The sequence below is a fragment of the Ylistrum balloti genome, unplaced genomic scaffold (assembly GCF_031769215.1).
Source record: "Ylistrum balloti isolate Yb309-2 unplaced genomic scaffold, AGI_CSIRO_Ybal_v1 Utg370964, whole genome shotgun sequence".
In the NCBI taxonomy this organism is placed as follows: domain Eukaryota; kingdom Metazoa; phylum Mollusca; class Bivalvia; order Pectinida; family Pectinidae; genus Ylistrum; species Ylistrum balloti.
The window spans coordinates 1,008,363-1,152,541 of NW_026782542.1; the positions used below are offsets into that span (position 1 = coordinate 1,008,363).

The 144,179-nt window shown below is 35.6% G+C and overlaps 1 protein-coding gene across 1 annotated transcript; it reads left to right on the top strand.

Annotated features, from left to right (window-relative positions):
* The first annotated feature begins 16,853 nt into the window (after positions 1 to 16,853).
* LOC132559769 (neuroligin-4, X-linked-like) lies at positions 16,854 to 117,072 on the top strand. The gene is made up of 6 exons (XM_060224396.1): positions 16,854 to 17,301; positions 86,666 to 86,815; positions 92,670 to 92,858; positions 104,161 to 104,959; positions 114,083 to 114,174; positions 116,054 to 117,072. The coding sequence occupies exons 1-6, from the start codon at positions 16,854 to 16,856 to the stop codon at positions 117,043 to 117,045; spliced, it is 2,670 nt and encodes an 889-aa protein (XP_060080379.1). The 3' UTR covers positions 117,046 to 117,072.
* Positions 117,073 to 144,179: the final 27,107 nt, after the last annotated feature.

A 144,179-nucleotide genomic window follows, 5' to 3' on the forward strand; every position in this document is an offset into this window, starting at 1 on the left:
GTAATCTACGTACATTGTGACATTTCGAAACAGATTCGACATTTTATTACTTACATATTTCCAGAACATTTTTTATTTTTTTACTAAATTTCTATAATCACCAATAAGAAATGAATATAAAATTTCCCCGTATCTACTCCTCGTACTAAAGATATGTACATGTACATTAAATTCGTCCTCAAGTGATATTTAAACATTATACAGTAAAGCAAATTACTCGAGTAAGAGTATTAAACGATTTTCCGATTTACTTTCCGAAGAAACAAATTGCCTTTGTGTATTTCACTCTCTGGTTTTTTTCTTTGAAGACATTTGGTCGTTTCTTACCTAGCATTCTTTTACGAGGAAGACAACTGTCTTGCCCTGATAACGGTACTGGTATAAAATCCGTTAACTCTCTGTGATTTAGAAATTCACATCTTCAAATTAATTCAACCCATGGGACAGAACAACCTACTCTACAATGAGAAATTCGCTGATATTTTTGTTTTGTTATTTACTAACAGGAAAGCCGATGATAAGGCAGACTTTGAACGTTAAACTCTACCGTGCGGTGTAGGACATTGCAGTGGCTTTAAGCATCAACAAGGTCAGAGTACAAAGCTCGCGTCTTATCTCTACATAGGGACACGATTTAAATTTCACCGGAATTGAAAACACTTACAACATTGCATGAGATTTCATCGCGTTCACATGTCGCCGTGTAAAAATTTTCGGTTATATAGGCAGTGGTTTAGAATGATTTCCAATGATATGGATCTGTGTGGAATTGTAATATCACCGAATCCTTTATGTAAGTATATAACATCGTGAGTTAGGGCCGGTACTAAAACGCTTAACACATATGTTAGTCGTGTATGCAAAGTGATAAACTTGTTCCAGCGCTCGCTCTTTGTACAAGTCATAGCACCATTAACTTAGCCTCCGACGATATATTTTTCCACAGATGAAAAAGTTCTGAAAAAAACGTAACATTGTTAGGTAAGAACCCTTCTGTTGTGAAATCGTTCGAAAGATAAGTACCAAATTAAGATCAAAGGTGATTGGAACTTGAATATGGTGATTTTTAAACAGAGTTATATAATAGACCTGCGTTACACTGTATAATAGTAGTGTAAATTTTAGGGAAATGACTTGTTATTGGCCAAAGATATTTAGGAATGAATTGTTTTTTTATTTTGAACTTATAGAACTTTCCTTTATCTTCTCTTTTCCTGTTGGTTCATGCTTTAACAGACATCCTCAAGTGACTAATACGCATGCAGAGTTTTAACAAATGCGAGGTGATTCTAGCTCGCCACCTTATCTTATGGTTTCAACTAAACAAAGCTATTAAAATAACTGGCGATTCCGAAAAATGGTCAATTTTTCCTTCTTAGATTACTCTCCAAGTGGACGCCACGCAAATTTTGCGAATAACAATCTTGATTAAAATGTGGAGTCTAACTATTCTCTATCGAATACACCATGAAACCATATATCTGAATTTAATATACAAGATAAGCAAAGTCACTTCAAATTCCATCATTACGGTAGTTGTGTATGGAAGGCAGACGTTTTATGGTGTAATTGTCTCACGGTGATGCTTCAAGTTTTCGGGAATTATGTATATCATAGCGATAACTATGTAAATTTCTACAGACCGAATATTGCTCTCCTTTAAATAAAGAGTACAAATGACCTAAGGACAATTATCCATTGTCTGCTGAAATGATGGACGAAGTTAAAACAATTCGCGTCTATACTTACAAATAACTATGGAATTACAAATTCTAAAAATAAACAGGATTTTAGTCAACGACCAACTGACATGGAAAGTACAATTGCTTTGGACCAATCAACGTTTACCTCAAGTAGGTAATTATTTCGAATATGCATATATATCCTGTGGTAATATATTGCAGACTTTAAACACTTAAGATAGTTTGAGTTACTTCCAAGACAAGTTAGGATAATAGACTTTTAAATCTCATGAACAGGCAACGTCAAAGAACGGTTTTTAGGCTGACATATAGGGGTTTTTTTTTTTTGTTTAAAATAAATTGCTTATTTTAAAAAATCTATTATTTCGTAATTTTGCAATTTTGCATGTCAGAAAATGATTATAGCTTGATAAAAAGAATTGATGTCGTGGTAAAGTTCCTCTCTAGAACTGTGTCTCCATCCAGACAGTTTGTCCCAAAATCAGCTAATATCACCTCATAAGAAAAGACGCGTTTTTAAATTGTTCGCCAGTCCAGAAGTCTATCAGCCTTCGGTAGTAAACAATGAGGTATGTAACGGTTCAATATATGTCTAGCTTAGTTTTGTCTGTCATGGTAAAAAGACTTGTCAAACAAAGTAACAACAAAAGCGTTTAGTTTTCCTGTTGAGCTAATAAATTGTACATTACTCATATTTCACATTCCTTGAACCTAATATTTTTCAGACATTTATTAAGTCTTTGATATACGGCGGTGTATATGAATATTTCATATCCCTCCCGCTACCCAAGTTGTTTTAAACAAGACAAGCGATCCATTCCACAAAGCATACATTTTTCTAGGAAATCGATTTGTTTAGGAACCACCTGTCGGTTTCAATTAAGTCATCTGCTGATTGGTTGGCTTATTTATAGCTTCTTGTCACATGATTTTAAATTGCGATCCAAGTCGTTGCTAAGTTTGCAAGATTGAAGGCGTGTGTGCTGGAGAGCCTGTCATACTAAGCGTGTCTGTGACGCTGATAAATATGTAGCCAGCTGAATTCCCAGGCGTACAAGCCCGATTGAGAGAAATTTTTGTTTTTGTTATTTAGTATTTAATAATGCGACCAATTATTCCAGCATTATTACATTTCGGTGCCAGTTATTTTGTCTTATTGTTTGGTTGTATAGCATTCTTATTAAACCGATCACGCATGCTGATACTGAATGTGGAATTCCATCGTATCATTGAAGTCAAGGGCATTTGTGCAGTATGCAACACAAGATGGAATTTGCAAACGCAATAACGTATCAAATAATGCGAGCGATGTGTTGGCAATTATAGTAATGAAAGTCCTTACAGTTTGCTTGGGAGAGTCAGGGAATGCCTTCCCGGAATCACAGTCATTTGTCACATTACCAAATAATCTTGTATTATTTGAACTGCCGCGGTTTGATGGTACCCAATCTCGATTTGTCATCAAGTTTAATCCTTCCTGCCGATTTTTAAGTTGATAAAACATCTTGATCTGATTGTCAGCCGACAAAACCAGTCGGAAGATTTGTGACTTCAATTAAATCCGCTTGTGCATTTGACCATGAGCATGCTATATTGGCAGTACAGGTGTGCTTAGAACCTCACGTCTATAATTGCTGTTTGAAATTTGGCACCATTACATTACATTCTTATAGAAAAAAATTGTTACACCGACTACAGCACTGACTGAAATCCCTTAAGGGGTTGTCACATGAAATGTAGTATATGACATCTTTTATACATATACACGTGTTACCTGTTTGTCCCCAAGACACCATAGGTAGAAGTTATCTAATAGAATCATACGCAGCTATCATCTTGCTGTACACGGGAGAGTTACGATGACAGAGAGTTACGATGACAGAGAGATTTACGATGGCAGAGAATTACGATGACATAGAGATATACGATGACAGAGAGTTACGATGACAGAGAGTTACGATGACAGAGATAGTTACGATGACATAGAGATAAACGATGACATAGAGATATACGATGACAGAGAGGTACGATGACAAAGAGGTACGATGACATAGATTTACGATGACATAGAGATAAACGATGACATAGAGATATACGATGACAGAGAGGTACGATGACAAAGAGGTACGATGACATAGAGTTACGATGACAGAGAGTTACAATGACATAGAGTTACAATGACAGAGAGTTACAATGACATAGATAGTTACGATGACAGAGAGTTACGATGACAGAGAGTTACGATGACAGAGAGGTACGATGACAAAGAGGTACGATGACATAGAGTTACGATGACAGAGAGTTACAATGACATAGAAGAGGAGTATTTTAAGGTATTTACTATACTGTAAAAGATTTATTAAACAGCTAAGATCCTGACTGTAGAAACGGCTCTAATGACAGGAAACATGCGACCCCGAACCACGTTTTCATTAGGTCGGTCAGCGTCTTCGACACTTTGACATGTGTAAACTTCACGGGGAAGGATGACGAGGGCAATTTACGGTACTTTCATTAAAGATTTAAATATTGAAGTGAAAGGCATCCGGTAATTAATAACTCGAGACCGTCTCTCGCTGCACGCCAACAACAGCATAATGTGGTGAAATGGTTTCTGTTTCAAGGTTGAGTGTTTTCATCAGGGGCTAGACTTTTTAATCAAATGAAGGCTTTGTTACACAGAGTAGTTTTTACGACAATTTTCCACGGGATATTTATCATCTAGATTGAATACTTTGCTTGACGTTTGGCTGACACCAGACGTTAATAACCTTGCTATTTGTTATTTAAGAACACACGCATATATTGTTTTTATTAAACTTAAATAATTGCATGTAACTTTTCTAACATTAAGTATAAGATCTCTTGTGATGTTGGTAAAATCAAAATCCCTCAGACTTTTGAACTAAACTGATATCATTCACTGCAATTTTGAACAGCCATTTGCTTTGTATATCATCATATCAAAGACACCAAAGAGTCCTTGACACTGTGATTAACAGAAGAAGTTAAAGGATATTTCATTTATTTTGAAAATCGCAATCTAACTGGTTGATTAATTTTGATTCCCATCTGAATAACTATCATTAATTGAAAGCCAGATACTCTCAGAACTGACTAATGTTGTCGAACGTCTCAGTGCTGCATGTCTTTTTCATCATTTAATGAGAATTTTGCCGAGAGATTAACTGCTAAGATTGAAACCAGTGCAATAAAAGAGTTCATCAGGATTAAAATAGACACGAATCTGGAAATTATACAAATTGAAACGCCAACGAAAGATTAGTGTGAACATTTTTGTAAGTCAGTACTTTTCACTCTTATTTCTTGTTTTCCGAGCATTGATTCGCTATTATTTCATTTGTTTCTGTTCCCTTCCTAAAAGTTGGGTTTTGACTTCAAAAACACAATTATCAACTTAATAAATTTAGTCGAAGGCTTTGATCAGCATTGTCGTACAAACTGAATTCAAATTTCTAAAAAAGACAGAGTAACCATATTGACCGTTATCAGTGCGGCAAACTTGTTTGATAGAAATAGACATCAAATTAATATGGTGATACGCCTACGGACTCTGAACGGATACAGCCGATTGATGAATCCAAAATAGCCTTAAATTACTCTTCGAGTTGGCACAACAGTGGCCAGAATCGGAAGAAGCCCCTTCGATTTTAATGGCGATCGTGCAAGGTAATGTGTAATGACGTCTCCCTGCACAATATTATAACGAGGAAAACATATTGGAAGAAACCAACACATCGAAAGTGACGTTTGATTTTTTCAATTGGGGTTCCTATTCGTACAAGGAACCATTGACAAGCAGGCGATAACTCAATGGTCAGCGGAAGTTACGGCTTCCGAAGGATTATAACCCGTGAAGAATGGAAATGTATCACGTGATACATGTTAAATAAAATAATTCTAGGCAACTCTTCTTCCGGTATATTTAATATTCGTCATTGTTATCATGATACCCTCCAGGAACTGGACGTTCTTTTATCGTGGTATATAAATAAATATAACGCATAAATGCAATTTGCTCACGGAAACATTTGAACATGTCTATACGCCATTAGGACAAGTCACGTGACCTCCAGAGATCCTATGTTTAAAGACAAAAGTCCCTATGGTGCTTACCATTCATAGTGCTTTCAAGAAAAAAATATTAAATACTTCCAAGGCAGTGTTTTGTGCTATCTACAAAACCTATGTAGCGTGATATTGGGTTTTAGATTCGTCAGCATAACCCCTCTTTCACTCTTTTCTGTCTATCTTTGTGTATCTCTACATAAACAAACCTGCAAAAAAAGAGCACCTCGGAACATTCATGTTCCATAATATGTATTTCATGGATCAATTTGGAATTTCTTGGAATATAAATATCTAGATTAGAGGTCTGGAGCCTATCACAGGCGACCTACTCTGGTGAATGGTGTTCGATATGATTTTGAAAATACCATACACGCGCGATTTTGTCTTATTTAAACATATGTACATCCCGTGGGAAATATGTTACATTACATACATGCAAACACATGCACGTGAAAAAGAGCAGACTGTGAAATAATTCATACCCAATCTGACCCAGGGGACAAGGTTGGTTGCCGGTTATCACGTTATCCGTGTAAATGTGCACAAACTCTCCATCAACAGCTAACCCTCTGATTTCTTAGTCAGGTGGAGGACACGACCAGAGTTCCCCAACTTTGTCAAGGATGATAACAAAATATTACATAATGCAAGATGTCATAGAGACGCAAGCAGGCTTAGAGTAGGGAATCAGATTCTTAGGTGAAGTTTCCCCTCTGTTGTTGGGTTCGACGATGGCACGATTTTGGATTTTGTAATGTGATGGGTTTTAATTCTCTAAAAACGTTCTATCAACAGCTATGATCATTTCAGGACGAATATTACGTACTGAATATCTATATCTAGGATCTGGTTAAGTCGTATCCCAACTGACACTTAAGATGTCGAAACTCATATCAACGAGAGAAGCAGTCTGAAACAGAACTATCATTCTGAATAAAATCGACGAAAGATATTTTTAAACACTTCGAGCTTTTGAGAACCATAAGGGGATTAAACATGATATATTTACTCCACCATGTACAATTTACCATAATAAATTTTCAAAAACAATAATATTGGTACCAAAACGAAACGATTCCTCAGCTTCATCAACAACGTTCCTGATGATTGAACGTGCAAATGTCGACACAACAGTGTAAAAAGTGCACAAGAGTTAACGTGCGTCACACCGGGAAACGGCTTAGAGATATGGATCGGAGGGAGCTTTATTATCGCGGCAGCCATTAGCCTGTGGTAGCTGTTGGTTCTGTGTAAGTCAAGCTGGTACAGGTACAGCACATGGTCTGCTTTAGTCTGCTGACATGTGAACATCCTACTTCAGACATCTTTAATTTACCAGTTCGTTCAATGATATGAATCCTAGCATCGACAATATTGACAATATCTAGGTTTAAATAGTTAAGGTACTCTGTGGAATGAGAGAATGAAATAACTCAAAAGATTTTTTATTAATGTCATGACACAAAATAACGAATTATCAAGAAACAAAATTAATCTGGATTTACTAAATTTGGCTCTTAAGTCACGAAAGTGGATTAAGAATTGTTCATATTTTAATATATGGCTACTTTTTAATGATTTCAAAAGTTGTCGAGATAGTTTGACAATAAGACAATCGCTTTGGTCTATACAACATTTAGCATCTTTTAAGTCAGTGAGAGGGTGTCTCGGTCCGCACTGTTGAACATATATTCACTCTAAGAACAGTTTTCAATTGCCTTACCCGGGCATCTCTCTGTGTTTCTCACTATTGTCTTCCAGCAGAATTGCGTTCAACAAACTCGTTTGTAACAAATTCTATTGGATTTAAAATTCTAAATCAGTCTCTCCATGAACAAAATAAACATGCATTTCTATAAACGGATTACAGATACTCGAGAAGTGTAAACCTTACCAATAACAGATAATTAGTATATACATCCCTTATATGGACTTATTACGCAATTACCCGTACTATCTCGTTCCGTGAAGCTTAAGGTGTGGAAAAACAAAGCTAAACCCCCCTATTATCGGCAACTGTTTCATCGTGGTTTCGTGACCAACTCCGTAATGAGAGGGAAACGACAATATTTGTTTGATTTGTCGACACCATACAATATCCAAATTAACTGTACTAAATAAATTACAGGGTCAGTGAGAGTCTTTTCAATGTTTCCAGCATCTTCGTTGCCATAGAATTTGCCTTCTGGTTCTCTTGTTATCATAGACGCACTCTAGAAGAACGAAACAGACCTTGGTTACAGTTCCAATTTTGATACTGCACTCTAGTGGACTATGCTGTATCATCTATCACATACGTGTATTTAAAACCTGTTTTAATCATTATGATCTAAAATGTTCATGAAAAAATAAAAATGAAAATTACTTTCTGGTTTTATTTATCAAACCTCTAAGGAGAACATCGATCTGATAGCCCGCCATGTTTACCTGTAGAGCCAAGTCAGCCTCTCACGAACATCTTATAATGGTTGGTCTCACTTCACTTAATACGTAATTTCTTTAATGTCTATGAAGGAGATCGCGTCTGAGATGTTCTTAAGAATTTCGTTTCAAAAAGTGTTAGGATCAAGTAGATTATGCTTAGTTATTCGAGAGGCGGTACCTATATTACAGACAGTTACCCGCGTGGCGGACAGGTGCGCGTGCCTGACCAGTGCCTATCATATTACAAAGAGAGGCTCGCTCGAGCCTAACCAGTAGCTACACAGGGATCAGCGTAAGCAGCCAGTGACAAGTTGAACTGACAGATAATGTATAAGTACCTGTCAAATGTGACGAGATCAATTTCTGTTTTCTTATTCGTTCCCAGGCTGGCTATTGATTGTATCGTTGTGTTGCCTAGCAACTAATTCCTTTTAACTAAATTATATAGTGTGCTTAACATGGGAGTTCCCATTTTGCTATACTTTCTTTTGATTCTTGATTGGGAGGACATCAGTCGACAAGACTCGCGCAGGTGCCACCGACTACATCTAAATGTATTGTTTCTTTCCGTTGTGAGTGGCTGGGGGATATTTTGCAATTAATTCGTTTTTGTGTAAGCTTAGTTTCGAATCTTTTGCTCGTTTCTACAACTATCTTAAGGTTAGAAGTAAGCCTGTGTAGTTTCGTATTCTTCCATCCATTAATTTTCACGCTTAGCTTAGTCCTGTAATTGATCCTCAGCCGTGGCAAATTGTCTACTTAAATAGTTAACATTTTTTTTTCTGTATTGATTCGCATATTTTTGTCACTTCTTTCACGCGCTTTCGTTTCGTATTTATTTTTCTCCTTTACGCTAACGACCTACTCAGTGCGCTAGACGCATTCATTTGGACAAGGATAATGGCCATTTATAAACGTGTTTTACAACATCGCCGTGTCCTATGCATACAAATGTGTTTTCTGAGTCCCAGTGTCTTGTTGTTTAACGTAAAATCCAAAAACAAGAGCGAAGAAGGAAAGTTTTGCATTCAAATATGTTTGTATAATTTTATTAAGATATTTGAATAGTTGTTGTGTTTCATGGAGCGTTTCTGAATGAGTTAAGTGAATGTCTGTGTAAAACATATCAATATGAAAAACCCCACATGACGAAGAAAACAACCATAAAATACCAGCATGCCAACGAAATCATAATCCAAGCTAAAATTAAATAAAACAAGGCAAAATACTATCAAAATAAAGATTTGCGCGGATACTCTTGGAAAAGTACATCGAGAACAAGATCAGGCATTCTGGAAGAATGAGTGTCTTCCGCTTAGTCGACTATACCAGCCATCCGCCATGTAAACCTTGGTTAATCCAAGTAGGTGATGTCACAAATGAGAACAAGGTTTACAACAACGGATTCAACAAGCAAAATAACGAGCATCATAAACGTCGAGCTTCATAAAACACAAAGAAATATTTCTCAACGAGATTACTATGACGAACGTACAACTGCACCATAATTTTCATTCTGAATATTTTGAAATCCTGTTTTACGAGTTTGACCGTCAACTGACGATTTCCGCACAAAAATCGTGATAATGGGTATCTTTGTCACTTCATGACGTGACTCATAGGAAAGTCTTATTTAAGCTGAATGATAAACAAGGTAGACATTGGTATGAATCAATAAACTGATTGATTTCATGAGTAAGGTTTATCCAAGAAATCAACAGCACGCGAAAATTCTCATTTCTCTAAAGCCACGAAATTTGTACCCGACGAAATTATATGAATTCTAAAATATGTGGTTTCAATGACGTCGTTTTCAAAGGAACAAGTTGGTTTGTACTTTCGGATCTGCAACTTCACGCCAACTAAATCGCTCTAGGATTTGTAAACATTGGTGCAAACCCTTTCTGATCAATAGGGGATACACTATATCTAGAATCTCGGTACATGTGACTTTACAAATAAACATGTATCTAAACGCAAGGGGGATAACTGGCGACTGTTATTAGACGTGTTTGTGACGCTGAGCTTTTGACTAGAGGTTGGCGGCACTAGCAGATCGCGATACACGCCTTGACCGTTAGCCGGCTGATCCCGGTCGATACACCCATTACTCCTCTCACTGTGTTAAGTGCATGCAGTAAGACGCTCATTTCCAAGAAACTGCGTTCATCACATTGTCGACCCATTACCTGTCAATGAGACTGAGACTTACGGTTCGTTAGCGCGGGAAACAATCTGACATTGGGTGAGGCTTGGAGCAGACGACTATCAACTCGAGTTACAAAGAACCTGTTAGCTCCGTCGAATCGCTCAATAAACTGAAAAAGTGGTTTTTAGGATGAGCTGAGGTGTGCTCTCATTACCACTTACTGCATGATCCCGAAAAACAGTAAAGTACAGGGCAGTGAAAACACCTGTTCGTTCTTTTGGATTTGTCGCCAAATATAAGCTGTTAGTTGTGGAAAAACTGCGCGAATGTCTAAAGAAAACAATCTCTCTTATGTAGAAGTCTTGAAACATATGAATTGGTAATTCTTTTCTGTCTGTGTTTTTTTTTAGTTTACTGCAGAAAGGCAATAAGCCATATGTATATATCGGGCGCAAGGTGGCGCTGTCATCACCTTTTTGGGGGAAGCAATTCTTTCCGTACGAGTGTACTGTTAACTTAGTTTTTTTTTCAAAACAGACAAGAACTTTCCTCCGGCTGTAATTATTAATATACGAATAACATCAATTCTGCACACTATAAAAGTTACATAACATCCTACATTTGAATGTCATCATTCTTCCTCTAAGACTTGTGTTAGATTTCCTTTCCTTCTCAAAGCATAAATAAAATGTCGATGTTGTTTCACCACCAAGTCACATCTTCTAACGAAATGGCTGTATTTTTTCACTCCTGTACCTTTCAGTAATGGTTCTTTTGTCGTTCATCCCGTAAATCATCATGATTCTTACATAAAATTAGTACTTTAATGCACCGAATCATTGCGAGGAAGGCTCTTTATTTCAGAATCATAAGACCTTGTCGTTTAAGGTAATTCGTCTTCACATGGAGAAAAATGAGGTTTTACAATGAGAGTCTTAAAACTGTTTGAAACATTAAATTCTTGAATTTAACAGATGCTCGTAAACTGAAATAACCAAACGGGTTTATTATTGCTCGCCAATTCGTGATGTTTTCTGTTCCTGGCGCCATCGATCTGAGACTTTACTTAGCAATACAAACTTCACAAAGACTTAAAAGGCAAGCAGAGGCGCTTTAAATAACATTCGTTATACTGATAACAAATCTGTTTAATATCCGTAAATACAACTAGAATACACAGAGCTTACACAATGAGAGGTTGTTGTATATGTTTCTTCTTTTACTCGTGTTAGCTATTTCTCAAAAATAATAAATAAATAAATAAATAAATAAAAAGCAAACACAGCTAATAAGACAGCAGTTGGTGCGTATTGATATGGCCTTTAGTTAAATAACGCTAAATAATATACAAAACTGACCATTCGGAAACACATGCAAGTATTGCAGCCCATAACAAATTATGACTAAAAATAAAATGTTTTTATGTACAAAAAGAAAAACAAAAATGTTGCAAAAAAAGGGGACATAAATCCAAGCAAAAATCAAACTGTTTTCAAAATAATTATGGACTATCTATTGTGCGTAGTAATTTCCGTGAGGGTGTAAAACAAACTTACAGTCCATGTTTATCCGGCCATCAATCGTAACATGATAACTTGTTATACCACACGAGGTAAATGTATATTGGAATGATTAAGTGATGTCTTTCGGAGTTGAATAACATCCATGTATTTTGGTAGAATGATGTTGACCCTTTAATCCGAATGACATTACCGTACGCTGAGATTCTAGCTCAAATGTTTTGTGGAATATTGCGAATTTCGAAACCAATATCCAGAAGATTTGACATACACAACAAAATCGGTCATTGTTATTCCATAAACATTACCATAGGCATATTAATCCGTCCTGTTTTACTGTGAACATTGCGATAGCCAAGAAATACAGGACAATTTCAAAATACTCTGAAGAGCATGATTTAGTTTCGTTATTCCGGAAAAACAAACATATACGTATTAACGTTAATCTGAACACAAACAATTACAAAATTTAACCGGAATAGGGCATAGCTATAGAAACATGTTCGTTACGCTTATCTAGAAAACGCACGTGCAATGGAACACTGGCGTCCATATGTGACGCAGAATCAATGAGATCCTGATTTCGTCACGAATTACTGTCCAAAGCTATCACGCTGATATGAGTCAGAAATCCGAGCAGAAGTTTATTTAGATTATTAAAGTTGTGGTTTCTAGATTTGTTTATCTTTATGACAAAAGAGCCCTTTGATATACATAAAAATAGAGTATTCATTGTCTTTTCAATTCATTTCAAAAAATAACATACGGATCGTTATTATATAATAGGACGGACGATAGCACATGCTTTCTATGTACTACACGTCTGTTCAGATTGTCCTGGTTACCGCACGGTACCGTGCAGATACGAAACTTCCAAGACTGGGATAGGATTTCAATGTATCAATGCTTGTTCATATGAACTCGATTTAAAAAAACACATGTGCACATCAAATAAAATGGCATCAATGGAGCCATAACATTGCTTTTTGCGTGACTTTCTCGTATGCATTGTTAGGGACAGACTGCGATACAAGCAGTGGTTTCTGTTGATTGGCTTCGAATGTCTGGGACATGCTGTGAATTGAACCCTGGCGTGATACATATAAACGTTACATATATACTTTGGCTTTCATGGTGTACATATGAATTTGTCTTTTATCTGTTATGAATATTAAAACTTCATCATATTAAGTACACGCACAGCGACATGTCTGGTACAGATGCAAAGAACATCGACATACAAAGGATTGTTAAAGTACAGAATTCTGACTGCTGGAACTGTAACCTGTACCAATTTTACTTCCGGCAAGCCAAGTATCGAATTTCAAAAGCCAATGATTTCCGACCTTAACTGACATATTCATTACTTTGCACGCTACTAAAGACACATAAATCCTCTTTTTATGTTCGTAGAAATTCTTATTAACAGACCTTAAACGAAGGCCGATAACTTTATGAATATTCGATATTCCTTGGGCACGACCTTCTGAGAAAGAAACAAATGGGCTGTCAGGCCTTGAGTTCATGAACAGCTCATACATTCAGTAAAGAAAGGGGTCTTTTTATATGTGGAAATATAGACTAAGATCTTAGGTTTTCTTTAGTAGTGTCCATACATACTTAGACTCAAAAATAATCGGTTCAAATATTATCATTTCCGCGTACAACTCCTAAACAACGACTTCTCACGCGAGACAGAGATATATATTTTTGGTATGTTTGTATCCTGAAGTAAAAGACGTTTATTTTTTATGGATTTTATATCAACAAGTCCGAATTGAATTACAATGTGAATAATTGTTTTAAAATATCATTTCAAAATAGGGGCCATTATGTACTTTGGTAATGCAGTTAAGCGCCGCCAAAACGGTCAGGCTTTGCATGATATGAATCCAATTTTTCTATTTCAGATAATCAAGATTCTCCAAAATAGATTTTACGCGAAAGAAAGAAAATGTAACATTTTTAATCTGAAATGTTTACAATTTAAACCAGCAATTTACTGAAAGGTTCGATCAAAACGATAAAAGCAATATCAACAGCATATATCATCGCGCAAAAAGGAATATGGTTGTATGACATATCACGGGAAATGGCGACGGTATCGATGATAATAATACAATGATTATAGTGATACACGTTTGTCTACAAACCGTATTCCGGCAAACAAAGATAACCAGTTTCAACCTGGTGACAAAACACGATAAAGTATGTAAATATCTACATTCTCAGTATGCTGTAGAGCTAAATGATTGCGCTAATGGGACGACGAATTCACGATACAGCACGAACACATATATCAACAAATGACGTCATACTGACGTTTGACTCACAGAATCTGTTAGTTTAAGCTGTAACGTAATAAACTTGAATTATTGCGGAGTTAAAATTGTCGGTTATTTTGCTTTCATCATATTTTCGCGAATATTTCAACGCATGCGAGCGTAATATCGTGAGGATATTTTGACATTATTTTTTTTTTCTACATTAAAAAAGAACAAAACTGAAATATACATCACCAGAAAAATATGTGACCAGTTAAAAGTTAAAAAAAACATCAGAAATTAAAAGGATTCTATTTCCTTTAATTATTGTGAGAAATATTTATATCAAGAAACAGTGTGTGTGGTATTTTTCCAGTTGAAAAGTGACAGTTAAAAGCAGCCGTGTCTCTGTAAATTTGGTGTCTGCGTATGACATGGTTGCCTCCCTTTAAAGATACGGTTCCAGACGACAAGTACAATATGTATGTATGTCCGTTATATTGATGTATTACAATAGTAATAAACGATAGTTTTGTGCGGAATTACAGGATTCAGCGGAGGAATCTTCATAAATCGATAGTTCCATAATCAAACATGACAATGCAAAGACCGTGGTGGTCTGGGAAAACCCTCGAGAGTCTACTACATATACACACCCATCACACCGCTACCATTCTTGTCATCTAGTCCCTCCCCTTCTAAAATCATACTCATCTCAGCCTCGCCTCTCAACCGATTCCTTACTAACCTCTTGAAAGTGACGCCGGCATTACAAACGGATATTCGTTGATGTATGACCCAATGCTGAACGAAAATACTTTCCCGATGCGGTTGTAAAAATGAAGCTAATTATTGGAAAACATTGATTAATCAAATTGCATTATACAGCAGATACACTCTGCCGAGTATCCTTAGCTCCAATCAGATCACCCATCATGGTATTCAAATCGTGTATATGGGATTTTCAAATCATACATCACATTGAGGCTGTTATCAACAAGTTTTGCCGCGCTTAAATCAGTTTATTTTTTTTGCGGAAAATCATTTCTGAAAATGTCTTAAGAGGAAATCGGCTCAATGTTTACCATGTCTTTGAAATTCGTGCCGACTTAAAATCGATTTGTACAAATAACTAGACACTCTAGGCATCGTTCAAGACTGTCATTGCTAATCATACTGAACTTGCATCATCTGTAGCTAGCTACGGCCCACTGCTTACAGATACATATATTTACTCCTTATCATTTAGCATCAATCCCGCATAAAATAAATACAGATCAGTCCCGCAGAAAACAAATATGGATGTTTACAAATAATTTATATCCTTGCCTCCACATTGAAATGTCATTAATTTCTGTACTATTTCTACAAATGAGCTTATCTCTGTATCAGAGCGTGCGGTTTTTGTTATTCCCGTGAGCGTGCGGTTTTTGTTATTCCCGTGGATACATGCTAATTCATATAAATTCCTACAATAACAGACACTGATACATCTGTGGTGTTTACACGTGCATGGCGTAGGCCACGCTCGACCACGTGCACAGCGGGTTCGCGTGTGTTGGTGTGACTGTTACTCTCTGAGATATAGATCCGAAGTGTGCGTGCGAAGAGTTTGAAATTCTGTACGTCTGTAGGATTTTATATATATGTATATATATATATCTAAATGGCTCGTGTCTAAACAACACCAGGTCCATTTGTAGTGTTTAAAGGAAACATGTCGTGTTTCAGTGTTTTTTTCGCCAGTTTACACTGTATCTTGCAGTTTATAGCAGATATGCTGGGGAGGTCCTTGCAGACATCACATACAATCTGACACAGCTTGTCGCGCGATGCCTTTACTGTCGACAATTAGAATGATAGTGTATTGTTTGTAAGGTATTGATCCGTATAATCTAGAGAGACATGCGAGGAGAAAGGTCAAGTCCATTCGTACAACCTCGGACTTCTTGTCACTGACAACATTTACATAAACCATGGCTGTTTTCTCCTTTTCATATTTAAGCTATTATGCATTACAGGAGAAAAAATCTCCCTGAAGACAGGGTTTATGAAGCTCAACATATGCCGAGTGTATATATGGCGCTTTGCACATAAAGAGATTTTTGTATACATTCACGTGACCAGTGTACGTAAAATATTCATACCCGATATGATTGTCTATATCAGACTGTGCCATGTATTGATTTAGTCATCAGCCTTTCTTTCTGTCAATTCATATATTTTACTTTTACTAAGTTACCATACTAAACCCTTATACTTAGGGCGCATGCGCAAACTCGTTTATTCCGCGCCTTGCGGAGAATTAAACGAGAGTTAGGTTTGACACTGTTTTGCTGTAATGGGTTGCTGTATGAAATTAGACACTAAGATACGTCATAGTTTTGAATTATGCCGACTATACGATGGTCACGCTTACTATGAATCAAGAATGAACTTCTATGCATTTCACACGAGCCATAGATTGGAGACCGTACCTAACTCTGTAACAGTCAGTATTGATAGATCGCGAGCTCCACACACGCCGCTATGGAGCTGCCGACCGATCTTTGACAACTCGGCTATGTGCTGCTACACAGTTAAACCGTATTGAAGTTTCTGAAACAATGCTAGGTCGCTATGAAAGGGGACCTTTTCCTTTTCCCTGGTTCGTCTTGAATCGTCTCGTTTCTGTTGAATTTGGAAGTTTACTACACCAGACATGGGAATTCGTGTGATATTGTACTATTTACTCTTCTGCTCCATTCAAAGGATTTATCCGCACGTGATTATAAAGCAAAGAGGACAGAGTACTATACCGACCAGGTATGGGCACGTTAGAGGGGTTCTGGTAGAGCTACCTGTCAAGCCTCCGGGCGCGAGCTTAAAAAATGTCGAGGCATATCTAGGCTTGCAGTTTGGTTTTCTAAGGTCTGATATTTTGCGTTTTATGGCCCCTAAGGGTCCAGTGGATACATGGAGAAATGTGAGATACGCAGACAATTACTCGGAACCTTGTCCCCAAAAAAAGTTTAATCGGAAGGAGCTAAGGAAGTTTTTACCAAATGGCACTATTGAGCATATACATCGTGTGTCACAATTTATAAATACTACGACAGAGGAATGTTTACACCTCAATATCTATGTACCGACGAAAGACAAGTCTCAAAGTAAGTATTACTGATGTTTTTTAAAATCAAAATCACTCGTAACATATACTAGATACACAGTGATTCGCTGACCTGTCATCAGTAAGGCGACGTCAAGATACTATATGTTATTCATTTTTCAAAAACAACAACAAACATCCGTGCTATGTCTATTTGAAAACTGACGCGATTTTTAAAAAGGCTTAAACAATATTATTATAGACTTAGATATATATTCCTGCATTGTATGCTAATTTTTCTACAAAATGAATATTTCATAGCGTTGGAAATAACAGATGTGCAGGTTGTTTATTGCAATTTCTGTAATTAGTCAATAGGATTGGCATTACTTTACGTGTGATTAGTACAATTCACCTGAAATGGGATTCTAATTAATCCAATATAGAACCAGCGTGACGCTTATTTATTACACAAAAATCAATACATTTCGCGAAGGTTTACTCCATAAAACTGATTCCAGGTGCGATGGTGTTGTCATAGTGCATGAAGTCGTGTTGAAAAGTGGTTAAATATCTATATAAACCATCTGTTCATATCACAGATATTTAAATCGGAACCCGAGATATATACAGCTGATGTTATTTCTCACATAAACCACGTAACAGCGTTTTATAGCTCATATTCTGTAATGAATTCTTAATAGAATGGAATATTTACGCGCAAACATAATGATTCTGTGTGGTACTGAATATCTAATATCGGGTAAAAAATTATACTGAATATAATAAATTCCAAAATATGTTTTAAAACAGATATTTACTATATCAGGTAAGCGTGATCTGGCTGGAAAAGTGTTTAAATCATAACCAGTATTCCGATTTGTCTACTGAACATTCTGTAGTGTTCCGCGTCGCTGCAAACAGAACTCATTTTGAAACAAAGTGAGATTATTCCTGAAAGGTTGGAGCAAAGATTGGACCTAAAACTGTGGTTTTACTAGAATTGACTGTGTTCCATGCCAGATTCTGTAGGGTTGTCTTTGTAGTTCTCCTCAGCTCTCACACATATTGGGCTTCTGTGTTATCTTCCACGATGCTCACTAATAACAGGCTTGAACATATTCTCCTTCTACAATTTCTCAACACTAGCGGCGAACGGGAACTGCATATCGCCCTTAATCGACTCCTACTATCCCGTGGGTTTCTATAACAGGCTGAAAGACAGCTATTTACATGCTAGGATATGTAGCATTCTTTAGACCTGGTTACATCAATATCGTCTAAGAATTAAGAATTTTAGAAACATGAAATTAGATTAGTTCACAAATTTTAGCTGAAATGTATTCCCAGCAGGACTCCATAACAGATAACATGAAATACAAGGTCGGGGTATTATCACATGTTTATTTCTCCAGAGACCAGATTCAAAATGTCCAATAATGGAGGATTTCAAATCAAGCATGGCTGACGACTCGTACTGACATTGAGAAACTTGACTATCGTTTATTTGTTTACGTCACTTTCAGACATTTCATCATAATTAATCTGCGATCGCAAAGAATATCTTCAAATTTGTTACACTTAATCTGAAATTTTTGACGCGAATAACTTATATAATTTCTATGAAGTCTTCTGAAGTGAATTTTACCTCACTGAATGCATATTGCGACAGAGTAGTAGGCAGTTCGTATGACGTCATATAAGCAAAGACGTCATTTGAAATGTGACAGAGCAAAATAGTCTGCTATTTCTGAAAAGCGTCGGTATCAGTAGGGACTGTTCCCGATAGCATTTCGGTCTCTGTGAAAGCATTCAGTTTTGATTCTAATCTTTTCAAGAAAATATTTTTAAGTATATATTTAATAAAAGCATTGCGTACTTTAACAGCGCTTTGAAATGCTGTCATTTAAACGATCTCCTCGCATTATTGAAATACTTCATAAAATAAAGACAGATATATTGTAGATAAGAAAACACGCTCCGCTATTTGTTCTGATTTGCCAAACCAACAATAAATTTAAAGTTGTATTGGACAAAACACTAAGTAAAATTTATGCGAATGAATTGTGAGTAGAAATTCAAATTGCTCAATTATCAAACGTTTATTTGATTAGTTTAGTCCCGGATATAAAGGAAAGGCATGACTTATTTTTGTGGAACCAATAAATATTCACAAATGTGCGGTTGTTTCTTACTAATGGTATTGTAATTATTGCGCTGATCACTGCGATCATGTGCCGACAACACCAGGACGCTATCGATCTGCCGTGATTTCTCCACATCTCGCTGTCGTCGTTTAACTCGAAGGATAATTGGTTAATCCTTACCATTATTTGCCGTTAAAGAATACAGGAAATTCCAATAATGACGTTCGTTTGTAAAGTATAGTTATTACAAGGTAGAAGTTTGCATATAACTAGGCAGTGTTATAAGTACTCCATCGGTCGCCTTCTCGCTGAAATCGTTTTTTGTTTTGGTTACATTCTAACGGGTAAAAATAATTCTGTACGCAAGAAATATCTTTGTTTCTCATATATTTGTCTCAATTATCGATTTTTTTTTTATTTGATATACAGCGTATGTGATTATTAGAGCAGACTCGCTAAGATTACAAACTCGTTTCAATAAACTGCATATCAAATAGAAAATCTTCTAAAATTCTATGAATACAAACAAATCATTTGAGTTTAAATGTTAGAATGAGATATAAGGGATATTCCGTAATTTCTAAGCTTGTCGGTGTCAGTGTAATTTTGTGTCTACAGTATTGTTATGTTAACGATATTCAATGTATATGTTAATGTTTTCCCTTATATATACAATAAATAATGTATCGTTTGACACAGAGACATACACATATGCTAAGAGAACAATAGGTATATCATGCAAACAGATCGTAATCTACATATGCATATGTCCTTCAACGTAATATGCATGTTTTACGTTGTCACCAGTAAAACCATTTAGACTGGCAGATGGCATTACTGTAAATACGATCTATAACTGTGGAATCTTACATTCCCATCTACCATAAATCTTAGTCTCTGTTTTCATTTTCACGCACTTGTGTATCTGTATTAAGGTACAAAAACGTTTTTCATATTTTCGTGTCACTTATATAATGGCGTAAATACTCTTTTGTTTGCATTACCTATTTCATGCATGAAGCAATAAAGACACAGTGTTTATTCAGGAGATAAAAACCTTTCGTGTCTCATTTCCATTAGTTAATAGGATAAGCAATGGTCAAATCTATAACAGTCATCGACCCGGAAACTGGCACGTGAGGATTAGATCTTATCTTGACCGTCAATAATTTGTTTATAAATGCAAGTATCTGACCACTATACCTATTACTGCAGACAAAATCATATTGTCAGCATAATGCACTACCGGCTAAACAACAACTCGCTACTCTGTCTGTCTGTCTGTCCGTCCGGCTGTCTCTATGTCTGTCTGTCTATGTCTGTTTTTCTTTCTCTCTCTCTCTCTCTGCCTCCCTCTCTGTCTTTCTTCTCTCTCTGTCTCTGTCTCTCTCTGTCTGACTCTCTCTCAATCTCTCGCTCACAAACCCCTCCCCCCACCCCCCCACCCCCCACCCCCCCCCTCTCTCTCTCTCTCTCTCTCTCTCTCTCTCTCTCTCTCTCTCTCTCTCTCTCTCTCTCTCTCTCTCTCTCTCTCTCTCTACAAATTCGTGAGGTACATAATGGAATAAAACACGAAATGAGGCCAAATGAACTGTCTTATACGAGTGAAATTTCCAAAAACATGATTTACAGGTTTCCTTGATATCAAACACACTTTGCCACACAAGCCGAAATGACATTTGACCTTGGGAATATGTGCTTTTGCACAGTCATTACTTCTTTTGAGCGAATCATGTTTAAACTACGTCCCACATATCACATTTTTCTCTTGATGTTATTTTGTAAGAATGCATTTGTTGATAATAAATAACACCGAGGCAGAGGTTAATAGCTATTAACACTATTTCTACTCCTGCGTTTACATTTTCTGTCTCACCTGTTCTAGAACATTAACACCCAAACTCGAGAAGTAATGACTCGGCATTCGTCATTCGGAATGCATCGTGTACAGCCATCGCTATGTCTGTACTCGGATTTTTTTCATTGTGTGTAATCCTCATTATGACTCAGTTACAATCTTCTTTCAAAATGTAGACATAATCAAAGAGAAATTAGAAAAAGAAATGTTAATTTATGTGATTCAAACGTGAAAGTACGAGATTTAAAATGACAACGTATGATTACATTCCTGTAGAACGTTTTGAGAGAGTTGGTCAGGAAAGCGTATATCAAATCCCTAACAACATTCCAACAGGTGGATCATCTCTGATAGAAGCTCACATATCTGTAGTTCTGGAGAAACAGAACCCTCATTGTTCTATAATGTCGGTCGTTGTTTCAGGAGAGTTTTATCATATGAAAACTCATTCATTTGATAGAAAATATCTTTATAGCGTTTTGACATTAATCTGATCTTCTTCAATATGTATATTTTCTACTCGCTTGGTAAACGGAATCATGTGTGCTTTAAATGGAAGAAATGAACAAAATGGTGTAGAGCTATCACTTTTCAGTCGTGGGATTAAACATGCACATGAACAGGTCTTTGTGTATTCAACCAAACATAACTATCCAAGCATGAAGATTTTTGATGATCAAATTATTATCAAAATGCCTATGAAAATGGGACTAAAGAGCAGACACTAAATTTCTATCTTACATAGTTGTTTTGTCCCCAAAATCACCCTGATAGCGGAGTTAGAATTTCTACGTTAGCAGAGATTTCTGCATGTGCGTGATAATGGCAAGAAAGGGAAACATCATATATCTATAAAGACACACACAGACACATGTTAATAACGCACCAAATATTGAAAATCAAATAACACAATGTACTTGATACATAAAATTGCATCATACCGTTTCTTCGTTCTTTTAAAACTCTTTGGTGCAGAAAAAAATGTAGTCTGGAAGAAAAGATATGAATGTTTTGATCGACACAAAACACCGTCAAATAAGAATACTATTTCTTTCCCAGTGTTTTTTAATCAGTTTTCCAATCAAAATCAGGTTTAACGTAATACTGGTCAGCTTGCTTAGTTGTTCATTAAGTGCTTTAATGGCAGTTTTCGTGTTTTCCAATCACAAAACCTAGACCAGTCATGTTTTAGAACCTCCGGTATAGAATTTGTTATGAATTTCTATCCGAGTTGTTTGTCGGCTTATTATGCTAGCCTAGACGTCTAGGGCATCAAAGGTTCCGGTCACTGCTATCACTCGTCCGGCAACCTTCTTTCTCATTAACAAAATTATTGGCGCTACCATCCACCGAACAAATTTGTCATTTCGAATCTTTAAGCTTTTCCGCATTTTACACGGAATTTCGTAATGGCGTTTTACACTGGTAAATTGAATCTGTAGGACTTGGCCTGTATTTGCTTATTGTATCAGCGTTGCCGTCTATTACTGGTTATGTCATAGATCTATTTTCAAAACAAGGACGACAGGTGTATAATAAAAAAAAGATATTGACCACTTATATATTACTAAGTATAAGACACAGCAGGAAACTGGTGTAAACCCAAATGATTGTATGAATGTATGGTTCTTGGTGTAACTCTTAGGTCACTGCATGCTCGTTCAACACCCCGTAAACAAACGAACAATACGACCGTTCTTGTAAGATAAAATCGCAAGGCCATTCAAAGCCTATATGCAATACTGAAACGGAATCTTCATTTACAAAATCGACAGAACGAAGGAAAACTGTGAAAAATCTCAGGATTTACACTGTAAGTATGACTTACTTGTAAATTGTTGTATTATCTTTAGTAAGTGAAGACGACAATATCGTTGTTTTAATTTCTGTGGTCAGTTTGTTTATACAAGTGAGATAGTATACGCTTCTCTGCTGGATATAACACTGTGCTTGTTTATAAAGTTATTTCGTTGGCTAAAGCGCTGCCTTTTATCATCCAGCACATTATTGCCAATTATATGGTTTACTGCTCTTGTCCAGCAAATCGCCCTCGGAAATACAACATATTGCCACTTTCGGTGACTAACATCATTTGATAAAGTTATTTGACGATCTTTGTGATATGATTTTACTGGTCAATAATCAATTGCTTTGTAAATTTGACATATCTATTCACTGTCATATACATACCAATAAAAAAACAAAATTGATTTTTCTGGGATGTTAGAATCTTTGTTCGAAGCTAGTGCTTCGGGGATATTTTTTTATTTGTTGGATTCTCGTGTGTGAGTGATTCATTGCCATACTGGGGATACAAGCCCATCGGATATATTTGATGTTATGCTGTACCAGCGGCCTTCAAAATATGTACCATCAACTTTATGGTCGTCAGGCTCAATTCATTCCGATGTTCAAACAGAAGCGCAGATTGTTGTACTTTTTTGACTGGCAACTGTATGATACAAAAAAATGTTTGTCTGGTTAGGTGTTTTTTGCATCACACATAAGAAAGCAAATAAGAACAAACAGAAAAAAAGACAAAAGATCAATTTCCTAACAAAGCATAATAAATCCGTTTGAATAACGTATTAACGTTAGTAACTTACATCATGGATGTCGTAGACGAGGCAGAAACAGCTTAGTCTTCTAAATCCCCGATCGTTTTAACAGCCTCTTTGTAAACAATAAACTTTGATTTTGTTACAAAAGAGGTCTGATTTGAAATACCGACCCCATCTCTCTCTCTCTCTCTCTCTCTCTCTCTCTCTCTCTCTCTCTCTCTCTCTCTCTCTCTCTCTCTCTCTCTCTCTCTCTCTCTCTCTCTCTCTCTCTCTCTCTCTCTCTCTCTCTCTCTCTCTCTCTCTCTCTCTCTCTCTCTCTCTCTCTCTCTCTCTCTCAGAGATAATCACCTTGGATAACCTCCAATAGTTTCGATGAAACATATTGTCTACTCTAAATCAGATTTAAATTGTATCAATTCACATAACAAATATATCAGGAATTGAAGAGGATATTGGATTTTAAGGTGGCATTTCAGACAATGTACAGCCCTAAACAAATGCGATTCTATAATTCAATTTATTTACCAGGCTCAACTGAAGATCCTTCGGTCAACCCCAAGACGTTTTTTCATCTTGCGTTATTACATGAATTGTCGCATTGCATTCTGGGCTATTGCGTCACAAATTGCGCCTATCCTAACTTATTTCACTAAACACACATTTGGGAGCGTTAAAATTCAAAGATGTTTGCTGGTGTAAGTCTAGTAACGAGGGGTATTGCTTCTATTTGTTTAAACACGGGACTCCTGGGACAGGAGCCCGATGGAAATGCTGTTTAGAGGACGTTTATATCCCTGGTTATCGCGGTGACCTGTATAGATTTGCATCCAAAGTCTGCCTGAGTAAAATTTACCGTCCACAGGACATGTTTGTTCGATTTTTTACTTTGTTTAATAAATGGAGTTTCTTTTTCCGATACTTTTTTCACGTTAACGATTCTTGGCTAACTTCTCTGTTTTTATCTCCGACAATTCCGTCGCCGCCGCTATACACACATCGAATGAAGAATGATCAATTTTCTTGAGTCGGGACCAAATTCGAGTTCGTGCAACAAATAATTTCAATGGTGTACGTCTCATAGACAATCTGTCACGTCCAAAGCTACATGGAACACACCAGGAGACTATGGTCCGGTAACATGGGCATGTGTATTCATACAAATCAGAAACTGAGTTCACATGAGAGAAATTAAATAGCGCCTTGAGGGGGTCAGCCAATCTTCCTACACTACCACAAAGGATGTGATGTGACGCTATTTGAATTTAGGACTAAGTAGACGCGCACCATCATTCATATTTGGGATTTTATTGCTAATATAAAATTTGCTACGTGTACAAAAATTGACCACAGACTGAAGTCAGAGCGCCTATGGCTAGCCAAAAATTATGGGGTTTCTCTCGGATCTAAATGGAAAACTAGCAGATTCTTTTATGATCATTTCTCAAAATGCTCCATCATTTTTGTTCAGATGGACCGCTGTTACTTTGCTATCAGAAAGCGATTTATCAATTTAGCTGACAAGGTAGACAATCGGGTCAGCTGTCGAGTAAGTGTCTATGCTATCTTGCATGATATTACTCGTCACACGCAGCCCCAGTCTATACCAAGTTTGTACGCAATCTATATCATTCATTTGAAAAAAAAAATCTGTTTATGGAAAACGAGATACCTATTCTAGGATCTGGTAGACGACTTTAACAGTTAATTTGTAGATGAAACAACTTCATATCAAGTGTAATCTCGAGTGTAAAATTTGTTGGAGGCTTTAGTGGCTCTTTTGAACGCTTCAATCCAATGGTATCTTCAATATTGCTTTCAAGTTTCAGGAGACATGTTTTTGTTTCTTCTTGGTTTGCAGTTTCTTTTAGAATCACTCTTATTTTCTTTTTCAAAACATCTATAACTATAATAGTTTGGTTTGTTGAGTTTCTTCTGTTTTCTCTGGGTATTTGTCGTTTCCAATACAACCAAGGTCACTTTGAAATGGCTTGGCCTTGTACTAACCTGCGGCTACCTTGATGAACAACATTCGGGATACCGGTAAAATGCCATCCAGATTAATTAGGAAGCAAAGTCTAGCCAAAGGACACTACCGGGACAGCCCAGACCAGTCCGTTTCTCACACAAACTGCCACGGAGAAGCAGTTTCCAACTATGCATCTTTGATCGAACTTACCAATCGCAAAGATATATAACAAGAGAGGTTTTCTTTGCCGTGTTATTTTTTGTTTGCTTTTGTTTTTATTATGAGTAATAACGATAAACTTAATTCTTATGGTAAACAAAGTCAAGATGTAGGCTTACAGTTACAATCGCATGACACAACAATTACATTTTGTCGTTTCTGTATCAAATTTTAAGCACAGTAACAGTGTAGACAGATTTATTGAGTTCCTGTGAACTTTTATAGACTCTGTCGATTTTGATCAGTATATAAACTGATAACAAACTGTGACTGGTCGGATTTTATTGGTGTTCAATAACTCTTGATTCCCAAGAGTTTGTTTTTAAGTGTTATAATTTCGTATTGCTGACGTGTTTAAATCATATTATTTTGTCAACATTTGGCATGCCTCCCTCGAGAAAAACCTTTTGACCTTAGACTCTTAACTTGGAACTGCACAGACATGTGATTGTAATATCATTTAAAAAAAAACATAATTCAAGCTGATTTATAGCGAATTGAACCTTAAACTTATCTTCCAGTGAAAATTTGAGATTTTCTAAAAAACGCTAAATTCTACAATAAATAAATAAGTTAAAATAACAATTAAAAACCTATCGATAACATATGAAAACAAATCTTTGGGTGACCGAAATCGAGGCTTGGCGTTTGCAAATCAGACATATTTGGAATACGCTCTTCTATTGGAAACAATGTAAGTAAATATGACATCAAATTGTCAGAAAACACAATTACATTTTCATCGGGATAAAATACACCATAAACTGCTGTAACTTAATGCTTCACCAAATAGTCATGTTAACACACTAGTCTAGCTACAATAACGTGGGAGATCGGGACTATGAAACTGTCTCCGAAAACGAGCAATCATATTCGCTTCAACGCCCGTCTTACGGACGAGTAAGCTCCATCATTACCGATTGCAGACCAATCTTGTCCAGTACTATTTTGAATATCGTTATTTTTCTATCTAACAAATTGGCTTTACAATCTCCTTTTCATTGTCAAAATTGAATTTGTAGGTAATATATTGACGTAATCCAATGAAATATGCGGGAGAGAGACGATTACGATGTTTCGTTGATCTTTCCTTAACACTTGCTGCCTAAAATGTGTCAGTAACACCATTAAATTGAAACAAGAACTTTGCTATTTATTTCTTAATGGGTTTTTCACGTCGATTTTGTCATGTTTTCCTACTTTGGACAGAAACACTTAATGTCTTTTCTAACGGAATAATAAACAGTAAATGATGATTTATTGATTATTGTCAACGTTTCTTTTTGAAAACTAACAGACAGACATAAATTCATTTCTTTATCTACTCGTATTGATGAAAATAGCGTGAGTGACAAGCATGCAGAACCACAAGAAGAATTAGCAGCAGATAGATATCATTTTAAAACTTGTTTCCAGAGGAAAATGAGAAATGATCTTCTTGATAAGAAACGCAAGTACATACATATAAAGCCATTCGCTAATACTGGGAGTGGCTTTTTAGATGTAAAAGGAGGAGAGAAATGGCCCTAATATATTTTTCGATAGTCATGTTTTGTATGGTAAAAAAAAAAGACAAAGGCGCGCTTTTGATGTTTTTAGAAAAAATGAAAAGCAAAATCGAATGGGGAAAGTTGTTACAGGGAAGATCTTTGTGATATGAATAGTATATTCCCTCGCACTTGTGTTTTTGTCGTCGGCATCCTTATTTAGGATACTAACGGTGAGTCACATTGTCTGGTATTTTTTTGTTGAGTCCGTGACAATGTTTGTCAGTGTATAACACGAACTGTTCTTTGGGGAAATCAACACATTACTTCTTCGTTATCATAGACACGATGACTACAAGTTTCATCGCCTTCAATCAAGTCTATGTAAGAAACTGTACAACCTCTTACAATATCCAATGCAAAATACAAGTTTGTAGGAAAGCAATCAGATTAATCAACTAATATCCACGAACAATTTTGTGTATCATCAATTAAAACTTTCATTAAAGTTTATAGATTGGATTGACTTTTCTGTCTGTTAATTCTCATCTTATTCTTTCATCTTTATCTTATTTAATGCAAGCAAATTTAAAATGTTATATGCTCCCCATTTACCACTTTGAATCCGTACACTTTACCTATTGCTACTGGTTCAAAGCAAACAGAAATAAATTATTTTATTATTAATATTAATCCTACAAACCCTCAATTTTGATTTTCCTCTTCGTCTGTGAATAATTCGTTGCATCATGCGTCGATCTAACGGTACAATTTGCGCTGGGGGAACGTTCAGATACAAAGTAGGAGTCGAAGAATCATGAGTTTATTTGCATTCTAACCAGGTATTGATCTGAAATATGCCAATCTATATACAAGCTATTTTCTGTTTCTAAATCCCCTAGATGAGGATAAAGATGCAATACTACTGATAAATATCCATTCTGATGTCAAATTGTCCCGCATCTGACTGTCATTATCTTCTAGCTTCACAGATAATGTTCGCGTTTAAAAGAGGCACCTGATTAAACATTCCTGTTATTAAAAGAGATCGACTTGTCACTTCAATATGTCAAACCACTAAAGCTTTTCATTCATCTGACGTATCAATTCGCTTTAATTAAACGCAGCTATTAAATGGTAGCTAAAATGTGTTAATATTGATGTTTTATAAATGAAACGATCGATTCTGACAAAAAAATACATCGCACGATTGCTACATGTATGAGAGTGTGTCTCAATTGAAAAAAAAGTTATTTCCGTGTTTTATTAAATTGCTCAGTTGCCCTGCTATCTAACACCATATCACCCACTAATTATCTAGTACATTCGCACTTCATGCTCAACTAGCACAAGTATCTCTATAAAAAAAAACAACCTAAAAACGTTTCACGAAGAAACACTGCATATTGCATTCTCTTTTATATAGCAACAACATCTTTCATAAAAGACTATTACTTGTAGCAACACTCATACCTCGACTTGTATAAGATTCCACGTTCTAAGTCGGTTTGTATTCCTAAGTGTAACAACACTCATACCTCGACTTGTATAAGATTCCACGTTCCAAGTCGGTTTGTATTTCTAAAGAATCTGTTAAACAGACCGGTCAGTGTTGTTGTAGCTGTATTCCTTGGTAAGATTCTTTATTGCTGTAGATGGTATGCAGCGATGTGCGTTATGTTGTTCAACCTGACTATTCATTGGGCAACAAATACAGGGAGTATATGTTTATCAAAGTTCTCTTATATATAAATGTTAAATCAAAGTTGTTCTCCAGATTAAACAGGTTAACATCAGTTTGAAACGCAAACTATGAACAACAGAGCATTTTTAAGGAAAATTTCTCAGATGCAAAATTCAACCAAGGTTTTAATATAAACAATATCGGTGATTAAGTCCACCCATATTGTTAGTTTTGACGTGTTTCCAAAATCTGTTGAAGGGAACCAATCGATGATCATCACATTCATGGTTTTACAATCATGATCCTTTCCTTTTTTCTAATATAAATGTAGTTGTACAGATTTTTCACAAATATTTCATTCTCTGGGAAAAAAGAACGACTAAAAACTGCACGTGTATCATAACAACATCAAGCTTGATGTACAGCTTATAATCAATCAAACGGTAAAATAAACGAGGAATTCGGCCCGTAACAGTTGTGAGTATTAGCAGAGTAATGTTCCCCACATGGAGAACAGAATTTGGGATCTAGAGCCGCGGAAAGACGTTGTTTGTGAAACAGCCATCAAAGTGGTTAGTTCTCAGCAGCAAATAGCTCTGCACACACTCTATACTCTTGGAAGTGAGTAGGGACAATTATTGTCCAATAAAACCTAACACAAACCCCACGGTTAGCACTTCTTAATCACTGGACTTTTAATGACAATAAGCTCTTTCTAGTCACCTCTAGTGCATTCTTTATCTGCCTAGGTTTCGTTCCATCATGTTTGGCATTGGTTATTAGAAAAAATAGTATTTTAAGAGAAAATAACAATAAAAAATAATAGTAAATCTGTGAGATATGTTTCTATTTTGTTCATGTCATTTCTAGTTGAGGTCTAAAATATTTTGTATGAACGTTTGTTGTCTGCTGTCCCGGAGCTCTAACACTGCTATAAAATGGTTGTTAAACCGACACGATATCTCGTTAAACAACTTTATTTTCACACTAAAAGCCATACAATAGTATTTAGTCTGTCAGTTCAGACAGTGTCTAGTTCTATATAACTATTTTAGCCTCGTGTTTATCTTAATTAGAAACAGATATTTACATCTGATATCTTACAAACACAATCTGAGGTGTCGACCTTGATTTTCCATTGGCAATTAAAAATCTAACTAAGTTAAGATGAGAATATTACATATGTATCAAATTTTCTTCGAATAAAGTAGTACATTAAAAATATTTAAGATGAAAAGGATATCTGTGTTGTAACAGCAGAGTATCAAATAGTCACTTATATTCATTTTATTTGTCGACAGCAAACACATAACGGTTATAATGATTTGTACAAACTTTTATCAGCGAGTGTCGTCCTCCACTTTAAGTTGTGTCTGTGGAGTGTTCTTTTACGATAGGATAAAATATAGCTACAGAAAATAGAGGGCGAGATAGCTCAGTCAGGTAGAGTGTTTGCCTGCGCAGACTCCGGTGCAGCTCTGCGATATGTTTGTTCAACACTCCCTACTACTACCGGATTGTGTCTAAAAATCTGATAAACGAACCGGTCTGTGCTGTCGCGGTGTTCAAGGGCAACACACTTAATCCTTATTGCTTTTCATTGCCTTCAATGGGTCTCCTGTATGTTGTTCAATAAGGTAGCCGCCTCAAAGAACGACAAGGAGTCCCGCTTCAAAATGACACAGACTGTTAAGAAAGCATCTGATGTCCCGGCGGAAACATTTCATTCCTATCCTGTTCAATACGATGCATGTTTTTGTCTGTAGGCGCTGGATGGCCTTGAATGTAGTCTACGACAAATACTCCTGGGAAATATAATATTTTTACCACTTGATTATTTTCATGTTACCTTTTCCTCAATATTTAATCCCGTATTCTAGCTGCATTAAACGACACTTCTAATTTCTAGTTACATGTTCCACACTCTACGACGTGTGAATTGATATCTGGCTAACATCTACAAGTTTTAACGTCTACAGATACTTCAGTGTAAAGTCTTTAGAAATGGTAGTTAAGCATATATTTAATTGATTGATTGATTGATTGATTGATTGATTGATTGATTGATTGATCACCAACTTGTTAGTCACTCACTCAGTTACCATTGTAATGAAATGTACATATACATTAATATAATTAATTTTGATTGAGACTAATCATTGGAAACAACTCGCGTTAATTGATAAAAGGGTGTTATATATACATAATTGCGCTCATGATGGAATAAATGCAATGAAACTGCACGTTTTTATGGCAACGCGCATCTGACATAGCGGCTTTTGAACGTACCTCATTGAAGAATATATCGCTTGCAGTTATATGCTCAAGAATATGTTGTTAATAATGATAATTTTCTTTATTGCTTCAGTTTGTTTTCCTTCACAACTAAGTTTGAATTAATCGTTAAAGTCAAGAAAATAAATCTTTAAGATAAACTATACGTGAACATGTTACCATATAAATGAGTAAAGTCCTTATGAATATTCATGACTTAAAGAGTTGATCGACTTTAAAGACGGACCTGGGGATAACTAAAGCTGTTAGCTGACTACAATTTGATCCATACATCTTGAGCAGTAATTACCTCAGAACAGAATTTAACTTTCAGCAATTATTCTTGGCAGTTGCCTGTGAATAAAGAGTATTTGACAACAGCTCATTCTCATGCAAAGATGAAAAAAAACATTCTCAATACCATATTGAAAGAATCTCTACTTGACTACCAAATTCAATGTTTCCACAGGAACAATAGTAGCATTACTTTTTTATCTATTGTAAAAAAACATTGATTTGAACAGTTTGAGGACTGAAGTAGACGAAGTGTTTTTTATGTGATAACTATAATGTTTCCCGATACTTTTGTTGAGTAATATCAGCTCCCGATACCTTTGCTGAGTAATATCAGTGATGAGTGATCCATCTTTGATACCGCGAAATACTGTTAATGTACATGTTTCAATGTGGATGAACGAATCTATCATTGCGGTTATTTGTGAGAGAGTGATTAAACGATAACATTTGATTACGCCAACTGAAGTAGTGATATGCTACGGAGAAATATTCACAACTTCGGGAAATATTCTCAACTTTCAATTTGGTTTCCCATTTTCGCGCAATGAAATCTGCTATATAAACTATTAGGAAACAGTCACAATTTCCACGATTGTCTCCTCTTAATTATCTGCACAACAAAGTCTCCTTGTTTATTAAGATTGGATATTTAAAATACCAACAGGGAGTTTTACCTCCATTCCGATAAAATTAACCTTTCTCCGAAAGCATGAAACGTAGACTTATTTTTCTATCAAACAATAACGAGGCTGTTCCATGAGACTTTCCAATATGGAGTTGTTGTACATGCGCAATGACTCTGAGAGTATAGAAAGGGAGGTCGTCCTTCAGTGGAGAGTTCTCTTTTAGAATAGGACATATATTAGAGGTTTGTTGGAGATTCTTTTAACGTTTTTAAACTCACGGCGTAAATGTCGGTTAAAGACATTTTATGTTACAATATCGAATAAGATATAAGAAGTTTAAAAGCTTTTGAACGTCAGTCAAACTAAAAAAACCACTTTACTTTCAGGCTGTATAAAGCAACTAAATAGAATATTGATAAAAAGGTGCATTTTCAACAAGAGATCAACGAAACTGCTTTGTATTTTTATTATCATTTTTTCAAGGCAGGATTTTATTGTTCAAATAGCAACTTAATGGACCCGTATACTATGGGTAACAGCCATGAATAGTGTTCTATGGGAGTTTTGCATTAAATGCAAATAGGCCGGAATGACACTCGCTTCAGAATAATTTTCTCTAGTAATTTGATCTAAATTTCTATTAGAAGAAAATCACAGCTTCGACATTGATGTCAATACATAGTAACATTGAAACACTTGCTTTTGTTCTCAAATTTTGATTTTTTAGATCTTCATCTGATTTCGTTGTCTATATAGTACATATGAATCACTGTATTCTGTTGGAATAGACGATCTTGTTGTTCTTCTCAGTAAAATAAGAGATCTCTTTTCCTAATCTGGTTTACCGGACCAAACCTTCACGGCATGTCTATTGTTGGTTTCCAGACAACACTCAGAAATGGTCTGCGAGCCGTGAGCTTTTAGCACCGTCCGTCCTGTATCGTACACATATAGTTCTATAGTCCACTTCAGACTTTCATCAAGAAATAAGTATGTTCAAACATTGCCGCTATAATGGGCCAGTGGCAATTTTGCTCACAAATGTTGTTTATTTCGGCGAATATTCAATGCGTCTGCTTTGTCCTTCAGAGATAATGTTGGCTGCATATCTATACTATTCAAAATGGGTAACGTCCCGACGGCGTTGACCTAAGATTTGATAGAAATTCATTCATTATGTAGACATATATACTATGTTAGATATCGATATACGACTATTACAGAACAAGTCTGAGCTTTTTCGGTAACCATCCAATGATGTTAACGCATAAATAAAACGGGGGAAAAAACGCAATATGCTTCCTGATTCGAAATAAAGAAGGATAACTCATATCTGTCTGTTTAGTGGTGGATAGGGTGCTTTTAGTGGGAGGCTTCAGACAAATTCTTCATGAATAATATCACAGAAGCGCTCCTTAATCTCATCCAACTTGGTCTTGCTTAACACGAAGATTAAACCTGGGGGCCAGTGCACGTGCGCACTCTGGCACATGTTTTGTGTGGATACCTTCAATGTTTAAGTCCTAGGGGTGATCTCAAGTCTAGACAGAAAGCATTCACCACGTATATACAGTCCATCAAGAGGCACAGTTACTTAATACACAAAATAACGTAAGTTCTGTGCTTCTACATTTCGATTTCTATCCGCTGCCAAATCACCCGAGGCAATCTTAATGATCTTGGAAATGTGTTCTGGCTTTTTTTCATGTCTCTATGACTGTAAGGCTTTATCTTGAAACATTTTAGTGTTTTACTAACAATGTTTTAACTTAAGTTTTAAATAACCTAAATGGTTTTTCGATGAATTTATTTGCAGTTGATTTTTACGATAACAGAACAACTTAAAAATTAATGTTTAACCGTTTAATATTTCTTCTTATCTTGAATATTGATAAAGAAGAGCATTATGTATACTTGCATCCAAACAAAATAAGCATTGATATTTTGATAGATAGGTAGTTTTGACCTCGTTAAATTGTTTTCAATGGCATAATTCATTCATAAATTCATATTTGCCATCACAAAAAGGAGGTCTTGAATATGTGTTACTGCTGAGAGAAGTTAGTTGTCATTTGTATGTGTAACCTTATGACTATTGACAATGGATCATTTACTAACCAAGTGTCTAGACGCGAAATGAGCATTTTCATTATGATATATATATGTTTAAGTAATACACGGTTTGTATGTCCTTGACCAATTTAGATCAGTCATCAAACACTAAATAACACCGTCCGTCCGACTATTCATTAAGCGACTTGACCTTACTAATGATTCAAAATACAATATTGCATGAACAACACTAATGATTTCTGTCGCAAGAAAAGATTGTAAGGCTGAACGGAAATTTCATTAATCGGAAGTTCAGACATTGTCGATTATTATCACTTCCGGTAACATATGACCGGATGTCATTTAAAATAATCTCAAAGACAACAGCAAGGTCATGAGCAATTACCGGGTTTGAGGTGAAGGTCACGACAGACTCATTTTTCAATAAAGATGGTAGACAAGGCCATTAATCACTATAGAATAAAACTGTCCAAAACAGTTGTTTTAATGTATGTATTTAAGCTTTCCACGTGGCTTTGAAGTCAGGATATCACAGACTTTGATTAGACGTACTTGAATACAAAGGCCAACTATTGGGTTGCAAATGGGATCTTAAAAGGCCAACCGCAAATAGATGTCCCAAGCATGTAATGTCAAGAGGTTATGTTTTTTTTCTTAAACGATACGTTAAGAACGGTATACTGTTTACCCTAACGATACCACGTAGGCACCCATGAATTAAGTTTGTTAGGTTCGCGTATATCATAGATTTACCAATTACAAGAATTTATACAGTTCAGTATTTCAATTTGGCTTTCAACAATTATTTCTTTTTGTTGAAAAAACACCTCTTCATCCCATGCCAAGATGTCGCGTGCACTAATGACGTCATTCTTTATTACGTCGCTGTTAGAGTTTTAAACTAATTTCTTAAGTTAAAGAATCTATTAAATAAACGAGACAGAGTGCGTTGTACTGATGACGATTCCATTTCTTGTTGTTGTCATTATGAAATACTACAGCGTGAGAAACAAACACATTTGATCAAAATCAATAGTTTGCTATTTTTGTACTACCTATTTTGTCTTGGACGCATGACGTGAAATAATTCAAAATGATTTTAACAATATACACAGAAAGTAAGGTGCAGAACGATTTGTTCAGTATACACCTTGATGAAAACAAAATAACTAAGATTGAGCCAACTAATACTGCTTGAGACATGATAGAGCTTACAATGATTGAGACACAAATGCAACTATGATTCATAAGTCACTATGCTTGAGTCGCTTATGTATGAGCTAGCTTAGCTAAGATTGAGTTAACTATGACTGTGCTATTGTAAATAGCTTTGGCTGAGTTGACTCCTGAATAACCCATGTTTACATGAAAGTACGACATAATGCCCTTGATTGCATAGGAAATACCAGGAGACGTCTGAGTCGATTATAATTCGAATTTATCTGGCTGTGTACATGCTGTTTTCACACATTCTACCGTGTTTGTGATCGTTACCATTAAGACTCAGACACTCTGATTAGTCCACATGGACCTGGGATTTATTTCTGTTAACCATGGCCGTCATCAGTCACCAGCTATCATAGAGTAGACAACAACAAACAACTTCGAGGTGTCTGTCATGTTTACGTTAAACCCACATCGCCCCTAAAGTCAAGGAAATGAGACAAAATGTCCAGGTGTAAAAAAAACAAGTGGATTTTTTTTTCCTTTTTTTTTTTTTTAGTTATTATTTTTTTTATTTATTTATTTTTGTTTTCTTTTCTTGTTTACTGTTTTTTTTTTTTTTTTTCTATTTTTTGTTTTTTTTGCGTGCAGAAAATTGACTTTTGACTTTCATGAAGGATTAAAGTTACCAAATCGTTTACACTGACCGGAACAAGACAAAAGTGTACAATTAGAACTACAGAGCCCGGGTAAGCCCAGTGGAGAAACAGACCAATTCTTTTCTTTCACGTTCCGTACTGCCAGCAATGCTATTATATACCATAAACCTTCTTTGGGGAACATCTACAGACCGTAATGACTTCTTAATGGACCTTTCCTATCTAGGTCCGAAGTATGTTTAAAACGCTTCGAACGTGTCAATCACGTGACAGGACGACGCGATTTAACGAGAGCGTGGCATTCAGTTAAATGGGAACGAGGGAATGATAATGGGTTTTGATTGGCTGAAAATATTTTCAATTTTCCAGTCGAATTATCTTTTCTGGCTGGTTGATCCATCAAATGTGACGGGACCAAGGCTACTTCAGTATGTCCTATGATATACAACAAAACAGTCGCTCAATCTATTCTGTTTACCCTGTAAGGATTTCGAAGTAAGTACCGACCGATGACGACTAATCACATTGTGTATTTAAGCTTGCAATCAACACGAGGAACCTCCTTAATCACCTAATCCTCGTGTATAAATCACTGATGATAAGGCTGAACTAAGTCCGGACAATCAGTGGCCAAGCTATTCCTAGACGATTTTCCAAAAAAGGGGGATTTTTTTTTTTGCAGATCCGTGTAATTCCTGTTGTAAATCAGCCATTTGTGACGTGCTCCACTTAATACACTGTTGGGATGTCTATACACTGTTACAAGTTTTTCCTGTCACTATATCAAAAAAACTATATGTTCTATTGATGACATCGCTGCTGTACAAACATAAAATTGCCATTTGGTTATTATCAGCTTATGAACTGCCAAAAATGTTGAACTAGTTATGTCGACAGATAAAAGTTGCCGGTCTTTAAAATTAAATGAATGTAGAAAACAGTTTATATGTTACTGGTCTTAGATGGCAATCTGTGCATTTTATGGCAACTGAATGCAGACAAATTCAATAAGACGGTGCAAAATATGATGCGCGTCATAAAATTCGCCCTTGTCCCGTTGGCATTCATAGTGTAATGAATGTCACGTTTAAGCATTTCAGTGATTACTTGAGAATACTCAGTCGCTATAGCTACACCTTAATTCGTGCATGTTAACTTTTCGACTGGTGTAAATGAAATATTGAAACAGATATAACCTTTTGTTGTTTTCATTATAAACTATTTTTTCAAAAATCGATTGTTGGTGATAACAAAAAAGTGAACAAAGTGCATTATCGGGGTGACGCATCGTTTAGGATTGAATGAGTTAATTTCAGAGAAAAATACTCTTAAATCCCTGTCGATTCGGAATATCAATTTGTATCAAGTCTTTGATGTATGTAATGATTTATATTTTTTAAAAAATCTACGTACACAACGGGCGTGTCCGATATCAGACAGCATAACAGATAAACTTAGTATCATCCACCAGCTAAATTTGTCGATATACCATACAACAAAATCTTTGATAACAAGTAAATATAATTCAACGTCAAAGCTTCTTGCTTGTAACACATCACTCTGCAGTTTATTTAGTGTGAAATCCTATTTTAAAATATATATTTACATATATTCTAAAACCATGACTCTCGTACAAGTGAATTGTTTGTTTACTTTTGTGAAAAAAAAGTTATCTAAGATTATAATCGAGGCACATTTAGTTGATATTGGTGGAAATGTTCATGGATCAATTTAAAGTTTATCCAGTCCCTTTAGGTAATCAGGAGTGTACTGTCTTGATAATTGTAGACACCGCAGTTCCGGAATGATTCCGATAAAAGGACACCATGCCGGTAGCCTCTACCAGCTAATGGCAATCTGTCGGAAACGGCTTCAACGCTCAGATATTTTTTTGTGTTTAGTTAAGAAGATTTCATTAAAAGGACGGGTCCTTACCTGGGAACGGAAGTCGGCGTAGCTTGTGATTTCGACAAGTCGTCGGGTAAAAACAGCTGGCAAGTTTCCATGTTAAAACAATGACAGAACCCCTAGTAATGGTTTTGACATGCCAGGCTGTGGGTTCGCCATTTTTTAGCTGCAAACTCGTTTGATATTTCATGTTGCGAGTGGAACCTGAGGACTTAATCATTTTCACTGTCTGGATATTTCCCTATATTTATATATTCACAATGTGGCACTGCTATAACATTTGTCTATGATTGTCTCAGGTCTTTGTTTTATGGTACACATGGCGACCCCTGTAAGCACGCGTTTTACATTTACAAGAAGGCTATTTTCGGAACCGAATCTAAAACCTACGTCATAATGTACTTGGTGCAAGAGCGCAACCCTGTTACAAAGAAAAGTTGGGATTGCGTTATCTTATATTACGCGAGTGAAAGGTTATCAAATACTGCCAAAGGCCAAACGAACAATAAACCCTCTTACATAATTCACACGGTGAAAGATAAATGCACTATGATGCAACTGTGGTCAATTTTATATAGGCTCCACGCAAAACAAAATGCTCTCACGAATTACCATGGATTTGCCGCGGCTTTATCAATGTATTAGTCACTCATTTAATATATAAGTTGTATACAAGTAATTTGTTATGACATATATGTGAAATCGATTATAATTGTAAATGTACACATGATTTGATGATACTTGTAAATGTACACAGAAGTCGATGATACATGTTATTGTACACAGAAAATGATGATACATGTTAATGTACACAGAAATTTATGACACAAGTAAAGGAAAACATACAATTAAAAAACGTGAATTTAGGATTAGCTTTAGTTTGGCGATTTTATAAAAAAAATACATGTCGTCTGTACTACACTCTCGTGGATAAAAATGACCAAGAACAGCAAAAATTATAAGAATTCTATTATTACCGAAATTCACTGAAATTCATTTTATTGATCTGATGGGTTTTTGGAGAACCAAAAGAACAAACGAAAATACAATGTCCACCAAAACCTATTATTTTACAGTACACAACAAATGATGACATAGGAGGGTAGTACACAACTTTTGATTACGTAAGTAAAATGTACACAGAAATCGGTAACCCTTATGAACGTTGTATACAAATACGAATAATGACTAAGAGAACTGTTTGAGTATTTGCATCCTCCTAGACCTTATCTAATGCCATGTACTTAAATATATCTCAGTAGCGTATTGCACTACCATGAATTGTATCCGACTCCCATTTACTGTGAGTATGACAGTATGAAACTGTGCAGTTCACCTTCATACAATGTAGATATACTATGTCAGTTGCTGGTAGACAGCAGGGCAATCCCTCCAAAGTGTTAACATTATTGTATTTGATAGTATCCGGAATCCCTACATTCCGGCGCCGGTGATTACATTATACCGCCCTCATGAATGCCACTAGTAAGACCATTTCGTCTAATTATCCAACAACATGTCGCTGCGTTTACACAGAGAGACACGCGTCCAAGCAAAGTGGCAACTGCATCATAGGTTCACCAATCTATGGATGAGTTATACTTAAACTTACACAAAGGACATGGGACAGAATGTGTTTTTCCTCTTGTATAGGTGTGGGCATTTCACTTCTACAGTACAGAACAACGTTTGAAGACCGGATGTCTTCATTTTTAATGTGCTACAAATTTACTCGGGAAGTATAGGGCGAAATTGCCCTCCTTCTTCCACAAGCAATGTTTAAACCTAACCACCATTTTAGTTATTTAGTTGCATTTTCAGCTTATGCTGCTGACTGGAATGAAATTTAAACGTAATATCAAAAAAAAATCCACCTAATACCTCTACTCACGGGAATCATAAACTTTAAATTCCACTTCGAGCATTCATGGCATGTTCAAGACGACTATAGAGACCCGTGAAGGCCTGAATACTACAGGAGGAAACATATATATTCAAAAACCATTAACACCTTTGAACGGAACAGAAACACTTACACACACCGCCACACACACACACATACGCACTTTATGTTCTTCCCTAAACATTTTTAGTTGAAACGTTGATTTCTTCGGTAAGGCTGTTTCCGTTTCACTTTCCCCAAGGAGTTGTAACTCCAAACACTCGTCAAATGACACGCAATGGCGGCGGAGAATTGTCGACGCCTGCAGGTCAAATCCACTCCGATCGTAGCATCATTACTGAGATATATGTTGCCGTTCTTGTAGATGGCCTAAGTGTAAGTTGCAACGATTTCTGCTCAGGGGTCTTGTATATGTAAGCAAAAACTGCAGCCGGTTCCTATTTTTTCATTCTTTTATTTTAATGAATTTATCAGCTGAATTTTTACACAAGATTAACTTCAATTGCTTTGAAACAAAAACCATCCTCGAGACGAAAATTATAATGCTCAATTTTATTAACAAGCTTGATATTCTATAAATAGATACCAGCCTATAAATAGACAGACATTTCCATTTTTTTATGGTATATTTTAGTAGCTATTCCTGGAAGACAAACTGCTCGACACAGAGAACCACAATTTGCGTCAATTTCATTAACAAACAACATGTAATTAAGGAGCACTTTCCCTCGATGCCTTATTTCATTTGAAGCAAATATATAAAAAAAAGCCTACTCCTTTCCAGGCAGATCCAGTAGAACTCTTTGATAAGCATTATCTTATACTTTAAAATCCTTTATCCCTTGGTGGTTACACCAATCGATGAGTTGATCTCTTGATAATTTTACCTAATTTGGCTTCCAGAACAGCTACATACTGTATTTTTGAAGATCTTCCAAATATCCACGATTATATTTTGTTCTCCAAAGATTTTTTACTCTCAAGACATGGTAATGAATGTGAAGTGAACAGAAAGACGATTTAGTTTCTATGCAATACAACGAGTAGAGGAATCAAGGCAATAACAATTGCTAGTCTTTACAATGATCCGGGCAACGGTAGTATACCTTTAACGACAATTGCACGGTTTGCGGCAGTTAATTTATCTACTAGATGCAAATGCACTTTTCAGAGAGAAGTTCTTTTGTTGGAAAGTTTAATCAGAGTCAAAAGAAGTCCAATTGAAATGGGATTTCAATCTATTCTTTTGATGAAGCCTTTTTGACAAATAATTGCGCCAAGATCTTTGCACTTTATGTCAAGTTAAATCTATGGTTTTAAAGAAATCGAAGTAAAAACTGTAGGTTGCTTCGTTTTCTTACATCCTACTTCATTCTGGCTACTTACAAGCCATATATTTTCCCGGATTTTCTTCCTGGATAAGAATTTATATAGTTCTGCTCATGAAGGTTCCTGGGTATTCATGCTTACACTGATACATATGTACTTTTTACAAAGTAAATGCAATCTCATTTCAGAGATGAAACAGGCGTACCGGCTCACATTCTTGATTAAACTTATTCGCGTTTTAGTTAAAAGCCAGATCTGACTCACAAACTGTGAGTATAGGTATCTAGATTAGACATGGTTACAGAAAAGAAACGAAAGTATGAATTTCTGCTTACGAAAAATTATCTTTGATATGGCCAAATAATTTCTACGTGCATGTTGTTATAAAGAAATTTAGAAAAGTTGGGAAATGTTTCCCATCCATACCTCTGTTTTATCTCAATACGTTACCATACTGCATTTTGATTAAAAGATGAACCATTGGGATTTCTCACGAAAGAGTTTTATAAATATAAAATGAGATTTGATTAATAATGATTCTGCCGCTTCTCTTTGTAAGATGTATTGGCCAACAATGACAGGAATCAATAGGAACGTTACACATGTCAAAATTGCCATTTTTTCTGAAAGATTAATTTTGATTATTTATTGAGTCACTGAAAAATAATTATATCAAAAAATGTACTCTTAATACATTGAGATGATGAAAAAAACTTCCTTGTGATTAAATCACAGACTGCAATATTTTCGGCCTTTATTATCTCTTTTGTTAAATTCTTACACGCTATAATCGGCCAATCAATTGTGACGTTACATAATCGGCCAATCAATTGTGACGTTACAAAATCGGCCAATCAATTGTGACGTTACAAAATAACGGGTTATTATTATGATTTAAGGGGATAACATAAAAATGTAATAATGAAAATATCTTTTGTCATAAAAGGATATGTTACAGATATCTTTCAACAAATCATGAATGAGTAATTCGATGCATATCGCTAAAACAGTTGACAATCAAATCCAAACACTAAATAACGATGGAAGTGAACTGAACTGAAATGAAACTAGATATTGTGATGATGTTTCCAACGATGGTTCGATTTTTTTCGGTCCTTGGATCGTTTTATCTGTCGTAGACGTGATAAACTGCTGTGTAGAGGCTGTATCAAATGATTGTGTCTAATGACTGGACTGGACGTGCACGCTATATCCTTTTTTTTATGAATATAGGTAAACTAACTTGGTAGACAATCACCCCCGACTTCACCAGGTATACATCACAGTTTTATTACAAGCTAAAGTCCCGTCGTCTGACGTAAATATCATTGCTTTTATAAATATAGTGTCAAACACTCTGGCCGTGTGGCGTCGGGAATGCATCTTTTTTACGTTAATTTGTACAAATTGATTCCCCCAGAGTTCCTTAATTTGACGTGGCCATATGTTATGGTAGCTACACACGAGGGCTCGTACAATATTGAGCAGACGACCAATGTGAGAATGATCGGTTGATGACTTAATGGGCAGTGAAAGTCTATCGTTTCTATATACACTTCTGTTTTGTTCTGTTATGTTATTTACATGTCTGTAGTGTCTCACAGGGTCAAATAATAAACATTTCCTCGTTAACTATGATAAGATGGGGACGTGTCATTATCATTTACTGTCGCAATCAATTGGTGCAGTGCCATGACAACGGTTTCTTTCTTGCTGGAATTTATAGAATGTTATGCTGTAAACAGTTCGTGGAATGATGGTTGTACAATGCACATCTGATCGAAGTATTAGATATTCGATTTCTTGGTTACCATTATATACATATATTAAGTCAAAATTAAGAACAGACCATGATAATAAAACTTCTGTACAAAAGTTTTCTGACAAAACCATGCTGGAACTTGATAGATACACGTAAAAATACGAAACAATGTAATAAATTTTAATCGTTGTGTTGTAAAAATGTATATCTACCTAAAAATATCTTATGTTGCTACGATTATATCTCAAATATATGTAATAGTATTTTGGTGATATGTTTTAAAAATCCGTTCCGGCTGTCACACAGTTATCTAGCATGAATTTCTGTGACTGACTGATATCGCCTGGTGGTTTAGAAACAGACAACTGTGGAGCGATGTGAGTCACGCCATCTGGAGATTTACCCAACGTCACTAGCTTGAAAGGAAGACTGCCAAAAGGACAATAGAACTCAACTGGAAAGATTTGATTTTTTGATTTGTGGAAATATACCGATGTCTCCATTTACACTGTACATGTATTTAAATCTTACCTCACGGTCTGGCTCAACAAACTGGTCACCATAACGCAACCTAATGGATGCCACCATATTAAATTTTCCGGGTTCGCCCAAGATGTTTTGCTGTACTTTTTGACAAATTATTTCGTAATTGTATTTGACCTGAAAGTCATACATCGCTGTTTCTCTATTAAAGAAAGAAATCACATTGAATGAAGACCCAAACCAATTACATCCCGACTTCTCCGCTAGAGAGCACGAACATCACCATTGTAAGACTTCATCTTCAATAAAATGAAACCGTGTTACATGATTCTATGCCAAATGGGATTTTGTTGACATGCTAAGGGAAGTGATAAAATGAAAAATATTTATTTGGATGAATGCAGCAAACTTGGTTCTCCTCCATGTACTAATGGTTTTAATAACAAGGAAAAACCCGAAATATCAACGGGTTCTTTATTCTAACTTAAATTAAACCTAGAATCGTCTGAAAAGTAAAAAAAAAAAATGACTGAAAAGACCAGGTGTTCCTCAAGACCAAGTGTCTTCTGCTTCATCAACGGCGCCCAACATGTAAATATGTATGTAATGCAATGACCAGGCAAAATAATAAGCATCAAACACGTCCGTCCGATTTTATATCGCACAAGGATCTTCTTGTATTTCCTTACGTAATCTGCAATATTTGATTTGCCCTTTTCATCGTCGTATCTTAAGTAAATTTGTTCGTCTACAATTTCTAAAAACAATATAAGCATTAGGAGGATGACTTTTAACCTTCCTATTTGTACATATATGCATAATGACATTCACTTTTCAAGACCATATGTACTTTAGATACAACATGTTGTAACCAAAAGAATCAATATTACAAGAAATGTCTAACATCAGATGGAGTAACCTCTTTCTTAATATTTATACTGGAAAGCTACAACTAACATGATGGATTTCCGTGATGCTAGTGACCTCCAGGAAGTCTCAGACATCTAAGGATCGCTTGCAAGGGTCATAAGTTTGCATTTATCATATTGATTTTTCCGATAACATACAATACCATATTAGGCATGGTGCAAATCATGCTAAAATATGAATACAAATGATAGCATGACAGTTTTTATACATGAACCAGACCATAATCGTGCCATTTTCCATTTCCTCATGCAAAAGAAATTTGGAAAATAAAGTCAGCAATCCAATATGATCTCCAATACAGTATACAGCTTTAAAAATACAAACTTCCACATACTGTATCATCTGAGTGGCTCCACGCGTGGATATGGAAGTCATTACATGGATGTATTGGATAATATTTAAAATATCTGTAAAAAGTCGTCTCCGATTTATCGGATATCCCGTAAAAACACTCACAATGAGCGCTGTTCTTGTACTTAGAAGTTTTCTATATTAATGGGATGCGGGAAACACTTTGAAAGATCACACTAAGCTGTGTATCAATCCGTTTGATATTGGTTCTGTCTGTACGTACTACGGGACAAATGCTTACACACGTTTCTGTAATTGTCAGGTTTTATTGTTAGATCAAAGAAGTGTCTGGAGTAATTACGTCAGTGTGATTTCCGACACCGTCAATTATTTTCACATTCCGTGCAAGTTTTCCAAATTATAATGCTAAAATGGGTGTGTGAAAGGGAGGCGAGAATAAATACACAGAAATGTGAGATCAGATATATCTTAATAGACTTCAACAAGCACATGTAGCAAAAGAGGTGATCCCACAAACAGGTGCAAGGCACACAGACACGAGTTAGCCTCCAGTACGTGTAGAGATTGCCGGTATGACCCGTACGTGTCGCAACTGTACCGTACAAAGGAATTCAAAGTTAATAGGCTCGTAAGTTAGATACCATGGTTAAGTAAAGAAAGCTGAAATTCCTATGGGAACGCGACGATATCATATTGCTTCATTGTCTTACACCACCTACAAAACTCAGAAATTACAAGGAGAACAACATTGCGTTTCCCGTATCATACTTAGATTTATCGTTTTCATCTACTGGAAGAACTTGCGTTAATCTTTGGAAAGCGCCCAGGTTTCTTGCTACAGAACAGTACAGCATTTCTTTCGGTGGCAGTGCTGATGTTAAAAAGTAAAGCCGATTTGGTTAGAGAGAATATGGCGTTTATGAGTACAGTCTAAATCTGGCCACTGCGGATATTGGAAATACGTCAGCCAAATCGTATTCTCCGGAGCAGATTATATTGCTTTGTTCTTGGAAGGGACTAGATTCCTGAAGACGACTGGTTTGGCAATCGTTATTGTAACAATGTAATCTTATAACGATGCCAGGTCAAAGTACTGACATCATGTACCGTATCTATTAAATGTATTAATGGGGCTGATACATGAGAAAACCGTGACTCTTTAAGTCACAGATCTAAATTTACCCAACCATCATTTCCATAGCGAGCTGAATCTGATAGTCATGGGGATAAATATTTCTATTTCTAGTTACTTTTTAATATCTTTCCTGTCTGTCTATAAGCAGGATGCCATATACGATTAAAGGTGATTGATTTCTGTTTTGTAAAGTGATATGGATTACTCTTGTAAAACTTTTGTCTTTTGTCGAAATCATTACTCGCTAATCCATCAATTCAAACCTTGATGTACTTTAAATCAACAGCTAACCGAAGTCACATGTTGCTACATTTTCATCTGCGTCAAGCTTTGTCATTTTGAAGGTGGTGGGACCATTGGAAAACTCTTTGGGTTTTCCTAGAATTCGATTTAAGTAAAATAGAGTGTTTGGTGTTTCGAAAGTTTAGCCGAGAACGACAAAATACTTCGAATAAAACGGGGTCTTTGAGTTATGCGAGTTCGAGAGTACACGGGTCGACTGTAGGTTGAAAAGATAATGGCACAATTATTATCAGTTTGTCAATGGAATCTCTAATTTTCAATTAAGCTGATTTTGAATTAATTAAAAGACAAGTCGATGTGGCGAGCGTATATGTGACCAAAAGAAACATTTAGTCCATTGAAAAGTACAAAGAGAATTAGAGTAAGTGTTCGCGGGTAGCACTTCTGTTATATCGAAAACATCCGCCATCGTAAGGAAAGGTTAGTTCTATGTCCTCAGATGCTAAAAAGATGAACATCAATTGGATTACTCATGCGCAAGTAACACGTCTATCTTCATGCAGTATCAGCTATCCCAGAATTCTGAATTTAGCTTTTAATAGCAAATTTCTTCTTCGTGATAACGGCTAACAAATGAAAATAACAATCTAAATAAAATTCTATACATTAGCATTAAATTTGCTGACTAAACTATCGATTGTGATATCATGTCGTGTCATGTTTATAGCTTTTTCATCTTAGCCTCTAAAATAGGCAAACTGCATATTACCGTGATGTCTATTTCCTCAAGTGTGTTGCAACATTTGCCATGCATTCTAACAGATGAAATGGTCAATTAATGTGACGTTGTCAGATCGGAACAGCCGGTATATTTTACAACGCAGACCAATTCATTACTCATGTTTATAATCCACATGTACCAGACTGATCATTATTATGATTGTAGAGTGGCATACGAAAACAGTCACAATGAAGTTTCCAACATAGTGGGCTTCATCAGATAAACTGATCGCATTTCATGTTTGACTTGTCTGCTTGTAATTGCGAATTCCCTTGAAAGTACGATGCCATTTAAAAAAACATGAAAACATATCGTGAAGAACTCTTATTATTTTATGATATTCATGGTTCTAAACAGTAACTAAGAAACGTGTTTCTCGTGTTTAGTATTAATCTTTATGAGACCATTTCCTGGTTTTGAAAAGCTATACATGAAATTTATCTTGAGAGTATTTGTTTCTTTATGTAACAAAACTGATTTCATCGGTTACATGGGGTTTCTTTTGATTATGATGAGAGTAAGTACTGCGTTATGAAATAAAATGTTATCTTATCGGTTACATTGGACTTCATCAGAGTGTGATGAGAGTAGATACTGCGTTATGAAATATAATTTTATTTTATCGGTTACATTGGACTTCTTCAGAGTGTGAGTACTGCGTTATGAAATAGAAATAAAATGCTTTTTCATCCATCACATAGGATTCATCAGAGAATGATGAGAGTAAGCACTGCATTATGAAATATAATGTTTTTTTTATCGGTTGCATTGAATTTCTTCAGAGTGTCATAAGATTAAGCATTGTATTTTGAAATATAATGTTATTTTATCGCTAACAAATGAAAAGCACAATTTGATAAATTTTGGAAAATATGGTAGACCAAAACAATTAAATAAACTGCATCATTCCGCTGTTCCGTCCTGCTATAACTCGACAGTGATGTTAAGAGACTAAATGTTTAACCTAAAGGGCGACTGGGGAAATTCCAAAATGATCAAAACAAACATCAAAATTCAGATGGGACGATCTCGTAGCCCCATAATTCATCAAATGTCATAATTCCCATATACCTGATGCGGAGATTCTCAACTTTGGTATGCTTGGTTATTGTTGAATTGTGCCATGATTTAAGTAATGTTATAAATATGTTTCGTTAACGACCATCAGCTAAGAAGGCATATTTGTATATTAGCATTAACACTTTGGTATGATTGATATGTTAGTCTTGGTATGAATACAATCTCATCGACTAATTCTTTGTGATTGCCGATGAGTTCCTAAAGCAGGCCTGATACAACGACCTTGAGACATTCCTGTCAGAAGCAGGTTTCGTGTTACTCTGCGTTAAATCCCATGAAAACATGCAAAATTCCAACAACTGTTTCCAAACCCTTTAATGTGAGTTTGATAGCGTACCATAAAATGTATCGGCCTGGTGTTCATGGAAGCCCACTGATCACAGTCGGCTGTATGACAGCATCAAAGGGGATTTGGTTTGAAGGCAATGTGCGAATCTTTGAGTTTAATGGAAGTTTAGTATGAGTAAAAAGTGCATGTTGCTATTTAGTAGTAAATGTTGTTTAAATGATACGACATCAAGGCAAAAACTTATTTGTTCACGTTAATTTCAGGGATTCTTTCTGTATAACCTATCGGACGTTGATAGAGACAAAAGTAATATTTACTTCTGTTTAGACCGATATTAATAGGTTTTTGTTGAAGCAGGAAGCGCTGGTACTCCAGACTTGTGCTTGTCTTTTATGCCTGCGAGTCATGTTGCTTCGACTTCAGGTCTGGAAATGTATATATTCAAACTGCACTTTGAATGGTGTCTATTTTTACAGAGTTGAGCCTTTAATTTGTTATAGCAGTGTTTTGCTACAGACCGTATGCCAATATTTATGTATATTGGCTACTATTGAACTGTCAGAGAAAATGAAGGCTGGCGTCGCATGGTTATTGTGAATTTTAACTCGATATCAGTAAAGCAAACGCTCGTCCAGACAGACGCATGACTTCCACAGGCTTTTAACAACAAGAAAGAATGGCCGATACATATCGTATTCATTGAAATAAACGATGGAATGACGAGGTAATCCCCACTCGACTGACAACGTTAGTTGTGAGGGACGAGTTAGTTTATTATATTTAGAAAACGGACAGACGATATCCCAATTCATAGAGAATTACTCAATGTTTCCGATCACTTTCCTTGTATACATAATTCGAATATACAACATCAACATATATGATTTGTAAACAATTGTCAGTTTAGCTTACTATCGTCTTAAAGAAGCGCCCTTTCTTAATCACGAATTTTCATGCATTATTTATCTTGTTTTAGTCGGTTTCGTGGGTACTCTTAATCAGTGAATATACATCTCCTTCCATTGATTAAGAATTTCAAATCAAATGATGTTTTGCACTGTTTGACTTCAGAATTACTTATCAACCATGCATTTAGTGCCAAAAGAATGATGACATTTTGAAAATTACCAAATTCGCAAAACTCTTCATCGCTATATTATCTAGAGTATGCCCATATTCAGCTGGAATGGTAAAACGAAAAGTTGAAATAGCATGGTAGCATTCATTCTTAAATTGAAAAACAAAGAATTTGTTAAATTTGAGAACAAGCCCCAGAAAGCAAATATTTTGAAGCAATCATCACAACACCATTTTGCGATACCATCGGTATCATTTCTTGTTCATTAGTTTTAAATACAACATCTCGTACTATCATTTGACAAGCAACTGAACATTATGAACCTATCCTACTTACTAAACGCATGTCCTGGATAGTTTATAACGGTATATAGTTGTTCATTTAAAAAACGAGTCCTTCAGAACATCCGGAATACGTGTCGTTCGCTAACCGTAAATACATCCTGCATTCACATAAACAGCATCTAAATTAGCCCTGTAAGTCTCATTCCATACTGACAAATCTATAAATAGACCATGGTGTGTTTCCTTGGGGATGTCGAGGTTTTTATATCTTCTACACACATTTTTCCCTAACCCTCCGGGACCAATTTTAAAAAGGATACATGTCATAAATTAACCGGGCATTCCTTTTTCCGGGAAATCCCAAAGCAGCGTCATTTCAGCTGTTAAAACCGTTTGAGTAGATATTACTGGAAAATGACACACATAAATTGTAGCATTAATAAGATGTATGTGTTTACAAAGTGACACAAAAAAAACTTGTATGGTGATCAGCGATGTTTTGGTAACAGATAGGAACACATTGGATTCAGTTACAATATATCATCCCATGTAATTTCATTTGTGCCTCCATAACTCCATGTATTGTCGAGATTTTGTTTTCAAATTTAAAGCCAAGTCCAAACAGAGTTAATGAATTAATGTAGCACACTGTGTGAAAGTTTAGTATGTACATGCATTATCGAATTCACGATTTATCGTATAAATTTCCTGGTAATGTTTTAATTGTAGTGTTTCTTTCTGCCACATTTGAGCCTCAATTTCCATCTGTCGCCGTTCTGATGACGTACAGCACATTTATCCGTTACGAAGCACGCAGTCAGAGCTGTTTGATGACAATATCCAAATTGATCACATCATATAAAAAAATAACTGCCTAACGTTTTATCATTGTGTTGTATTCTTTTAAATCATATTCTAAATGTTAAAGTTCAGTTCTTTGTTGGCGCATAATATCGCATGTTGAGTGTACACTTTAAGAGGACATGTCAGGACGCAGGTTAATGTTGCTACCTAAAACCCAATCCTGTTTTCACCACAACTGTGAGTTGAGTGTACTTCTAGACCTCTGTGTGTGCGTGATTGAAACAACCGGCATATTTTTTCTCGCAAACATGTATACTTTTGCGTAATCGATAACGACAATAAAACGATATCACGTGTATTGTTGAGAACAAATTAATACACGCACGCCTTGGACGCTATTTCAATGATATCAAAACCTATGATTAGTTTATAAAAATGAAATCGTCATTTATTTACTTTGAAATAATGCAATCTAATTGCGTTTTGATATTTCGAAATAAGATTATTCGATAATGTAATAACATCTTGTATTATTTACAAAAGTACTTTTCGTGATTTGTGCTGAACCTCTCTTCGCCATGACCTTTAGTGTATTACTATTTTGGTGCCTACATGTTGTTGGTAGCAGGTTTCCTGTACTTATCACGTATGAAATGAAACCAAAATTCATAACATAGTTCATGCGCACTTTGTCAGTGGCTATTTTTGTTGTATAAGTGAAATCAATAGCATCATGAATTTATAAGTAAAGAAAATTCGCGAACAAAGACAAAAACGTTCGCATGAATTGGTAATTTTAGCAAGTAAATTTAAAAAGTGAAAAAAGTAAATTTGAAAATATGATGAAAGAGTAAATATATGTTTATATAAACTGCAAAATGTAACGTTTTTATTTTGCTTTAAATCGATATTTTATTTATTTTTCTGTGACTTCGTTAACGGTCTGTGGTTTCTTTGTCTTTTTCTTCTTCTGTGTTCAAGCATCTCTGATAGGTTACTCCCTGCTGGAATAATCAGATACACACTGCGTCATTGACTTGTACAGCATTCGTGTTTATTACATTGGTATCACGTCTAGAGAGTATTATTGATAGTGATAATCAGCTTTCTTTTATTTGTTTGACAAACTCAGAAATTCACAATGGTTGGTTCATCCGAAATGAGTTTAAGCCAATCACAAAATGGTTAACAATCCGATATATAGTAATATCCAACTAAAAAAATGGTATTACTACGCGATTAGCTCTTGCCTGATCAAATTGTCTATGGTCACGCTGGTATTATCAACAAAAGCGATGGAGTTTGGGAGATTTATTTAGATCATAAAATGAGTTATAAGTGATATGCACCAGGGAAATTTTAATGTCTGTAAGAAGTGCACATTACGCTCCATAAAACGGTTTGTAAAACTGACGGATATTTGCGTGCAGCTGACGTGAAGAGGTTTAGAAACAGATGTTTTCTGTAAAGAACAGGTTCAAATATTCTTATGTCTAAAAACTACATGTATGCTGTGTTTATTTGACTTCAAGTGCTTTTAACACGGCATTGTGCTGTATCAAATTTTACAGTTATATCATTATCTCGTCTATTTCAAATCTGTTCTCAAATATAAAGATCGCGGATACAACTTAAACTGAGTCCTACACACTTGCAGAGATACATCGTCTCTATGTATAGGAACACAGAAATGTCCGATATCATTGTCTTGGACACTGTAAGATATGCTTACTTCAATTAGCTGTCATATATTAAAATTTCATTATTTACACGTATGATAGGAAAGTGTCCAATTATATTGTAGAAATTACCATCAACATTACTGGTAAGCATAAAGTCTCTGTTTGAAGGCGTCCTACACTGTGGTGACGGTAGTTAATAATCCACACATGAACTGTACTTAGGCTAATATCTATTTAAAAGTTAGATTTAACATTTGAAATTAAAAAAGAAAACCTTGTTGTACTTCTCGGGAAAAGTCTTATAAACCTTTTTAATGGTTTCCATCCAATATAGGGCATCCTTGCGGGCCATCCTAAGCTTTTGAACTGTTGCAATTAACTTGTATCATCCCAGTGTAAAAGTCTGATATCAGAATAACAGGTACACGGGAAAGTCACGCATACACAAGGAACATATCAAGTACACTGTACACAAAGAACACGTTACGTACACGGGAAACGCTTAAAACGTTACCAGTAATATCGAGGAACGCGTCGCACCGGTAACGTTATCGAGGAACGCATCTCTCACACTGCAGACACCTCTAATATCATCTCGGGATATATCTCACAAACTGATTACCCTTTAAAAACATAATCGAGGAACATGTCTCTGACACTGGGAACACTTCAAATTATCGATAAACAGCTCTCTTACACTGAAATAACTCCAAATGTTATCGGGGCGCTGGGACTCTTCAGATGGTATCGATACAGTATTGCTTCACAGATTTAATAAATCTGCGTTTATTTTAACGAGCAGAACAAATAAAACCTGTGTCAGTTCATATATATCATATAACGTGCTGGGATAGACTACCGCTTTGATGAATTCCTCACTTGGCTGGTGTGCAGCCCAATGTTGATGGCAATTGTAGCATGTTAAGGATAGTAAACTGTCAAGACCATCAAAGAAAAACCCGGGGCAAAATTTCGTTATTGCAATCGACCAGTTTTTAGCGTGATGGTCTGTTGTATAGACCAACAACGAATAACAACGTCAATGCAATCTGAAAAATTTTCCATTTTTTCAACCCTGTGAACATTACTAGCCTTTTTTACTAGAACGAAATCGTCTTTTTAAATCAACTTTTTTCTGTCTTACTTGTAAAATCGAATTCAAAGACGTGAGAACGACAAGTAAATATTCCTGTTTTTATCGTTATATTGACTATACCATAACTATGTTGGAACCCTATGGAAATTGGAAGATACGGGATCATGATCTGTTCCACGTGAAGCGAAACATCAGTATGTACAAAGGAAACACTAGAATCTCCTTTTTCACAACGGCTATTAAAAGTTTCCATAACAGTTGACATTTAACTGCGATAAATTCTGGTCGACATAGAAATTAAATCCAAGGTCGAACTAACTTAAATAATATCTTTTTAATTGAGTTACTAGAGAATACAGAGAATATGTTCATGCCTTGACGTTTCGCGGTGTACATAGTCGTTCACAGGATATCTCCTGAAACATCGGTCGGACAGTCTACGTTCGAAGTCATTAGCGTATCTAGGATCAACCTTTCATATTGGTCTTGCAAGCAGTCACAGTACATGTTGTACGCCCGTGTTTTGTTCTGCTGTTATAGATCTTACTACCTGGTCGCTATCTTGAATACCATCAGCTACGTCCCTCTTTTCGGACTGCGCGGCGTCGGCAAGATCAACGAACGCTATTTTGTTGTTTCTATGTAAATCCGTTTTATCAACAAAGAAACAGTTATCTTTGGCAGTTGTAATATACCGAGGCCAAACCATTTTTCATATCTTTTGTATATCATTGTGGTGGCTGACGTCCTTCCTATAAAATGATTCCTTTAATTTAAACATATTTTATTGCCAAAAAAAGGCAAATAGGTTGGGCACAAGTTACATGAATATTATCAACGCCCTTTCCCATTAATATATATACACTCATATATAAAGCATAAGATGGCCTAACTGAATTTAAATTAAATTTTGGAGAGAGAGAGAGAGAGAGAGAGAGAGAGAGAGAGAGAGAGAGAGAGAGAGAGAGAGAGAGAGAGAGAGAGAGAGAGAGAGAGAGAGAGAGAGTGACAGAGACAGAGAGAGACAGAGATACAGAGAGAAAGAGAGAGACAGAGAGAGACAGAGAGAGAGGGAGAGACAGACAGACAGAGAGAGAGACAGACAGACAGAGAGTGACAGAGACAGAGAGACAGAGAGAAAGACAGAGACAGAGAGAGACAGAGAGAAAGAGACAGAGAAAAAGAGAGAGACAGAGAGCTCCATATTCATGTCTATAATTACAGTTCACATTAAGACATCAAAATAAAGATGCGTATTTCTTTTTCAGCTGTGTTTCAAAGTTGATATCGCAGATAAATTCCACGAGGCCATCAAAAATAGTTCAAATACACTTTCCATTAAGTGTCAAGTGTGACAGAGAGAATAAAAGATGAACGATGAATTATCCCGAGGGAATATGATTGTATGTCTATTCAATTTTGATGATTGCAAAATCTTATCAAAATGGTTGACAGTTCGCCATCTCATCAAAGAACGGGGAAGGGGAGCAGGTGATTCTTCTGATATATCTACAAGTTTGGAAAACAATAATTGATTGAAGTGCTAGCAACAGAATGAGACATAAAATCAATCAAAGTGCGATCTTAGGGACGGTTGAATTCACTTCAATTGTCGATCCAGCAATCTATCGCTGTGCTGATGCTCATGTATTCGTGACAGAAGTTTTTTTTTTTTTTTTTTAGGGGGGCGTATGTAAATATCTGTATCATATTGAGCTCCTTTAAATGACAGATGTGCTCATTGCACAGACATCAGCATTTGAAGCTGTTCAGATTTGCAATGTTTACGTACAATGGAAGGTTTCTGTACCGTTGACAGTTGATTTATATAAGCTATAGACAATGGTCAAACATTGTAGTGCAACAGTTCATGGTGTTTGAACAGTTTTTATTTGTTTAGATATGGACATGAAGGATTTAATGGTCTACAGTAAATTGTCCAAAACATGTTTTGTCTTTATTTCAATAAAAGAATTCACACTTATGAGCTGAGTGTAAATTTCGAGGTCGTATGATTCATTATACCATTACGTAATGACCACCATGACTGACTTTTCCTGGTTTGAAGTACCACATAGAGCGAGATGTGATAGTCTATATCCGAGTGTACAGTCGTTACTAATGTATGAGACCTGAATGACCATCCATTGAAGAAATGTTATGAGTAGTATCTGCAATCAGCCCTAACAATTAGGTCATTCAAGGGAATATTACAAAAAATTTTCACAATAATTTATTTTTTTAACATTATTCTTTTAGAATAGAATAAAGAAATTATTTCATATGCAGTCAACCAGAAAAGAATATCCTTGGTATGTATATAGTTAACGGTTGTACAAAACAACAAGGCAAATACCAACATGTCAACATAATCATAATTCAAAATATGTAAGATACATTCACAGCACTGCACTGACAGCTTGGTGATGCTTTTAAAACATTACTTCATAACCTCTGAGGTTTTTGATAATAATTTTGATAAGTGTATCTATGTTGCTGTTTTGTAGCTAAATTTAACTAAAGTATTACAACTTCAACCTGGTGGTGTTATGATGGTAAAGGAGATTGATGTTCTAGGACTACATATCTTTACAACGTGATATATCCAGAGATTTTATACTAAGCATCATTTAAATATTCCGGTAACTGAAAGATTACATTTGGTGTTCGAAATGATCAGAAAATCTGCCTGATTGCAAAACTCCTGAAACCCTAGTAAAGTATGACTCTGCGGTAGACTTCCGTTCTGATAGATACGAAACTAACACTGCATAACATCACGCAGAGAACGACGCAATGAAAACAACCAAACAGATATTACAGCATCCTCTCTGGAAGGAGAGTTGCATTTTGCAAGAACAAACATCATTTCCCAAAACTTTATTTTTATTTTCTTATCAAGTACTTGTAGATATGTGCATTCCTGATGGTAGATTGTGAATCATTTGCCTTATTTATTTATTTATTTATTTATTCATCTGTTTTTGTTATTTTATCTTGTAAAATGTCAGTAATACACAGATACAGTATGGAATTAATCCATCTTCGATATAAAAGATGTCGCGTCAAGGCTCTGGCAATATATGACACAATCTCACGAAGAGATATCCCTGTAACATCATTTTAACAGTGACACAATCTTTCAAACTAGATACCGTCTGTGTAGGGTAATATAAACACTATATGTTTCTTGTTCTATTGAAGATAATATATCTTTGTCTGTGTATGAAAAGATATCTATCACTTGATTGTTGTTACAAAAATCTGTGGTGACGTCGGAAAAGGATGAAATGTCGCCATACTTTTGAATTGTGATGTCATAATTCTGACCAAAAATGTACCGCAAAGATTACTTCACAAATACATGACGGAGATGTAACATATAAAAAGACACGCCTTCTGGAATAGTATCAGACATAACACAAATTAACTTCATATTTCTGCGGTCGTCATACTTTCTTTTCTTAATTGTTCGATTTGTTTCAACAAACTGATATAAAATGAAACTAGTTCATTATATTATTCGATATGAATGTTTCACCGAATTTGATTTTTATCTTTAAAAGGGCTAGTACGGATCTCCTCATTAATCAAGACATTAATATGAACCTGCATATCAATATTTTATCAACATATTTTCCGCCTGTTGACATGATTTGTAATTAATTCAACATCCAGCCGCTCAATCTAAAATAAGAAACGAGAAGCCCTGTGAAGAGATACGAGAGAATGATACGAGCTTTCTGTTACTGCTATGTACTAATCCGCCGGTAGTTAAACTGCCGTTATTCCACTCAATTCGATGCAACAAAACATATGTACACAGATAACAACAGCGATGTGAGATTCCTTTAAAATTAGAAAATCTTATGCTGCTTTCAATGTTTTTCGCATTTGTAAATGTTCTCAGGATCAGATTTAAAGTAAACAGAATCCACATACACTGAGTGTGGTTTTAAAATGTCGACGGCATTAGGAACGAGGCACAGTCATCGAGATATCTGAAAGCCTCTACGCGTAAATATACGCTTCGATATTACTGGGTGTGCATTTCTTATAACCGATATTGTGACACAATGAAGTAAAAAGCCAGTGATTTCGTTTTAAAGCTGTGGGGGAATCAACTTGCGTATCACTATGTCTTGATGAGCTTAAGCTCGTTCCTAGTCCGTTAGTCTGCATCTCTGCAAAGCTTGACAGATCAATTCTAACGTTCCTCACTCGTATAGCGCGGCAATCATTCTGGTGATGGAGATCTTTATTAATTCGAGTTGACAGGGAGGCAGATAGAGAAAAGTACATTCTGGTTTTGTTTCTCAGAACGCCCAGAGATGTGTTTGTACAGATCGACCCTTCTCCTCGTCCAACTTCTCCCAAACAGATGCATTTTACCAGTTCTGTGTAAGGAGATAAGGGTTTATACTCCATTCTGTAATGCTGGCATAGATATCACTCATTTGTATCCATATCTCTAGACCTAAAGATTTACTCTGGAACTGCTGCTTTCCGGAACCTTTTTATGAGAACAATAAAAACATGTCCAAATATCTACCATTACTTAAGAACGGGGTCATTGGTGAATATTCAATACAGGACAGTAAGATCGCACGTGTAACCGGGGAGACATGATGGTGGTGCATGAGCTGCGTAAGAAATGAAAACAAGTATTGAAACACTCTGTTCTTTATAATTGCTTATTATTACCATTGATTCACTACTATTGTTTTTAGCCGATAATAGTCTTATTGGTCATATCTTTTTCCATTTTATCCGATTTTGATAAAAACATGGCAACGTTCATCTCTATCTAAGAGTTTCTGATAGGCCTAAATCTGATGAATGAACTAGTTAATGAACAATAATTAAGATAGACTAATATTTTCATTAACAACCTCTAAATATCAAAAGCATCAAAATCTATAATTGTTAATGAATACAGAATATAAACACGTGTTCCCATTATAAAAGGTGATTTTAAACTTTCGCTATATTTTTTACTGAAATTGAGAGGACACCTTATATTTATGCTCAAAGTCTGAAAAAAACCCATTAATTCTGTCATATGGATACGTTGTTCTAGTTATGGGTTGTTTAGCACGTCGAAGTGAGAGACTAATAAACATGCGCTTTATGAGTACAATAGTTGGGAGACGATATTTGGCAAAAAGTCTAATGTTATAATTTTGCTGTTAATGTATCGGGAACCTTCACAGAGGATATCTCGTTTGCGCAAACAGTTATCGCCGTACTTTTATTAAGGCTACTTAACATCTTTTATAACTAAGCTTTTAAAATTTCCATAAATCACCATTGTATTCCTCTGATAAGGAGACAGAGCACAAAGTTCGACTGTACTATTATAATGGATATCGATGACACAAATTATTACCAATTCATATCTTGTTACAAATCAGCAAACATATTTCTGGGAGAGGTAATATAATTGTGCAAATGTTACTGGCATGTTGGAAAACAATACAGGATTTGGCGCTGATGACCTCGGCTGGTTTGCGTGATTACATCGGGAACCGTCTGTACTTTCCGGAGTTTACGGAAAGTGCCGATTGTTCCCGATCGGATATTTACTGGTGGAAATAGGTATATTTCGAACTGTTTTAATCACCTGTATTTAAGAGTTGTCTATATAATAAATATTGCCGATATTTCCAATTCTCTACACGGCTTCAAACATTTCTGAGTGGTCGTATCATTTGTGTTCCCTATATAAAATTTCACAGTTGAGTTTAAACAAGTGATCTGAATCTCCATGGAATGAAAATTTTCAGGTTTATTCCAAATTATATCATTTCAAATTATACGTATTCCGTGAACGCTGTGTTCTGAAAGATAATTGAAATCTATGAAACCAAATCTATCAAAATGTGGACAAATCAAAACAGTAAAGAAATTAATAAAACCAATCTAGACTAAACATATGAATAATTGGGAAAAAAACGAACAAGTAAGTAATGAAACGCAAATAGCAGTTGTGATAAACAAGGTGATTATGTGCATTCATAAGGCAATATCTAGGGTTACAGACAGGGTAATAAATGATTTTTATCTAACGTCAATCGACGGAGGACATTAAGTTTTATGTTTAAGTCAATAATATTGCGTTAAGTGACGGTATATCAGGTAAGCTTTATTGTTAAACTTTTTTTTAATTTTTTTGAATTTCCTTGTTTTATGGGTATAATTGTATACTATACAACATATGATTGAAAATGTCAATCAACGTACGAGTCCACTATCCTCTCCGGTTGATTGTCGGAATTCCACATTTTAGGTCTATAAGCCTCAAATCACGACGGATTACCGGGAATGACTATATCGTTTACTCGTTAAGACGGACGTGGCATCCGCCGCACCGACATTTTACAAATACCATAAACCAATCACCATAGAGTACAGGCGGTTATCATGGAAACGCTTCAATCTGTATATTCATTTTCACAGATTCCATCTTTGCGTTATATTCAATTTCTCTATAACCTTTCGGAAGAAGAGGTTTTCAATTTTTCCTAATCATCCGATAAGTTGGGTCGTTATTTATATTTGGTTTTGCCCGCATGATAACCTCTAAGAGTTACAAGATTACCAGTGAAATTGCCTCAATCAACACATAACGATCACAACGAAATCCCTGTAATATCATCGCTTCATCTGATGCTAGACATCTCCTATCTACTGTGGAATTAGACTTATGTAAATCTACCGCGGGATTTGTTTTTCTAATCGCAGATTTCCGGAATTTTCATGTCAGATGTTAAGCACTACTTTGATTCAGGAACTATTTGTTTAATTAGAGATATTTCCGCAAATAATTGCAAAATACCTTAAACATTTTTTTTTAATTTGGAAAATGGTATTTTTGCTATTATGCGACAAAGCATAGCCATTATATAAGATATTTCCTTTATCGTTTTGAGTATACATATTGATAAACTCTTTTTGTTGTGTGTTTTTTTTCATTTATATTGTGGTTCCGTTAAATGTTTTGCTACTTTGCCTTCGTGATAACAATGGCGATAGGCATGCGTTACTAAGATACTGTGGTAGACTGGCGTCTAGAAATCGACAGATTAAAATCTCTTTAATAAAAGCAGTCCTACACTGGAACGAGTCTATTCAGTACGTACTTGATCTACATATTATATATTGTCTGTGTACTTATACATTTGTTTGATATCACCACGCAACATATTAATGGTATGCCTGTTTATGAGCATAGTGAATTAAAATCAAAGGTTTGGATAACACGCCCAGCCCACCTGGGTTCCTTTTTTAATTTGACTGATAGATATAATTCAGCGTCTCTCTCCGACGGCTCTGTTCTGTAGTTTGTAACAAAGATTGTTTAATTTTCATACATTGCTGTTAGGAAGGTTTGTGAATTTGATGATAAGGATATTGCATTCAAACTGTATAATTGGCAGTGAAAAGCCTTCCGGATTACGTACAAGTGTCTGAAAAGATAGGACTCGGGATATTACGACTTCAAACTAACGTGTTTCGGCTAACGGCGATAGTTTCAGATATCATCAATTCTCGGTATTGATTCTAAAAGAATTATGAACAGATAAATGGTTCCAACATTTCTGCTGTACTAGTTGGGTATCCATCTGTAACAACAAGAAAGGAAACGTCGACAAAATCACAAATCCGATAAAAACAGGACAAATTATAAAAAGTACAATGAAAATAAAAGTTTTCCAGACTTGTAATCTCCTTTTCTTCATCCGCTAATGAATTCTTGATCAATCCATGTTGGTGATTTCACGTTCCTAAATAAGAACAAGGTTAACAGCGACGAAACCACTGAGGTCCACTAATTAGCATCAAACATGCTATATTCTACGGTTAAAGAGTGATTCATTTGAAGAAGGAATATGGCGATACACAGATATATGACAGTATGTTGAACATTCTGTTAAAAGAATTATTAAATTTTCAGTTAAGATTTTCAGTAACATTCTCTGAACATTGCGTAATTTATGGAGTATACCATGCATTGTCGAATCCAGCAGTACTTGTTGATCATATTAAACACCACCAGAAAACCCTTATACTCCGCTGAATACATCATAAAAAATCTCTCACACGCAGTGAGTATTGATGTAGTGCTCGCCAGGAGTTACATAGGGAGGCATTCCTGTACTTTGTTGGACTTGATATAGGTCTTCCAGCAGGCTTCAGTATCTTAAGACCGAATTAAGTGACATCTCGTGTATCTCCCTGGGTGGATATCAATTCATCGCCGAGTTAGTGGGCCGAGGTGACAGGTAGAATCGCAATTATCTTAAACTAAAGCTGGCACGCTCGAAACGTTACACAGGAACAGATGTGTCGTTTTCTAACTGAAAGAACATGTCGTTTCGGTCTTGTGTAACTTCGAATACGGCTTTTCTACCTTGTTACGAGATCAGAAATGCGCTTTCATGGGGACAATTATTTTCGGCAAGCCTCCACAAATCTACGCTGATTCTGAAACAAAAATGACGAAAAGAAGGCCTCAGTGATGGGGGATTAGGTTTTTGCAACAAAGGCGAGAAAAAAATTCAATTTTTGATATGATTAAACTAATTCATCAAGCAACAATACATGCAATACGTAATTGGCAGTTGTCAGATACCAACACTTTCGCCGGACAGCTTCGGCTGTCAACTGATAACTATAATATTTTGCATTGGATATAAAGATGCACCGCGTCTGTCTTGTGATTGTTTTCCGCAAATATGACATTTCAGTTGGCCTGCCATTAATAACGTTGTGTTCCTGCAACGACAAACGCACTAATTTTATTTGTACCTGCTGTTTTGTTGGGATTACGTGGAAATACTTGTTACGTTAAAAGCTATAATTACATCAACCCTCAGAGTGCCACACAGGACGCCATTTTTTTATTGATGCGTCTGCTGGTCTTCTGGTCAATGTCTGACCAGTTTCCCTTATATACTCTCTGATACATACGATTCTTCACTCTGAACGCGTTGTATATCTGGTCACCACAAAATTTAACTGCTCAATTATCACTCATAATGAATGATGAGTATGTCTTTAATCAAATACAAGCTGCGTTTTGTCAATTGCGTTGGATTTCATGGTGACGTTGCACTCTCCGTCCGTCATCAGCACGTGAATGTTCTCTCCTTTAACAATTTCAAGTCACGAAGGAAACAGTGTACCTCAGGGCGCTTCCTGGTGTTATAAGACAAATGGTATCTTCTGTAATGAAAGTCCTCGTGGTCCTATTGTCTACCTCCTATGTTAAATGACACCCGTGTATGTACCTTTAGCAATCATTCTTGTGTAACTTAATTTAACACGTACCTGACGACAATTAGATCAGTAACCATTTGATTCATTTAGCTTCTAAGGTCAACGTGCCCGACATGAATGACAACTTTGCCCAACCATTTTAACGCTACTACAAAAAATAGGATAAATGCTCTGCGGTCTCTTCCTATTAAGGACTATGTGCGAAGCAATGTCAATTTCACACAGCATTGTACAGGCAACCGCCAACCTACCAAAATAACCATTCAGTTTACGTAATATGTATCCTATCTGTCAAATCGTCGGAATTTCTCTGAAATATCGGTTCACTAACAATTCGTTTTCATACACAAAGCACGAAGTCGTGTTTTAATGTCTTCATGAGGCAACACTGCTGAGTTTTATACATTTTGTGTATTTTTATATCATATTCCTTCTGATATAATAGATTTGTTTCAAAGGGCGTCATGCTAGATTTCGCCAAGCCTGTTTTCTCGCAATGCTCTGGCACCTCTACAGTGAAGTCATACGAGAGCAGCATTCCAATTGTTTAGTATGATTTATCGTCAGGCTTTCCCTTTGTGTTTCAGGTCATGTTTTACATGTTTTGCTCTAAGAAAGGAAAAGTAGATTTGGTATATGACAGTTTTGATTTGACGTACCTGATTGGAGAAGAATACAAATTATCTTCTTGTAATGTATTTCTGTCGTGGAAGCTTGTTCATGGCATTTCATCGATCGATTCTTGAACAAAACTCACAATACACACATAAACTTGCCTGATTAAGTGGCACGAAGTAGATTAACTAGCATTCCTTATCACCAAGTAGAAAAGATTACAAAACAACCCGAACCTATGCTGATTCATCTAATGAGCAGCATTGACTATCAATGCAGCTACTTTCTGTAAATTCTTGAATAACACTAAATAGGATCCGTTGCATAACGCCGTTACAGAAATGTTTCCTTAATAGGAATAGAAAAGCATTTCTTCATTCTCAGATAATCTTGTATTACAGATTGAGTATAATGCCGTTTCGAGATCAATTCTCGTGCAATATTAGGCGTTCGTTCCACAACTCAGTACGTTTCCAATATACAGCCTTAGCCCATTTGTATCAAAATCTATTCTCTCTTTTTTCTGGAAATGGATTGGTATGAATAAAGTGAACGTGATGGTAATACATCCCATATGGATATGCCAGACGGTTTTTTGGGAAGTGGAGACGAGAAATGCAAATTCAAATATCAATACGCTACCAAGGTTACATATATGGGACGTATATGGCTGAAAGTTAATCTCGAAGACAACAAGTCATCTTCTATGTACCGGGTCGAGTATCTTAATCTTCCGCAAACATCATCTCCTTTCCCCAAAGACTTGATGTATCGGGCCGCAGTGACCGCACTACAACTCGCCTTTCTTTCTCCTAAGAGAGGGAAAAAATCTATACATTATTGTCAATTTATGTATTCACTCTGGTGAAACCGTACACACTGTATTGAAAAACGATTTCATCCTTAACTTTTCCTGTAGATCGACATGATGACGTGACGGTTATCATCATCGAGTTAGATATAAAGATAAATACATTCTCCCGAACTCATATTAATGTTTTGATCATTTTTCAGTTGTTTCCACCAGAAAGAAAGATTACATTTGCATTATTATTGCTACATTTGTAGAATCGCCCTTGACAAAGACATACAATATTCAACTCTGTCATCCGGCAATGGGTCTTTCATACTTCTCTTACATCCGAATTCATCTTATAAGTTTACACTAATAGTAAAATGTCAAGCATTTAATGAGTATCTATATTCACCACTGATATATATTGTAAACTGATATCTTACTGAGACTATAAACACGAGCTTGTTCTCTTTTAGAATGATGTGTAACCCACATGAAATGCTATTAAATGGCCAAGTTTCAATATTACTCGACGGGATAGCTATTATTTCAATTTGTAGTCAGAACCTACAACAGCAAACCATCAATATTTGGTGTAAATGCCATATACAGACCATTTATATATTTGAAATGAAAGACGTATTGATAGAACACGTGTCTTTGTCTATTTTGTCGTAATGGTATACAACATGGAAACGATAAAATGTCAAGAGTTGAAAATAGATTACAAAATGAACAATCACTCTTGTGTTTAACGTGATACCTTCAGCATGTTTCGTTCTAAACATGCCTTAATGCATTAAGCAAAGCAACCTATAGTTTGTATATGTATATGTATGGTTCGGTATGCATCCATTGGAAATAGGAGATATATTCAAGATCACGAAGTTTGCCCAGACAAATTTCTCATGTAAATAAACGTATTGTTTGAAATCTCGCCAAGTCTATATACAGCGGGGACGGCAATCATATGGAATCATCTTTGTCTTTGCTTATACTATACATAGATAAATAGCTTTTGGATTCCATGATTTTGGGTTAAGTCACGGAATCCATGTTGGTGATATATTCCTAAACATGGATGAGGCTATCAGGGGACACAAAGTTTGGTCTGAACACACAATTTTCAAGACCAGAAACTTCTGTGCCGACACGGGGAACTATTTTCTTCAGGAAAAAGAGGCTTCCCTTTTAAGCATAATTGGAATTTTCACTTCCTGTGTGTTTAATTGCAATTAATGATATCATTGATGCATGCATATCGAGATATGTTTGAGAAAAATGTGTCTTATTATCACAATCATGCAGAGTATAAAACAAACAGGGAAACTTAGTTAAATGACAGGGGTTGAAATCAACACCTTTAAGTGCATTTCACGTGCAAATGCACGGACGAAAAGTAATTCCACATAATTACAGAGGAGACTAACAGCTGCTGGAGCTCAGGAAAGAACTGCGCGTGATCATGTACCGAAACTAAGAACCTTACTACACGTACCGAAACAAATCTTAATTAAACTTGTAGACGCTCAAAGATGCTTAGGCAACATATGTTTAAGTTTTACGTAATCAATAGCATTAACAACAAACTATGATGGGCCATCCTACATGATTCCAATACCTTGGCCCGTGTACTGGGTAAGGGAAACAGCGCGTGATATCAGATAGCTCAGACAAGCAACGGATGCCAAACATCAGGACAACTATTTTTAAATCGATGTGTACGCTCGTGAACTTGATAATTTATATCATAAAATATGTAACTATGCCGTCAGTGCCAAAATTTTTATTGATGATAATAAGGTACAAATACATGCGAAATTAATAATTGTGATTGTATCAAAAGTCCTTACCCTTAGCTAAGGATATTACAAAATTTTGCATAAAGTCTTTTTTTTATCTATTTATTCATTGCCGATGTGAAACTGAATTTTCTCGCAAGTGGAATTCCTACCATTGACCGATCTCTGATCAGTAGACTTTGTTGTATTGTATCAAGATAAATACTGTTCAGATAAAAAAAAACTCTATTGGTAATATATAACAGTTGACATGAACAAACATTGATTGGATAATTTCAAATGGTTTAAATTGTTTGTAGTGCTACTGGATTTGTAAACAGTAAGAAACTGTACGACAGAAGAATTTTCACATTAGGTCTTTTTCACAGCTATAGAAAGAACACACATTCCCTAAAGTGTTGGAAGTTCAAAAGCTTAACCTAACGAGACTGATGCCTTAACAAATAGCAATGAACTTTTAGAAAATCATGGCTGTGTTTATAAGAGTGTCAAACCGTTGGCAGTTATGGCGTCCATAATCGTATAAATGCCAGAGTTCTTATCGATTATACATTAGAAATCTTAATGACACGTAGTAACATCTCGTAATTGTTTTATGTCAGAAATGTCCTTGCTACCGAAACAGAAATAAACAACAACCATATCGCTGTAGCCTTGACTTTTCCTTTTTTTAAAAACCGCATCAATATTTCTTTCTTTTCTAGTAATTAAGGCTCGACCTAAATATAACAAACACTCTCAGTTTTAATGCACTCGTGTGCATTTAACAATTACCGATTACTAACGAAATTTCGCATCATTGAAATGTCTTTGCCTTACTTTTTTACAAACTGCCCTTGCTTTTAAGACGTTTCAGTTTACAATTATCTTTATTTTAATACATTTATTTCCATGGGGTCATATTATTTATTATTAACTTATCCATGGATTATTTCATCAACAGATTTTTAGATGAATCTGCCAATTTCAAAATAAGCTAATTGACAAATCAGGGCAAACAATATCACATCTTTAAATTGCATTAAGAAAGAATTGTGTGGTCTTCCGGCGAAGTTCATTTCCTATCTATTTTTACATTCAGATAAGATGTACAAAAGAAGAGAAAACTTGTCTAACCCAATAAAAAAGATACATTTTGTAAAGGATATCCATGAAACAGTACTAAACCGAAGGAGGGAGTATCTTTCTATACGGCTGTAAAGAACCTAACAAAATAGAGAATGAAGTGAGAACTCTTAGAAACCACCATTTGGTTAGAATATGCTGCGTATCCGCCTGTCTTGGGCGTCAGTATAAGCGGACGAGAAATTAGTTTTCCGCGATTTTATAAGCTTTTTAAGCCGCGGTATCATCTTTGATAAAATCTCGGCTTTTCTTCACAGCTGTTTTTATGCCGGTCACAGCAGTCGAGTCCAACAACACACAGTCTGTATGACTGTTTAATTTTATTATGATAAACCTACCAGGTTTCATCAAAGCGTGTATTCATTGGATATCAAGCACGCAACACATGTGTTATTTGAGAGGTATTTAAAACAAGCCCAGACCTGTTTCTTGTGATTGACATCCACATATCATAACAGCCAATACAATTGCTTGTCCCAGATGTTTGTTCTGAAGACGAAAACACTGCAGAGTAGCTGTAGGCTTTGTAGAGTGTAATGGAATATTAATGACAGTGTTCAATTACTCACCGTCATTATATACCTATAGGCAACGCGTATGTTTTTGAACAATTATGAATCAATTCAGTCATTCAGTTTTATAAGGTTAAATGTATTTTTCTTTTCTTTTTTTCTGCCAAGAGAAGCTTGTCGTTCACATCTTTGTATAAATCTCAAAATAAAAAATATACTTCCTATTTTTTTCATTTATATGTTTATTTAATAACCATTTTCTCATAGCTGGCCTAAATTTTATTATATAACTTATTTCTTGTGAACATGAAATCAGGTATGTGAAGAAGAGATTGGATTCTACATATCCCTGATACAATAGTTTTAAGGATAGTGAAGGCATTCTGTTGTTATTAATTTAACAAATTATGCGGAGAAAGCCTGGAAGTTTAGAATCCAAACTACAAAAAGTGTATAACCTGACAGACTTTTCAAGTAACGAGAAAAAGATAACAATTCTGATAGTCTAAGTGAGTATGTACATAACTGGGAGGGAATGTTACATCATGGAGTGGGTGAATAATTAAATAAACATTTATATGCTTTAAAGAACTTGAAATATAGATGATGTCATTTATGTCATTATCAGTTTATTTCATAACGCAATGCGATCCATCAAAACAAGATTAAAAGAAGTATATTAGATTAAACAGTTCGTTAACTGCTGTATCCTGTGTTTGCAAGCATACTTGTTGTTGGAGCTCGAGCTAGTAGGCTGGCAAATCAGTATAAGTTGCTTGAATTAGGTATGTATTCATGTGATTTTCGTGTGAAATAAAACATAATGCACGGCCTTTTTCAATGCATCAGTATTCTGTAGCGTCATATGGACATCCAATTTTTATCTTTCCGTGTAAACAATATCTCTTTAAAATTAAAACACAGAACTCCGTCTTCATACCGAGTATATTCTATATTCATATGTATCTATATATATATATATATATATTATATTTAGTAATCTTTATATATATAAGATTAATTAATATATGCACCTCCCCGTCTAGATTTTGACTTTTCTTTCGATCACTTTGGATTTTCCTCAGTCGCCTCCTGGGCTTCAAAATTAGACTCTTAGCATCACTGATGAGTCCTAGAAGGACGAAACAGCTGAATGGTGTTATTCACATGTGAGTCTTTTGTGCTATGTTTAATGTTTATAAAGCAATCCATTGCTGTGACGTTTGACTGTTATTCTGGTACCCCATTACCATTTCGAACTGTGTGTTTCAGACTGTTTACTGACCAGCTCATATTTTATAGTGAATAGGTTTACATCCTGGTCCTTTATAACCAAAAATGACGCAAGTTAAGTGCTTCATGCTCTTCTGGGGGATGTCTGTTATTGTGCGTCTAGTGTTATTTCCTCGTCCATGAAAATTATGTAACAATTGTATATTTAATACATCATATTTTGATGTAGTGCCTATATATTCCCTGGTGTTACAATGGTACCAAATATATACCGACAACGAAATAGCGTTTACTTATTGATAATGTTTTGGCTCGGAATATTAAGCACAGTTCCGGAAAATAGACGTTTTAGAACTTTTGCGAGATCCCGTTTGGAACAGACGCAACAATGCGTCTCTCTACCACGATAAGATCAATGCTATTTCATCGCATACTACAAATATACCCCTTCCCGCAAAAGAAAAATGTAGGTATAAGTTGTTGGCACACAATTGTTCTAAATTCAACAAAATATCTCAGTACTTGACTAGACAAAGATGTATACAGGAAATAGTCTATCCGAAATGCTTAACATGATTAATGAACCGAAAAAGATCTTACAGATATAACACTTCTTCCCGAGGAAAGTAAATACACTGCTTCCGTGATTATCTTACTACACTACATAACAGACTGTACTTAATTGTACTTCTTAAGTAGGTATTTAACTACTACGATGGTCACCAGTTACACTTCTAAGGACACTTACTAAATGACACAACTGTAACGGCTAATTACTTGACATACTTTAGTAACTAACTACACTGCTTATCATAGTAATTAATTACACAACTTACATTTACAAAAGTAACTAGAGGAAATGATTACACGACTTACAAGAGGAACCAATTACACTATATATGTGTATTTACACCAAGAAATAATTACAACACTTACAAGATAAGCAAACTTCCAAGAGAAACCAATTACACTATATTTGTGTATTTACACCAAGAAATAATTACAACACTTACAAGATAAGCAAACTTCCAAGAGAAACCAATTACACTATATTTGTGTACTTACACCAAGAATTAATTACACTACTTACAGAGTGAACTAATAACAATACTTACAGAACGAAGTAATTACACTATATTTTGTACGTACAAGAAGGTCTAATTACACCACTAACTTAAGATTAATAATCACACTTCTAACCATAGTAACTAATTGCATTGCGTACTAGAGGAACTGATTAGGTCTACTTAAGGAACATTAGGGAAACTAATAAAATTGCTAACTACATGAATGCATATTTTGGTTCATTCATTAAATTAGAATTTTTGGCACGTTGCCATTAAAACACTTTTATAGTGCCGTAAAACACCTAATATCATTGAGTCAATGGTCTAGTCCCAGGCCACTGATCTGCAATAACTAGGTTATTTCTCATCACTGAAATCAACATTTACGTATTCTGTGTCCCCGAGGTAACATTACCTTACTGTCATACGTTCTAGCGTGCACCTTGCGCGTGCAAGTAAATCATTCTACTGTTACGTAATTACACTACACAGACTCTGATTTAATTCCACGATCGGTTGACGAAGTATATCTTTCCCTTGTTCCACGTAAACCATTTTCTACATTACAAATCAACATTCTGTATGACCTTAATAAATACAACCACAATAAACTGACTGGATTTGTGTCCTCCTGCATTACATCTGATGAAAATAATTCTATTTTGTCGGTCAATCACCACACTGGGGTCATATGTAACTATTATCGCAATGAACAACAAATATAAAGACGGTTTGCTTCCATTGTCTCTATCGTTGTTTATTTTATTTGTTTATTTATTTATCTATCTATTTATTTATTTATTTTGTTACTATTTATTTATGGCGGGAGCTTAGTTGTTCCACCTTCTTTATCTTTCAACTATTTAGCTTGGAAACAAAATTATAAAAGTGTTAACTAACAGTACTTAGATGATTGGTAGTGCAAAATATTTTATGGGCGGACTTATAAAGTAATTTCGTGAAAGCATAGAGTTTTATTGATGGCCGGCCCCAAATAATTATGTTTATATTGCAATGACCTTCTCAAGAAGAACACACCCCAAAACATATATTGATTAGATTGTTTAATGACATGGAGTAAAAATTTTAATTAGATATTTGATCAAATAAAACGTGAAAATTGGAGACATTACTAAAGACAATTAATCCATTGATTACGAATTTTGGTTGATGACATCAATTGATATCGCCCGTTGAATTCATAAAATATTGGTCATATGACCGCCCCTCTACAAATTGAGTCTTTTGCTTGTTTTGTGTCACAGACATGTATCCGAGTGAAGTGAAAACACTTTTATTTTGATCAGTCCTGGGGTTAATAATTTGTTGGGGTCTTGTTTTGTATGGTTTTCATTCGACCACGGCTAACGGTTTTGCAAATTGCCGTATTGAAATAAACCAAATCTTTTCGCGGTTGGGGGTACTAGCCATTTGACAATAGGAGCGCTCCCAAGCCTGTAGTGAGATTGATCATAGCTCTTGTCTAAGAGAAGCCCTTTCACAGCCACACATTAGTATCCATATCCTTGCAACGAAACAGTTACGTTGCGCTCGCTTGGACTCTTCGTCTTGAAAGCTCGCTAGATGTCGCGAGGCCATCTGTCATTACCGACAGTGTACATACAGCGACGTCTTCACCTAACGAGGAACAGGACCAGCAGACTGTAAGTAATGTCGACCTTGAATGGAAATTGAATTACTGCTAGGGTTTCCTCCCCTTCAATCACGTAGAGAAATTGACAAAACACCATATTAACCAACCTCCTTGGGCATTCAACAAACAAAGAGCTGACATAACCTTTTTTGATGGGGTTAAGCGGAATTCGGATGTCACATACAAAAGGAGCTGAGGTAACATTATATTTATGTTTAGAATGAGACAGAGGGTATTGTAGTGAAATATAAAGGTGAATAAAACAGTTTCACATTTGTATTTGGACGAATAAACTAAAATACCCTATTAACTCGACATCACCTCAATCTCAATAAGCCTCTCCTGAAAAAAGCCTATCCTGAAAATAAGAATATCATGAAATTAAGCCTTTCCTGAAAAAAGAATATCATGAAAATAAGCCTATCATGAAAAAAATAAAACTTTTGTGTACTAATTAAGGAAATAAACCGCATTTTTCTTCGATCTTTCAGATATAGAATTACTGAGATGAATCGAAGAGTATTCTTGAGACATGAGATAGCCAGATGTCTTCTTATGTTACTCGGTACTTGATTTACTGCTCATTGTCTCCTTGTAACAAGACCATCGGTGTATTTTTTGTCACTAAACAAGGTACCCTGTGGTCACATCCATCAGTTTACCCGTTGGTCTTTGACATAAGCCATGCTTTAGGGAACACTTGGTGATTTTGCAGGCGCTACTTTAAAAAAAAATCAAAACAGCAGCTGATGGATTCTTGTTTCAGCGAGATCAATAGGAATGTTTTTTCGAAAGCATTTTGAAAAAAAAAATATTTTACTCTTTAATCAAACTTTTCCCATCATTCATACTCTTCACCAGTCCAGCATGACGTAGCTTTTGAGGCCTTTTTTCCAGGAAGATCAGGTTAGTTGTAGGTTTCTCGCTTGCATAACACGTAACAAAACTGTCATGTGTATTTAAGAGAAGAACGCCTTCCTTCTGGCTGTCTTGGCACTTAACCTTACACATTACGGCTTTCATTGCATTACGTTGTAAAACTGCCATTCGACATTTTAACTCGATCGTCCCTCTTACGGTAAATTTTATTATATCCCCCTCTTAAACGCCATCGTCCTTGTGGAATAATTTTAGTCCAGACAAATTTGATTTACAATGTGAATTATATTCTGTTTTGACTTAACAAGAAAAAACCGTGACTTGACCATGTATGTATCAACAAAAAGCGTTATAGTGCAAAAGTGTTCCGATATTCACGCGCAAGGACACGTCCTTTAGTGAGTTTTATTTTACAGTGTTTTTTCAGAATCTGAATTATGAAATGTTGATATGCATATTTGGTTTTTCTTCTGTTTAACAAAATTATTCGTCATCATGTCAACAAGAACCAAGTGTTGCCTAGAACATTGCAAATGTATGTTTGAGCCACAATCTCGGTGTATGATTTATCCGACCACAGGGAGGAAAATCAGTCAATTGTTCATCCCCAAATCGAGCAATAGCAAGAAATGCCACGGATCTTGAAAGAAATTATAAAACTTTGCTATTCTGACAATGCAAAAGGAATTCTGCCATCCAAAACAGTAATAACTGATGAGAGACGGCATGTCAAATTTACACAGTCATTCAAATGCAAATTTATGTCAGGAAATGCCAACCTTAATCTGATATCTTTCTAACTTATTGAGAAATTCCGCGATCTAAACTCGTTCCGAAGAGGTTTTACCCTATTCCCAGAAATGAAAAACTCAGGTCACCTTCAATTTCTCCGTTAACATGCTATAAATCTTCTTTGTTAAAAAATAACAGCAGTAAGTCGGATGGAAGTGCAATGTTCTTAAAATCTACCTCCATTGCGAGCCACGAGTCGTTAAGGTGGCAACACAAGATATTGAGCGGAAATCAGAGAAACAGTAAAACAGAAGAAGTGCACATTACCGTGTCTGCCTAATCAGACTTCGGAATACATTGAACTTTTTTTTACATCTTTCTGCAACCATCCTAAACACATTGTGCAGGCGGTACAAATCCATTTATCATTGATAATTGTACATCTTTAAAGCGTGTCATACACCCACAAAAGTGAATGGTTTAATTAGATATAGACATAGCATGCGCACTTCCTGCAAAAACCATTACCTTTCATATCGATCAGTTATGATATATGTCTTTCATTGCTGACAGGAGTTCCACATTATTTGAAGAAAAGAAAAGTTATTTCCGTTGTGATTAAGCTGGGATTATGAACACTCAAGCAAGGTTTTTAACAATAACGCGATCGGATGTGTTAGACTTTCTTGAGATTTCCTGAGCACGAACATTGTTTCCTTAATGCCTTTGTACGAAATTATGTGATGTCGAATGTGAACCGTGACTTCAGGATACTATTGGGATGCTGTTGCTGGGAATGACACGCTCCCTGGTCTCCGGAACGGCGCCTTGGTTGTTGACGGACAAGGTTAATCATATAATACCGAACTGTCAGAGATGTAGAAATGTCTGGGGGTGACATTTCAATTCAAACCGACCTGGCAAGAATCACGGTATTGGTGTTTTAATGTATATGGGATAATACTTCTATTCCCAAATGCCAATCTCCGATTGGAGACGTCTAAACGAATTGGTTGCTCTCCAGAAATGGTCCGATCGGACATTGCGTCCACCAACAAACGTAATCTAAAGGAAATGGGGGTCAGATGTGTTGTGGTCAGTTGATGGACTTGATCAACATATCACCAATAACACAAAAAGAAATAAACTTCCTGGCTTTCTTCTCACAAGAACGGTTTTGTTGATAAAGTTAACCGATTGTTTTAGACCAAACGTCAAAAAATTTTATCTATCAATTACATGAAGCTTGTATGAGAGTATGAACAGTGTATCCCTGACTATTCTCATTCACTGATTTTGTAGTTTTTTATTTCTCTGCCAATGTGCATATATTTTAAAGTGGTTAAGCAATTATATGTGCATCACTCTGTGAGAGCACGTTCTGTCATGGAGTTAGATGTTTGTAATTTCAAACTGATGGCTGCCACTTAACAGCTTCAAGTTTGTTAAATCTCAAGTGTCAAACTTGAAAAGTGAGCAGAGTGATAACACAAAATCAGTTTGACTCTCAGACGTACATCTTCGGAACACTCTACAATCGCCTCCTTCGTGAAAAACAAAATAAATTAACTGTAATTGTTCATACCAGTGTTTACTTAAACGCCCTGATTATCTTATAATGCATTGACATCAGGTTTGTTTTGACATTTGACGAAGGAGCGCCCTCTGGATTGAGATATCGCCGTGTGTGGGAAGTATGAATGTTTGGACGTTTTCTTCAAGTCGGTGCTTATTAGTAATGGGCTCTGGGGACAAGGACTGATTTCAACTATCTGCGTGTTTGACTTGTGGTTAGTTGTGGTGAAAAGCTTATCTGCGCTGTTCATCACACCAGGAATTCGCTGCCATGGTTGGGCGGGAAACCATCTTTCTATATGTATTTTGCAGTTTCTCACTTTCAACGCATGTATCGCCAACAGACATGCTTGAGTGATTATGAAACGTTACCATGGACACCAGTATAGGTTAGTGTAGATTAAGTATATAGAGCTACAGATGACGCGTGACTCGGAGAGAAGGCGCGTTCGAATGATCTTGCTGTTTGTTCTTGTGTTGTATGTGGAATGCTTTACCCACCTGTTGAACATGCAAACTTCGACACGGACAAAGTGGCTATTTCTGATAGAATTTGATAGTTACAAAAATAAACGAAAGTAGATAAGCTCGCGCTATTGGCAGCAACACGTTTTCATACGCAGTACACATACATCAGAAGGACCGTTCCGTTGGTAAGGTCTTATACAAGACAAATCCGCTCCAGTCTTCAAAAAGTAACAACCATTTTTTTATGCTCAAACTCATATTTCGGTAAAAAAAAAACATATTTTGGTTACCTTTTTAGGATTGGGAATATAACATGTAGAAATGCGTGACTTGAACCATCTATAAACAGAACATAACACTCTGTTTTGCCCAACATGGGAGTTCACATTTCGTCTTTCCTAGTCCTATTTCAATATTTCATTAATTCATATGTCGCATATTGTCATGTTATTTACTATTGATGATGACTTCGAGTAAAATATGTCTTCGATTTTGAGTAAAAAAATATTCAGTAAGCATTTGATAGACTTGATATGACATTGGTATGTATTAATCAATGGCTTATGAATGAAAGTATACACAATCTATCTCATATTCTACAAAGAAGATGAAAAGCAATTCGTTTTAAACATCAGAACCGCTCATAAACCTGATTCAAATTTGACCATAGTGAGTAATAATGATATCAGGAATGTATTCCACACACGTATAAGTAAGTAGGAAAGGAGTACACTAGAAAAATAAAACAAAATCTCGCGAGACAGATGGACGAGACAAATTGACGTGATTTAGACAGATCATTTGTGTGTCGGGAAGGATGTTTATTGCGCCCTGTAGGGGGACGGACATTGTATTAGCTGAGTACATGACATGGGTCCTTTGAGGCTAGTATAGAGGGTCAAGTCTGATAGACCTGTAGCGTGACGCTTGACAGTAAAACATGTAGAGCTATTTTCTATTTCACTCTGGCGGCAGTGTATGTTAAACATACTACGTATCTTCATGTTTGAAAATGGAGATGAGTTAAAAGTACACTGTTCAAGCACTATAAATAATTTGAAATAGGTTAGTTGGATAATACATTTTTCACATTGAGTTAACATTTCCGAATGAAAAAAAAATATAAATCAATATTGTGATAATCATTGATACGAACATTGTACAGAAGATACACATGTCAACAACGCCTTTTTAAATGTAGAATTTTGTACTATAGAGTCAAATAATGAATTAAATTGCATCATACGGCTGTTTAATCCTTTTACACTTGCTAGTTAACACTAATTTTAAGATTTTGGAGGCAGGAGAAAAACCCAGCGTGATCGCAAGAAATGTCACACAAACATTTTGAGATTGAAAAGTGCACTAGCCCTTTAATTCACTAATTTTGTTAAATTTCATGTATCTGGTAATTGCTGCAGAACGTTACAAATAAGTACAAAATGTGAAAAAGAAAATGTGTGTAAATCCTTGAGGACTAACATTATTTCAAAATAATAGATAAGAGAAAATAATAAGAAAACGCTACTTAACCTATCGACCGACCTTTCAGATGCAAGCACAACGTCTGACGACGCTCGATAGCGTAGGTACACCTTGTCCGTATGCTACGTTTCAGTTTTTATCTGGTGTTCTTAAAACCATCCATATTTAATTATCTAATCTGCCTATGTACGGGAATTGTAGGAGTTGATGCCGAAAATCTAACAAAAACCAGCTGCAATCGCTAATATTTTGCAAAATGAAATTGATTAGTGTCGACTTGCTAAACACAACCCTCAAATATTTTACAAATAGCTAAATACGCCTTTCAATGAATTCTCTCAATTTGTTACTTAAATTTCCAATCAGTTTCACAAATCCCAAGTGATTTTTGTCAGCGTATCCTAGATAACTCTCGGAGGATTACGACATCTCGAAGAGATTTATTTACAGGGCGTGATAACATTATCCCCGGGTTAGCCGGCGACATCAGCTTGTGTAAACACCAGTAAATATTACCAGAGGCGATGAAGACAACTCGTGGCTTCAAGAGTTTTAATTGGGGAAGCAATTTCAAAGAATTCTCCACAGTAATTATTCTTAACACATTATATCAGGTTTCTGCGCTTCCAAGATAGAATAAATCCCTCTTTTCTTAATTTGAATTTCACACTTTAAATCAGGAAGCCTGTTTCGTGTTGATACAAGGCTACGCGCAGGAAGCGACTGGAACCATCTTGAAGAAGTTGCTGAGTATTCAAACACGAGGCAACAAGTGGAATCGCTTCGCTGTTTTATGATTATCATTATTATTAACATTTCATTTCTAAGGATCATGAGATGAAACGCTATCGGATGTACGACATCAATACAGAAACAATTACCAGTTATTATCTTTCTACAAAATGCCCGATATCTAATTACAATGAAGTCACCATTACTATGAATCTTATGTTTTTCTTTCAAGACACTTCTAAATATTTCATTACAATATCTATATTCGTGTCCATTCCTTTTCATTTTTCTTAATTACAGTTTTTTCTTGTGTGTATTTTTCTTCTAATTAAGCCTATTGATTTAACTATTCATACTTTTAATCTACTTGACAATTCTTTTTTTTTTTTTTTTTTGCTGAAACAATTAGTAAACAACGTATTGAGAATGTCACCTTTCTCTCACCTTGTGTATTTGTCAATTTCTCTGACGCATTGTTCTTATGAATATAAGTCGCGTCAACTATTGCGTGCAATGTTTTAAAAACCGGGTCCTTATCTAGCAGTGTTTTATTAACGTTTAAAGCAACATATTAAATAACTGCTCTTGTTTTCTATAGATATGCATTCTGCTGACAGCGTCTGGAAATAAACACTGGTTTCAATTGCAGAATTTATTATCAAAACTGGAATGAAGAAATGGCAAATGCCCAATAGGGGTTACAACCCACTTCTCCTTACACGTTCATCGGACAAATGATGTCTGCAACCCTACAAATGTTTCATTTGTCAGTCCCGACATGTTTCATGTCGGCATACGATAGGTCACCAAAGGGAGCACACGTCTCTTTAACTTTCGACTGAAGTCAAAACCCACATGATTGAGGGAGATGGGTACTGCCGAACAAGCGGTACATTTGCGTTTGTCTAATATTTATGGAAAGTGTGTTTGACGTTTGTATGCAATACATCTGTCGACACGAATAGAATAGCTTTCTGCATGAAAGAAAATATGGCTTTATGATTCTTAGATTGGACAAAGTATATTTGACATTTTTACAAGATCTCTTGCCTGGTACATACAACATTCTAAAGTATTGACTACCTGACTGACTATACAAAATTATCTTATCTAAACCCACCACTAATAATATAGTATTCTCTTATCTCTACCACCAACTGGTAAATGCAATGTTCTCCTGCCTTATCCGCCTAGGAGGTAAATATAGCTTTCTCTTAAATATTTGCAAAACAAACATTTTTTATTATACTATGTGCGTTGTTATAAATAACTGACATGAAAAATATATTCCACAAAACAAGCACACTAACCAGCTCTCTCACTCAGGAAACGCAAGGTCAACAATCTGAGATATCCCGAGGGCGTTCGTCACAACCTTCCAATGCATTAGCCTAGGTATCGCAGCGAGTTTTCTTGCTCTCTGTTCAACTGTTCAACAACACTACTGCTTAAGTCGTTAGCAGACACAGGGGCTTGTCATACTGGGTTTAAGGTCGCAAACCTTGTTTTGTTATGCTATCTAATGCATTTTACAAATGACAGGTAAACAACAACATATTTGATAGATAAAGTTCTCACTTAAATGTTACAATGATCTTAACAAAATTGAATGGTATTTTTGGGGGTGGGGGTGGGGGGAGTGGGGGGAGGGGGTGAAAAACTCATCATTTGTAGTGTTACTATTTATAGCTGATTTTAAAAGATAAAACAAACGTACTTATTAATACCACAATCTATACGTGTCAAAACTCGCCACTTAGTTAAAAACTCGATGTTTGATACACGGGGAATATACAAAACAGAAACCAATTTATTTATGGAACCTGTGAGTTCGTCATGCCGAATGTGACTTCTTCAGGATCACTGGGCCAATTAATCGAATGGACCCATTTGTCCAGGGACAATTCCTGTCGGAAATGTATGTCTTTACAAGCGTGCAAGCGACCCAGTCTCCCATTGAAACATATTGCTGCCTCGTAGACATTTCAACACATTGTGAACAGCACCATATTGTTATTTTTCCGGTAGTTCACTTGAAATATGATCAGAGATGTTGTAATCTTATTAGGAAAATGGCTCTGACTTAGAGAGGGCGCACACTTTGTCCACTTAGTGTCTGGTGGTAGAAGTCTGAGAGCGATGGTTTATGCGAAACCGTAAGAGCTGTCAATGTTTGTGTATGTTATGTATTGCAAGAAACCATTCACTTGTAAAGGCATGGTATTTCTTCATCATAATACGCAAGGGAAATGTTCTAATTAAAATAGATATACATCTATATATCAATTGTGTGAGCTAGCAGCTGTAAAACCATTTCAATATTCGTGTAAACGTGTCTGTAAATAAATTCCAAGCTTTTAAAATGAAAACGTATTTTTTTCTCGATGAAATGCATAAAGGAACTGATGTTTTTTTATCAGTTTATGTAAATATTGATATCCTCAACGCTCTATTGATATAAGCTGAACTATCTAACCCATACCTGTTCTGAAACCATACTGAAATAAATAATCATGGCTGGAAGGTTTATTAACAACGCACTGTTCTGTCTAACGAGCGTGACAAAAGCTCGTGGAAGTAGACTGTAGATAAAATGGATTATCAAATGAAAACATGGAAAGTTCATTAGTTTCTCAGCCAATTGTTGTAAAATGACCAGTTTGGAATAAGAATGAAGTCAGTGGCAGTGAGACAATGCAGACGTGTTTTGCAGACGCGAGTCGCTCCTAGTGATCAATTCCAATGTAACAGCAAATAAAACACATGTATTTATAGCATAAAATACTCAGGTAAACGATAGAAATCAATGCACTAAACAATGATAATAGACGAGACATTACGAATGCAGACAACACAACATGTAAGCGTCCGATATTACCCGAAGGTCCAGTAATATTATATTTAATCTACATCATCCGGAAAAAGCTATTCACAAACCACTAATATAGGAGTCAGTTTATCGTACCTGATAATACATAGTAATTCACCCGAGACATAGCATTTTGTAGAACATTTATAGATACTACCATATAGTCAGAAGCACATGCGTCAGTATTGAAGAAATATGATTGTAAACCTGTGTTGATTGCAGTGTTGTTATCAAAGTGAGTTTGCTCCCTTTATTAAGAACTCTCTTTATGTTGGATGCGTGTTGTTTTTGCATTTTTTTTTATAAAATTTTAGATAATTGAAAATTCTATGAAGACTATATATTAAATGATATCAATAAAGGTTGGTTTAATAGTTTACGTAACTTGTCTATCACTCTGTTTTAATTGATAATCGACAAGCAAATATAGAGTTTGGTTAAATCGGCGTCACTTAATCACGTGACGAGACAGAGAAGTAAGAAAGCTAGACCCATACCTTATATGATCATGAAAATATCGATTACAAGAGAACACATATACTATCTATCACCTATAAAACACAATGCGCATGTCTGTAAGGACGCCATTTCGTCTCATTCCTCGTCTGTAACTGACAGTTTGGTAAACGACTACGAGACAAGACTTCTATTCTCTAAACTACAATCGGATATGAAAATTGTCCAATTATATTGTTTCATTTTTACTATAGATATTCTGTGTAAATGTATGATATATTGCCACATGCCAATCACGGGAAAATTCCCAAAATGTTTGGAATAACAGCAAGAGAGTCAGCTATAACACTCTCTGTGTAATCCAACCGTTCCCTACAGCAAATTGTTGTTAGTGTTATAGACATCAAATGCATGACTAAGTCTATCATTGATCGGAAATCATCAATGATATTACCTAATTAATGTATTTAATTACTGTTGTATACTTTCATCTATACTTTATGGTAGGTTTATAGTTTCTCTTCCTCAAATAACTTATTTGTAACGTTCATCACCAGATTTATATCCCGACCAAATTTCTACAGCTCACCAACACTTAAATGATTTGCCGAACTCATTTCTACTGCTCACCGACACGTAAACAATCTGCCGAACTTATCTCTACCGCTTACATCCATATATAGATGTACCACTCCTTGTATCGTGATTAATATGTTGAACACAATAACGCTGCTCACTATAACTTTATCAATTTGCCGAACAAATTCATTCGCTCACCTTCCCGTCATTAATTTCCGAAGACATTCTATCGCTCACCACCACGTCGTTAATTTGCCGAACTCATTTCTAACGTTCATTGTCATGTAATTGATCTGTTGAACATGTCTTCTATTCGTTCAATATATCAAACCGATTTGAGGAATATGGTGGCAAAACTGTTTTCTCAAATTAGCGCCATATGGATATTTCAAATCAGATTTGTAATGCTCACAGTGAAACCATTGTAACTTGGCGTGATTTGAAATTATGTTGCAAATTATATTGGTCAGTCTGATAGACTCATTCTATATGGTTAAAGAATAAAACCTTTCCGACACTAAAAAATGTTTTTTTTCAGAAAAACACTGTTTGTTCGCCGGGTTCAAACCATCATCTCGACCAAATGTGTGTGTTTTTTTTTCTTTTCGTTTTTATGTAGTCTGAAGCAGACTAAATAAAACCGATCGGGGTTTTCTTTGTGATGATCTCGACAGAAAAGTGTCGTTAAAGTATACATAATATACAAATTGGACTGATCTTTGAGACATGTTTACCTTGAATTTACGATTGGCCCTGACGCCAATGACTGCCCCCGCACTCTCTTCTTCGTCGTCCAAATAACCACCAGACAGACTCTAGAATCTTGGAAATCCTCGCATCCTTCTGTCTGGTTGTAGTCGTCCTCATATCCTTCTGTCTGGTTGTAGTCGTCCTCATATCCTTCTGTCTGGTTGTAGTCGTCCTCATATCCTTCTGTCTGGCAGTGGCCGTCCTCATATCCTTCTGTCTGGTAGTGGCCGTCCTCATATACTTCTGTCTGGTAGTAGCCGTCCTCATGTCCTTCTGTCTGGTAGAAGCCGTCCTCATATCCTTCTGTCTGGTAGTAGTCGTCCTCATATCCTTCTGTCTGGTAGTAGTCGTCCTCATATCCTTCTGTCTGGTAGTAGTCGTCCTCATATCCTTCTGTCTGGCAGTGGCCGTCCTCATATCCTTCTGTCTGGTAGTAGTCGTCCTCATATCCTTCTGTCTGGTAGTAGCCGTCCTCATATCCTTCTGTCTGGTAGAAGCCGTCCTCATTATCGTCCTCATATCCTTCTCTCTGGTAGTAGTCGTCCTCATATCCTTCTGTCTGGTAGTAGCCGTCCTCATATCCTTCTGTCTGGTAGTAGTCGTCCTCATATCCTTCTCTCTGGTAGAAGTCGTCCTCATATCCTTCTGTCTGGTAGTAGTCGTCCTCATATCCTTCTGTCTGGTAGAAGCCATCCTCATATCCGTCCTCATATCCTTCTCTCTGGTAGTAGTCGTCCTCGAATCCTTCTGTCTGGCAGAAGTCGTCCTCATATCCTTCTGTCTGGTAGTAGTCGTCCTCATATCCTTCTCTCTGGTAGAAGTCGTCCTCATATCCTTCTGTCTGGTAGTAGTCGTCCTCATATCCTTCTCTCTGGCAGTAGTCGTCCTCATATCCTTCTGTCTGGTAGTTGCCGTCCTAATATCCTTCTGTCTAGCAGAAGTCGTCCTCGTATCTGTCTAGTTGTAACCTCGTCTCCATTTTGTCGGTCCAACTCAAGTGCTCTGCACTTTTATTTTAGAATGCTTTGGAGATAAAAACCACTGAAATATCTTTAGATTTTCTATCGTTATCGGGAATGGATTGTGTTGTGTTAGCCATTTTACAAACTGATTTATTTGCTCGTTTTGCAATTTTGTCAGCAAAATCAGCATTAATTTGCTAAAAGGGTGGAAAATTGTTCCAAACTGTTTTCAATAATGTAATTTTACAATTTGCTGAGATTTTATTTACGATATTTCTTGGACGAAATTACGGAATAGAATCATATAACTAAGAACATGTCTGCTCCGTTGTTTATTGAAAACAGGAGGTGTTGGTGATTACGTGGTGTTATTTAGATCTTGTGTCGGGAGGGAAAGGAAATAGATTCGTCCGTATGTTCTTGATATTATATATGTACTTTGAAATAGATCATAGAATTATTTTCAGGGGAAGGGTAGCTGTTATCCTACAATCTTATCAATTGAATAAATCGACTCGCACTATATAGCCATCGTGATATTTTCTAAAATAATTGATCTCTCATAGTTCAAGAAAGATTTATCATAAAACTTTCATCATTTATCTGAATATCTCGACCTTTAAAAGGTCATCGGCTGAATCAACAGCTTTTAACTAAGATTGTGACGTGGACTTCAAACGTCCATAATTCATACGAAATAGCAAAGCGATATTAAGTATCTCCAACATCTCTTCCCTTAATTGAATGTTGGAACTGTCTTTTCATCCAGTTTCATTTTCAGAAGTAGGTTTAAAAGTAATTGATTGATTTTAATCGTTCCCGTTGTTGAGAAACTGTGTAAATATACAGATATTTATAACTTATTCCTTATTTTTTATGTACATGATGCGCCGCTGTTATAATTAAGATATTAACATTGACGCATGCGTTCTGATCAGATTATTTTGTATGGCGATTGAAAATTACACAATCATCAATGGACTTTTATTGAGTCTCTTTTTACTGCTTTTTATTAAAATGTATTTGAAGTATACTATTAAGATGGTGACAAAACATCTCTAATTGCGATACAGTTGGTCTGAATCTCTGACAGTTTTCCTGGCCTCAGTTAGGAAAGAGATATATTTGTCGTGAGTCTTTCACCCGCAGATAATTACAATGCGCATTGTGTATCAAAGAGATCTGTGTACGAAATTGCTGCATAAAGAGTATGAATAATTTCACAACCAAAAAGGCTTAAGTGACTGGCCAGTTGGTTTAAGTGATATTTGCCTGAAACAAAGCTGACCTTATATAGTCAGCGCGCAATCCAAAGCAAGTGTATTGCATTTTGGCCGTAAGCAAGCACATCATATGGTAATCCGACAGAGTATTTCATTTCAAACAAAATAACTTCATTCGTATGCTGACTGGTTGATGCTAACACAAGCTTGCTCGTGTCACGGCCTCATTTAAAAGCAAAAAGCCGCTTGTGTCCAAGAAGGCTGATCTACATAGCAATCCCATTTTCTTTTTAAATATTTGCGTAGCTCTGTATATTTGTTCCGTTGATTACAAGTACACAGGACGTGACATATGGCTTTGACGATTACGTAAGACGGAACGACATCTGCTGCAGTCCTAGCCACAATACTATCCGTCTTTGAGCTTTACAAAATCGTTACAAGCAACATGTGTAAGCCTCTCTGTTGAGATGCAACAAGACCATATAGAGCAAGTCTCTCCGAATTATGAATTTAATGTCTATATCATTTTTCTGACTAAATCTTTGCTAGACATATAAATAATCTTCAGGTGGTAGGCCATTATAGTACACATTCATATATTTTATGTCTGTATATACAATCTCCCATCAGGCCAGTTTATCAAACATAGAAGTAATACAGATGACAACACATACCATTAATACGCAGTTTTGTGAGGTTGCCAGTGAAAATCGGGAGGGACGTGCACTGAAGTCGATATGCAACATGAATCACTAAGATTTTGTAAAATATACATGTTAGCATAAGTAACTAGGCGGAACCTCTCGGGAGCAGTCCCTCTTGATAAACCATGATTACTCTGCCCGAAATGTTCAGAAATTGATATATATTATATATAGATGAGCAATTTGTTTCTACTTGAACACAGTTCGTCTTTAAAAAGTAAATTTGCATCGACTGAGAGGGAAGAGAGAGGCAAAACACACACACAAGCTTAGATAGCGTCAGTTCATTTTGCTTTCTTATTATTTTTTTCAAAATATTTTATCTGATAAACATCTTTTTATTTGATTTATTTATTTGTTTGTTTTGATCGTCAATCTCATGTATCCAGTAATAAAACAAAATGGGGTTGAAACGTGCAACCACTGACGTTATCAAAATCCCGTGGTGTTTATGAACGACGCAGAGAATGAAACTCGTGTTATCTCTCCGTTGACTGCGGTTTGCAGTGGACCGAAATATGTACCATATGACCACAATCAGCTGGACAAATTATTCCAAGATTAAATCTGGATGGTTACAGATGGCCAGATGTTACCCGAATGTAAATACTGTCCGTTGGATGGTCATTCGGGTCAGCTATTGATACAATTGTCCGAAACATTGACCGAATGGTCCTGTTGATATCAAGTCATTGTCGTCATTGTCAGATGCGTTCGATTGAGCGGTCAAGCAGCGGTGAACTGTTCAAACGGATAACTCGGAGATGGACATTTGTCGGTGTTTAATTAAATTACGTTTAACAATAAAATGTTGTCTGGAATATGTTTCTGTTTGGAGATGAAAATTAATAGCTGAATGTATAACAAATTAAAACGAGAGTGATCAATTTTCGATCGGAGATTTATGAACTGGCTACACCGATGCCCACGACAAACTATATTTGTATTCGAATAAATTCAAAGTACGGTATCACTTCAGATTCTGTACCTTTGGGAATGCATCTATTTATTATCTCTAATTAAGCTTCTTCACGATATCATGAATATACGATAACCCTGGTTATATCCCTGAAGACAATGTTTACCATTTGGATATTGAACACATGTAACTTATCATCGTCTCCTTCAATAATATATTCTCATTTTATTCAACATTGTGTATTGAATGTTAAACAGTTCAGTCTAGTTTTTTTATATAAAGTTTTATAACATTACAGTGTAGTGTTAACTAAGTACGAAATAACAGCATCAAATTCCTAACTCTTGACAGTTGTCGCCTGGCATCGAATAAGTAGATAATAACATAAGTTGAACATATTTCGTCATTCTTCATTTCTTGTGGAGAAAAAACCTGGAAAAATTGTGACGTTTTTAATAAAAACATTTGAACAAAACTATATATGTTGTTATCATGGTATGAATTGATATGAATATTTCTGAATCCTGTAACTTATTGATGCACAGCCTATTCAACAGTATCGACAAATGGCGCAAAATTAAATGGTTTATCAAATTTATTATTAATCGTACAATGAATGTTAACAAATCCTTGTGAATGGCGCCCGGAAAGTTTCAATTATTAGATATAGATTGTACATGTTGTGTACCATTATACGTGTGTGTTTGACTGGGGTGAATGTTCTGAATGTGACGAATGTGCAATAGTAAAGGAGTTTTGTTTCTGATAGAGAACCGTTGAACGTTTATTAAGATAAAAGAAAATCACCTTTACTTTTTTAGTTTTTGTATGATTATATCATATTTGTAGAATTATCTAAATTTTGTTTCCAACGTTATGTCTTCTACAGAATGGAACGATACAACACCACTTCCGGTCATGGTTTTTGTCCACGGAGAGTCTTATGACATCGGAACCGGAAATGCTTATGACGGAAGTGTTCTGGCCAGTTACGGGGAGGTTATTGTTGTGACCGTCAACTACAGACTTGGTGTATTAGGTAAGAAAACGATATTTCGTTAAATTATATTAAAGTGTACTGTGTGATAAAGATATATTTGCTTGGAAAAAGTGGGCGTTACCTGGTCTATCATTTTTATGTTATTTTATTAAATCGAAACAAATCACTCGATTAATCTATCTAAATTAAATCTGACACACATCTCGACTTCCTCTTTCGTTTGCAGAAAAAAGACGTCGAGCAAATGATAAACTTAAGATACTGAATGTGTAGTGCATACAATACAGGTACTTTATGAATCTGCATTCTACTAAAAATATATATATATTTCATTTTAGATGTGATAAAATCTTTTTAAGGTTTTTAGTAGTATGTTCAATTAGTCAGTATTGGTGTCATATTTCAAAGCTGTCATATTTCGATTGTAGCGCTTCCCATAACGTCTTAATTCTCATCGCGCGCTAATCTGTTTCGTTTTCACGTGGCAATCACGTCCTTTGACTAAGAGACAGATAATGATAATGGTAGCGGATCCTAGTGAAAACACATGTACTATTTGGCGTTATATTTATGTGAACAATTTTATCATGCCAAGCTTTATACACAATCACTAACATTCTCTTTGAATCTTTTGTTACGATTCAGTCAATTATAAGTGTTTTTACATCGAAAAAACACTTCCTGTAGAATGGTTTAGTGTTACCAATTAGTCCCGCTGTTTCCGTGGTGGTAAACCGCTCAGTTATATCCAACTAATTATTACCGTGCTGTTGATGACAAAAGTACTGTTAGCAGGTCGTGTTTCCACCTGTGGGATAAACGAACCACTTGGGTGACCTTCCGCGGGGTGAAACCCTATGATCTGTAAAGGCCACGTGGATCCTGCAGGGTGAATAAGGATCAGATGTCCTAATGGGCAAAAACTACGTGTGGCGACGGCGATTTGTTAAGCCGGCATCTCCATTTACTCCAGATCACAGACAACAGGAAGAATTATGCGATTTTCCTAACGAGCATAGCGTTTTCGAATCTTCAGAATGGCTCGGAAAACCTTTCGCCGTTCTGGAGCTTTGCAAATAGATTTTCCGGTTCTCTAAAACGGAAAGACGGCGTGCAGTTTCGAAATTAATGTAACGTTTCATTCTATATGTACGTGTACCTTGAGTAACTATGAAAGTGTCAAACATGCTTCACCGACTGTACATGTGTTCCGATCAATATATTATAGACAGAAAAAAGGAATATACGCTGTCGAAACGCACTTTTAACATTGAAATGTGCGTTCACGATCAACATGTCAATGATTATTTAGATGAAATTCACAACTGCTCACTATATAATGCCGTGTCTACATGTATTTTCTATGACACCTATCATTGCTTTTTTAGGTTTCCTCGCTATATTTATTTGGCACCAATACTTAAATTTGGCTATACTTCAAGTCAGTATACAAATATCTTGAACTTACATTCTTGAACTTGCAATCATCATTGTCAACAACTTTAAATGGATTTTCTTTTCCTGTGTAAAGCACCAAAAATGAACGTGTTTGTCATTACTGTAAAAGAAGATGGGAAATATTTCAAAGCCACATTGATTTATTATGTGTTAGTATATCTAAATTCTATTCAAAACTTCATATCAATGTTTTATTCATAAGGGACAAGAAATATTTATACTTATCATACACAATTTTATTTTTCTCGGCTTTATTAATTCTAGACTTTCACATAACAAACTGCTACATGTAAGACATTGTACTGTTTATCTGTTTTAATGATGAAACCCAGTTTGACATTGCAGCACTCCACACGGTGGATAAACATTGTTTGTATTTTGCTCGCGTATCAATCAATTCCCCCTGTCTTTCCTTATCTAAAGCTACATTGATAAATGGTACGTCAACGTTTATTTCTTTCCTCGATAAAATTATGAATAATGATCTCGGTTCAAGGTCATATCAAGATTCGGATGATAGAATCTTCTATGTAAAAGAGAAATCACATTAAATTTTCCCATGAAAGAAGTTATCAAATTTTAGGGTTTTTTTTTTTTTCAAAAATTTGGTTTATTCTTGGGCATACTAAATGTCACGTTAACGAGAAATTGAGGCAGGACCATTTCATCTCGATTAATAAATATAATTTGTACAGAAGGATGTGGGTAAATATTTAATTTGTGACTCGCAACATAGAGTGTACAAATTCTACATCTCAGCCATGATTATTTTACAAAAGGGAAAGTATTGGTCTGTATATATCTAAATTGAAAAGTAAGAACTAATTTTTAAAAAAAATAGTTGAAATCTTATTCTTGAAACATTTATCAAGCTTCTTGTGATGAATTTCATGGTTTTAAAATGTTTTTAGGGTAAAATATTGTTCTCTGTGTGAATATTTCTGTATGACTTTAGGCACGTCTATTGAAAAATTATAATACACGAAGCCAAGATTATAATGATCTGATGAAAGTATTGATTGCATTTTATGTCGTCAAATCGACTGTTATATTATCCAGATATAGAAATAACTATTTCAATTTTCTTTAATCTTTCTGAGAGTGCTGAAGTCGCAGAAAATCGGATTCAACTGCTCTCATGATATTTATATTAAAAGTGTATGGCTTCTTGAATAATAGCTTGAGAACAGGCGTACATGTAACCGTGGTTTTCTCTCAATGTTAGTTGAACACATTTTTTAATCTTCCAGCACGATTTTCGTAAACAGACGCCCGGTAGTTGCTGGTACAATTAATCTACCACCAGTTGATACCGTTGACTTGAGAGCACATTCCGATAGTTGTAATGTTTAAAAAGTTTGACATAATGAATTACAAACGATAAACATTTATTTTACACAGAGTTTAAAGTTTTTTCTTCAGCAATGAAGTGTTAAGGAGATTTTTTGTCTTCAAGTAGACCTTTATCATTATTTTAAGGAATTAGAAACATGACCAAGAATTTGTCAGTTTTTCAGGCAAAAACGTAAAAGATTATAAACTGAAGTAGATTACTCACGTGCAAAAGACGTAGAATGTCTTTGTGCTGGATGAATTGATAACATGCAATATGGTTTTTTTCTTGTTCTTATCAAAACTTCTTCAATTCACTTGGATTGACAAAGGTTTACATTGCGAGTGTAGGCAATGAAACAGAAGACGCTTGCTCTTCCGGAAAACCTGGTCTTGTTCTCCTTGCACTTTGTCAGGAGTCTCCGTGTAAATCTTTCTTTTTGTTCACAGTTTGCTCTAGTTTGATTGAATTTATGTTTGGATTATGATTTTGTTGACATGTTGATATTTTCTTGTTGTATGTATGGTACTTGTATCATAAGAAATTGCCAGGATGGTAAGATATATATATTCCTATCAAACTAAACTCATTAGTTATGCATCAATGATTCCTACGCTCGGATATATATGGAGAGTGTGTATCTGACAATTGTCTTGAAATATTAATGAGGATATACAGTTGAACCTCATTATCTCGAAGGGTGGGCCGTGTGAACACTTCGAGATAACAGAGTGTTCGATTTAAGTGAGTTCGGATGTTTCATGTAAAATTAGGCAGGGACCGACGATATGCTTCGAATTGAATGGGGTCTTCAGTTATTCGTGTTCGAGATAAAAAATGTTCGACTGTATATCGAATGCTAAGAGGAGATCGACGAAACGAATTGATAATCTAAGATTCATTTGTTATGTTAGTTTTGACAAATTGTCAGCAAATGTTATCATTTAATTGTTCAGTTATGTAACATAATGTTCTAACACAGAAAACGAAAACAGTGGACACATAACTTTACAAGCTCATATAACATTTGTGATTCTGTTCGACACTGTGTGACGTCTCTAGCGGTTGACCAGGGACACCCCCACGATATCACGTGACGCCACGTGACACCCGAAGAACACGAACACGCGACACTCCGTCTTGACGAAAGCGTGTATCATGTTGTGAATAGCAATTTGTTATGCCGTGAGACGTGGAAACCGAAGCTTTCGGGATAATTGCTTAGTTACATGATCGTTTTCCGAAATGATGTCCTTACAACAATGAAGATAAACGAAGATCAATTGGTTTAATGTAAGGAGTGTTATCCACCAGAATAAATGTTTTGTCGTCTGCTCGACAATCCAACAAACTTTGTAAAGATGATTGATATCGCTATCAACAGACCTGTTTGAAAATTGCACAATTGAATAACGAATTATGTTTCCTTCCTCGACTTTTCCCCGAGCTTCTGGTTATACGCATGCGCAAGGAGATAAGTACGTACTTCCGATTATGGGAAAGTAATTTTTTGCTCAACAGTTCTGTTTTTCATAAAGTTTTTTTGCAATGAAAAGATTTCAGACAATTAAGTATTAGTCGGTACGTGTAAAATTTTTAATTTTCCTATAGAGATGTACTACAATTGTGTAATTATAGATATCACACGAACCGGAAGTAAAATAGTAAAGAGAAAAAATATTACAAGGAGTTTCAATCAGTGTATCATAACATGCCTTAGACATATAAAGTTTTAGAAAGATTTCAACTCGGTGGAATAGCAGATGGTATAAATATATTACCTCTTGCACGTAAAACAGATCAGAATTTTCTGTCGCAGAGTTTTTAAGAATGTTGCATCGTTTGATTGCTTGCAGCATAATTGTATCGTTTTGCATCGCTCTGGGGAGAGAAATAAAATCACCAAGGTAAAGTAGAAAGGCACCGTTTTAAAATCTATAATGCCGATGCAGAAAAATAACTGGTTCTTGCTAATATTGTCGGCGAACATTGATGAGTGCAAAAACTATTGTACTTTGAAGAAACGACGATATATCTCATCTCGATAAAACTTGCACTTAAAAAACAAAGTTGCACGAAACTTCTACAAATTTCCCGAGAGGAAGATGGCTGGCAGAGTATTGGTCTTACTATTTCTGTTAATTAGAAAAGATCAATTTTCTGAACTGGTATATCTTTTATACAAAGCTGAAATGATATATTACCTCTTAGGAAAGGTTGCGATGTTCTGATAAAGTTCAAGTGTCTACAATGATAACTAAATCATGCATAAAATTAATGGGTCACGTGACGTCCAGTTTAAACCACTGACAAAAGAACGCATGCCAAGTTTACTACAAGCACTTATGTAAAATTCAATTCCCTTTTTCTGATATAAAATCTTTGCTATTAATAGTGGAGTTCGTTAAAATAGATGAATATTGTATAAATTATTAACCCTGTGTAAAATATCATAATATGAACGCTATTGGGGGATTGGAGGCACTTGAAATAGCTGGAGGAAGAAGGAAACCTAGGGTAAAAGGAAGCGTGAAAACTCGTTTAGCTAAAACTTGACTGAGGTGGGCATGTGTGTAGTTGGTATGAGAGAATCTATAGCAATGTTGTGATTAAGGAATGTGTCAGAAAATCCAAACAAGATTTTAATTTGGTAACACGTGTGACTACTGAATGACTTTATAGCAGCTTGGCTTTGTTTCAATTTTTCTAACTGGTTTTAGTAATCACCTGCCCGAGATACAAAACAGCAAACCTTAGTATCTTACTAGAGTCTACGTGAAGGTTTTCTCCTGCTTATAAGTCTTAGACAATAACAAAGGAAAGAGGTTTGCGAACAACAACCATTTCTGTTATGTTACTGTTCTATTTCGGTAAAATAAAATATGTATCACCCTTGTAACGGTTACAGATACAAGATTATTGTCTCTCTCTATCAATCCTGTTCTCCTAGAGCCTCGCTCTCAAGGAACATGTTAAATTCCAGGGAAACAAATGAAAGTTGGTCGAGATTGTATCAACTTTGGACGAGATTGTATCGAATGTGGACGAGCTTGTATCAAATGTGGACGAGATTGTATCGATCTTTTCTGTTCCTGTTAACAGGTTTCCTAAGCACAGAAGATAACAACGCAAATGGCAATTATGCCTTACTCGACCTGTTGGCCGTCATGACCTGGCTTAACTCCAATATTGGTGAATTTGGCGGTGATGTCAAACGCATTACCTTATTTGGACATGGATATGGAGCAGCGTTGGTAAACCTCCTCCTCCTTTCTCCCATGGCTGATGACAGTAAGTCTGAAATTTATTCTCTGAAAGCAAAATTTAAAAAAGAAAAAAAAAACTAATTATTTAAAGGAAGGGTCCTAAAATACAATACGGCTTGACTGTAAGCCACGCAATAAGAGAATCTAGTATCCGCTTTATTTCCTGGTATTTGAAAGACATAAACGACAAATGTCATTGTTTTTGAGCTGCGATCTACCGCTGTGCGATATGAGAGTCTGAAGTGATAAATTGCATAGTGGTTGTAGCGCACTTTGCACTGTTGAGAAGTCCAAGAAGCGGAACAGCTGTATGATGCAGTTGAAATCATTTTTCTGCTCTATTGTATCTTATACTATCTTTTTATTTCAAAATGCCAACCACTTGTGTCTTTTTGCAATCTTTCGAGGTTTAACGATGTGTTTTCGTAAATCATTTTTAATTAAGCAGTCATGACGTAACATCTCCATACAAATAGTTCCTTTTTGCTGCAATTTTCAAATTTTCTTCTCTTCTTACCTTACGCTAGTTGATTGTAAAACATCAAGTGTTTAAAAATTGTCACTTAAAGAGAGAAATGATAGCGTTATTCTGTCAATAGAAGTATATTCTGAAACTATATATATATATTGACCATACGGACATTTTTCTATCCGGCCCCTAGCTACATTTTCCTCTGGCTGTTCGGAGGAAAAACATCATTTCAACATTTTAATGCTAAAAGATTTGTGTCGTACTTTCAGCTAATTGACAGAGCTCACATGACTACATCTATACTATCGATAGAAACCATTTCATAACACGTTGAGATCGGATTTTTCTAAGTTTCTTACGAAGATTTCGATTTTCGCTATGATCTATTTCAAACTAGCTGTATCTCTATATAATTTGTATTATGTATCAAACTGTTGAATTTCAGTTGCAAAAAAAATAATGATGTCACCTAAAGGTAAATTAAATTTAATACGTGGATGATTTCAAAAAGAATGTCTCAACAGTACTGTGCTTTATTAATATTCACGAGCGTGTACCATGGCGATCCTAACTAATGAACATGCAAAGCACGTGTGAACGCGAGTTTGAATTTGAATCACCCGCACTGAATAACGTATATACAAATTACAGGTGTACGTGAGATGATTGGTGACGTCATATGCTGTCTAACAAATGCACGTGTGTAACTTCCCCCCATATAAATTGCATACATGTAATACGTCTTCTAGTTAGAGAGTCTATTTCTCATGCATACATGTTTGTGTCTATTTCCGTCATGAAAACGGCAAATGTATACATACCCTATTCAGCTGTATGGGAGAAATATTTTCATAAATAAATATTTTCTTAATTATTTTTAAAAGAAATGAATTTTACGTACTGACGTAATGAGTTATCTATTAAGCCGTACTTCTAGTGTTAAAGAATTGAACGTTTTGTTTGTATCCTAAACAAACAACACGTGTCATACAAAAATTATGAATTTCGCCGTTCTGTTTTTTTTTTTTTTTTTTTGAAAATAGAAAAAGTTTTCACATAATTTCGCTGACACTACTTCGAAAGTCCACAGGTCATGTCGTCTCTGCACTGCCGCTGCGGTCATTTGATGCCGCAATGTTTGAGAGACGCCTTTTTGGGAAGTTTTCTACAGATTCGCGCAATTTACTTCGATGTCTTTAAAGCATGCAGACACGAAATTGGAAATAAAAAGTAGGGAGGCGAAATATGAGATTTAGGTGTTGGTGACTTCAGCTATTTTTCCAAATCAATGAAATGGGCTTCATGTTGACGGCTGACACAGTGTCGGAGTCATTACAGAGGGCGCTACGCGGTGATAACTCTGTTCGTTCTAATACAGACTTAATGTCACCGTGATCGAGGAAAGTGCGACTGGTTGTAAACCTCATGGGACACTCAGAATCAGAATTCATCTGTAAAATAGTCAGATGATTCTGTCTTTGAAAGCCGTGAAGAACAGTCCGTAATGAAGGATCTACAAGGCTAGGTCCCAACCTTTCCAAATGTCTCCCCTTGCTATTGTGTTGAACATACCGTTTGTTGATCGCAATGTTGATGTGTACATAATCCAAAAAAGTAAATGTTTATTTATGCTAGTCAGGCAACAAAAAATATGCTCATATACAAATTATCGAAGTTCTCTTGTCGATCATTCGGGCGAACAACTGTTAACGCACGTGTTCTAACACGTGTTAGTAGTAATTCATCACTAGCCGAAAAAAGAAGACTAAAAGTGTAGTCGCTATACCAACGGTTGAGTAAAGCGATAAGGATTCAGGGATAAAAATAGTTGTAAAACAAACAAACAAACACCAAGGTATAAAGAATAAAAATAAACAAGCTAACAGAACAAAACCAAAAAATAAATAAATAAATAAATAAATAAATAAATAAATAAATAAATAAATAAATAAATAAATAAATAAATAAAAGATGAATAACAGCCATAGGAAAACGAACCAAACCCAACAACAAACAAAACATACAATGGAGAGAGATGTTTACAATCGTTGCATGTAGATGTTCATATGCTTGATGTAAATATGCATTAATTGTATGTGTTCGGACGACTTGTTCTGTTTGTGAACATTTTTTCGTAAACTATTTACATTATGTCAGACTACTAATGATATATGATATGTCAGTAAATTCCTTCAGGGCGTTGTCCTGGTTTTCTATTTGATATAAAGGAAACAAACATTTCCAGTAGTGAGTTGCCTCCCTTCCGTCACATAAATAGGATGAGCATAAGCTCATTTGTCTAGTTGGAGGGTAGCGGAAATGAATAGCCATTTAATTTGTTCAAAAATTTTATAAAAGGTAAAACGCCGATACACATGCGTAATCTGGAAACAAACAGTGAGCTTGCATGCATTCCCGCACAAGGCAGATAGCATTCTATACATTGTAATAAGCCGAGATAATTGTTGAATATATAGAATATCGTTTTTGTGTTGTGTATTTAACATAAGATCTGAACCATAACTCACACAAACCATAAGTTTGATGTACACTTACATAAATATGCCATAAAATCTTATCTGTGACACAAAAAATCGGGTATAATGTATATTGTAATAATCATTAAATCTAACACAAATGGTAGTATATGCCCTTAACTCAGATAGAAATCCTATGTATCGTGTGAACGTTAGCATATAACCTTAACTCTAACACAAACCGTAGATATTGTGAGTAAGGTAGCATATAACCTTAACTCTAAATTTTATCGTAGGTACCTTGTGTAAGGTAGCATATAACCTTAACTCTAACACAAATCTTAGACATCGTGTGTAAGGTAGCATATAACCTTAACTCTTATACAAATCGTAGTATGTATATACCCTTAACTCTTGCACAAAACATTAATGCGTTTTCTGTTTGTGTATATCACCAGCGCTAGTTCCCTGTTACCTGATTTTGATCTGACTTCGAGCTAGTGACACGTCAGGTCGACAGACACTACCCACGAGGTAAAAATCGTACATTTCCGGCTCATTTGATTTTATTTGTTGGCAAATACTTCGTAATTTTCGCCGAGCTAAAACTGGCTGGAAATACGAGTCATCACTACCCTCAATACTTTAAACACACATTTACGAACGGTAGGAATGTGTGCCAAGTCTCCGTGTCTTTTATTTTTACAAAATTTGTAGTTAAATGTTGTAAACCGTAAGTTAGTATTAACACTAACACAGTATATTAGTACGTCACGTGCAATTCACTGGTTCAGTGAGGTGTAAGAGGCTGATCCGCTGAGCGTGACATCCGAATCCCTGCAAGCGTCGTCAGAATTTGCTTTTATCTGTGTGTATCACTCTAATGACTTTGGTCTTATCTCATTAACAACGCATGCGTCGTTTCATTTAATAGTGCAAGTATTGCAAATTATCTAATGGTTAGTCTCGTACCTAAATTGCACGTGGAACCTAATTAGGCATGGCGCGTGCCGCTAAAGTTCACTTCCGATCGAATGACATACATGTACATTTCTCCCGCACAAAACTTGATAGGAACTAAGAATTTTATACCAGGATATGTGTGTGTTGGTAGTCTGTGTGATTGGTATCAAAAGATTTTTTAATGCCTGAATAAGTTATAAGTCAGTTATATAGATACAAATTAATTCTTGTCAGGATACGCAAAACACAGCGACATAAATAAGTGTAGGATATTCTTAATAAAACTTTATTTTGGCGTATCAACTTGAACAAAATAAAAATAGTAAATGATAACAAAGCTTTCTCTTCCTCTCCAAAATATTAATTAAACTTTCGCGATACGAAGTAATTTATCTTTCGATCACGTCAGTGGCGCCGGCACAGATCCATTATCATACACATGTTTCAACACAATAAGAGGATATAATTGATGTCACGTAGCAATTTATTTGCTTTTTCTTATCATTATCTATTCCAATTCTTAAATGGTTCCCGCAATTGAAACGAAAATACGACAATGTCGATTTATAAACTTAGCTGCGAATTAACATAGTTTGTAACTTATATGATGTATCCTGATGCAATTATATATTGAAACTATAAAATAATTATTTCTCAAAAGTACGCGTTAAGTCAAATCGCCAAAATAAGTCCATAACACACTTGAAAAAGTAATACCACTATTTATTGGAAGAAACCAGAAAATTATGTCAATTATTTGAAAACGTTTAGGGAAGTACGCTAAAAAAAGACATGTAATTCATCTCATTGGGAAGAGAAACCAGTTAAATTGGAAAGTTGTCAGTTGGAATAAATTTGAAAATTAATATCCGGTTTTAACTTCATTTTCGTAAATTACCTTGCAGGATTAATGTAAAAATTGTCCTTCTCTAGTCCAAATTAGATTGTTAGAGGCCAGAACATCACAAGAATATTTGAACAAGTGTATTTGTCGACAGGAGCAGAGCAATGGAAATAAGGCCTGTTACACCGTAATTGTCTCTGACGAATTCCACGCCGGGCTGCCGCTAGAACAAACATCATAACACGCTTAGTGACGCCACGAAATGCTTTCTTCCGTAATATTTAAAAATGATTTCATTTTGTTTTCCGTTTCTGAATTGAATGACACGGTTTGGGACGCCGTAAGTCTTTGTGACGGAAGTAAAGTACTCGTTGCTTCTAGACGGCAACTTTTCGTAATCCGAAAACATCACGCAGGTGCACGTGTACCCATGTCTTCCAAGTCTAGGTGCATGTTTTGCACGTGTAAGTTAGCAAGGAACAGATTTCTGTTCATTGAGCGCTATACTGGCCGGTGATAAGAGAATTTCGTCAAATGACGGACAATCTCGTAAAACACGATTTCGAAAGATGCGAGTTGATGGAGTTTTACGGTCATCATAGTGATCTTATTGAGAAATATTCTATTTCTTTTTGCGACGTGAAGCTGGGCGTATTTGATGTTCGTTAGTTTGCCTGTTGGTTTCGTTGTCGTATACCTTGTTCTCATTTGAGAACGTGACATTACTTACTGGAATTGACAAAGTTTTACATGGCGGGTGTCGTCGATGAAGCAGAAGACGATTAATATTCCGAAATTCTTTTGTAATTTTTCAGGAGTTTCCGCGTAAATTATTATTTTTGTTTCTTTAATATTTTGGCCTTTTTTTTTTTCTATTTGAGTTTGGATAATGATTATATTCATATGTTGGTAATCTCTTGATGTTTTTAACCGATCGGCCAGTTTCACACTTATTTTTATTGATAATCTGTTTTTTAATGTGCGATGATTATCAAATAATGTTATCCTAGTCCTCATACACACGTCAGATACCTTGAGCTGTAAAAGTTTCAAACCATGGTACCATAATATAAGAAAATTGTAAGACCCTTTCATCACTGCCCTATCATTGCCCTATATAAACACAAAAGTTAAAAGTCAATGCTAAACTAGAAGTAGCAAAGATTTTAAACAAACAGAACACATTTCCGTGTAACTAGGAAGAAAGGGACTCGGAACTAACCCGAAAAGCTATATAGGAACACGAATATTCTACACGAAAGACACGTTACAAAATATTTCTATTTTCTAAATTAAATTTGACATTTGAAGAAATTTTTCAACTATTACAATGAACAGCATTTTCCAATGAACAAGAAAACCTGCACATATCAAGTTAAACGAGAATCGACATCTACAGATAAAAGGTGGCTACCATGACGTACTTTGGAAGCGGTAGAACTTTAGTGGAATGAAACCAAAGCATCAAGACGGCAATTTTAGAATTTTATAGCATTGAGTATATTCAACACAAATATTAAAATGAACATAAGAGATAAAAATATTTCAGTATGTCCCTTTGGTGTTTTAAAATAGCTCTGTAATTATTTCATACTGAACACGATATGGTTTATTTAGGACTTTGTCAGCTTTTGAAGGTTGGAACTTAAATGCTCATCAGTAGTAATACACGCAGAAATCATTTCTCATTTGATCAATTCGTTTATAAAATTTCATGACAGATCACGACATTTCAGTGTGATAACGCTATAAAAAGTCATAACGTCTTCATTCAACCACAGCGGTTTCAAGGTCGTCAAATCCAAACGTACCTACCGATTAAACCAACTATTTACATCAGAATTTTGAAATTGATAATGACTGCGTGATAATGGCGCACCTACCATCCACTTGATCGCCCCCTAACAATCTTTTTTCTGCAGTCTGGTTGATTAAGACTTACCCTGTCTACCGCCACTATGGACCACTCGGGATTCTGTATATTATTGTCCGCTTAGAGGCCGAAAAGCGGTAACATTGGACGTAAAGGTCGTTAAATAAATTAAATGAATAAACGATATATTTAACTTGGAATGCATAAACGCTGATATAACGTGTTATCAACCGCGGGCTAACTGAGAGTAAATATATCATGACATCAGCATGGGTACGAATTGCCGCTAATTTCCACTTAAATAATACTGTTCTGAGCGGGCTGATTTTCTCTCAATAAATTTATAAAACGTACCCATTGTTCTCAGTTTTTGAAAGGTGCAGCAGACATAAGCTTTTATCACCACGTATAACAATGTCACATCCTACCCTAATATCATCCCGGTTGATTAATATTTCGATTGACCTCACTGTAGGTCAATAACAGAATATTTCCATTGATTAACAACACTCTTGGTAAATTGATAATAATTTTTTTTGTGGTTGTCGTATTTCAAGTTCATTAGGTGCTGTTTGTGACATGGAATTCAAAATCCTTTAAGATAACACACAAGAAAGAAAATTGCACACCAAACTTTAAACAAAAGGAATATCCTTATCAATATAAATAAGAAAATTACTACTGTTGCATTTATTTCAGACACGATAGATCTCCTATTCTCCTAACCATATGGCACCACCGGATATAGAATGAACACTCATAACTTACAGTATTAAATTTTTGTATCTATCTAGTCTGCGATCTGCCAATTTGGATTTTAATACTAATTACACACATATGATTTCATCTTCAGATCATGTGATATTAACATTGAATATATAACTACAGGTACTATAGTACCAAATCAAAAATTGTCTGTGTCTCCAACATGGAGCACCGACGATAAAACACGTTCTTATACAATGCATTTTCTATTTATTGTTTTGTAAGGGCATTCACAGAAATTCATCGGCCAATCAATTCGTAATCTATATCACGTGATCATTCTATGGGACCATCGGGAAATACAGACTGCTGACAACTTGTCCGGAAAAGGTTAAGGAGTTTCCTCAGCACGATGTCCCGTGATTTAGCGTCATTAGGACGTCCCTCGTGGGACAGATTTTTTTTGGATGTTCTGCTGAGTTTTATGCGTATGACATCGTAACAAGAACAGTACGATGTAAAATAGAGGTCTAGCTGTCTCCCTCCCCGGATAATGTTTTATTTTATTGCTTTTTCAAATCGAAATTCGCCGATAACATGTCTGTGCTAGCAAATGTATGTATAGTGACGAAGGCACCGGAGCGCGTGTCCAATGCGCGTTATGGCAATACGTTACAAGGGTGGGGCCAGACAATACAATAGTGCCTTCAACGTCCGCGTCTTGATCATTATTTAAAATTCGAATTTCTCAGTGCAAGTGAGTTCCGCATTTGAAACTACATGTAATGTGAAATAATTTCCCAAGACGATACCGTTCGGGGAGTGGAAATGTCTGAATTACCAACTTATTTCTCTTTTCAAAAGAAACATCGATTTTGATGTACTCTGTAATTGAACGGAAGAAAATAGACTACTTAAATATTCCCAATAATCGGACCGAGATACGCACCGAAATGGCGACGGTCAGATACGTCGCGTGTCGACATCATTCTCCATTTCGCTCGTCTATTTAAATATGATATTCCATTTTCATTTTCATACCAGGTAATCATTCATCGTCATCATTTCGTAGAAAGTTATTGGAAAATCGTCATCTTTAAAATTGGGTTTCTTGTTAAAAAATGAGTTAAGAAATACAGACAAACGCAACTATCATTTTAACGAGCGTTACCATTTTTAAAATTGAAATTCTATTTGAAAATGACAGAACACAATATGGAAAATCGTTCAGTTCAGGACTGCTTGCTATGATGTATTTTGTCCTAGTCACGAACCGAATCATTATTTCCTGTATTTGGCCTTGGAACCATCGCCTGTTGAAAGCAATGACATCCTGGAGTGAAGCGTGACGTTTGTATCGAACACAAGTGATACAAGTAAACAGCTTCGGCTCTCCGATAGCGTTCGTATTTTCCAGCACGAAAATTGAGTTTTAACTGAGTATAGTCGTCATTCGACGAAAATATCAAGAGAAATATTGAACGGTGTTACAAACACAATCAGTCTAGAAGAAAGGCAACTTTCAAGTAATACCTTCCTTAAAAGTTGGGGTTACAACACTGAAATACTGTTACGTTTCACTGATTGGGTGACCATGTCACGTTGTTAGTGAGGACGTACGACTTACCATACCCGACCGTGTCCCGTTGTTAGTGACGTCATACATACCAACCGTACCCGACCGTGTCCTGTTGTTAGTGACGACGTACATACTAACCATACCCGACCGTGTCCAGTTGTTAGTGACAACGTGTCCCGTTGTTAGTGACGACCCATACCCGACCGTGCCCGTTGTTAGTGACGACCCATACCCGACCGTGTCCAGTTGTTAGTGACGACGGACATACTAACCATACCCGACCGTGTCCCGTTGTTAGTGACGACCCATACCCGACCGTGTCCAGTTGTTAGTGACGACGTACATACTAACCACACCCGACCGTGTCCCGTTGTTAGTGACGACCCATACCCGACCGTGTCCAGTTGTTAGCGACAACGGACATACTAACCACACCCGACCGTGTCCCGTTGTGAGTGACAACGGACATACTAACCATACCCGACCGTGTCCTGTTGTTAGTGACGACGTACATACTTACCATACCCGACCGTGTCCAGTTGTTAGTGACGACGTACATACTAACCATACCCGACCGTGTCCCGTTGTTAGTGACGACCCATACCCGACCGTGCCCCGTTGTTAGTGACGACCCATACCCGACCGTGTCCTGTTGTTAGTGACGACGGACATACTAACCATACCCGACCGTGTCCCGTTGTTAGTGACGACGTACATACTAACCACACCCGACCGTGTCCAGTTGTTAGTGACAACGGACATACTAACCATACCCGACCGTGTCCTGTTGTTAGTGACGACGTACATACTTACCATACCCGACCGTGTCCCGTTGTTAGTGACGACGTACATACTAACCATACCCGACCGTGTCCCGTTGTTAGTGACGACCCATACCCGACCGTGCCCGTTGTTAGTGACGACCCATACCCGACCGTGTCCAGTTGTTAGTGACGACGGACATACTAACCATACCCGACCGTGTCCCGTTGTTAGTGACGACGTACATACTAACCACACCCGACCGTGTCCCGTTGTTAGTGACGACCCATACCCGACCGTGTCCAGTTGTTAGCGACAACGGACATACTAACCACACCCGACCGTGTCCCGTTGTGAGTGACAATGGACATACTAACCATATCCGACCGTGTATCGTTGTTAGTGAGGACGTACATACTTACCATACCCGACCGTGTCCAGTTGTTAGTGACGACATACGACTAACCATACCCGACCGTGTCCAGTTGTTAGTGACGACATACGACTAACTATACTGGAGACCTTATTGTTATGACGTAACTTTGCTTGCTGGTTGATTAATTTAGCTGAGAATCACGTAACGCACTCCTTATGGCTGATAGACACTCTCCGTCCATTACTCACTCAATATTTCGACAGCAGCGCCTGAAATGAATAGAAACGAGAAAATAAAAAAAAACTTGGAGAACAATGGAACCAAGTCGAAATGAAGAAAAACAGTAATGAAAAAGGTGATCGAATTTAAAGTTCGTAATGTTTCTCAAAGTTGTAAGATTTCTGTTAAGTGACAGCTTGTAGAACACATTAATTAGATTTTGATAAAAACTGAAACATGAAGAATCATTTTTGACTTGCGGAAATATTATGGTGTTGACACATCGTACAATGATAAATCTATAGCCTTTGGTCTGACAGCGTCACAAATTCTGCAGCATCAAAAAAAGGTTTAGATGTTAGAAAATATTGAACATCCACTTCTCACATACCTAATCGTGTTAAAAGACAACTACAACAAAACATGCTGCAAATCTAGGACACGACATAAGAAATCAATAGAAAATTTATCTGTTTTCTTAAATAACAAAAAAAATCAGCTTTATCCGCAGTATCAATATCCATTTTATAGCGATCCGAAATTTCAAGGAGGAAAAAGTAGATATAAGTTTTCAGGTAAATGAAAGTAAACAAAATAGAATAAATAAGCTACTTTAGACGTGTCTTTAACAGCACTGTATAAAATTTATTTCTATAACTGTAATAGTCTCTTGTTTAAGACATTGAGACAGTCACGAGGTAGATTTAGCATAACATGTTAAAATTTTTGAAATAAAACTAACTTAATTATTGATAATTTACATAATTAGTGACCTTTTAACGGCGTCGCGTGCTGTTTGAAATTCAACGATTCGTTCCGAAAAGGATTTGTTGATAAAAAAACATTCTTTGCTACGGCATTAAACGTTGATTTCGAAGCACAAATAAAAATTATTCGAAGCATTGGTCGTGGAGTTGTTCTTGGTGGGTTTGAAAATATCTTCTTTTTAACATTGGTTGAATTAAAATATAGAATCAGTTAATCATTTTGTAATACTTTCACTTATGTTTTGTTAATGGATAACAATATTTGAATCTGGTTTTTTTTCTATTTTCAGGGCAATTCTTCCAGAGGGCTATTCTTCAAAGCGGATCTGCATTCAGTTCTTGGGCGACCTCGGTTGATCCACTGTCTTGTGCAAAGTATTTCGCGACAAATCTTAATTGCTCAAATTTTTCAAATGACACAAAGAGCTTAGTGACATGTTTGAGGGCAAATAAATCTGCAGAAGATTTGGTGAATAACGTTCCTCTGCCTCCAAAATATTACTCATGTTTCGCCCCGACACCCGCTCCAGGCGAATTCATTTTCCCAAGCAAGGTTGAAGACTTATTGAAGCGGAGGTCGACGTTCTCTCAAGCGCAGGTCATGTTCGGTGTTACCAAAAATGAAGCATATTCCTTCATGAAACAACACGAACTCGACCACGGAATCAGCAAGGAGAGGAAAAAGCAGATCATCAGGACATATGTCCAGAATTTGTACAAGTTCCACAGACAGAAGATATATGAGATCCTTGACCATCAATACTCGGAGTGGGATCGAAGTCAGAACGACAGCACGCGACTTGACAATATCATGCAGATGCTAAGTGACGGCCAATACGTGGCGCCACTCATCAGAATGGCTCAAGAGCATGCAAAACGGTCTGATACTTATGTCTACGTCTTTGCTTATTCCACCAAGTCCGAGAAATTTCCTGAATGGTCAAGTGGCGTCCACGGCGATGAATTGCCCTATGTATTCGGTGCTCCTCTAGTCAACGGTATCTCGCCGTTCCCTTCGGAATACAGTCGGGCAGAAAAGAGACTAAGTGAAGCAGTGATGACCTTTTGGACAAATTTTGCAAAAACTGGGTAAGTTTTTTTCTATGACGATCTAAAAAAAACACAAACAAACTAGGTGAACTATTTCTGAATTGTACAAATACTGGAAAAGTCCCATCTTTCACACTGAATTACGTCAACCTTATCAAACAGACCGTATTGATATGATAAACAGCAACATGTGTCTATAGCCGGACCATTGTTGTTGGGAACAAGTGTTATAAATAAATTAAAAACAATAGATATATCATCTTAATCAAAATTGACACGTAAAAAGAAAGTCTGGAGCATCTTCAGGGTGTGTGAATGGAAGAGGGAGGAGGTTGAAATTCCTTCCTTATTTTTCAAATACTAGGAACACATGATAAGTTTTACATAAACGGGATAGTAAGATCGTTTACTCTGAAAATCGATTTCAATAAACATAAACATAATACATATATATATATATATAACCCATAACTCGGAAAGTTGAAGGGTGTTGAAGTTTGAAAAAGATGAAGAGGTTGTAAGTTTAGATGTGAGTCGTAGACTATTGTGATGATAATACTCTATACTGCACTAACTATATATCAGAATGTCGTGTGCTATTTCCTTAGGGAGTCCGGCCCATTTTCGCTTCCAGTTTTCGTCTATTACCGCACGTGTTTGGTTAGACGCAGGCGTGTAAACCACGTGATAGCACATGCGAATATCAGCAATGCTTTTTGTGGCACGGGATTTCCACGATTTCCTGTTGTATTTAAGACCAGGTTGCTCTGGTCGACCAGTGTTATCGCTATTGATCCAAGAGTAAAGTGTATGACATTGCCGTCCCCGGGGATTTCAATTCATTATCGTGTTGGTTCGTTGTGATAGACTCATTGTAGACCACTTCATCTTTGTCTTCACGCATTTCTTTAATTTTAGAGAGTAGATCTTGACTTCTGGTTGTCTAGAAACCGTTACTTGTACAGTAATCATCATATCAGAGAACTGTTATCGTTGCATGCCTGTGTCCAACCCCGTGTCTTAGAGCGAATCAGTTAATTCTCTAAGGGGCTTGAGTGAATTTATCTCCAAGTATACATGTCGCCACACCAGACCAGATAGGAATGAAGAGACTTAGCAGTGTTAACCACAAAGTAGTATCAACAACCCACCTCGTTAAAGACAAACTTTTAGAATTATCGGTATTGTTTTTAGTATCTGTTTTCGAAATATAGAGTTTTCTTTTGGTTCTGTTCAATTAAGAATTCCAGTAAGTAAATAAATACATATGTTTTACCGATGAACGAAATCTACATAGATGTATACTTTTCTATACAAATGTATCGTTCATATTCCAGAAATTTTACCTGGCGGGTGTCGCCGGTAAAGCAGAAGACGCTTACTCTCCCCGAACACCTGGTCTTTTTCCCCTTATACTTTATCATATTTCCGTGTAAACCTTTCCTTTGTCTATTTTTGTCCAAGTTTCGTCGAATTTGATTTGGATAAAGATTCTGTTGATATCTTCGTATTGTCTTTGTTGTTATCGAATATGACACTTGCGATATAGACGGTCAATAAAGTTCTTGTCTTTTTGAAGACAAGGCGTCACCAATATTTCTAAATGTAAAATAGAAGGCATAGCCAAGGTCGTTGTTACCTGATCTAATTAAAACTTTGAGGATGTCAGTCTTATTTAAAAACAAAAAACAAGACAGCCCACAAAGTGGCACAATTTGTTTGTGTAGCTTTACAATCCACTGGTTTTGCATCAAGATTTTCAATACACAAACTTCTAGATCAAATACAAGATTGGCTTTATGAACAATTACTAGGCATTACATCTGCTATGTTTACTTCATGGATTGATAAATAGAGTACACATGCTATTAAAGTTACTTCACAATATGATAAATACGATATACGTACTACTAATGTAACTTCACAACATAATAAATAGGATACACGGACTACTAACTTTACATCACAACATAATAAATAGGATACACGCACTACTAACTTTACATCACAACATGATAAATAGGATACACGTACTACTAATGTAACTTCACAACATGATAAATAGGATACACGTACTACTAACTTTACATCACAACATGATAAATAGGATACACGGACTACTAACTTTACTTCACAACATGATAAATAGGATACACGGACTACTAACTTTACTTCACAACATGATAAATAGGATACACGGACTACTAACTTTACATCCCATCATGATAAATACGATACACGGACTACTAACTTTACATCACAACATGATAAATAGGATACACGTACTACTGACTTTACTTCACAACATGATAAATAGGATACACGTACTACTGACTTTACATCACAACATGATAAATAGGATACACGTACTACTAACTCCACTTAACTTCACTTCATCTGGGTTGTCTAATTGAACTGCTAGCTTGGCTACTGCAAAAAGTAGCGGTGTTCCCTGATCTACTACTATGGCTACATTAGCATTGCTATATATTGAAGTTAGTATTCTAAAATCAATTAAATGTGCATATACTCCCAACTCAGGTTCCAATCCGTCTCCAAACCTACATCTCAACAACAGGAATAAAGAAAGTAAATGTATACTGTAGATACAGGTCAGTATTACGGTCCCTTTCAACCTTACCTCCGTCTTATTGCCCCTAGTGTCCGGTATCGTCCAGTCTCTCGTATATTAAGTAAAAGTCTCAACTAACAGGCAATAAAGCTTGAACCATCACAGACCTTTTTCTTTTGTTAATAGTTTTTTCGTCGGACATATGTTTTACACGAGCGAGAAAGCCAGACATGCTGTGTCATATTTTCTAGCTTTGCTCCAATGTGTTCTCCTATGCCTGAATTTTGTGTCTAATGTCAAGTGATACCATCCAAACGCATTCATTATTATGATGTTTGGAAACTTGTGGAACACATGCTTATTCCAGACTAATTTAGGACACTAAGCATACCCTTCATTGATATTTAGATCATTTTCAATTCGATTTTCCACCCCTTTAAAAAATCTGCCATGCGAATTCGTGAATTGGCTGTGACTTGAATGGCTTGGCTAAAGAGCTTTCTAACACCGGGTTTGACTTTAACGTGTCCGGTATTTTCTGTTTTAGTCGTTGACATGTCTAATGAATTGCATTTTGCGTACACTTTGAAAAATACTATTGTTAAATTTCTGTAGTCAACATGAATTCTGTATTTTTAAATATAAAATGAGTCTTTTTTTTATTCAGCAATATTTTCATTTTAATTTGCTTCAAAAAAGGAAATCGTGATATTTCCACAGTAACGCAATTTCTATTATCCTAATAATGGAAAAGATTGTGATAATTAGCGCAGTTATAGGATAATGAATGATGTTTCGATATTTTCAAAAAGTACATTTTCTGTCTTTCTTTCTTTCTCTTTCTTTCTTTCTCTCTTTCTTTCTTTCTTATTTTCATATTGGACTGCATTGACCTTCTGTCTACTCGAGAATGTTTTTATCGTAACATTACATGTCTAAAAAACCTTTTTGAAACTGTTGAGATCTGTAAAATTCTACATTACCTGAAAGATGCTGGTCTATATGATAGACTATGACATACCATTTTAATCTTTTGTGCTTATATACCCATTTAAATTTTTTAGCATTTGTTTTTTCCCTTTTGGTTTGTTTAATGTTATTTTCTTTTGGATCGCCGTGTGTTTTACAGTTTGATGGCCCTAATGACCTTTTATGCGTTACCGGACGGTTAAGAATGCAATATTAATAATAATAATTCTTTCTTTCATTCTTTCTTTCATTCTTCCTTTCTTTATTCGGTATTGAGTCTGTTCTTAAACGCCCTTTATGATTGATAAGTATTTTTTTTTACCAACGAAACCGGATGTCAGTCTAACGTGGGGTCAGATGATAAAATGAAATGTTAGTTTCACTGATAACGGTCAACTAGAAACGTTATATTTGACACTTAACAAACTTTTCGACACCCGAGATTGATTGGGTTTCCTGTCAAGTGTCGGCAGTAGTCGTCTGTGGGGGAAGCTTTTCCGACTCTGGGGATATGTTTGCTGCAAGGGCTTTGTCGAATCTCCTTTTCATAGGAAATGGTTATGAAACTAGATCTATTTTTGGCATCCATCACAAAATCGCGGCAAATGACGAAATTGTAACTGTGGTATCACATACACTGTTATTGGCGTCGTATTTTATATTCATTCCAAATTAATGTAATACATAGAGACAGCCTGGTATTCCGAAGGTGTGATATTCCAAATGCCCGTTAGTCCGAATACTTTTAGAAAATTAAAGAATACTGTGAATATAGGAGACAATAAACCATTTTTATCTGTTAAATGGACTTGTCATCAAATCATATGAAAAAGATATATTAAAATTCGCTTCCTTATATTGTATATATATGTGTGTATTTTTGCATCTTTCACTGTCAATGAATTTTGAATGATAGTTTTGATTTTATTTATTTATTTATTTACTCTAATTCTTAATATTTGCTGACGAACACAGAAATTTATTTCCTTCTTTTACAAAAAATGTCGGGAACTCATTTACTCCAGTTCAAACTTATACATTACTTTTGAATATAAATTGTTTGTTGTCATCCTCAGTGCAGACTTCCAACTGGTAACGACCTTCTCTTACGAAACATGCACTCTATATATATATATATATATATATATATATATATACAAGCTCTGTATAGTCAGTATTCCTCAGGGAGAAACGATACCGATTAACTCCTAATGTCTTCCCAAAGACGATCGCTCTTCCTACCTGATCTACAGTACACGGTAGTCGCGCATGCGCAAGTTAGGTAATCATCAGGATGAGTTCACTTCTATGGTAACGTTGCCATTTATCATTTTCCTAACACAATAAGCATATGAATAGTCCTCGCTCATTGACATAAGATATAATATTCCACGTTAAAATATATTGCCAAATCACCCTTGTACAGCGTCCGTGTTTTCAAAGAGGAGAGTGACATTTTTTTTCACCTCACACAGCAAAATGTACACACAACAAAATGGAAAGCGGGAAACATTATCTTTCCACCAGACTCATTATTCTCCACAAATGGTAATGTTTGCATTAATTTCTTGTGTTTTCCTAAACAAATTTGCAAGGTTTAGGTATTTTTAAAATCAAACATTGATTTTGTAACAGTTTCTCTTATCTATTCCATATTTTTCAGCCAGGGATGGGGCTTTTAAGTGCTACAGACACACAATAGATGTACGAATAATGCAGAAAATGCATGATGGTTATACCGAGCCTGTAGCGCGTAGTCGACGGGCATCGTAGTTCAAGTCTGAGAAAAAAATATAAACCGAGCTGAGACTCATTGGAATTTTAAATTTGTCTTACCTATGACTACATGTCGGTTGTAGACTTGGTTCCAAGAGAGTCATCGATTGGGTAGGTGGAAGGAAAGATTGAAATATAAATAATTTGTTATGGACTTGTGCTATTCTCATTAAGGTTTGAGATTATTTTAGTTAAAGAATCATCATCACTAGCTCCTGATTATTTTAGTATCGATTAAATTAGATTGACATTTAAATGAAAACTTTCTCTACAATATCGTAGAACTAATATACACTAATTACACATTATCTAATTACATATATTATTTTTATCACTTCCTGTCACCATGACACAGAGTCCGTGTGCACTTATTGTCAATGTGGCTGGTTCTTTCTTCCCCACAAATGATGATTTTAAGACCTAAGGCACACGATTCGACGCTCCCTGCCGTAGTAGTTTGTGTTTCTCGGGAAGCTGAAAAACGGAACCGTCGGTGATAACGTGGCTTTGTCCATGGGCAAGACACTTTGAATTAATTTAGTTGGATTACATGTGACGGGCCTTCCGTATGATGTTCAGTGAGGTCATCACATAGATATTTAGGCTAAAGATCTTTCAACAAGTGTTATGTAAACAAACAATTGTTGATTTATATATTATAACTAAACCAATAGAATGACATATACTTATCAGCTTGTTTTCTATTTTAGACAGAAGAACAGGTCTGTATTTCTAGATAATCTTAAAGTGAATATATGAGTACACGCGATCTCCTCAGTTTCCAATTATATATGTACATATATTTGCGATATACACGGTCAATTAAATGCTCGTTTCTTAAAGACAAGACATTTTTTTACTACAGCCCGATTCTAATTTTAATATTTACACTTTTTATGACACAACATTGGAAAGCTACATCAGAAATGACGATACAATGCTCTATCTCAATGCTTTACCTGTGATTAATAGTTTTAAAGAGAGAGTGACGCTGTCATCGAAATATAACATGTTTTGTATATCATCTCCTTTGCTTGCCGGGAATATTTGGCACAGATTCTGATCAAAATCATCTTCAATCGCTGCCAAACTTTACGTCATTTCCCCTTCTTCTTCTTCTTGAGAATGCTTGTTTAGATGCACATGGCATTTACTCATATTACTTGTTGCCTGTGGAGGATTTATCGAGAAATGGCTTCGTCATAATAGATGTGTACCAAACAGCATCATTCAGCTTCTTCCTGTTTTCGCCTTTCTGTGTCCTATTCTCCTACAAAACACCGATCGGTTGTGAAATTGAGACGCCGATCATGTGTTATACATTATAGGTTTGGCATGTAGGACCAAGCCTTGATGAACTAGTTAAAAATTAACACACAGACATTTAATCGTTGCAATTAAGCATTTTCTGGTGGAAATTTCAGAACAGTTGTGTGTATCTAACGCCGATGTGGTGCTGCATCAACACCGACGGCACGAGATAGACCTTATAAAAGATAAAGTAGAAACCTTAATTCATTCTTTATTGATTAACCCAGACTGCCTATCATATACCTCCATCTGGCTTCCACCGAGAGGTTAAGAGTACACATTGTAGGTGTCGTCATGTAGGAACAGTGAGATACAATGAGATCAACCAGCTGGTCAGTGTATGTCTTCTACCACTAAAACTTACATCAACAATGTCGAGTTATTGATGAAATATTTTCCATAAACAAATATTTCACAATAGCGTTAGCGCTACCATGAAAATGAATGTAACATATGAGAATTTTAAAACAGTTCTTGACATGTATTTTGACCAGTTTTAATCTGATTAATCATTTAGTTATGCTGTATTTAGTTCTAGATGTTCTAATAACTTTTATGTCTTATGTACAATGACATTGATATAGCTCTGTATAAATAGCGTTCCCCACAAAAAAGGAACACAGTCATTGCTTACCCTTTAGAGTAAATAATAGTTTTATATAATATTGAAAACCAGTACAAATGCATATTCGACATATCGAATGGAAAATAAACCAAGAGCTGATATAGTCAAACCTCGTTATCTTGAACTCATACAAGTAGAATACCCCGTTTAATTCGAAGTATTTCGTCATTCTCGGCCAAACTTTCCAACAAACATTCGATCTCTTTTAAATCAAATCCTCGGATAACTCGAAGTTTTCGAATAATCCCGCCAACTTCGAAATAACGACGTTCTACTATATTAATTCCTTTTTTTTATATTATTCTTTAGGTTATGCAGTCCATTTGATATAACCAATATCTTATTATGTATTATGATCGATTGACAAAACACCATCTTAAATGAAACCTAATAGGGAAGTATATCAGCTGTTGTTGCAAGGCTGCTCCCTTTTAAAAATAAAGATATGAAATTAAAGACTGTATTGTATATCAAATAAGTATTGTAGATATTGTGTTTTACAATCAAAAAGAATGATTTTTGACGGAAACCATGAACATTCTTTGTTTTTTATGATTTATTTTGTTTTTGTTTGTTTCTACAGTTTGTTTGTTTGTTTGTTTGTTCTATTCGCTTATTTATGTAGACGGTTATTCATTTGTGAATTTATTTATTTATTTATTTCATTTTTGAAAACAAGGAAACATGAAACGTTTCGGTGAATAGCTACCTTTACAGTTTGTAAAAATATCTTACTCTGAGAATGCTTACTGTACTTACAATTTGTAGACATAAAACGTTGGTAATTTAGTGTAATAAATAAACATATATAAACCTCCGATCTCATCTCTATACCATATCGATTGTTACCGTCTTTTATTACCACATAATGTCAGTTCCGCTTCAGTTCAGTATAACACTAATTGAGTTCACACCACTAACATTCATCTTATGACATTTTAATTGCTTAAACAGCAATAAACTGGTTGGAACGTTTAGAACATCAGTTAACACTCATATTGCTTTCCATTTTACCACATGTACTTATTTCTAAGGAAAAGGGAAGTCATTTCTTTAAATAACACTGACAAATGATGTCTGCTTCCCTTCAGTATCGAATCCCCCTTTCGATAATGCAACTGTGTCTGTCTGTATCAACATTATTCAATGTGACGCAAATAGAATATAAACAAAAAAATTATAAATTGTTGTTGTTAAAGAAATGTATAAGGTTTGCACATTGTCGGTTTTATGACAATTCGAGAATAAATACAATGTTTAAGTCTAAAATTTGTCTTACTGGGTTTTTTAAGAGTTTAATACGAAACTACGAAGAAATATCCACACAAAAAAATTGTATATATACAGTTTGTAGAAATATAACCGTCTGTGTATTCACACAGGAACCGTTATGGTTGCTCCCAGCTCCTAACTAACAAATGGCACAATGATATTACTCACGGTCAGTGGGTACGTACACACAGTTAGTTAAATCAAGAGTCAAGAGATCGCTGTCAGGTGGTTTCGCGCCAATCTGTCACGGGAGTTCAACGAGATCTCGCTGAGTCAACGTCACCTTGCGTCAGCGGTGACAACCAGGGGAGATAATTCCCCTCGGTTTTCAATACAAGTTCATGTAATGAGTAGAAAATCCCACCCTTCGTAACTGACCGATCGGAACTCCTCTACCCGATTCCAGTACCTCCTAGAGATAATGTCAGAATTGCACTCATCATATCGAATGAAAGAGAGACAAATCATTGTTTATAAAGACCACGATGTAAAACGACATCCAAAGGGAGATAAATCGCCAAATAAGGGTATTGTGATATATACATATTGAAGAAATATAGTTATGATATAAAACACTTTTTTCTTGACTTAATTGTTATTTGATATTAACCAGACGCTTTATTTATTTTTTTTCTAGGAATCCAAACATGCCACGAAGTGCTTCAGATAAGTTCTCGGACATCACGTGGCCAAAATATGACATCAACACCCAGAACTACTTACTAATAGGTGAGTGATACTTCTTTTTGTTAATGCAAGGAAGGTATTTGAAATAGACTACTAATTCTATCAAATGTTCATTTCACATTTCAACACTAACATAATCCATATTTATGACATAGTTACATCATAGTAGTTTCACGCATTATATAAAAATGTTGTTGTTACACATATACACACGTGTTAAACAATCTAGCAGAGCTTTAATTCACTGAATGATTTCTTTCTCAAGTCATAATTTCATGACGTCATATACATTATGACGTCATCGAAGAACGAATTATACTGTGGGAATAAAGTCAATATCGTATTCACGAACATTTACAAATCTATGTGATAAACAGAATATTATACTCGTTTCATTATCATTATGAAAATAACGAAACTTCTCATTATTTATGCATTTTGCAATTATCATCACCGCAGGCAGGCTCTTCAAAATTAGAAATATTTCAGACCCGTTTCATCAATCTGATCTTAATAAATAGGATAAGTTCCAATATGTATACTCTGTATTGGGTAATGAAATGTGACAGAATGGCAAGACACTCGCAGTCAGCTTTAGAAAAATGTAAACATTGTTTCCTTCCACCCCCCCTCCCCCCCCAACCTTCACCCTCCAACCCACCCCATCCCCACCCCCCATGCACTTATTTGCTGGCCACATACCTCTTTAAACTATATACACATAAATCGTTAATGTACAATCCGAAATAGCTCGATATAATTGAAATACCCGTAAATATTCTGTCAATATATAATGTGACGTGTTCGACCGATGAAAATTTCAAAGACGTGTTGTCAAATTCTCAGAACATGCAGAAAATGCATCGAGAAGGATAATGTAATTTACTGAACCAATTTAAAAAGTGACAGAATTTCGATTATACCTCAAAACACAATACCATTGCGTGCGTGCAACTAAATAATTTATATCTTCACGCCAGACAATAGATGTCAGATTACTCAACACACATGTAGGGCAGTTAATCGGATAGATCACGGAATGTTGTAAACTAACAAACATTTGTAAAACCTTGGTCTATTTCATGTCACATGTAGTTTGATTTATACCAAAACTCCTGTTTCAATCGAAAATTTAGGGATTCTTTTCTATTACATTTCTTCAAAGCCCATCTTTTTCAGTCATTAGAATAGTGACAAGATTCAAATACACTTTATGTTTTTTTAATATTATCCAATATTGAAATTAATTTCCGAAATTTATTGAATCCTGTGGCTAGTGTTCCTCCCAATTTCGTTTTCGGCGTTAAGTTTGACTAATCTAAATTTTCCGCAGGCACTCCTAGATTTCACCTATTTCGTTACTTAACAACGCTTACTTAGTCCTAGATGGACGAAACAGCTGGATAGCACAATACAATTGATTATATGGCTCAATTGTAAGATTGTACAAAACACATACTCGTGAATAGTACCTTTTGGTACAGATTTAGAATTAGATAAAGTTGTACCAAACAGTGAATTCACCTGCATCATACAATTGTTTCGTCCTTCTACGACTTGTCTGTGATGCTAAGGGTCTAAAGTTTGAAGCCAAGGTGACAGAAGAAACCCAAAAACGATCGGAAGAAAACTCAGAGTCTAGAAGGAAAGGTGCATTAGCCCCATAAATCAATAAATTTCGTAATTTTCATATTTCTGATTATTTCAGAACGATGTCAAATCCATATATTATAAGTCGTGTCATTGTTCAAGTAAATTAAAATTTTGGCATGGAGGGTACGGCAGACCTCGGGGACATAAAATCCACATACAGTCTCTAAGTCTTTATTGTGTTGAAATTTGCTTTTCTCCTGTGTATGTCTTCTCTACTGTAGTCTACCGTGTTTAGGTTTTATTTATATTTCTGGATGTTTATTTCTAGGTAAGAGACCGCAGAAAAAGCACCACTACCGCGGTAAGGAATTGGCGGCGTGGTTGGATCTTATACCAAAGATTGACACCAAGGATCCGGGCGAGAAATCTAATTCTCCTATTCATAATCTTCTCAATGCCAACAACAAGTCTACGTTTGATGATTACAGTCGACTCATCACTCAATTTCACAAACTGTTTCCACCATCGCCCCCTATACCTCCCCCTATCACACCTTGTGATGTCCAGGGGGATGGAGATGATACATTCAAGCCGGAAACGGACGGTAGCTCTAAAAACAGCGGACAACAATCGACTCAGCAGCCCAACCGTGACAATGACGTCACCGAGGATGGGGAAGATGAGACATCGACGCAGGCGCCTCCTGTCGTTGGTCCACGTCAAGATATATCATTAGTGCACACATCCGTCCCTCTAAGTATCACGGTAGCTATTGGCTGTTCGTTACTGTTTCTAAACATCCTTATTCTAGCAGGAGTTTACTATCAGAGGGAACGAATCAAGAAACTCCGAAGAAGTGATAGTTCAAACAGCGAGGAATTGCGCGTGGGACGTAAAATGGACAAAGATGGCCGTGATCAGAAGGGACCGGAAACTACGTCATTGATGACGTCAGCACATAACCAATTATCACCTGTAAAAAATGTAAATACTCACCAGGAAGTTAAAAATAACCCAATATACACTGCAATAAGTAAATCCTCGGACACAAACCCTACACAAGGAGGATATTCATACACAGCTGTTCCAACTAACACATCTTCACCTATGCATCGTACTACAAAATCTCATCACCCTCATACTAACTCCATCCCATCTTCCAATAAAACCGGAAATTCAATTAGCAATGCTACAAGCGGCCGACCACCGGATGTGTCTCCACGTGTAGACAGTATGAAAAATGCGTATCAGCACGACAAATATAACCAAATAACAGCGAAAGAACAACCCAATTCCAATAACGCGATAACAATTGTATAGCATAGCTGTGTGTTGAGTCGTTTAGTTATTGTCAGGGGGGAGAATGATTTTTTTCTGTATAAGATTGATGTAATCATTTAAATATTTTATACCGGTAATACATGTCTTTTTAAAGGATAATATCTTGTTTTCAATCCTATTCTTCATCACCGAGGTTCAACAATTTCTTTGCAAGGTATTCTTTAAAGGAAAGAATATTCTTTCACATAAATATGATATAAAAACTGCTTTCGTGAATTACTTCTCAACATCAGTAAGTATACCATTAGTCTTATTTATCCCTTGATAATGAATGGTAAACCATTATTTTTTCTTACTCCACATTGTGAAATGTAATCATACAGATTTTGTATGTAATGTATATTACTTGTATATACCGTTTGTTCGAGAATGACCGTTTACTCACCTGCATTTTGTCGATGTTTATTTTGTGATAAAAACATCTCTGGGATTAATATAGCTTAATGGAATATAGCTTGCTCTTCTCGTTTTGTTAAATCGAGTGGCTGTTACGAAAGATTTTGAACATAGATATATATACAAGTTTTCATTGACTGTAACTATTTTGGCGGCCCCTTGTTCCCTCAGTCTACAATTCTAATAATCTGTACATAATGTTTTCTCATTATCAGTATATCTATGAGATACAATTCAATGTCTGATACAGAAGCCTCATTATGATGTTTCCATACTCTTATATTATTACATCCTTAATAGCCGATTAAAATCATTTCTTAATAGTATAAATATGCCTTCAATGAAAACAGTTGATATCACTTTCGGTGATGTATATCTATTACCTAACTAGATAGCAACGTTCAGGATGGCAGACATTTATACTGTCTATCACTGAGGTGGTCCGTGGTACGCATCCGTCTTCCTAATACAATAAAACTCAGGCAATGAACGCCATGACGGAATCCAAATTTTCAAAATCGGCATCAGATGTAGAGCATAACAGGTTATGCAAAACATATGTCGCGAATCAAGTATGCGTGTGCCCAGATAAAGTGATTTTAGTAAACATACAGATTCTAAAGTCTGTTCTTTACTTAAACAGAAAGTGCGCTGCTGAACACGTACATTTTAAACGAAATGCTATACAAATAGACAGCATGATATTCTCATCAATGAAATCCTGACTTTTTCCCTTTTTTCTTCTTTTCTATCCGTCCGCTTGTGCAAATAAGAACTAAAACATGACTTTAAGTACAGTTTCACTGGAAACTAATTTCGACATTATCTATTTGTATTATTTTGTATTTCCTAATGAAACTCTTATTAACAGCAACTAGTTTTTTTTCTCGGCTTCGTCCTTCAATCAGGAAATATGCAAACCATGAACAAAAATTGCCTTTTTCAATTTTCGTTTTATAATTTCAAAAAAATACGTATGTGTTGCGGTTACGAAAAGAATGAATGCAAACAATTCTATCCTTAAAACAAACACAATAGAAATTATTTTAATGCTGTTGCCGAAACAATTGACATTTCTTGAAGATGACACCATTCACAGCATTATTTCTATAAGAATTGACAAGTATGCTTTACAAACTCAGCAGAGACCACGATTAGTAGTAACTTGGTCAGGTCAGTAATGTGACTGAGGGAGTGCTTATATGTCATCATTGTATCGTGTGTTCGTTCAATCATTCGCTACTCATTCAAACAAAAGTGTTTAAAAACACGTGTTGACTATTTCTCGCAAAATGAAATCTATAGATATGAACTTAATTTTTTTTATGGAAATTAGAAATCATCTAAGTTAACAAAAATTGTTTCATGCAATTATTTTTTTTCAAGATATATTGTTTATTTATTTATTTTTTGTTTCGTGGTCTTCCCTGTATAAAGACATTTTATCTTACTTTTTGTTTTCCCTTATATTCCTAAAGTTTGATGAGAGAGTTCAACCACGTGTCTTTAAACTAGTGTAACAATGTGCCTTGTCCGAAACCAATATGATGGTCATTGCTTTGCGTCATTTAGTGTAAGTCTGTACATAAGTTATGCCTCGACATCGGGGCTCATGCGGAGCTCTTGTCTATACTTAGGTGTCTAATTCCTACATCATTACGTGCTAGATAATTTACTTAACTTTATCTTGTATCAATGTATAAAACAAGAAAACTCGGCGAGTGCTTGGTGATTCGTTCGGATTTGTTTTTCAATAGCACTAATGTACGGAACATTCCGACAGTTGACGGAATTTACCGAGTTTTGCCGAGTTGTTTTATTGATGTATTTTGCCTCTCCCGAATATTTGCGAGTACGATGACAAGAATCAAAGCAGTGCGGAAGTAAAAGCATAAACATATATTTATACTAAAATATGATCGTATGTGAGAACAGGAGTGTTTGGTCGTTGTGATTATCATCTCTTATGCACACATTTGAGATTTGAGAGTCTCCCCCCTCCCGAAGATTTTTTACCTATATAAATGAATGTGTATATACGTGAATATATGTATGCGTTGCTGTTGTTGTTGTGACCGTTATTGTTCTTCTGTATTTTTTTCTAAATCGAATCTGTTACCAGATTAACATGAATGCAAATAACGGCGGGTGATGTCTGTAGCCCCAAACCAGCGGTCTGCAGGGTACCGCGGTCTATACATATCTTATGAGATACATATTTGACATTAATCATCTGCATGTTCTACCACTCCATATCGCATACATGTTTGCAAATTAGAAATTATAGAAAGACCTCATGCGAACATGTTGACTATTACACTGAAATGTTGTTTCATATTTCTTTAGATAATGCATAACTGTTACATTTTTTCGTGTTTATAGAAGTGTTCAGTAGAAATCTCGAACGAACTGGAATTTCTCCATATTTTCAGCATTAAGGGTGAGCATATTTAAACCTTACCGGTTGACATGGTAACTTTAAAGTACCTTCTAACTTGCCACTGGTTTCGTTCCGTTTCATTTTTGGTGAAATTATATTTATCCTTTGCAGGAAAGAAACAAGATCAAATGATGAAACCAGATAATTGTATTCATCTGTTGATTTAGCTTACATAATAGATAATCTCACACTTTGTTTCTTTACACAATACTTGAGACATGTTTCTATGTTTAGGAAGTTACAGACATTGTATGTGTTTGTTTTCAGGCACGTTTGTTATGTTCCATTCCAGATAGATGTGTACGAGGAGCGGGCTCCAACTTAAACGTTCAGTTGTCATGGTTACGTCATAGCCATGACGTAGTGATCCATTATGTGTATATATATATATATATAAACATATGTAAATAGAAATAAAACCCGATAAAACCATTCTGAGACAAAAGACAACAACAACCCCAATTTCTAGCGAGGAAATGTATGTTATAACCGTTTATGAGTGACAGAAACATTCGTTTTATCATCGATATTTGTATATCAAGGACACATATTAAAATGCATCATTTCGTATATTCATTTGGAATGAAATACAATCAAAATAATCATTTCAAACTTTCAAAAATGAGGTAAATATGAATCGCTTCTGGAAATTTGAATCATTTTCCATTTTTGAACATGTTGGAGTAAGATATATATTCAATCATGTCGTAATATCATATTTCGTTATCCTACCCGTGAACTTAAAACTTAGCATAGAAATTACTCCACTTTTTCATAGTATTAGTACCCTTAACAAGTCAAGTTATATTATCCAGGATACGACTCCAAACTCACGGGCTATTGAGCAACGTCCAAAGGATACGATTTAAGTCACGGATGTTTGCTGGTATATATCTACAATTCTTTCATTTTATTCGCATTAATTATAAGTATCCGAATCATGTTTTGTTTGTTTCTAAGGGGCAGACAACTCGTTAGATGATCTTAAGACTCTTTAGTAATCAGTAAGGGGTAGTCTTTCACTGTGTAGCCTGTACATAGAATGACGAGTGTGATATAGAACAGTTTGAACAAATGTTGTTTGGTAATAAAATGATACATGTTACAAAACTCTCTCTTATTGTCTTTACAGTGTTCAATAGTTTCTTATGTCGCCAAATTAGGCTGACCTTGTGGACGGTTGTGGTACCGACATGTTGATATTATGATAAAATAAGTCGAACTTTGTTATTTCGAAGTCGGTTGGATTAATGGAAAAGTTCCATTTATCCTAGTATTCGATTTAAGAGGGATCGAAAAGTTTGGCCGGGACAGAAGAAAAACTTTGAATTAAAGAATGTGTTCGAGTTATGCGAGTTCGAGTTAACAAGGTTCGACTATATATTGAAAAAAGTTCCGCATGACAGAAAGATGTAGATAATTCATTATGTATTCGAATCTAAATTCTGTAGACCTCTCAACAACAACGAAATAGTCATAAATAATCTGCTTTGTAATGGGTTTTTTTTTTAATCTATTTTTATACACACTGAACGTTGTTCTAAAAGAGTTAAAAACAAATCGCAGGTTTTCTAGGAAAAGTATATATACAATCTATAAAAACAATTAATGAATAATAATATATCAATAAAGAAAAGAACTCAAAATTGATTCAACACAAAGAGATAAGCTTGCAAGGCGAAAAAATTGTTCTTGGTGTTACAGTACGCATCTTCTGTCTCAATACTTGCTTTGGTGACTGAGGTCAGATAAAGTTTTGACACTATGTGTACACACAAAAACGAGAAAATACCAACATGACAACATTATCATAATCCAAACTCAAATTAAATAAAACTAGGGCAAAATAACAGCAATAGAAAGATTTCAACGGAGAATTCCTGAAAAAAGTGCAAGGAGAAACCAGTGTTCCGGAAGAGTAAGCGTCTTCTGCTCCATCGACGACATCAGACATGTAGGCACTTTTCAATCCAAAATGCCATTTCAACAGGTGCTTATATATCGAATCAACTGCGACATGAATAAATTAATGAAATCAACAAGCCTATACATCTACCTTCTCATCGCACAAGGGAGTAAATGATTTCTTAATGTTACCTTAGTGTCGATCACAAAGCCTGCTCATAAAGCCAATTACATTCGCATTGCTGTACATTTTTTGTTGTTAGTTTATCTGTCAGCCACCGACATTTATCATGAAAATATCAAGCTCTAGAATATCAGATTATCTGAAACATATGCACAACACAAATGACGAAGTAGGGCTGTAACCATTTTTATATAAGAAAACGCACAACATGGAAAATAAAACCAGCTTTCTTTCTTGTAACAGCGTCGTGGAAAGCTTTTGTTTTTTTTTTTTTTTTTTTTGCGATGTAACACAGAACTGATACAGTGAACCAGGAAGATGCTTGGTGCTGCTGAGTACATCACGAAAGACGTTAAATATTTCTTGTTATTTCTACAGACAGAAAATCACCATTTTATCTGAGAGTGATAAAACAAATCTTGGCAACAAATTTGCCATTTACTTTGACATAGTCAGCTTCACACGAAAATAGGCAAGCCGGTATTCCGTATAATGCTATACATTTGTTGGAACATTTTATGACCAAACTAAACGAAAATATTGTCGACTAAAATTTGATTTATTCTTATGACTTCGTCATTGGTGTATTTTGTCGTTGTGTGAAGAAGAATGACAAAACACACACATCGTCGTGAGCCATATTACGTAATAAAGAAAGCACGTACAATTACGCCATTTAGTCTCGTCATATCAATAGAATGAAATTCGTCTTAAAAAGTGGTTTTCGCGGAGACAAAACTAAAACTATTATTATTCTCAAGAAATTTTGCATCGGATAAAAAGTAAATCTGGGAATACTGCCTACTGGGGAGAAAAGTATGTACAATTTTAATATCGGCATTTACCCAAATAAAGGTTGAAAAACAGTCACACAAGTAAAATGCTACATCATTCAGCCGTTTCGTTCTTCAAGGACTCGTCAGTGATGCTACATTGTATACCAAACAGCTTCGAGGACTTGTTGGTTATGCTTTGTGCCTAAATTTGGAATCCTAGGAAGCGATGCGGGAAATAAAATGTGATCAAAAATGTAAAAAAAAATATAAAGATGGGGAAGTTCACTAACCCCATCAGTAAACAATTCCGTATTTTTTCTTTATCACAACGATCGTGATAGTGAAGGATAAATAGTACATTGTAGCCGTCTAAATATATATTTCGATCAGAAATTTGGTCGATACCAAATCATTGAATACGTATCGTAACTTTTTTAACGTTATTGCCCAAACAATTCCTCCCTAACATTCAATAACTGATGTCTATATTTATGCTTCTGTCGGCTGCCTGTCCTGCCAACCAAATAGTATATTTGAAGATACTTTGTGGGTGTGAACAATGTCGTTTCGTTTAATGACAGCATTCCATCTCTGAGTTATAGACCGACGTCACGGCTAACGATCAAAACACAACGATTAGAAATGGAAATGATTCTTTAAGCAAACACGTTTTATTATTACATAATGTACATAACAGACAATTCAAAGTCCATTCGTCTGGCAAAGGGTACATTAAATGAACATATAGTTTGATCAGGGATATCATCAGACACCTACATATTTTGAATATGATAGTAAAGCTACTTATGACATTTGAAATAAGTACTTCCTATTCTATATCTACCCTTTCAGGAATAACAAATAAAACACTGACATCTTAACAGAATCTTAATTTATACTCAAAAATAGACCAATCAAAGGCAAAGTTAAAACAATTGACATATTGAAAAATACAAGGAAATGAGACCAAGTGTTCCGGAAGAGTCAGAGATTTACAATTTATCGACGACAACTTCTAGGAAAATTAATTAAAGCACCAATTACATTGTATACGACTATGTTTTAACTGATCATTGATTGTCTGAAAATATTCACACTCTGTAATCATGACGTAATCAATTGCTTCCCTTGGGCACTGTTATCAAGGGAATACGTTGAATGATGCTTGATATGGCTATCGAAAACACCGATGGTGAGTTTCCCGGCTTTGACGGATGACGTCATGGCTGTATCACGCTTTACACAGACATTTTATGTTTTTCCTGGTCATATTTTATCTGCAAACATATCAGGAGCTTGTACAAAGACAAAAATCTGCATGCGTGTTTCAAAGCCAGTCTTAGATATATTATCATACACACGTTTTGACATCAGCTGCCTACTCCAATCTTTATGTATAATGAGTTCAACAGGATCCTATTTTTAATCTCTAGTTTTGCTGATGTGGATTTTCAATTACCATTATTGAGAAATTGTACTGTTTTAAGAATGCAGCATGGAGGATGTTTGATAGTCTCGCTGTCACAGAACCGGTTTTAATTTCAAATAATTTGGCAAGGAAGATAATTTGACCTAGATTTACACGGCGAGTACTGTCTGAAATATTTGTCATTAACTATTTGAGAACCTGGTGTAATTTATAATGAACAACACAGAGATTACCGACAAGCAAACAGAATCCGGATTCAAACGCAAACTCGATTGAACTTTAACACCGAGATTCCTGAAAAGTAACGGAAAATAAGACCAGGTGTTTATAGAAGAGCATGCGTCTTCTGCTTCATCAAAAAACACCTGCCATGTAAATTTTGGTAAGTAGTGTCAGCTAGGTCCACAACAAGTGAATCTTTATGCATATGAGATCAATTATTTACATATAGAAAACTTCCAAATATACAAACAATAATTTCAATTCAGCATTAAATATTTTTTTATAGAATTCATCTTGAGATATAGCATAAAGAGGTTATGCATGTCATAAATATTGAACATTTACTAGATATTTTAGAGATAGCAAAGTGTGTGCAATTTAATTAATATCAAGTAAGTTTAGCGAATGATATAATCAAGATCACAATATTTCATGCGATATTTAATATTGACAACTTAGAACTTCAACATCCGTGTCATTATTTGTCATCTTAAACATGGATGTTTGTTATCTTAGTTGTGGTCTCATGTATATATTGAGGCTTAGTTTTTGAGTTTATGGGGCTGGTCAAAGACTTGAGTATAGTGTTATCACACTGAAATCCCATGACCTGAACACGGTAGTTTGACGCCTGACCATTCAAATGATACTGATAACAAGGTCTTACCAGTGGAGAAAATTGGGTTTCGTTACTATAGATACTGACTTGTTTCAATCTGGCGGCGAAACCTTTACCTGTCTTTCATTGGCGAGACGCTCAGTAACAAGGTTAAAAGTTCTCAGGGAAGGCAGGAGGTGGATAAAAAACAAAATAAACAAAAAAAATTTAAAATATCAATGACGAAAAGAAACAATACATCAGGGGAGGCCTGTTGTTTAGATATGGGGTAGCTGAAAAATTTAAGAAAATATGTTTACTAATACGAAAATGTTGTAAACTTCTAACATAACACCATGAATAATCTATGTCAAATATAGCTTTACGACATAACAGAAACCATTAACTTCATCCCACATCACCACTATATACTGCTTCATTTATGATGATTTGATAAACGTACAGTGTGGTAGATTTTGCAAACTTTATTGTAGAATCTCTTGATCTGTGACAGCTTCAAAACTACACACCCCGGAATAATACAACCATCTGCCAAGAAAATCTGTCAGATCAAATGGGGGTTTGAATTCAGCTGTTTGTCATCCTTATCAGAAACATCTTAAATAATATCTAAATGAAGGATTATGAGACGTTATTTACTTTAAATCGTATTGAAGTTGATGATTTGTGAAATATCACACAGAAAGAATTTCCCTGCAGAGGATACATATGACATCCAGCCGACAGGTTCTGCCAAGGTCGTGTTTCTGAACCATGTAAATGAGTTATTGACACATGGAAAATCCCAGGGGCGACCTCCTCAATGGAACATTATCACTTGAAGCGAGGTAACGTCATTTCTTTCACGTAATTACATTTCGGATTATGTGAATACCTGAGCCAATGAGACGTCAAGTGTGATTTTCAGGATAAAAATGCCTCGATCGAATTTTGTTTGATTAATGAAGCGAGAAAGGTTGAAGAAATCCTATTTCTGTTATAGCTCGCTATTAGCATCATACCCCATATCAACAATACATTGTCTTTTGATGTACCAAATCACATCGATATTTCTGATTTTAACGAAGACATATTTCAACATTTCCGACCAACACATGGAAACTGGAAATGAATTGAGATACCTATTTATACTGTAGGGTTTAGCATTTTTTAGATAAAAAACCCGACCTAATTGCTTATGACAAAATGTAAACACAATTCTTCATTCTTAAGCCAGTACATCAATATCCATATATCAGCATATATGGATATAGATGAACTAGCTTATGACATTAAGCATGCAATGCTGATACAACACATATTCTAATGTGACAAACTAACTAATTGCCAACGAATAGCCGTGACGGAGATGTTGAATTGTTTGGCAGACTACCCAAACTGACATTGACGATATCCTTCAAAACGTCGTGACATCGGATTGCCAGGCAGAGAACACCGTTGCCGAACCTGAGGAAATCCTGTTGCCAGGCGGAGATATCTGCAAAATCAATCTGACGTAAAGTGATTAACTTTCCTCCTCATATAATTTTTTGATAGTTTGTCGGAAATGTGGGAATGTCAAGAAGTATGACGCGTCACTATCCTCATTCCTGAGATCAAAGACAATGGATCTGCTATCTCAACTAAATAACATCTTTAACATAATGTCACATATTGACCCATCTGATAAAATTTAGAAAGATTCTCGATCGTCCTTTAAAATAAATTTGTTGTCAATTTCCACAATTCAAACTCAGAAGCACCTGACAAAGTTTTCTCGCTTCATGAACATTCACTACTCACAGAAAGACATGATGGATTTCAGTTAGCCACACAATCTATATAAAAATGACTTTAGAGATGAGATAATAGATGCAAGACTTTCAGCATTCACAAAAAGGATGGAGTTATACAAATATATATGTCGACACAGGATGTATGGAGTTCTGTGATTAGCTAAGAGAAAAATTAGAGTCACATTCGAGCGAACATTTGCAAATGTCAGCTTTGCCGAATTTCCCTTAACAATTCGACATTTAGATAACTTGAGATTCCAAATATTTTAATATGACATTAAGATAAATCAGATAGAGAAAAAAATGAACTCTCGAAATAAAGATTAGCCATTTGGTCATTCTATAAACATTTTCCATTAAAAGAATAACATAGGTATATATTTGGTTCTGATGAGAAACCTTGGCAACACTTTTGATTCTGAATGATGCTAATTTGTGTTTATTCTAGTTTTATAAACAGTGTGATATAAATTTGTTCACGTCAAATTAATCTAAATTCAAGACAAAATACAGAACTGTAGTCGAGACAAGAGTCGCCATTGTGCTACCACTAGAACAGTCTTCTTCCAGGATTCCCTTAAGTATCGATTTCCTGATAAATTCTTGAAACTTTATGAAATGTATTTATGTTATGATTTCCATCCTGCGTTGTTGGGTATATTGAATATCATGAAGAAGAAAGACAGAAATATATTCAGTAATGTCATTTTATTAAATGACGGAAAACATGGCAGACATTGTAACAACAATGCTAACCATGTTGTACAAACATATTTACAACATAAACAATATCATAGGTTTAATATAGCCAAAAAGATTGAGCATAACATACGCCACAGGACTACAATGCTGCCAATCATAGCAGTCCAGCGAAAGATTTCCTGGTAAATTCTTGTTACTTTATAAAACGTATTACTGTCGATCCAAGACTGTTTTCAACAATTCGGAAATATGGTATGTGTATACAGGCGTCATCTGACGGGCAAGGCGCAAATAATCAACATTGTAATTCGAGTGATTATCCTGTGGTTCCCATGGTAATATTAAGCGACAATTTGTGTAAATGAAGCTTATGTTGGTCACATCATAAGTTAATGAAGGGGAAATCCGATACACCTTAAGAAGATTTTATGCTGAGATGCTGACAAATGTCAATGTTTAAGAATGGTTGAATATATAATTACAATTGAGCATTGGTTAAAATCAATTAAACCCACTCTCACATTTATTTTTTATTTATTTATTTATTTTAATTCTGTACATTAAATATCTTTTACATAAGTTCTTTTTTATTTCAAAAGTGGTTCGGTGTGAACATAAAATATTATCCTTGACCGATGACAGGCGTGGTACGGGTTGAAGTGTTGCTATGTTGTGAATACCTGTTCATGGTTGGTATCGTCGATGAAGCAGAAGACTCTTACTCATCCGGAACACCTGGTCTTTTTCTCCATGTACTTTTACAGGAGTTTCCGTGTAAAACTTTCTTTTTGTTCATATTTTACCCTAGTTTTATTGAGTTTGGATTTTGATGATGTTGTTCTGTTGGTATTTTTGGTATTTTATTCAACTTTTATAAAGCAAAAGGTAATCAATGGTGACTTTAGACTTTAAACATTGACCAATGGTCGCCGCATGTTATATTAGATGGTGTAATTAGGAAGCAAAACCGTTTACACATTGATTCAAACTCTTGCAAACAAGTTTTTTTATTCATCTTAAAAGTGTTCAAAAGTGACTTTTGACTTTTAGCACTAACCGACGAACACCAAAATTGAATAAGATGGTGTGATGCGAGTGTGAAGTAATCTGTTATTGTTTTAAGAGCGGTGAGGGACGACCTTTTCCGTACTACAAACTGGAGAGCCATCAAGAGTGATTGATACATGTTTTGGCGTGTTTCGCTATATTTGTCAAGTAAAGGTTATATTCTTATCATCTCACATAACAATTCATCATTGACCAATCAAATCTTTTTTCTCTAGTCGCTGCTTTCAAACTCGACATTGCTTCTGTGCTAATGCAAATGAAGCAGAGGTTGAATAAGTATGGCTTTTATCATATGTATGCCGTACATATTGATGCATCTATGTTCATAAAATGACTAATGTTAATATTTTTGTATGCACGTTTTGTCAAATACACGTAGAAACATTAAACGATAGAAAAACGTTGTCAAAACTTTATTTGTATATGTCTTCGATTAGTTGATTGATTTCTCCGGTTTCCTCTTTCCGTTGAATTGCTTCAGGGGATGTCAGACTGGTTCTAATGCTTAGACTAAAGAATACAGCGAATATCGCAAGCGGCGGATTCAAAATGGCGGTATTCTGTTGTCAAGAATGATGTAAGTACAACGTCAGAGACATGTTGACATGTTAGTATTTCAAGTTTTTTTTCATTAACAAAAGATATCAATGGTGACCTTTATGTACTGTTTTCCACGCAATTCTAAGACACGTTTCATAAACAACATATTCTATATGTATGAGATAGTCAACAAACCACTAAACGCCATTGATATCATCAGCTGTGCTGTGAATCGTAAACTATTGTACTACATCGAATATGACATTTAAATCGGGGATCACGATTCCGTGTTTAACAACTTTCCACATATTTCTAACATATATTTGTACAAAGGAACGTAAACTTTACTCAGAGTCCTTGAGATGTTGTTGGGGATTATACGAAGGGGATTCGACTCTCTACGGTATTCACTGAGCGTCTGTATTGGACAGACTGTCTGAGAACATTGTCCAACTCAATAACATCAATTCCAATCAACACTTTAGTTTTCAGCGTGCTTCTATGTGATAATGATTTTGTTGAAGCTAAGTTTTCATTTCTACAAATATGCAAATGTTCTTTGGAGTATTATCAAAATAGGACCACCCGTATCCTGTAGAAGAGGCTGTTTAACTTAAAACATCGATCTTAAATGTTCATCACGTGTTAGATATGTGCGAGGCAAATCTTAGTTACTGGGTTCCATCTGGAATTTAGAAATATAAACATCATAATGAAAACACTAGAATATGTTTGCAAGACAAATTCTACAAATTCCGCAAGGTATGATGTATTTTAAATATTTCTATCATGAGATCTCTTCTAAACCGTCTTTCATTGAATATTGGAATATTGGAGGAAAATAAGAAAGAAAAAAAAAATTCCATTTCTCGCCCGACGCCACATGTACTCAGTTCAGAACCGGAAGATGTAATGATATTACAATTAACACACCTCAGGGACACAAATCCGGAACAACAGCCTCGGGACCAGTGGAATTAGTCGCGCGAGATAGGGCAATGTTTATGAAATACTATTTGTTCTTCAAGCGGCATCCATAATAGAACTCCAATTGCTTTAAATTGACATTCAAATTATTGCAAAGCATATTTTGAAAGTTAAATCGATTTATCAAAGAGGTAAATAAAGAGCGGTATTTTACCGGAGCGATCGGTACGGCTGATAATCTAAAGCTCAACACCAATTTCAACATAATGTAATATCAAAACAAGATTTTTTAAAATCTACTTGCTAGGAGAATTCGTACTGAAAAGATAGAACTTTAACGTTCAAAATGAAATCAATGCGGCAAGACAGAATTGGAGGGCAACATTGCAGAGAAAATAACAAGATATTTCAGATATATAATATTTCAGATCAGTTACTTATAAATGACTAGAATAAGCTCTTTCTTCAATCAATAATCATTAATATATCAATAGATACCTTACGTTTGTAATATTTATGAATCCCGTGCTATTTCCAGAGGCATTGCTTCATTTAGAACCTTCAAAATATCTTCTTTCTACAACAGTTCAAACTATAGATCGAGAAGAAAGGATTCGAGCTTCTCGGGGATTTGTGGCGGAATCGTAAAGTCAAATAAATAATGTATATCTACATGTACATCAACGTGTCGTTGATCAAAGGCCATGCAGGACCAGAATCACATCAACCGAACAACCATTATAGTTGGATAATTTTTTTTACCTAATATTCCATTTTAATTCACAACAGAGTCGCAAAAAATCCAGGTTTGGAAATCTGCGTGTAGCTGTACTCAAAGCTAACAGTATCAAAGGTGTTTAATCAATTGTTCTTTTTTTGTACATGTCAAATGGGAATTCGACATTTACTCAATTTTAAATTTCTTTCCAGTTGAAAATCGGTTTTTATTTGAGAAATGAATGTGTGATACGGTAACGGTATCTTTAATGTAGGTCATTATCTACTTGTGTAAATGTCAACAGTTGTGGACTAGATAAGGGTAGGAAAAAAATTACAAAATGTACATTAATGTTTTCTCTGAAATGACATTTTACAAGGCACAGATTTAGAATTGATGTTGCATTTTAATTCGCTATCGAAAGTGGTTGGGGTTAATCTATGACCAGCGGATATTTTTTTATGTGTGACATAAAAAGTGTCGTGACCATATTCTTAAAACGGAAATGTCAGTAATGGAAATGATACTCGAGACATATATCGTTGTGGTCGTTGTAATCCAAAGTTTTTTTTTTCTAACTGAAGACAACAAGATGCTAGCATTAAGGGAACATATCCACTTATACAACTTGGAATAAATCATGACCAGAAAAAGGAACATAAAATCATAAAAATCGACAGATTGTGCTTTAGAATAGATAAATGTGATAATTAGAGGATCCAACATGAGTGTCAATGTATCATGGAATTTATTGAACGAGGTTAATAAATTCCATAATACATTGACACGAGTGCAAGATTCTATTTATCACATAACCAATTACAATGGAAAAATCGCCAAAAAACTACGATTTACTTCCACTATGCAATCAGCTGTTTCTATATAGGTCAAAACCAACACACAGTAATCATAGTTTTATCCAACCGTGTTGCAAATAGTACCTTTTTTCAAAGATTGAATAAGAGATTGTTATGTTCCAAAATAATATCGACAAAGTAAAGCATTTAAATTCTGTTTAATGCCAAAATAACTTTTAAAAAATCACACAAAAAAATCTTCTGGAAATTCACTTGATATTGGTAACATGACGTCACTCGCCTCGTTGTGATTAGTTGCTTATTGTAATATATTGCTTATTGTGATTTTTGTTTATATTATGTTTGGAAATGACTGTAATAAGCGACGCCTATCTCAATAACAAATTGTTAGAACAACAAAACAAGACACCATACATAAAAGTAATAGTGTTTACACTTTAGGACTCGTGATAAGTCAATGTTTGAAAAGTTAGACTTGTCTGGAAATTCAAGCACAGTGATGTCATAAGAAGAACGGTATGCATGATCAATTATGTGTACATGTATACAGGAGGTTGTCTCACTTTAATGTGAAAATTCTGTCCGTATATATTCTTTACAACTGTTGCATTGTCTTGACTGAAGCAGATCATTTAACAGTAACAACACGATAAGATGGGCTGATAAACAATTAATTCAATGTAGTTCGATCTTTTCTAAATGCACATTAGACACAAGAAAATATCATCTAACGAATTTGATAGGAGTTTGCCCGGGCCTCAAACGGGGGCATAAGATCGAAATACAATATCCTAAAATCGATTTTCTTCTGGGTGAGGGTAGAGGACTTCATATCAACTAACTCATATCATGTGTAAATGACTGATTAATTAGAAGGGTGGAAGAGATGAATTAAGTATATTGTCCGATTAAAATTTTGCTAATTTACAATCATGGAAATTGGAAAAGCTAAGTAACCGGCACTTTTCTCTCATTAAAAGGCAGCAAAATCGTGTCACTTTTAAAATCGCAAAAAGCGGGATTCAAACACTTTTTGGTGAAAGCAGCGCCGGGGCTTGGTTTACCACTGCCCTCTGTTAACCTGAAAATTGTCAACTTGTTCAAAATACACTGAAATTGTTACATGACAGAACGCATCCTGCTGGAGAAGTAGATTCTGGTTTGAGTGTTAAAAGATGTGTATATCGACTCAGTAAGGCAACAAAATAGAGATACAATGGGAAAAAATCATGAAAGTGACTCGTTATTTAAACATGTTGTGTGCACAGGACTGTTAGTGAATTGTAGACTATGATTACAAACACCATATCATGTAGGCAATGATCGGGTTAAAATGTGTAAGGGGTCTTAAAAGTGGGGGTTATAAAGGGGAACAGAAAAGTCTCAAAATGTCTATTATGTCAAATGCAGGTGAATTCCTGAAAATACATTTCCCTTGTTTATATTGAAACTCCTTCAGTATGTGTATGATAATGAAAATTATCATACAAAGACACACAAATGAATAGTAACATTTCATCATTTGGAGTGAGATACAGTAGCGTCAAAGAATTGCTTCAACTGCATCATATATTTTTTGTCCTTCTGAGAAATGTTGAGCCAGGATTTACCATAAGCTTGACAAACCAAAACGGTGGACAAAGGGACAAGACACATGATAACAGCATAGAATAACACATCAACACATACTCCTGTTACAGGTGAGACCAGGTGTTCCACAAGACTGAGAGTACCCATCATGAACCTGCTATTACAACAGGAAGATATTAGTGTATTGTAATACAAAAAGTTCACAGCGTAATTAATTGGTGTTTCTTATTGCAATAAACTGTTGACATCCTTATCATAATGAATTACATAGTGTAATAATCAATATTATTAAGTCTAACCTTAATGAGATACTTTATTACTGTAACAATTATGTTAATTTTAATATATCAATCTGAAATAATTTTGAATAGGAATTGCAAGAACTTTCCAACATTAAGAGAAATGAAATTCATTCCATTAAGTGTTTCTTAATAAATTGCTGCAACCTTTCTTGCAATAAACTCAAGATCAACCTTAATGTTATAATAATTAAACTAAGTAGCGCAAGAAATTTAAATCTTTGAGATAGGTGGGGTAGACACTGCTGTGGAATTTTAGTTCCTGAGGTTTGCAATAACCTGCATGCCACGTTGTAATTCAATCGGATAGTGGCACGGTTCAGAATATACACTTGTACATATGTACTTGACGCTCTTCTAAAATTGTCTGATATATGAAAATAATCAAATTTATTAAATTATGGTACTGCTGCACCTTCCCGTCTAGATTTTTTACTTTTCTTTCGATCACTTTGGATTTCCTTCAGTCGCCTATTGGGCTTCCATAGATAGGCCCTTAGCATCCTTCCTATACCTACGAAGCAGCGGATGATACAGTTTACTTTCGCTCTACTGTATCTAACTCTTAATCCGTATGTAAAGGTGTTATTTACTTGTTTGTCTTTGTACAACCCTTACAATGAATGTATCATAACAATAAGATTACCGTATTGTGATAATTTATATTACATTATACGTGTCTTTTTGTAATAAACTTTTCAACCCTTATTATAATATACTGCCTGATATAATCATTAATTAAATTCATTTAATCTTGTGCTATGAGGTTTGAAAATATTTAGTATTTGATATATTAAAGTTAACCTTAATGGTAGTGATAGATTTCTTGTTTATTTCAATAAAGTTAACTTAATGTATTAACCTTCAACTTATTGCAATAAAGTGAACTTGATGTAGTATCTTTCAGCTTAATGCAATAACGTTAACCTTTATGTAGTAACTTTCAACTTATTTCAATAAAGTTAACTTAATGTAGTAACTTTCAACTTATTGCAATAAAGTTACCTTGTGTAGTAACATTCTACTTAATACAATAAAGTTAACCTTATGAACTATGTAATAACGTTAACCTTATGTAGTGCCATTCAACTTATTGCAATAAAGTTAACCTTATGAACTATGTAATAACGTTAACCTTATGTAGTGCCTTTCAACTTATTGCAATAAAGTTAACCTTATGAACTATGTAATAACGTTAACCTTATGTAGTGCCTTTCAACTTATTGCAATAAAGTTAACCTTATGAACTATGTAATAACGTTAACCTTATGTAGTGCCTTTCAACTTATTGCAATAAAGTTAACCTTTATGTATTAATTACAACAATAAGCAACTATTGCAATAAGGGATGTAAAAACTTTATATGTTTTTCATGTAGTAGTAACAATTATTGAAATAAGATCAGGACAATCCTTATTCAAAATTTGTTTTATGAGAAGTACATTTGTCATAGGTGGTATAATATAGGTCAGTAACGTTTGGTTTCATCATAACTGACATACGTTTACATAAGAAAAAAGTGCTGATTAGAATGAAATGGCAACGCAGACATCGTAACAAAATGTTTTTTTCTAAACATCGTCAAAACATATTTCTTCAATCAAATAAATATACAACAAGGTGACAAAAACCTTTCCTTTCCAAAACTTTGATGTAAATCAAACTGTCTTCATATTGTTATCATATATAGATATTATTTAGAGAAAACTTTCATAGTGGAGATACATTTCATACATCATGAAATATGATGTATTTAACATGTATACAAGTATTTTATGTATCGTATGTGAATATTTCCTAGACAGAAAGTTATGTGCTAAAATGGAACTCTTTAAACTGATAAAAAGACACTATGCTTACTAAAAAATCCTGAAATAACGAATCATGAAAATATTCTTAAAATAGTCTGAAATGGCCTTAAAAGTCATCTTAGACAAAAAATACCATACCCTAAATGAATATAAAGCGAACGAAAACTGATCTTCAGTTGCACAATCTTAACCTGATGACCTTTCAAATTGCCAAACAAATATTCTCAGCATTTATAACAATTTTCCAAAGCACCTGCCTGGACAAAAGTTGACAGCTTTGTGGATGATTGGCGATGTATCCTAAGTGCTGTTGACGATTGGTTTTTGATCTTCTGACCTTGAAATGGTTTTAAAGAAAACTGACATTTTTGTCTCCGAAGTGTCAGTAGCCTAATTTTCGTATTTTCCTTAAAACTTTAAAATGTATGCTGATAAAAAAGATCTTGATAAAATTGACACTGAAAGTGTTCAGAAATGTCAATGATGAGTGACTTGTTTTTCTTTTGGTAGAATGGCATTTTAAGTCGCCTTTTGTGTTGTCAATGACTTTTGACAATTTGTCTTTAAAATGTTTCATCCAGAATCTTTACACCATTCCTTTAAATGTTCTAATGTGAATTCCTTTACAAGAAAGAAAAACAAAGAAAGACTGGCATTATATGTTTTCAAAAGTGTCCATGACCTTTGACACTTGTCATTGAAACGTTGACAATATTGTCTTTGTAATACTTACAAAAATGAAATTGTCAGCACAAAATAACATTATTTTTCTTAATTTTTCGTGAATAACAAGTATTTTTGTATTATTTTTGAGGCGATTATTGTATCCAGAAAATGTCCTTTTTCATTTAAATGCAAACAAATCTCAAAATGCTAATTTAAAATTAGTGCAAATATCCAAATTTTGAAAACTCGCTTTAATACTGTATTTGACAATATTCATTTATTTGAACACTTTATTCTTTGATAGAAAAATGCTCGGGAATTGTTTGTATATTGAAAAGAAGGCGTCACTGTGCTTATTTATTTTCACCGAAATGGTTTTTTTTTCAAAACTCAAAAACCATACTGAAATATCTAGTTTTGGGTCCTTAAATCAGAATAAATTATCCAGCAAGACAACATTCACATATTTCAAACCTATGATTTGCGATGATAATCCATACAAAATCTGTTTTATCATATCCTTTACCCCTAGTGTTAAGCTCAACAGGAAATCAGTAATTTATTTTATGTTAAAAACCGAATCACGACATCAATTATACCGTCACAAGATATAGTCCACAACTTAAAGATATTCACAACGTACCACATTAGAAAAACATATAACTATTGGCTCTTAAGTATAGCAAAGCGCAGAAAATGTTGGATAAATCATATATTGATTTATATCATGTTTGCGGTCAAGCATCCTTAGACCAATAACTACAATATATAGACGTTTTGTATGTAAAGTTACTTCCCTTACAATATTTCCACTATTAGAGACTAGGTTGTCCTCTGATACTAACAAGACACTCTGATTTTTTATCTGTTTCATGTTAACGGATACTAATTGCTGTACGTGCCTCCAAGCCAATTAAAATCTCGTTTGCCAAAGATAATGAACAGTCGATGTCGTTTAGTAAACTCTAGTTGATTGATCCTATCAGGTAATTAAAATCATGTTTAAGATCATTGATGCAAAAAAAAATTTAAATATATATTTTTGTTAATTCCAAGATCAATATTAATTTTATAGTTATGACTTCTTGGCAAAAACAAAGTATCGACACAGATTAAGATAAGGCATAAAAACAAGTGTCCAACGATCTAAAACCTCTTCATGTTCCCTTGTAGGTCAACCCAGACACGTCGTGTTTAAGTTCTTACCTATGACAAAGGGACATAATAGCTGGATATGAAAAGAACAAGGATTTATTTTCTATTAACTACAAGTATTTTGTTCCTATTTTCACAATATTATTATGTTCTTATCTTGTCCAAAAATTTGAACAAACTGACATTAAATCATTCGGAAACCCTAAACATAAATTTATTCATATTATGACACGCATAGTGTGTATGTGTGCACGCGCTCCTACGTGTAGCAATTTCTTCGTCGTCCGCTACGGGAAATTTCATGAACAGAACGATTTGTTTTTTCACTGCAATAATTTGCTTACAACGCAGTGAGGTTAACCTCATATAGACATTTTCAACTTATTGCAACAATATTAACCTTAATGTTACAATCGGCAAGTAATTACAATCAGGGTTTCAACAAAAATAAGTATTATATTGAAATTTACAAAGTGAGAGACTTTTCTGTTCCCTCTCTACACTCCGATAGACTTTTCTGTTCCCTCTGTACACTCCGACAGACTTTTCTGTTCCCTCTCTACACTCCGATAGACTTTTCTGTGTCCTCTCTATACTCCGACAGACTTTTCTGTGTCCTCTCTATACTCCGACAGACTTTTCTGTTTCCTCTCTAAACTCCGATAGACTTTTCTGTTTCCTCTCTACACTCCGATAGACTTTTCTGTTTCCTCTCTACACTCCGATAGACTTTTCTGTTTCCTCTCTACACTCCGATAGACTTTTCTGTTCCCTCTCTACACTCCGATAGACTTTTCTGTTCCCTCTCTACACTCCGATAGACTTTTCTGTTCCCTCTCTACACTCCGATAGACTTTTCTGTTTCCTCTCTACACTCCGATAGACTTTTCTGTTTCCTCTCTACACTCCGATAGACTTTTCTGTTTCCTCTCTACACTCTTTTCTGTTCCCTCTCTACATAGACTTTTCTGTTTCCTCTCTACACTCCTAGACTTTTCTGTTTCCTCTCTACACTCCGATAGACTTTTCTGTTTCCTCTCTACACTCCGATAGACTTTTCTGTTTCCTCTCTACACTCCGATAGACTTTTCTGTTCCCTCTCTACACTCCGATAGACTTTTCTGTTTCCTCTCTACACTCCGATAGACTTTTCTGTTTCCTCTCTACACTCCGATAGACTTTTCTGTTTCTTCTCTACACTCCGACAGACTTTTCTGTTTCTCTCTACACTCCCTTTTCTCTCTACACTCCGATAGACTCTCTACACTCCGATAGACTTTTCTGTTTCCTCTCTACACTCCGATAGACTTTTCTGTTTCCTCTCTACACTCCGATAGACTTTTCTGTTTCCTCTCTACACTCCGATAGACTTTTCTGTTTCCTCTCTACACTCCGATAGACTTTTCTGTTTCCTCTCTACACTCCGATAGACTTTTCTGTTTCCTCTCTACACTCCGATAGACTTTTCTGTTCCCTCTCTACACTCGGATAGACTTTTCTGTTTCCTCTCTACACTCCGACAGACTTTTCTGTTTCCTCTCTACACTCCGATAGACTTTTCTGTTTCCTCTCTACACTCCGATAGACTTTTCTGTTTCCTCTCTACACTCCGATAGACTTTTCTGTTTCCTCTCTACACTCCGATAGACTTTTCTGTTTCCTCTCTACACTCCGATACACTTTTCTGTTTCCTCTCTACACTCCGATAGACTTTTCTGTTTCCTCTCTACACTCCGATAGACTTTTCTGTTTCCTCTCTACACTCCGATAGACTTTTCTGTTTCCTCTCTACACTCCGATAGACTTTTCTGTTTCCTCTCTACACTCCGATAGACTTTTCTGTTTCCTCTCTACACTCCGATAGACTTTTCTGTTTCCTCTCTACACTCCGATAGACTTTTCTGTTTCCTCTCTACACTCCGATAGACTTTTCTGTTTCCTCTCTACACTCCGATAGACTTTTCTGTTTCCTCTCTACACTCCGATAGACTTTTCTGTTTTCTGTTACCTCTCTAAACACCGAACGTCTTTACTCATGACACACTAGACACGCTTCGACTGTTCTGTTTCCTCTCTACACTCCGATAGACTTTTCTGTTTCCTCTCTACACTCCGATAGACTTTTCTGTTTCCTCTCTACACTCCGATAGACTTTTCTGTTTCCTCTCTACACTCCGATAGACTTTTCTGTTTCCTCTCTACACTCCGATAGACTTTTCTGTTTCCTCTCTACACTCCGATAGACTTTTCTGTTTCCTCTCTACTGTTTCCTCTCTACACTCCGATAGACTTTTTTGTTTCCTCTCTACACTCCGATAGACTTTTCTGTTTCCTCTCTACACTCCGATAGACTTTTCTGTTTCCTCTCTACACTCCGATAGACTTTTCTGTTTCTTCTCTACACTCCGATAGACATTTCTGTTTCCTCTCTACACTCCGATAGACTTTTCTGTTTCCTGTTTAAACTCCGATAGACATTTCTGTTTCCTCTCTACACTCCGATAGACTTTTCTGTTTCCTCTCTACACTCCGATAGACTTTTCTGTTTCCTCTCTACACTCCGATAGACTTTTCTGTTTCCTCTCTACACTCCGATAGACATTTCCTCTCTACTGTTTCCTCTCTACACTCCGATAGACTTTTTTGTTTCCTCTCTACACTCCGATAGACTTTTCTGTTTCCTCTCTACACTCCGATAGACTTTTCTGTTTCCTCTCTACACTCCGATAGACTTTTCTGTTTCTTCTCTACACTCCGATAGACTTTTCTGTTTCTCTCTACACTCCGACAGACATTTCTGTTTCCTCTCTACACTCCGATAGACTTTTCTGTTCCCTCTCTACACTCCGATAGACATTTCTGTTTCCTCTCTACACTCCGATAGACTTTTCTGTTCCCTCTCTACACTCCGATAGACTTTTCTGTTTCCTCTCTACACTCCGATAGACTTTTCTGTTCCCTCTCTACACTCCGATAGACTTTTCTGTTTCCTCTCTACACTCCGATAGACTTTTCTGTTTCCTATCTACACTCCGATAGACTTTTCTGTCCCGTCTTTACACTCCGATAGACTTTTCTGTTCCCTCTCTACACTCCGATAGACTTTTCTGTTTCCTCTCTACACTCCGATAGACTTTTCTGTTCCCTTTCTACACTCTGATAGGCTTTTCTGTTCCCTTTCTACACTCCGATAGACTTTTCTGTTCCCTTTCTACACTCCGATAGGCTTTTCTGTTCCCTTTCTACACTCCGATAGACTTTTCTGTTCCCTTTCTACACACCGATAGACTTTTCTGTGTTCTCTGTTATGTGATAGACATTTCTGTATCATCCCCACCGCAATGTAATATATTTTTCAAAATAAAATTGTTATATTACAACACAGAACTTAGCCTTCGACTCTAGAAAAAGCCACAGTTCTGACCCATATTCCTGAAAATCAGGTAAAAATCTCCACTCCCATCGCCATCTCATAACCGACATGGAACACGATGATGTAAACAAATGTCTGGTACGTGTTGCTGATAAAGATCCTGCTGACTCCGCAATTCTATTTGTAAAGTGAGTACGGACGAGGGAACATTAAAACGGGATGTCATGTGTAACTATTGATGCAGGACGCCTCAGTCCAAGTTGGCTTCGATTTGTGTCTGGAAAAGACAGATTTAGTTTGTCACAATATCCCGTCAGGTCTGTGTTTGGCATTAACAAACCATAAAGAGAAAAAGGGGCCAGGAAACGTGTCCAGTCCTCCCCATGGTCAAATCACTAACACTTTCCTTTCAAGGTTAACGGTGTCGGAATTGATGTCTGTCCATGAGTTGGTATGGTCATGTTCAAGATTTTTCAAGTAAAAATCAAAACGAGGTCAGAGCCCAAACATTATCATGTAAAACAGGACTGTTTTCACTTTGTATATATCTTCTGTGTCTTGGTGTGTGTTTGCTTTCTACTTTTTTTTTTTTTTTTTGGGGGGGGGGTATTGTTTACATAAGAGAGGAAGCAGGTGAGAAGATTATACATATTTGTTTACAAATAATTTCTTGGAAATTCCTGCAATTACATAAGAATTTGTGATCAATATTATCTTAACCCATTCGTAATAATTCGGTTAAACCCATATTTCAGATGAAATGTTCGGAATCGGCCGAGTACTTACGGACCTTGAGAGTTTATCATGAATATTAAGGAAACTTGTATGACACTATTGTCATCACATTGAGATAGTGACACTAATAGAACTGTATTTTGAATATGTTTGTATTATAAGATAGATCTAATTACGTTGACTATTGTACATTGTTACCACCTCGTGTAGTTTTGTTCTAAGATCTTTTTACTATCTCGTCACACTAAGAGTACATCGTAATTCAGTCCGAACAGTTGGTCGAGTCCGTACTGTGCTAGTACGCTTCAAACTGGTCATTTGTCTAATGAAGTTGACCGAGCAGTCATCGAAACGTCACACTCTAATCGCCGAGAATTCTTTAATTGACTGTTCCATCTTTGGTCAGCCGATGACATTCTATCAAGTTACACCTAAACTATTAAGATAAAGACTATCATCGTTCGTCAACATCTAGATAAACAGTTTTTGACCTTGCATGCTTTCTGTTGGACAAACACGGAAGAACTCTCGTCTAGATATGCCTGTATTTGAATATGTGCCCTATGGCAGTCCCGACTCCATGAGGTGATGATAGTCTATGATAAAGTTTCTATACAACATCCAGCCCTATCACTAACTGAAGATAAATCATTCGAAAGGTCATTACCGACGATTGAAAGGTCAAGGTCATTTACAAACTCTCGGAACGGAATTGGATGTAAGTGACTGAATGAGGTTTCTTGACGGATTGTCACTGCTAACAGTGGGGTACCTTTGGGGGATACAACACGTACAGTTTGTAAAATCATACTCTTCATAGGATTTGACGAAAACAGTCTATGAAACATCGATGAAATCTCTCAGTGCCCTGTCAGTATCCCTGTTTGATACACTAGCTAGCCCCTGACAGCCTGTTTGATTTACTCGCAACCACGTGACAAGATATGCCTCTGACACGCTACATCCTTGCTAACATGAGATTAAATTTTGGTTCTGTGAAGACATCTAATGAACCGAAAGGGTCATCAGTCATCCTTCACGAGTTTTGAAATTAGAAAAGCTTGTCTGTTTAATAAACCTTCGAACATATATTGTCATAAAAATATCCTGAAAAGACCATAGAATTTGACCAACTATATTAAAACCATGAAGAAACCTTCATGTCAATCCTATTTTCGCATGATAAATTCATTGCGAAAAGTGCTAAAATAAGATTACAGCAAAATTATGTATATTTGAAGTATATGTTACCTGAACTGAAACAATACATGTCATTTTGTTCAGGAGACGTTGTAAATGATTGAAAACATATATATGCTGCTTGTCCTCAAAATTCACCTCATGTACTCTCAGTTCAAACCTTAATTAAAATAAAGTTTATTCTAGTTCCATAGAAAGTGATCGTAACTCAATATCTTATCTAAAATTAAATACAAAATCGGACACAGGTGCGGGAATGCAATGAATATACTTCGTTAAACTATAGGAAACAGCCCTGACCGGAAAATTATATATATATATATATAGTCCCTTGCGTCGATTGAAAAGGACAATTTGTTTTTAACTCTGGTCAATGACGTGTAAAGCATTGTCTTTCATTTTCATTTATTTGGCCTTATTTTTTTTAAATAATGCAGTAATGAAAATTGTGATTGAATTATTTGAGGTAGAGTCAATCCAAATTTAAATTTTGTCATTTATTGCGGATAACTATGATTTTCTTAAGTCGCATTAAAGGTTTCAACATTTCAGGGCTCTGGCATTACGGACGATTCCTTGAAGACCAGAAAGACGTATCTCTGCATGAGGGATATCAAATCATCATTTGGGTCTACTGTAGCAAATTCTTGTTGTTTTTTTGTTATCTTATTTATGTACCAAAATTGTATCGTTATCGCTGTTGAAATGCTTTCCTTTTTACTACGCTGATATACTGCTTCCAGTTTTTCGACTGCTATGCTCAGTTGCTCATCAATTCAAATTCCAACTGATGATGACACATGTAAAGGTGAAAGGATCAAACATCGCACATTTTCGAGAATTTTAACGATTTGTTTTAAAAAGACCACATCATTCTTTTTGTCTATAAACACTGACGATATACATATTATCCAAAATCGAAAAGCACGCCACCATTGTTGCCACGAGTGGTGAAGGATTTATTTTTAACATATATCAGGTTATTTGAATTTTGAAATTTGGCTTTTGGCCTTTTTTCTAATTTCATGTTTTTTTTAATGATTCATACATATAAATATCGGAAAAACATAATGTAATGTGTCACACTATTGTGATAGAGGCTAGTGATGTAAAATGCCACTACTTTCAACATCACATTTCATGTTTAATTTTTTATTGTTCGAATAAAATGTTCGGAGTATCGGGTCTCTATTCTACACTCTCAAGCTAACACAAACACAACATGATAATATCCTATCCGAACAGACAATAGATGTTTGGAAATATTGTAGAATCTCACAGGGTTTCGCCTACGATTCTTTTAAGCCCTTACCATCCCTTGTGAAATTACTTGACAGATTGCAGGGAAAACGCAGCGATTTGTTAAACTGAGGCTATTATGTATATAATGTTGGTCGATAAGATGAGAGAAAATGGTGCTTATCTTGGATATATAGGTCATAAGTAGTGATTCTCTACAAATTGGGGTCGGCACAACCCAAACAATGACATCCGCGATATACAAAACAGCCTGGCCTGTGATTATAGCAGAATAAAACGCAACCCAGAGCCGATTTATTTAGAGAGAGAGAGAAAATGCTGGTATACCAGATATGCGGCGAGTTATATACGGTATCAGCCGTTTCGCCAATACGACTGTTTAAAACTTGTGTTTCTTGCCTTTATTGGGAATTACTTCTGTCGTTTTATTGGCTTTGCAAGATAGCTATCGTCAAAAGGAATCACGTGATCCAATATGTTAATTATGGACAAAAAAAACCGCAAG

What these genes read in the sequence shown, in the direction of transcription:
- LOC132559769 (XM_060224396.1), top strand. Translation starts at nt 16,854, where the DNA reads ATGGGAATTCGTGTGATATTGTACTATTTACTCTTCTGCTCCATTCAA. An exon ending in GACGAAAGACAAGTCTCAAA is followed by an intron (nt 17,302 to 86,665) that starts GTAAGTATTACT and finishes TGTCTTCTACAG; the next exon opens with AATGGAACGATACAACACCA. An exon ending in TTCTCCCATGGCTGATGACA is followed by an intron (nt 92,859 to 104,160) that starts GTAAGTCTGAAA and finishes TTCTATTTTCAG; the next exon opens with GGCAATTCTTCCAGAGGGCT.